Genomic DNA, 144,179 nt, shown 5'->3' with positions numbered 1-144,179 from the left:
GCACTCAAGAGCCAGAGTCCTGTGGCCCTCAGAGGACAGGCACTTCCTAGCCATTCCCTTGATGCTGCAGCTCCCAAGATAGTCCCCATGGACATCTGCCAGCTCTTAACCAGACCTCCTTTTGTGGTCTGCACAGACTGAAGTCTCCCGGCTTCTTGGTGCAGAACCAAGAAACAAGAAATTTCCCTGCCATGGGAGCTCTGAGCCAGGTCCCAAGAGAAGGCAGGAGAAAGACACTGCATCCTGTTTAGTGCTCTCCTCACTGCTGCTTTATCTCCCAAAACCCTGACAAGTGTTGTGTGGTATTTGCTCCCACTTTTTACCAAGGTAGAAACTCAGAGGCCTTAAGTGACATGTCTAGATCTGTCAGAAGATGAGACTTCTCTGTTAGCATGCTGCTCGACATGGGAAGGGATGATAGGGACGTGAAGGGACCGAGAGGAAAGGGCCTCTGGATTCTGATCCCAGGGCAGAAAACTTGGAGCAGCAAGATCTGCGACTCTGAATGTCAGGCTCGGGTCCCAGATGCCTCCTTGCATGTGCCTCTGAGTCTTTGTTTCCTTCGGCCAAGATTTCAGGGAGACAGTTGTCAGGCGAGGGCTTGGACACCTGGTCTCCTCTGCCTGGAATCAGGGAAGGTCATCTCATAATTAACTTTGGGACACAACTCATTGGAATGAGAAGGATATTCTTCAATTGTTTTGTGGTGCAGAACAAATGCCTCATTAATCAGAAATGCATCAACCTGAGCCAGAACACTATTAATGTGAGGGAGAATAATGAGTTGGCATCGCCTGGGACGCAACTGTAGCCACACAGCTCATTCTTCAAAGGAGCCCATGATACTTGGACTTGCAAGATTGTCACAGGAGGAGTGAGGGGCAAGAGACGTGGGGAGAGAGATGCAGAGAGAAGAGGAGGGACTCTAGTAGATCTCCTTCAGAGACAGTGGGGAAGAAGGGAAAGCACAGCATTTTGAGGATCATAATCCTGGACTGATAGGTAGAGTTAGAGGCCAGACTGTTTTGGGGTAAGGGACAACCTTCCAGAAGCAAAAACAAAAAAAACTACCCCATAGGGCTGTACTGCCATGGGCTCTTGGTTCCAGTGTGGTCTTCCTGGGACCATCCTGACAAAAACATAGACATGAGACCTGTAGCTCATGTTCTGGTTTCAAATACATAAGCTATTATTTCGTTTGTTCCTTTGCTCATTCATTCATTCACTGATCTTCTCACCCGTTCAGTCAATAAGTAGTTATTGTGGAGGGTCTTGACTTTGAACCAGAAAGACATCCAATGAATGTGGCCACCCTGGTTATACCATACTCATTGAAACTTCTGAGCGGATCATCGTAGATGTCTTATGTGGTGAATCACAGGAGAATATCATCCCAACATCCAAATTAAATGAACCCAGTTTTAGCTACTTTTGATTTATAAAGCTGAAAATAAATTATTACATAATTGGTGCACTTTATTTGCAAACAAAAACAAATCAAAACATAAGATTCAGCAGGGATTATGAGAATAAGAGGTCTTTGGTGATTTTTTTTTTAAAAAAATCAGAATCATCTGAATTAGCAATGTGTGTCTGTGTGTGTGTATGTGTGTGTTAGTCGCATAGTCATGTTTGACTTTTTGTGACCCCATGGACTGGGGCCTGCCAGGCTTCTCTGTCCATGGAATTCTCCAGGCAAGAATATTGGAGTGGGTTCCCATTTCCTTCTCCAGGGGATCTTCCTGACCCAGTGATTGAACCCGGGTCTCCCACATTGCTGGTAGATTCTTTACAGTTTGAGCCACCAGGGAAGCCCAAATTAGCCTTGCTGCTACTGCTGCTAAGTCACTTCAGTCATGTCCAACTCTGTGCGACCCCATAGACGGCAGCCCACCAGGGTCCCCCATCCCTGGGATTCTCCAGGCAAGAACACTGGAGTGGGTTGCCATTTCCTTCTCCACAAATTAGCCTTACTCCCTCGTTTTAAATATGAAGACACCAGTGCCTTCTGAGAAGGTTGTTTTGCCCTAAATCAATATGAAATCTGAGACAAAGAAGGAATGGAAACCCAGAGAGTCTTGACTCCTGGTTCCAGGCACCTTCTACCATATCACGTCAGGAAACCTTCTGGTGCCAGGAGTGATCTTCCCAGAAGCCCTTAGGAGAGACTAACTTTCCACAGCAGAGTACCCCCAGATACTTTCTGGGATGCCTGTATGCTTTCTAGTTGTGCAGGAAGCTGTTCTGAACATCTATAATGCACCCCTGGGTCTCCTCGGCCTTTCTTGCCTCATCCCAGGTCAGAAGCTGGCCCACCTCAGAATGAAGCCACCCTTCCCTCCAAATGAGAACTCAGTCTCCAGCCTGATGAAGATCCCTTTGAAAGAACTTGGGGCTCAGGAAAGAACTTAAAGACTGAGAAAGTGTTGAGAGGCTGATAAGATTTCACAGAAACATAAAGTGAAGTCAGCAGAAGAGAATCTTCAATTGAACAAAGAATCTGAGGAATAATAGATAGGCTCCTTAAAAAATGGCTTTTTTTTTTTGCCCCCCTTGGTCAGTTCCCTTCCTCTTTGGTCCCATCTTTCCCCATATTCTCCTTGAAACATGTCTAATATTTGGAATACACTTTTAAATTTATGGCATCTAAGCTTTTTCACATATAAGTCAGGCTTATAGATGAGGAAACCAAGGCTCCTAGAGATAACTAATTTACCTAAGGTCACATTATTTTCAGGAGGAAACCAGAACACTGCTTTGGGCAGCCTGGTTTCCTTCTTTGGACTCTTGTGGGGTCATGTAGCATGCAGGGTAGAGAAATTTCAATAGCCAGGGTCTCATCTAGTATCGGAGAAGGCAATGGCAACCCACTCCAGTACTCTTGCCTGGAAAATCCCATGGACAGAGGAGCCTGGTAGGCTGCAGTCCATGGGCTCGCTTAGAGTCAGATATGACTGAGCGACCTCATTTTGACTTTTCACTTTCATGCTTTGGAGAAGGAAATGGCAACCCACTCCAGTGGTCTTGTCTGGAGAATCCCAGGGACGGGGGTGCCTGGTGGGCTGCCATCTATGGGATCGCACAGAGTCGGACACGACTGAAGTGACTTAGCAGCATCTAGTATGGTTGGAGAAGAAAATGGCTACCGGCTCCAATATCCTTGCCTGAAAAATCCCATGGACAGAGGAGCTACAGTCCATAGGGTCACAAAGAGTCAGACACGACTAAGCAACCAGCCATGCATGCATCCAATATGGTAATACTTTCTCCAGTAGTACCCAAGATTCTTTGTCCTGCCAGCAGGTTAACTGACAGCAACCACTATGCCAGACTCCACACTGGGGAAGAGGAGAGAGGCTCACTGGTGCCACCTGGTGGTTATTATTCTACATCTCATTGTGCCCTCCAGGGCAGGGGCAAAGGGTTTCCCTGTGCTTGACTGACTCAAGTGTAAGAATAACTACCCATCTGGGCCTCATCTTCTTCCCCTCCTCCTCCTACTGCTCCTTCGTTTTACCTTCTGCTGCTTCTTCATCTTCTTCCTCTTCTGCTTTCATCTTTCTACTGTTTCTTCTTTCTCTGTATCTTCCTTTCTCTTTTTTTCTTCTTTGCCCTCTTTTTTAATTTGCTTTTTCTTTTGCCTGCAATCCCCAGCAGGACAGCACTTTTGACTGTGATTCTCATTGGTCCTTGGCATCTTGTTTGTTATAAGAGGAAATCAACAGCTCTCTCTTTTCTCCTCTGCCTTACATCCCCAGTCTTGGGCAAAGGTCTAATCCTACATAGCACCGTGCTCTGTGAGTCCTGAGGGTCTAAGTCAGGACACGTGTGTTTGATTCAGGGATTGCTTTAGTTAGAGTCTGTGAGACTTCAGGTAAGACATTTCACTACTGAGAGCCTTTGCTGCCTTACCTATTATTGTAGGGATGATCAAGACTACTTTGCTAGACTTGGATGAGGATTAAATGAGATAAGACACTATGATGGCATCTTGTCAGCTACAAGTTCTCAAAAATCACAGTGCCTGGAAACCTGCTAATCCTGGGAGGTTACCGTCCTCCGTGTGCCCATCACCCAGGCTCTGATCTAGGTGCCTCTGGTCCCCTCCCTGCCACCCTGCCCCAACATGGCCTTCTGATTACTGCGTTTGCACCTTAGCCCACATCCAGCTTGTGCATCTGTCATTTGCCAGAGACCAGCTCCTGTGTCAGTCTGGCCAGAGGCCTTCCCAGCTGCAACTCCTTGAACATCAGCGTTCCCTCCAGCACTGTGTTCTTCACTCTCTGCCTGCAGTGAAGGTACAAGCAAGAGGTGAAGGAGAAAGTATTTTCCTTTTAAATTCTCTATGACACTAAACTAGCTCTAAGTACAGAGGTGACTCTCAATCAGTATTTGATTTATTGATTTCCTAAAGCTCTCCAGAGCACTAGCTTATTTCTAGTGACCTGAAGGCTCATGAACCATGTCAACACCCCTCTGTTTTTCTGCAGAAAGCAGTGCATGAAATCATTATAGGATCAGACAGAAATGGCTTTGAGCCCCAACTTCACCACTTGCTGGCTGTGTGGGGTCAGGCATAATACTTAACTTCTTTGACCCTGACTGCTTTTTTTCCTGTATAATGGGAATATTACTAGTATCTACCTCATAGGGTTGTTGTGAGGACTAAATAAGATAATGGTTATTAGATTCTTCCAAAAATTAGCAAGAGATTCATTTTAGCTCCACTTTCTCTACTTTTTCCCAAGTGATGCATCTGTCCTGATTCCGTTCCTTGTCAGATGGATTGGAGAACTGAGGAATCTATAAGTACTGATGGCTCAAGAGGTCAAAGCTGTATTCACAGAGGCAATGACCTTCCATCCAGTCATTTAGAGCAAGCTTACTGCTTTTTAATGCTAGGGACATTTTGACACAGTTCTCATTTTCCCTTATCAAGTCATGGGTACAACAGATACTATTGTTTTCTCACTTGCTTCTATCTCATCCTTGCAACCCACATCAAAACAGCCTAAACAGAATCCCCACTTTCGGCCTAAAAAAGTCTGAAGATGCAATCCCACTGTTAGGGCAAGATAGAGTTCACCATACCACTAAGCAATTCTTCGTCATCAAGCCGGGTGTCCTGTAGTTCAACTCAATTCTGACACTGTCTATGAAGAGATAGCTCAGATTCTGCAGGTTAAGGGCTCAGTCCCACAAGATGGTCCCCACTTCAAATGCCAATTACTAGTCCATGTTGCTCCCTGCACTTCTGCCTGATTATACATCACAGTTCCTACAATCTCCTTTTGGGTTTGATTAATTTGGTAGCTCACAAACTCAGGACGCCCATTTACTCACTAGATTAACACACTATTACAAAGGACATTAAAAGGTACAAATCAACAGCCAGATAAAGTGACTCATAGCACCCTATGCTTCATAGGTTTCAAACAAAGGAGTTTCTGTCCTCATAGAACTTGGGGTTCAGCTGGTAGTGCAAGAGCTTGTTCTACTTCCCAACCTGAAATATCCCCACATGCACTCCTTTTGGAAATTATGGAGGCTCCATTACATGGGCATTGTTGATTAAATCATTGGCCAGAGGTGACAGATTCAACCTCCAGCCCCTCTCGCTTCCCCAGAGATCTGGAGGCAGAACTGAAAGTTCCACCCCTTTATTCATGGTTGGCTCACTTGAGAGCCAACCACCCCCTCCAACCCCATTCTTAGGTGTTTTCTAAAAGTCACCTCATTAACATAAACCCAGTAGGGGTGGAAAGGGGCTTATTATGAATAACAAAACACTCATTTCACCTTCATGGATCAAAAGAGTTTTCAGGAACTGAGGACAGAAGGCCAAATATCATAACAAAAGATTGTTCTTATCACTTGAAATTCCAAGGGTTTTGGGGAGTTGTGAGCCAGGAGCTTCAGACAGAGACCAAATAAATATTTCCTATTTAAGTCATAGTATCACCCCTGCCAGGGAAGTGCTGAGACCCAAAGGAGGCTGCTGGTGAGGGCTCAATTCTGTTAAGATAGTTCAGTTCAGTTCAGTCGCTCAGTCATGTCTGACTCTGCGATCCCATGGACTGCAGCACGCCAGGCCTCCCTGTCCATCACCAACTCCTGGAGTTTACTCAAAATCATGTCTGTTGAATTGGTGATGCCATCCAACTATCTCATCCTCTGTAGTCCCTTCTCTTCCCGCCTTCAATCTTTCCTAGCATCAGGGTCTTTTCAAATGAGTCAGTTCTTCATATCAGGTGGCCAAAGTATTGGAGTTTCAGCTTCAGCACTCAGTCCTTCCAATGAATATTCAGGACTGAGTGCTGAAGTGCTGAGACCCAAAAGAGGCTGCTGGTGTGGGCTAAATTCTGTTGAGATAGGGACCAAGCATTTCTAGTAAGGGCCCCAGGCACAGAAACACAAACAAAAATATCAGTAGCTGTCAAAGCAGAAATAGCTGCCACCTAGGAAGGCAAGTTCTAGAGAAGGGAATGGCAACCCACTCCGATATTCTTGCCTGGAGAATCCCATGGACAGAAGAGCCTGGCGAGCCCCGGTCCATGGGGTTGCAAAGTCAGACACGACAAGACTGAGCAACTGATACTTCACTAACACTTCAGGAACACAGGTTAAGAAATGCCACCCTCCCTCAAAGCAAGTAGAATGGCAGATACCTCAGTGGGAAGGAAGGTATGGTCCTCAGAAGCCCACATCAACTTCTTTGGGCCCTAAATTACAATTTCAGCTAGGTTTTTAAAATTCATTTGCTCCATGAGAAGGAAAAAAACAAAAAATTCTTTTCTTAATTGAAGTATAGTTGATTTACAATGTTGTATTAGTTTTAGGTGTACAGCAAAGTGATACAGTTTATATATATATATATATGATTATTTTCCATTACAGTTATTACAAGATATTGAATATAATTCCCTGTGCTATACAGTAAATCCTTATTTATTTTATGTATTATAGTTTGCACCTGTTAATCCCCATACTGCTAATATATCCCTCCTGCCCTCCCTTTCCCTTTTTCCCCCTTTCCCCTTTGGTAACCATAAGTTTGTTTTCTGTGTCTGTCTGTATATTTCTGTTTCATGTATAGATTCATTTGTATTACATTTTAGATTCCACATATGAGTGATGTCTTGTAATCTTTGTCTTTCTCTGTCTGCCTTACTTCAGTTAGTATTATATTTCTCTAGGTCCGTCCATGTTGCTGCAAATGTCAATATATCATTCTTTCTAATGGCTGAGTAGTAATCCATTGTGAATATAAATACAAATATACATACAAATACAAATAAATATAAATATATATATAGGATTCCCTGGTGACTCAGTCAGTAAAGAATCCGCCTGCAGTGCGGGAGACACAGGTTCAATCCTTGGGTTGGGAAGTTTCTTGGAGCAAGAAATGGCATCCTTTTCCAGTATTTTTGCCTGGGAAATTCCATGGACAGAGGAGCCTGATGAGCTATAGTTCATGGGGTCACAAGAGTCGGACACAACTTAGCAACTAAACCACTACCACCATAGATATATTGAGAATAACATGTGTGTGTATGTGTGTGCGTGCTCACTTATGTCTGACTTTTTGCTACTCTGTGGACTATAGCCCACCAGGTTCCTCCGTCCATGGAATTTCCCAGGCAAGAATACTGGAATGGATTGCCATTTCTTCCTCCAGTGGATCTTCCCAACCCAGGGATCAAATCCATGTCTCTTGCATCTCCTGCATTGACAGCTGGATTCTTGATGTGTGTATATGTGTGTGTGTGTGTGTGTGTGTGTGTGTGTGTGCATATATACATATATATACATATATATATATATATAACTCTATGTGTGTGTATATATATATATATATTACTTCTTTATTATGATTTTTATGTTTTATCATCCTCCACTAGAGCCTAAGCATATTTGAGTCAGGTCAGAGATATGTGCCTGGCATTTAGCATAACACTTGGCATATAGCAATACTTGTGGGGAAGAATGAATGGATAGATGGATAAATGAATGAATGGGGTTATTCTTATCATTTCATTGATGCAGAAACTGAAGCTCAGAGAGGTGAAACCCTACAGCCATGGTCAGTCAGCGAGGGCATGTCCAAGCCAGGATCTAAGCCCAATCTTCTCAGCTTGAGTGCAGCCACGGCCTAGGCCACTCCATGCCTCCCTCATCCAGGCAATGAAACAGAGGCAACAGGGCACAGGATGTATCAGGCTGAAGTTAAGTGGGAAGGAGAAGCTGAGATGTTCCCACAGGACAAGTTTGATGAAATAAAAATTGGTGCATAGAATCCATTTATACAAACTCTGTTGGAAGGCAAACCTGGGGCAGCTAATGCCATAGCTTGTTTTCATACTGAAAGCTAGAAATGAGGTGTGAGGTTAATGGTTATGCAATCTACTTCATCCTCTACGAGAATTAAATTTTATCATCAGCCTCATTTTATAGGTAGGTGATTATATACTCAGAGCGTCTGAAACACTTTCCCATAGTTGCATAGTCTGGGGCCTGAGACCTTCACCCCACACCTTCTTCTCCACTCTGTCTTTCCCCTGGTGCCTAGAACACAACACCTGGAGCACAGAGAGTGGTGTTCAGGACACCCCCCACGTGGCAAGGGTGGGCCACCAGGCTACCTCACGAGCTCACTCCTACATGACCATGTGGGCTGCCGGTTAAGCTCTGGGCTCCTAGCACGCAGCCTCTGCTGGCCTGGATTCCTGCTGGACTGATCAGCTGATAAACCTCACTTACAAGGCCAGAGAGATCTAGGTTCATGTCCTAACCCTGCCAGCGCAGTCACTGTATGACATGACTGAGTCACATGACCTCCAGAAGCCTCAGAGGATTTATCTGCAAAACAGAGACACTGATTTGAGCCTCAGGGGCTTTATGAATTAAATGAGAAAATGGACATAAAATCTTTGTCCCAACACAAAAAATAGCATGTGATGGCCGTATTGTCATCATCTTTTACCTCTAAAATATAAGAAGTCCTATAATATCCTGAGCTTTGATGTTATTCCCTTTAGCCTAGGCATGCATGTGCATATATAGAAAGATGATGTACACATATTTGTGTGTCAACACATGCATCTGTCTTCACTATACTCAAATATACATGTCTGTGAACCTGCACAATAAGTATGAACATATTCACAGATGCACACGCATATCCACATGCATGCACACTTTATGGCCACCTTGCTCTTTCATGCTTTCTTCATCCACGTGGACACTGGCCTCCTTTAGTTTTCTAAATCCCAAATATGAACAACACTGGCGAGAAGTTTCTTGAAGATCTTCTGTTTCTTTCTTTGTTGGCTTTCACTCTCTTTTTTGTATGTATTTGTTTATTTTCTCCCCATAGCTTACTACCTTCCTCTGCTCCATACTCACTTCCCCTACAGGGAGATGGTTGACAGAAGATAGGCATTCCTTTAATCACTAGGAGTCAAGGGTTCTGAGTTGATTCAAATTGGGGGTTTTTATTCCTGTTTTTCAAACTTTGCCTTTAGGATACCTTCTGGGATTGCCCAGTTTCTCTCCAGTAAACTCTAGGTTTTAGTTCTATGCTGGGAGGAGTTCATTCAGCTCAATCACTACCATCATTTCCCTTCATCCACGTTAACACCTTTGGGTTTCTTCAGAATGTTTGTAACTAAAGGTGGGCCATTAATCCTCTCTTCTCAACTCTGAAATCTGCAAAATGAATTCCCATCAGACCTTCATCCGTGCATGGATAGAAACGTATGCACTTGCACTCAGAGACTTACACATACATTCTCTGTATCTTCTTTATTTTATTGTGGTTTCTTTCTACAGCCCTTTTGCCCCATTACTTCATGTTCATGTACTAAAAGATAGAACTTAGGTAAAAGAGAAAGTTGAACGTTAATACTTCATAATATGTTTTATATTTTCTCATTAAGTCTTTATTTGCACCCAAATGAACCTGAAATCCTCACTGTTTTTCCTATTCCTTCCGTATACTTAGTAGAGATTGACATGTGAGTGAAATGGACCTAGGAGGTTGGTGAGGGAAATAGAAGACTGGTCGCCTCTGCAAAGAGGTTCTTAGGATCTTCTCCAATAAGAATCAGGCTTGACTGTGAAGATTCCATGGATGTCCTCCAAACCCCTAGAGTTGGCTCATGTAAGACACACTTCTTCCCATGTAAGATAGGATGTAATTCTTACAACCAGTCTATTGGGCATCCAGAGTGGAATTCCAGGTCTAAACTGTAGGGTAGGGGTTAGCTCTAGGAATCAGAACAAGAAAGATGCCTTAACCTATTCAGTAATTCAGCAAATATTTCTGAGCACGTGTTTTGCAGCAGACATCGCACTAGGTATTAAAGTTGGTTGGCAAGACAGATTTAAATCCAGATAACTCTCACAGTCAAATGAGGTTGCTGCTGCTGCTGCTAACTCACTTCAGTCATATCTGACTCTGTGTGACCCCATAGACAGTAGCCCACCAGGCTCCTCCATCCCTCGGATTCTCCAGGCAAGAACACTGGAGTAGGTTGCCATTTCCTTCTCCAATGCATGAAAGTGAAAAGTGAAAGTGAAGTCGCTCAGTCATGTCCCACTCTTCATGACCCCATGGACTGCAGCCCACCAGGCTCCTCCATCCATGGGATTTTCCAGGCAAGAGTACTGGAGCGGGGTGCCATTGCAAATGAGGTTACATGGCATTAAATGCAACAGGACACTAACAAAGTTTCAAGTACAATTGTGATAAACACTAGGAGGGAAAATAGTAAGATCTGTGGCAGTGAGACTAGGGATCTTGACCTAGTAAGAGTAGTGATGGTGTTCGAGAGGTGTTACTTAGGAAAATGTCCCTGAGCAAGTGATGTTTTACACAGCAACTTGAAGGATACACAGAAGTTGGCCAGAGGAAGAAGTGAGGAGAACATTCTAGAAAGGGGAATTGCACATGCAGAGACCCTAATTCATTAGGTATCTGGCTCATCACAAAACACAGAAGCTAGAGTGGTTGGAGCATGGTAGCAGGGCAGAGTGTTGTGAGATGGAACTGGGGAGGAGAGCTGAGCACTCGGACACTTCCATAGTTGACCCTGATCCCTCCTGGTGCCATGCCCGCAACTATTAGACAAACAAGACCAAGATATGTGAGGAATAAAGGATGGCTTCTTGAATGCAAAAGTCTAAAGTCTACCAGGATTAAAAAAAAGATACATATTTCATGTTTGCCTTTAGACTTTGACAAACTTATTTCTCCTTAAGGAAAGACTCTTCGAATGACAACTTGACATATTTCCCTGTGGCAAAAGAGCCATATGAACATATGTGACACCCCACCCCCGAGTTGTTGAAATGACCTTCTTAAATGGCTTGTTGTGATCTCAGAAATTCTGTCACAGGGCAGAGACACCTAGAAGCCAAACATTTTATTTCCCAAGTTAGTGTGTACCTTTAATCTTTGTTATATCAGTACAACTGTAAAACATCTTAAGTTGTTTTATGTCTGGTCAACTTGGTCTAATCTGCAAAGAAATCTTTAATCTGATTTACTCCCCAACAATCAGCAAACTAAAAACATTTGTTAATGAAGCTTTTTAGCTACTTGTCCGTGTGAAAGATAATTCTTTAAATTTATTTTGTTTGTATGATAAAAATGATAGAATAGCAGCCTGAAGAAGTTGAAATGCATTTTCAGGAGTTGGCTGCTTTACAAAAATCCGTGGGTTCTCTGAATGTGACAGTTAGGCCAATTGACGTTCTTCATGCAAATGCTGAAGAGATTGATGGCACTGTGAGAGAAGACAGCACATTAAACCCACACAGGCCCTGGGCATTTCCTCAGGCTCCAACTTCTCAGGCAACTCTTTCCCTTCCTGTCAGCAAAAATGAGGTTGTTGACACAAACCAGTAATTATAGAAGACACCTTAAGTAGAATAAAACCTGATCTATATTCACTCCTTAGCCATAGTTCTAAACCTCAACACCCATTTGAGTGTTACCATTTTTGACTTCAAGAACTGAAAGCCTTTATACAAAAGAGACATATGCTTCTTGGATTGGTTAGGAAAGAGCCGTTGAAATTTGTGGAGGGTCCAATTATTGATCTATTTTTTTAAGCAAAAGCAGTTTGATTCTTTAGAGCGCTGATGAGAATAGAACTGACCCATCGGAAATGAATTCTGTAACCTCTGCCCCTTTCTCTTCTGGTTTCCCCAGTCTCCTGGGTCATTTATCAGAGTCCATACTACTTTTTGTATATGATTTTTGGTTCACCTGTGTATTGGTCAGGAAAAAGATGAAACACTTGGAGTGGGTAATTTGAGGAGAATTTAGCAAGAAGCAAGCATTTACAAAGATGAGAACAGGGATTAAGGAGAAGAGGAGAGCTGGTACAGGACCCCATGGGGTACTCTTACCATGCCAGGGCTGAAAGGGAAAGGGGAAGGCGTGGTTACCGACAGGAGTTTGACCTCTGACAGAGGGACTCAGCTGACTCTTGGCGTCTCTTCTTGGAGGGAGTTGGGAATAAATACCTGATCTCGTTTCTCTTCCACCATCTGATTTCCAGTGCTTCTTGTTGACCAAACCAAACCAGAAGCCAGTAGACAAGGGAACACACTGAAGTCCAGCAGCCTTCTGGAACAGAGTGGGGTCAGGAGTGGAAAGGAAATCTCAGGGGTGTGGGGGTGAATATCAGTGAATGCAACATTCAGAACAAAATGCTTGCCTCCTGCACTTAAGACTGTGAAAGCCTTTTCAACAGAGAATGTGTCTTTCATTTTTGTAGTCCAAGCTCCAAACTCAAGCCCTGGCAAATAGAAAGGACTTAATAAATTCTGAGTAAATGAGTGGATATAGGGATGGGGAATGGATGGGTGATTAAATGACTGGATGAATAAGCAAGTGACTAAATGAATGATGGTAGGATAAAGTTTTCCCTACTGGAGTCCTTTAGATGATCTGCTCTGGTAACTACCTAGGGACAACTTGTAATTAACATATCAAATTCTTCTAAAGGTCTTGAAAGAGTTTGTTTCTTCTGCTGCTTAAGCAGCCTGCACAGAAGCTTGCGTACTGGATGAAATTGCTTCCTTCATAGCAGAGACAAAGCACCGCCTACCTCCTGTTCCAAAGACCTCAAATTCTGAATTAGGAGAGACATGAATTAATGAGTTCTGCATGTAACAAGAAAAACCTCTTTTAATAACTGGGAGTTAAACAGAGTTTGGATCCCTGCTGATCTTATTGGCAAAATTAAATAAAAGTGACATTCTGCTGGCCCAAGCAAATTAGCAGCCAGCCTGTGTAAAGGCTCAGTTAACCCCAGACATTGTGTGATGTATTACCCATTGTTTGACGTACTTTCATAAGAGCAAGACGAAGTGTCCCATCCTTTAGACTCTGGTAATGTGCTTCATTGTTAAATTCAATAGGAAAAGCGATTCATACTGTGGTATGATTGAAAAGAAAATTGAATCCTTTTGATGTTATAAATGTGTCTATTACTGCGTGTGCACACAAATTTTCCATGGAAATTATGGTGAAAGTAGTGATTCTCCTAGAAAAATGCATTAGTGTTGACACGTTCAATTTTATCTGCATCAGAATATAAATACCCTTTAACCATGGTCAAATTGTGCGGAATGTATATACCACATCTGCATAAGTCACTTGTCTATCCATCTATTGGGAAAAAAGCATTGAGCTCTGAGATCTATCCTGTTTCTCCATTTGCAGTTTTGAAAATACATAATACTAAAAGCGTTGGTGCAGGATTTGTGTGAGGGTCTTTCTAATTTGAGAAACAGCTTCATAAAGCAAAGGTCTGTAATTCCATGTCTTAGTTACACAAAGCTAGTTTGTAGGCTTTGGGAAACTTGGCAAGTTGCAGTTTGAGTGTCATGTTAGCATTGGCCACCAGGCCATTATTGGCTATGCCCTGACCGAGTGGTCATGGAACCTTCTTACAAAGCGGTAGGTGATGTCAGGGACATACACTCAGCTTGGCTCTGTGATTTCAAATCCCGCTGCTTACAAGCTAAATGAGGACAGTAAAATGCCTGTCATCTCTTGCCTCCCTCCACCTAAGATCTGCCCCTTTTCTGCTCTGCTGCTCCATCCTCCTGACTTTGTCCTTCTTTATTCAGATCTGAAACTCAAGGAAACACTTCTCCTCTCCAGGTTTCAGTCCCCTCTTCTACACATCAAGGTGGATGTCTCTTTGTCCTTCAAAGTTAAATGCTTGGTACTATTTGAACACAATATGCTCTTTTTTGCTTTCCTTCCTATATGTCAGGACTTTGGGGGTCACAAACAGTAAAAAAAAAATTTCAACACAAAATGGCCTAAGAAATACAAGAATTCATTGCTCCTCTACCGTACCACTTCACACTCTGAAAAAACTCTCAGAGGAAAATCTGCCAATGGGCATTGACAGCAGAACTGATATCCCCCTTAGGACTGAGTCCATTTGCAAATTCTCTTGGTGGTCTCTTCTCCTGGTGGCAACAATACTGACCAGGGTTCTTGGCTTTCCCCAATCAATAGAAACTGACTAGACGCCAGACAAATTCAGGTTTTACTGGGGCTCCTGTGTCAACTGCTGGAGAGACGAAAACAAGTTAACATGTTCCCTTGCTCACTCGCCAATGGGGAGTGAGCTCATTCCTTAAGTGAATGAGGGTAGGGGAGTGTCCAGAGGGTGGGCTGGAGGGGTGGCTTAGGTGGTCTGCCTGCCCCTTTGTGGTATTGAGCTCAGGGGGACATGCACAGTACCCTGTTTTTGCTCCCAACACCCAGTTCCTTTGCTCCCAGTTCTTCAGAAATGGCTGCTGAGTTTTCTGTCTTTTTGTATCTTGTGGTCCAAAATTTGTTCCAACTGCACATGCACACAGCTATCGTTAGTCCCATATAGTTTCTTTGTATTTTGTGTTCGAGGAGAAGTGTGTCCAGATTTAAGCACTGCAGCACTGCAGTGAACCGTCCCAGGTCCCAGGCCTGTCTCAGCAAGATGGCCATATTACTTGTTCACATCCTTCCCACTCCAAAATCAACCACACAAAAAGTCATGAATGTATTTTTCAGCCATGTTCCTGGGCCGGACTCTCCTTGTTCCAAATTAAAGTCAGTACCTATCCATGAACCAGTCACTGCAGTCGGAAGCAGGCAGTGCTCTGATTAGCCAGGCTGCAGTCACATCTACCCTTGGAGTTGAAGGGTAGGCTAAGAGTAGGGAAGAGTAATCACTCCAAGAAAATTTATGTCCCTGTTCAAAGAAGGATAAACATGTAATGGAAGGGGATGGACAGACACATCTATTGTAATGTGTTCATGCAAGCAGTTTCTGCTGCCTGAAATAGTTCCTTTTTCCTGTCAGTGTGATGAATCCTTGCTTATCCTTTAAGACGTGGTTCAAAAGCCCTTCTTCAGTGATCCCTCTCAAATCCCTGTGTGTCTTTACTTTCTTAGCACTGAAACACATCTCTGTTACAGAATCTGCAATGCTCACCTCATCCGTCCACAAATATTTATTGAGCACCTACTAGGTACACAGAGCACTGCAGGCTTGCTTTTTCTAAGGACTTGAAATACTAGGCTCTCTGTGCCAACTGAATGATATAATAGAAAGAAATGTGGGGCCAATTTAAGGAGGAGAGTGGTGAAAGTGTTGGCAGGGGAACAGAGAAACTCACAGAAAGTTAACAGAATAACTTGTTCTTCTAGGAGGGCGCTGGCAAACCAAGGTCACTCAACACGTGTTGTTGCTGCATATCTACTAAGGACCAGATATTGTCTTAGTGCCTTAGGGGTAAATCAATTAAAAAAAAAAAAAGTGCAGTAATATCTATCTTTGTGGAGGGAATCTGGAGGAGGGAGTTCCAGGCTAAAGAAACAGCCAGTGCAAAGCCCTGAACTAGGAGTATGTTTGACTTATCACAGGATCAGCAAAATGGCTAGTGTGGCAGAAAGAGAGTATGGAGGAAGTGATATTAGAAAGATACCAGGGCCAGATCATGGAGAGGCTAATAGGACTTTAGCTTTTACTCTTCAACCCCTCTATCCAACTCCTGAAGCAATCCAGAACTGTACAAAAATACATTATCAGTCTGTGGAGATAATGGGGCTAGGATTAGACTTGAAACAGGGACCCTGGGTTCTCACCAATTTATCACCTTCCTCATTAATGTATCCCAAGTTATGAAAATAGACTTCTGTCTCAGTTTCCTATTAACAATTCCAGTTGACAAGCTAGCTCTGCTGAGACTCTGACACCTTCAGTAGCCTGCAGCTCCTTGTACGGAGCTGTATACAGGTTTCAGGGGGCAGGAGGTTGGAGGATAGTGAGCGAAGGGTAGAGGAAAGGGTAGAGTTTAATATTCAAGGACAGGGTCTGAGTCAAAGTGTTGTATTTGAACTATGGCTCTGCCACTTATTATGTATATAGCACTGGGTTGTTACTTGCTCTGAGCCTCATTGTCCTCATCTGTTAAATGGGAGCAAGAAAACCTATTCCACACCGTACTATACAAGAATGGATATAAACTGCACAGCGTAGAATAATCCCTCACTAATTACTCTCCTGGATATTTCTTGCAAATCCTCTCCGCCTAGAGTTGACAGAGTTCTTTATTCTCCCTAGCACTGGCTGAGACCTGCTTTCTAAGAGCCATGAAGCTGCTGCATACTTGGACTTTCAGTGTCATCAGTCACCTGGGTTTTGACCCTTTATCACCTTTGTTCCATTCCTTCTCAAGGATGAATCGGATCCTGTTGGTTCTTAAATCCTGTCTGAGTTGATGACACAACTCCTGTTGACGTGTTGACACATCAACGCGTGATGGCACCGTACCTATCTGGACATGGACTATTTGGCTGCTGATCATTCCTCCAGTTGTGGAGAACAACCTGAGAACTGCCTTATTTATGTCCGCAGAAGTTCTATCCTGCCTTGTCCCCATTCCCATCCTACAAGACTGGCTGGTCCCAGTCTTGCAGCAGCCAGTCCTTAGTAGAATCGTGCCACATGCCCACCACATTCTTCCTCCTCCAGAAAGCAGTTTCTCCAGGTGCTACATAAGCAGCAGAACTCATCCATGGACTCTTTCATACAGATGTTGTCTCTAATTCACCTCCAGGGCAAAACCGACCCGTACAGTGGCCCTTTTCTAGGGAAAAACCCTCTGGTGTCATTTCTCTGCCTCTCACTCCTTTCTCTCTCTCACGTGGAACTCTCTGCCACTCTCGGCCTTGTATCATGTGAGTGTTGCCTTGTAAATCATTCAGAATCCAAGTCTGGGTGGGATATTTACCCAGAGCGGGTTATGACTGGATGCACTCCTATGTCACCACGTGCCATGCTCATTTCTTATAAAGTAGTTTATTATTCTGTGGGGCATTAATAGATTACCAGATTGATATGATTAAGGCTAGTGAGTCATTAATTAGCATCTAATTAAAAGAGATGAGTTACATACCCATGTACAGTAGCTAATGTTATGTTTTCCTTGAAAAAGAAATGATTCAATGTATAGCAATTGTGTTTTCAAAGAAACCACACCAAACCATATGTGTGGTTTTCTTGGGCTGCAGGGGCAATGTGTGCCTTAGGGCATCAGAAAATTGAATAATGCTCCTTCCCAAAGAAGTGGGTGCCAACACGGGCTAGGATCTTTCTGGTTACAGGAAGCTGGCTTGAGCTTTGCATGGTTTCCAGAAATAGCAACAGAGAAGTCATAGAGATAGCTTCCTAGAGCCAGAGCCTAGGTTCCAGGGCTATGTCTCCTGTTCAACATTCTATCAACTCACACTGCCAAGTGTGCTTACATCCTTTATCTGATTTAATTTTCAAAGAACCCATATCCCCATTTTATAAAACAGAAAACTAAACCTCAGGCAGGACTCAGTTGTGGCTGATGTGATAAAACCAGCGAATTTCTGCAGAAGCACCAGGATACAAGCCAAGGCCTTCTGAAACCTGACTTTGATCCTCCATCTAGCCTTCCCTCTCTATTCCTTACTTCACACCTTTTCCTCCCGCTGAACCACTCTCCACCCTGTTTCTTCTAATGGCCTCATTCTGCTCACAGCCGACTGAGAAGGCTCTCAGTTTATCCTCCCTGTGTCCACATCCCACTTGAACTTCTGGATGCAGATCAATCCTAATTTCATCAACACTGACTGACCTGGACGACAGTCATTCTTCCTCTCCAAGAATTCTCGGTAGATTTGTATAATAGAACTCAAACTGGAAGACGATGAGCGTTCATCTGACTGTAGCTCTCTACAGTGCAGACATTTCCATTATGACACCCTACAAATGTAGTCACTGAGCCTCACTGAGCAACTGAGTTTGTTGTGTGTCATTTCCATTTTTATAACTTGCTACCTCTAATTATCAAAATAATACATAAAAATGATCTGGAAAGAAGAAAATCATGGTTACTCCTATAGAAGGGATTAAGGTGGGAATAGGAAGGGAGCAGCTGAGAATATCAAAAGGAACTTTTATTATTGGTACTTGTATCTTTTACATCACTATTTTATTCATGTATTTCTTATGTAATAAAAAACAATAAGCAAAATCAACATGTTCCTATTGGAGGAATCTTGTATATTTACAGGAAGGATAAACAAATAGAACAAACTGTAACTCTCTTGTCTATAAGTTAACTGCTGTTATCTATATATCTACATTTGGTATCTTTATTCTACTTTATTTTTCATTACATTTATATTTAAATATTATGATACTGTATAAGAATTGGAAACCCTTATTTTTAATAGGTTAACATATGCATCTCCCAAATTATTAAAAAAAAATTGATTCCTATAAAATGTAATTACAGCATGATATTCTATTGAGGGTTGAAACATCACTCATATAACCTTTCCCTGAGGTTGGACATATATGTTTCTCATATTTTCACAGTATAAATATTGCTGAGGAAAACATCTGGTTTTAATTGGAGAGTTTAAATTATTTATGTTTCTTGTCATAACTGGAATGCTCGTTTGTTCTCGTTCTGTTCTGTTTATTATATTTGATCCTTCCTTGCTGTTTTCTTTGAGTCATCTTCTCTTTCATTATTTTTCCCCCATGGTAGTTTTAAAGGGATATATGTTGTTTTTAACTCTACTAATGTTTCCTTTTAAACTTAGTACTTAATAGAGAACTATTGAAAGTTCTCTTCTAAAGTTTCTAATCTTGCTTCTCCAGCACAATATGGCTAGCTAATCTTACTGTTAAACTCATCTCCTGAGTTCTTAAATTCAATGATTATATTGTTCTTGAGTCTATAATTTCAGTTTGATATTTTTTCATAGATTCCATTTCTCTGGAATCTTAACCAAATTGCTGCAAATTTTAGAAGATTTAGAATTTTTATATCTTCGTGAGGGAATTTGTCATTTGCCATTATGCGTTATATATATTTAAAGTATATTTGCACTAAAAATTTCCTTGTCTGGAATTACTGTGGTTATATCAGATTTTTGTTCTCTTCTTTTTTGAAATACAAATGATATAGGCTAAAATGCACTTCAGTGTGTTTTAACAAGTTCATATAAATATGATGCTTATCTCCTTAAATATATACAAAATATTTTCATCACTTCAGAGAGTCCTAAGTCATTTTTTTAATCCTTTACAATAGTAAAAAGAGATGAGTCATGTACCCATGTACTTATTGCTTATTTACATATTACAGTATATACTCTTTTATACAATGCACAGTCTTTTGTATCCAGCTGAGAGTAAAATCTGTGAAATTCATCCATGTTGGTGCATGAATAAGAAATATTTCTTTTTGTTTTGGCACAGTATTCCATTATATAAATAAACCACAATTTATATATGTACTCACCAGTTGGTAGACATTTATACTGTTTCCAGTTGAGGCTACTATGACTAAAGGTTTTATGAATATTCTTGTACAAGCATTTGTACAGACCCGAGTTTTCATTTCTTTTGAGTAAATGCCTAGGAAAGGGATTGCTAGTTCATAGAGTATACATATGCTTAACTTTATAAGAAACTGCCAAACTACTTTTTAAAAAGGTTGTACCATCCAAATTGCTACCAGAAATATATAAGGGTTCTGACTGTTCTGCATTTTCAAGTTGAGGAAGTTCCTTCAATTTCCAGCTTGCTGAGAGATTTTATCATTAATGTATATTGAGTATTTCAAATGTTTTTCTCTTGTTGTTCAGTCACTAAGTCATGTCCAACTCTTTGCGACCCCATGAACTGCAGCATGCCAGACTTCTCTGTCCGTCACTATCTCCTTGAGTTTGCTCAAACCCATTCCATTGAGTCAGTGATGCCATTCAGCCATCTCATCCTCTGTCTCCCCCTCTTCCTCTTGGCCTCAGTTTTTCCCAGCATCAGGGTCTTTTCCAATGAGTCAGTTCTTCGCATCAGGTGGCCAAATTATTGGAGCTTCAGCTTCAGCATCAGTCCTTCCAATGAATATTCAAGGTATTGATTTCCTTTAGGGTTGACTGATTTGATCTCTTTGCAGTTCAAGGGACTCTCAAGAGTCTTCTCCAGCACCACAGTTCAAAATTGTCAATTCTTTGGCACTCAACCTTCCTTCTGGTCCAACTCTCACATCCATACATGACCACTGGAAAAACCATAGCTTTGACTAATGGACCTTTGTTGGCAAAGTGATATCTCTCTGCTTTTTAAAACACTGTCTAGGTTTGACCTAGCTATTCTTCCAAGGAGCAAGTGTCTTTTAATTTCATGGCTTCAGTCACAGTCTGCATTGATTTTGCAGCCCAAGAAAATGAAATCTGACAGTTTCCACATTTCCCCATCTATTTGCCATGAAGTGATGGGACCAGATGCTATAATCTTCATTTTTTGAATGTTGAGTTTTAAGCCAGCTTTTCACTCTCCCATTACACCTTCATCAAGAGACTCTTTAGTTCTCTTCACTTTCTGCCATTAAAGTGGTATCATCTGCATATGCAAGGTTGTTGATATTTTTCCTGGCAATCTGAATTCCAGCTTGTCCTTCATCCAGCCCGGCATTTCACATGATGTACTTTGCATATAAGTTAAATAAACAAGATGACAATATATAGCCTTGATGTACTCCTTCCCCTATTTTGAACCAGTCCATTGTTCCATGTTCAGTTCTAATTGTTGCTTTTGTTAGAAACCTGTATGTCTAGACCTGCACACAGATTTCTCAGGAGGCAGGTAAGGAGGTCTGGTATTCTCATCTCTTTAAGAATATTCCACAGTTTGTTGTGATCCACACAGTCAAAGGCTTTAGCATAGTCAATAAAGCAGAAGTAGATGTTTTTTGGAATTCTCTTGCTTTTTTGATGATACAGTGTATGTTGGTTCCTCTGTTGGATCTCTGGTTCCTCTGCCTTTTCTAAATCCACCTTGTACATCTGGAAGTTCTTGGTTCACATAATGCTGAAGCCTAGCTTGAAGGAATTTGAGCATAATCTTGCTGACATGTAAAATGAGTACAATTTTACGGTAATTTGAGCATTCGTTGCTATTGCTTTTCTTTGGGATTGGAATGAAAACCGACCTTTTCCAGTCCTGTGGCCCCTGCTGAGTTTTCCAAATGTGCTGGCATAATGAGTGCATCACTTTAACAGCATCATCTTTTAAGATTTGAAATAGCGCAGGTGGAATTCCATCACCTCCACTGTCTTTGTTCATAGTAATTCTTCCTATGGCCTACTTGACTTCGTATTCCAGGATGTCTGGTTCTAGGTGAGTGATCACATCCTTGTGGTTAACTGGGTCATTGAGAGATTTTTATACAGTTCTTCTGTGTATTCCTGCAATCTTTTCTTAATCTCTTCAGCTTCTGTTAGATAGTGAAATTATCACTTTTTTCTTGTTTGTTCATGAATCTCCTTTAGTCTGCCAATTAATATTTTAAAGTTATATAACCTTGTATTCCTAGAACAAATTTCTCCTAGTTTTATATATTATTAGATCAATTTGCTAATATTTTATTAATGATATTTTTGTATTTTTTGTGTTCATGAGGATTATTGTTCTGTAATTTTCTTTTCTTATGCCTGATTTTGGCATTAAGGTTTTCCTGGCCTCCTAAAATTACTTCAGAGGTGTTTTTGCCATTTTCTGAAGAGTTTTGGTCAAATTAGCATTATTTCTTTCTTTAAAATATGGTAAAATGAACTAATAAAGGTACTAAATCTGGAGTTTTCTTTAAAATAATGTTGTCAGTTACATGTTCAGGTTATTTAAATAAGTATGGGACTATACAGCTATTTATCTTTTCTTGAGATAGTTTTGACAGTTTGCATCATTCAAGACATTTGTCTAATTTATCCAAGATGTAAAATTTATTGGAATAAAAATTTTTATAATATGCCCATATCCTTTGGATATCTGCAGAATCTGTAGTGAAGTCCCCTGTGTCATTGTTTATACTGGCAAATCGTGGTTTCTTTTTTCTTGATGGTTTAGCTAGAAGTTTGACAGTGTTTTTTTTCTTTTTTTGTTTGTTTTGTTTTAACCTTTCCTCCAAATACCAGATTTGGGTTACATTGGTTTTCTCTGTTGTTTATCTGTTTTATATTTCATTGATTTGTTCTCTTCATTATTTTCTTCCCTCTTAATTAGGTCAAATTTACTCTTCCTTTTCTAGCTTTCTAAAGTGGGAGCAGATTAGATTACTAATCTGTTTTTCTTTTAAGTTAGCTTAATTAAGATAGAATTTAAAACAAAATCCATCAAGTTTAGGGGGAGGGGCATATAGTTCAACAAGTTATGAAATGTGTATACACCAAGGTCTCTAACACCAAAATCAATGCATTAAATATTTTCATCTGTTGAAAGTGTCCTCAAACTCCTTTTTCAGGAAATCCCCCAACTTTGTGGCAACCACCATTGTGATTCTTTTCCATGATGAATAAATATTTTCTTCACTCAAAACAATCCTTTTGGGATTTATCCATGTTATTGTACAGATCAATAATTTCTAATATTCTACTTCATCAATATACCAAAATTTGGGTTTTTTTTTTTTTTTTTTTTTGCTCACCTATTAACAGATATTTGCTGCTGCTAAGTCGCTTCAGTCCTGTCCGACTCTGTGCGACCCCATAGACCGGCAGCCCACCAGGCTCCCCCTTCCCTGGGATTTTCCAGGCAAGAATACTGGAGTGGGTTCCCATTTCCTTCTCCAATGCATGAAAGTGAAAAGTGAAAGTGAAGTTGCTCAGTCGTGTCCGACTCTTAGTGACCCCATGGACTGCAGCCTACCAGGCTCCTCTGTCCATGGGATTTTCCAGGCAAGAGTATTGGAGTGGGGTGCCATTGCCTTCTCTGATTAACAGATATTTAGGATGTTATAAAGTTGATATTTTTCTTTCCTACCTTTTGACCCCCTTATTTTTCCCACCCGCCCCCAAAACCTTGCATCTGGCAACTACCAATCTGATTTCTGTATTTATAAGTTTGAAGTCAGTTACTACTTTTATTTTTGTCAGAAAACATCCTTGAGCCTATACAATGAAAATATATGTAATTATTTACCTCCTTCAGTGAAGATGGATAATACATCTCTTCCCATTCTTATTTTACATACTACCACCAGTTTTAATTGGTGTAAGATAGTTTTATCAAGTTAATTATTGCTCCTTTTATAAAATAAGAATCCTCTTTTTCAAGAATTATTTATGACACTTTCATTCTGTTTTGTAACCATGTTTACCACAGTTACTTAGAATAAATTACATGCTTGAATGCTTTTAGTTGCTCATTACCAGTTCTTCCACACCATGATGTTATTATTTATGATTTTTAAATTTTGATTCTTTTTTTTTTTCATCTGCCTGAAATAGATCTTGAAGTAACTTTTCAGGAAGAATGCATGAGTCAAATACTTTGTTAGTCCTTCATAACTGAGGTTATTGGTCTGTTGACTTCATATATAAACCACAGTTTTCAAGTATTCAATCATTTACCTAAAAAAAAGCAAATGCTAACCTGAGCAAAGTACGGTGCTGGATGCAGAATACAGCCATATGTAACCTGTGCACCATTGATGTTTTCATGAATTTTACACTGTGGTGCAGGAAACAGACATTAACAGCTGATTCCAGAATTAATTACTGGTGATCACAGTAACAAAGGAGACTAACAGAGTTCTATTTAGGAGAGAAGCAAGGGGATGGAAAAGGCTTCTCTGAAAGGGTAATAATTAAATGAGGACACCTAAAATGAATGACTGATGTGGAGTGTTTTATTTAGGAAGGAATGATAAATTCTAGGGCTTCCCTGGTGGCTCAGATGGTAAAGAATCCGCCTGCAATGCAGGAGACCCGAGTTTTATCTTTGGGTTGGGAAGATCCCCTGGAGAAGGGAATGACTACCCACTCTAGTATTCTGGCCTGGAGAATTCCAAGGAGAGAGAAGCCTGAATGGGCAACGTATGTAAGAACTTGAGGATGGATGGAATATGAAACAAAGGCAATGTAGATGCTATGCAGGGTAGGGAGCAGAAGTATGATATATGGCTGGTAAAATGGCCAAAGGCTGATGACACAGAACCTCAAAGGTCTCATTCAGGGTTGGAATTTTTGTGTAAGACGAAATCACTGAAGTGGTTGGAGCAGAGATGTGGCATGATCACATGACTTAAAAAAAAAAAAAATCACACTGATTGTGCTGTGTTGAATGATTCAGAAAGGGGTAAGGAGATGAAGATGGACCAACCAGGAGGCTGTTTGCTGTTGCAAAGGTTCCAGTGAGAGATGATAGTGGCTTGGATCAGAGTGGTGGCAGTTCAAACTGTAAGAGGTAGATGCATTTAAGACAGTGTAGGAGATTGCTTTTGTTCTTCTCACACACCCAACATCAAATCCATTAACAATCTGTTTGCTATACCTTTGAAATATATCCAATCCAACCACTTCTTACCACCCCCTCCACTTTCACCCCAGTCCAAGTCCCCGCCATCTCTTATCTGCAAGGTATTATTATTGCATCATTATATAATCGCTGTAGCTTCCTAGCTATTCTTTCTGTATTTACTTTTGCTCTGCTTCACACAATGGCCTTGTTAAAATGTAAATCAAAGTCATTCATTTCAAAACTCTCTAACAATTTCCTATTTCACTCAGATGTTCTAACAATGGCCCACAAGGCCAAATGTAATCTGGTCTTGTTATTTTTGGTGTCTCTTGCCACTGTCTGATTTGCTTATTCTAGTTCAACTACACTCGCCTCCTTGTCATTCTCTCACTGTACCCAGGACCTTTGCATTTGCTGTTCTCATTGTGAGGAACACTCTTCCCCTAAATTTTTGCATGACCTGCTCATTTATTTCATGACTGGAATACATTATTCCAGTCTACTCAAATGTGTCAGCTTAAGAGACATCCTCCCTGACCATCCCGTGAGAACTGCTGCACTACCAGCCTCTGTCCTCTGATCCTGCTTCATCTTTCTTCCGAGCCCTGACACTTGGATAGCTTTGTACATTGTCTGCTTTTCTCACCTGGAATGTGGACTCCTCAAGAGCAGACATAGTATTTTATTTATTGTTACATGGTCAGAAATACTCACCATATGAATGATTTGAAGAATGTGGCAGTGAGGAAGGAGACAGTGCTGAGCACAGCTCCCAGGTTTCTGGCTTATAACGTAGGGTAGCTGGGAGTACCGTTAACTGGTATGAGGAAGTTGGAGGAGGAAGGGTTGGGGAGAGATCAGGAGTTTGCAACTGGGCAGGCTGAATGTAAGATAACCTTAAAAACATCAAAAGGGGATGTCTAGTAGCCAAATGGATACATGGGTTTGTAAAATTATCCATGTACAGAAGCTCTAAGCCCTAGGTGACCAGCTCTTCCCAGTTTGCTTAGGGCTTTTCCTAATTTAAGCATTGAGTCCCAAGGCCTTGGAAACTCCTCGGCCATGAACAAGTTGCTGGGTGATCACCCTACAGTCAGCATGTATGTCATGGGTGGAAGTCATGGCATGACTGTGGGATCACAGGGAGAGTGTGCAGAGATGCCAGTCCATGCTTGAGCTCTGTGGCACTCCAGTGATTAAGGCGTGGTGAGCCTGTGCCATCTCCCATTGGGCTCTGGGCTTCCTGTGGGCTGGGAGGCATGATGCATGATAACTGCCCAATCATATTTGTTATGAGTGAAAAAATTAGAGGTTGAATAAATGAGGCACAAAGGAGAATGAGAGAAATAGGAAGGCGTAAAGGAGAGTTTTAAAGTAAAGCTTTAAATATTGTATCACTTCTATCCTCTGCTCAAAACGTTTCAAAGATTTTCTCAGGTAAACATTCACAAATCTGATTTGCAAGGTCTTGTCTGCTTCCTCCATCCCCATCACCTGCTTCTCTTTATCTTGCTGCCTGTGCATCTCTGCCTGTTGTGCTCTTCCCAATACCTGCAATGCTGGAAGAAGAAAGTGGAATCAAAAGGGATTTTAAAGAATCTTTTAAAAACTCCCTCTTTCTCTTATGTGTGTGTGTGTGATAAGTTTCTGTAATTTTAGTCATCTTGGTGGGTGTGTGTGTATAGTGATATATCATTATGGTCTCAATCTGTACCTCTGAAACAAGAAATGATGTTGAGCGCTTCTTTTGGACATTTGGCCACCCTGTTCTGTGAAGTGCCTCTTAAAGCCTTTTTGTCTATTAGATTATCTTTCATTTTCTTATTGTTTTGTACAAATTTACATTTCTAGATAGTAATCTTTTGCCAGATATGTATTATAAATATCTTCTACTCTGTGGCTTTCATTTCCCCCATTCTAATGGTATCTTTTTCTCCAATATCTTGAACCAATCTTCTTTGATAAATTCTTAATTTAAAAGTATTCCAGTGTACCAAACTTCTTCTTCGTGGTTTATGCTTTGTATGTCCTACTGGAAGAATTTTCTTTGCCTCCCTGAGGTCATGAAGACATTCTCCTGTATTTTCTTCTTGAAGCTTTATTGTTTTACTTTTCACATGTCGTTCTATGCTTTCTGGAACTCCATCCTTCCCGTATTCACTATAGTGCCACATTCTTTCAAATCAAGGGGCCATGTGTGCAGGTCTGTCTCTAGATTTTCTGTTCTGTTCCATTCGTTTCTTTGTCTATCTTTGGACTAATGCCACACTAGCTTTACTAGTGCAGCTTTATAGCAAGTCTTGTTATGGCGCAGTGTGTGCTCACCCTATGTTGATCCCATTGTCTCTAGTGTGAAACTCAAACTCCTTAACAAGGTCTACAAGGCCCACATTCCCGGCCTATGTTCCCAGTCTCATCTCTCCACTCTCTTAACTCATTATGTCCCATTAGGCTTTTCTGTTCCTTTGAAAACAGACATTCCAGGCTTGTTCCTGTCTCAGTATCTTTGCACTTGCTGTTCTTTTTCTCTGGATCTCTCTTCCCCAGATCAACACAGGATTAGAGCTTTCTTGTTATTCAGATGCCAGATCAAATGTCCCTTTCTCAGAGACTCTCCTGATGACCTTTCCTAAATAAATTTTCCCTCTCCCTCCTGCCCTTGCCCACACTCTATCCCCTTGCCTCATGCAATTATAAGATTTACCAGTATCTGAAGTGACATGTTTGTTTATTTGGCATAGTATAGTTCTTTCACCCACTAAAATGTAACTTCCAATGGCCGCAGGACCTCGTTAGCCTTTTATATCCTTGCTGGATGCTTAGCTACTAGAGCAGTGCTTGGCACATAGAAAATTCTCAATAAACTTTGGTGGGCAGAATTTGTATTTCTTTAATTCATCAGTCTCAGTATCCTCTGGAGACTTTCTTCCTCTTCTCAGTGAAGCTTTTAAATATTTGAAAAAAAAGTTTCTCCCTGAAATTTCTCTTCTTAAATGTCTTCAGTTGCTTCTACTTATACACAGAAGCATGTCTGGTTTAGCTGTTTGGTTTAATCATATAGTGAATTCATCAGCACTTTAGATCACACTTTGTATGTTCTCTCTATGAACCTGTTCTACCAGCTATACACACAAATACATCTTGGCTTGCCCAATGCTGCTCATGGCTGGGAGACTCGGGAAGTGTTTGCTGAGTGTAAGACTGAACGCAATGTCCTACAAGCAGAGAATCCCTGGTGCTTGGGCCTTGGAGGGGAAAAAGATCAGCATGGCTTCCCTGGCCAGATTTATTACTCTCCCTTTCACTGCATCCTGTCGCCCACACTCCCAGGGCCTTTGTAAATCACTGGATGTTATTCCTTCACTTACACATTTTTTATGACTGTCCTTTTAGGACCACATAAATCAGATGTCAAATCAGGTTATTAGTGAGGGCTATTTTTTTCTCCCCTGTCAACAACCTGGTATTTTAATTCACTTTGGACTTTTCTATTTCTGTTTGCAACCCTTCTCTGGGATGGTGAATGCTTGCAGAGAGATTTGTTCTGAAGGAAAATTGAGGAGAGTTAGGTCAGATACCAGACAACAAGGATATAGTCTTAAAATTGTGAGACTGGTGGGGGAAAAGAACCTTCTACCTTTCTCACTGAAAAATGACCTTAATCCCTGGGTTAATCAGAAGGCTTTCCTTGTTAGCTAAGGAAAAATGAAGAATTTCTCCCAGGCACAAAGAGTTGGAGAAACATCAGGTTTAGGGTAGAGATTAAAGGTCATTCCATCATTCAGAATGTATTTGAGTGAACCAATAAGGAAAGATAAAGAGGGAGGAAGTTACTTGTTTAAGTTAATGGCAGAGATGTGCTCTGAACTCAGACCTCTTATCATTTTAGATGTGAAAAAAATTTTTAATGTCAAAATACTATAAAATACAAAAATTTAAAAATCCCTCATATTCCCTCTATCAAAAGTTGAATGTGTTAACATTTTCATGTACTTTTTACATCTACACCCGTTTAATTTCCATCTTCAATCTGATCTTCACTCCCTCTCCTATATGGGCTCATTATTATGCTTTTTTATGTTTTATTCCCAACCTTTTAAAATTTAACATACTTATGCATTTTTGTGGTATCCATAGAACTCTATAATATTATTTTGTGTGTATTTTTAAAGGTTGTAAATATAATCACAATGTTTATAGCAGTTTGCAACTGGATTTTCTCAATCCACAGTGTTTTTTAAGATCTTTCCATATTGATTCATATTGACCTACATGTTTACTTTAATTGCTGCATGAAAGTTATGTACTCCCAATTTTTCTTCATTCCTTTTTTTTTTTTACTTGATGCACACATAGATGGTTTCTGATTTTTCCAATTCCCAAATAATGATATTATGAACATTCATGTAATGGTCTCAGTGATTATATGTCTGATTATTTTTCTAGATAAATAACTAATGATTGAGTTACTGGGTCAAAAAGTATGCACATTTTTAGTTTCAATAGAAATAGTCAAAACTTCTCCAGAGTAGCTATACTAACTTACATTCCATATTAGCAGTGACTAGCAAATATTCTTTTCAACAAGCCCTTGTTTAAACACTTGGTATTATCAGAATAGTTTAAGTTTTCCATTTGACAGACTTTTAAAATTCTCATTTTTGTTTTAAATTCACGGAACTTGATATCTTTTCTTATGCTTATTGATGATAATTATATTATCCTTATATCCTTTGCCTCATTTTTTATCCTTTTATTAACTTGCTTTGTAAGAATTCTATGTATATCCTGGATCTTGAATGTTGGTTGGTTATTAGTCAATGAAAATAACTCCCCCCATTTTATGGCTACCTTTTTCCTTTGTTTATAGGTTACCTTATTAAATGGACATTTAAAATTTTTAATGTAGTCAAATTTGTATTTTTTTCTTTATAACTTGGCACATTTGCTGTCTTTCTAAAGAAATTTTTCTCACTTCTGTATCAAATAAGCAACTGAATGAGGCAACTAGGATGCAGAATTTAAGGAGACATTTGCTTAGAATCCTGCAAGTGAGTGCTTTCTTAAGTTGTGTGCCTTAGGCTCATCATAACCTAAACATATGCATGTATCACCAATTAGTTAATTTTTATTGCTCACTAGAATTCCATACTAGAATTTACCAAAAAATTATTTATTCATCTGTTGATGAACATTCGTATTGTTCCCAATTTTAGTTACTATAAATAAAGTTTCTGTGACTATTTTTACATGTCTTTTGTGTGTGTGTGTGAGTATATATTTGTACTTCTCTTTCTCTTGAGTAATGTCTAGTCATTAGGTAATGTCTAGTCATTTGATTAAACTACTAGTAATGTCTAGCCATTTGGCTAGACAACAAAGGTCCATCTAGTCAAAGCTATGGTTTTTCCAGTAGTCATGTATGGATGTGAGAGTTGGACTGTAAAGAAAGCTGAGTGCTGAAGAATTGAGGCTTTTGAACTGTGGTGTTGGAGAAGACTCTTGAGAGTTCCTTGGACTGCAAGGAGATCAAACCAGACAATCCTAAAGAAATTCAGCCCTGAATATTCATTGGAAGAACTGAAGCTGAAACTCCAATGCTTTGGCCACCTGATGCAAAGAACTGACCCATTGGAAAAGACCCTAATACTGGGAAAGATTGAAGGCAGGAAGAGAAGGGGACGACAGAGGATGAGATGGTTGGATAGCATCACCAACTCGATGGACATGAATTTGAGCAAGCTCTGGGATTTGGTGATAGACAGGGAAGCCTGGCACGCTGCAGTCCATGGGGTTGCAAAGAGTCGGACACGACTGAGCTACTGAACTGAACTGAACTGAACTGAGTAATGTCTAGGAGAGGAATTGTTGGGTCATAGAGAAGGCAATGGCACCCCACTCCAGTACTCTTGCCTGGAAAACCCCATGGATGGAGGAGCCTGGTAGGCTGCAGTCCATGGGGTTGCTAAGAGTCGGACACGACTGAGTGACTTCACTTTCACTTTTCACTTTCATGCACTGGAGGAGGAAATGGCAACCTACTCCAGTGTTCTTGCTTGGAGAATCCCAGGAACGGCGGGGCTTAGTGGGCTGCTGTCTATGGGGTTGCACAGAGTCGGACATGACTGAAGCAACTTAGCAGCAGCAGAATAGGTGTTTGCTTAACTAAAAGAAACTGCCAAATTATTTTCTAAAATGATTGGAAATTTTACTCTGCCACCAGCAGTTGGAGAACTCCAGTTTTTCCACATCGTTATTAACTAGCCATTACAGTGTGTATGAAGTTGCATTTCCCTGGCAGTTGAAGTCCAGAATCTTTTCATATGCTTATTAGTCATCATAACCTCTGTGAAGTATCTGTATTTTTATTGGATTGATTGTCCTTTAATTATTGATTTTTAAAAGTTTTTTTTTAAATAGTATATTCTAGAGACAAATTCTATAAAATATTATTATGACTTTTTAAAAATCCTGGTCAGTAGCTTGAGTTATTTTTAATGATGTCTTTTGAAAAGTAGAAGTTTGTAATCTTAATAAAGTCCAATTTATTTTTTCTTTATAATCTATTATTTTTGTGTCCTATCTGCCTACATCCATGATTGCTAAGATTTCTCCTAAATTTTCTTTAGAAGTTTTATAATTTTAGTTTTTATGCTTTTAAGATCTGTATAGATCAGTCTTATGGACTCTGTAGGAGAGGGAGAGGGTGGGGAGATTTGGGAGAATAGTATTGAAACATGTATAATATCATGTATGAAACAAGTCGCCAGTCCAGGTTCGATGCACGGTACTGGATGCTTGGGGCTGGTGCACTGGGACGACCCAGAGGGAGGGTGGGGGAGGGAGGAGGGAGGAGGGTTCAGGATGGGGAACGCGGGTATACCTGTGGCGGATTCATTTCGATATTTGGCAAAACTAATACAATATTGTAAAGTTTAAAAATAAAATAAAATAAAATAAAAAAGATCTGTAATTCACTTTGAATTAATATTGAGTCTGATGTGAGGTACAGGTCCAAGTCTACTGGTTTCCTGTCTGTGGATATCCAGTTGTTCTAGCACAATTTGAGGGAAAGAATTTTATTTTCCCATTGAATCTCCTTTCTTAAAAATCAATTGATTATACATATGTGTGCGTTTATTTCTGAACTCTCTACTTTGTCCCATTGATCTAACTCTCTAAACTTCCAACACTATCATACTGTTTTGCTTTTTAACAGTGATTAAATCAGGTAAAGTAATGCTTCCAATTTTGATTTTCTTCTTAGTGACTATTCTAGGTCTCTTACGTTTCCAAATACATCTTAGAATGTTTGTCAGTTTTTACATACATAATAAAATGCCACTGGAATTTTGAATGAGATGTCATTCTAGCTATACGTGAATTTGAAAAGAACTGACATCTTAACAATATTGAGTGTATCAGTCCATGAACATGGTATATCTCTCCATGTATTTAGGTATTTAAAATTTTTTTTCAGTAATCTTTGTAGTAGTAGTGACAAAGTCCTACACAACTTTTATTAATATGTTCTGAAGTATTCTATGATTTTTTGCTATTGTAAATATAATTTTAAATCTATATTTTCATTTTTATTGCTAGCATGTAGAAATGCAATTTATTTGTGTATATTGTTATTTTATCTGTAACTTAGCTATTGATTTACTTATTTATTTCAGCACTTCTTGTAGAGGTTTTAGATTTTCCATATATGCCAGTGATTTTCAAAACTTTTTTAAATCTCAAGAATAATTTAGACTCTTAAAATTTGGGGGAACCCTAAAGAGTTTTTTGTTGAGTTATAAAAATTGATACCTAGTCATTTAGAAATATAATCAAAAGTTATTTAAATATGTGTACATTCATTTAAAATAGCAATAAATCCATTGTACATTAACATAAATAACACATTTTTATTCTTAAAAACTCTATTTTCCAAAACAAAATAGTGGAATTGTTTCATATCTTTGTAAATTTCTTCAATGTCTAGCTTAATAGAATTTGCATTTTGACAAACTCCAGATATTGCTGATGCTACTGGTCCAGGGGCCACACTTTAAGAAACTGCTATAGTAAAAATAAATAAATAAATAAATTCCTTCAGGTAAACATGAAATATTTTAAAAGGTTGAGCATCTGCTCGTCCACAAAACAGATCTCAAAGCAAATTCTAAGAAGTCAGCATCATATCCGTCATGTACTCTGACCTCTCAATGAGGTTATAGGTCAGTTTACAAAAGAAAACCCAAAAGCACCCACAACAGACTTAAATAAACACATTAAAAAACAACAACTCAACTTATGTGTTGTAAAATAAATCATAATATTGAGAATTAGAAAATATTTAGCACTAAATGTTGCTAAATAATCTACATGTCAAAACTTGTGGGGTGCAGCTAAATTATAGGATAAATAAAACTGAAAATAATAAATTGAAAACTTTTCTGACAAGAAAAAGTGAAGAAGAGAAGGCATAAATGCAAAATGCCACAAATGAAAAAGCAGACCTAACAATAAATACAGTAGAGATGTAAGAAATTAGAAGAAAACACCATGACTAAATGCATGGAAAAACATTTGGATACAGGGTCAGTGCTTCCCAATCCTGCAACATTAGACTTACTTGGCCTTTAAAACAACAGTGATTTTAGACTCCTCACCAATGAGATAAATCAGAATCTCTAAGGGCCAGGCAGAAGGAAATTCTAATAGGCAATCAGAGTCCAGAGCTACTGCCCTAAGTAATTACAGACTCAGAAGAAAAGTCCCCTTATGCTGAGTGAAGTAAGTCACAGAGCCCCATCTTCCTCCCCACCAACAAGACTCATGTAGCAGACCCCATAGAACACTAAAATCTGTCACATGCCCTCCTCCATCTCCACTATGGGGAAATCTAATGTCACCATGATGCTTTAACAGCAGAGGCACTACTCTTCCTCTATGACTAAGATACTCCCACAGAAATGAGCATCATTTTCCAGTCAGTGGTCCTGGGTCTCTTATCCTCTGAGTCAACAGTACAATTTTTATTCTCTCCTGTGTGATTTATTTTTGGAATCAGAATTGAAAACACAAGTAGTACTTTCTTCAAAATAAACTTAATGATAGTTGCCACATATGGAGCATTGTATATATGTAATGTAGAAGAAGATTAAGACAGACAAGTGCCAAAGACCTCACAGTCTGATGGAATATAAAGGATTCAAATGCACACAAACATACATGAATTCACATGCATGCATGCACACATCAGCACACACACATTTTTATCAGGTTGTATAATACTGTCTTTGACTAAATGTTGAGTGGTGATATCAGTCAGGGAGTAGGTGTAGGGAAAAAACATTTTAATGATTTTATGAAAAGAGAAATTTAATACAAGGAATTAGGTGTTTGCAAAGTCACTAGAAGGTCTCAAGAAGGAGGTTCTAGGCTAGGTTAGACCTCCAGAGATGATTCTGGGGTGGCAATCCTAGAATGTCATCCATTGAGAGAGATTCCATTTCTGCTGCATAATTTGACAAAAAGGAATATCATGAAACTGCTGAGCCAACTGCCAGCCCTAGGAGCACACTTACACAGCAGAGATCTGTGAGTCATGATCCTTGGCCAGAAGTGTTGTCTCCAAAGCCAGGCTGTCTGTGCCTTCTAGATTTCCTTCAAAAAAAAAAAAAGATGCTTCCTTGCCATACCTTCCTCCTAGTTACTGCTACTGCTGCTAAGTCGCTTCAGTCTTGTCTGACTCTGTGCAACCCCATAGATGGCAGCCCACGAGGCTCTCCCGTCCCTGGGATTCTCCAGGCAAGAGTACTGGAGTGGGTTGCCATTTCCTTCTCCAATGCATGAAAGTGAAAAGTGAAAGTGAAGTTGCTCAGTCGTGTCCGACTCTTAGTGACCCCATGGACTGCAGCCCACCAGGCTCCTCTGTCCATGGGATTTTCTAGGCAAGAGTACTGGAGTGGGGTGCCATTGCCTCCTAGTTAACTCAGTTCCAAATTCTAGTCTCTCAAGAATGCATTTGGGCTTGCCTGGTGTCTCAATTGGTAAAGAATCTGCTTGCATTGCAGGAGACTCGGTTTTGACCCCTGGGTTAGGAAAATACCTTGGAGAAGGGAATGGCTACCCTCTCTAGTATTCTTGACTGGAAAATTCCTTGGACAGAGGAGCCTGGTAGGCTATAGTCCATGGGGTTTACAAAGAGTCAGAAATGACTGAGTGACTAACAAGAGCGCACCTCACTGTCAGAATCGGAGGCCCATGTGAAAGTGTAACTGTGAAGCAGTCTGGGATGCAGCTGCTAGCTTTCCAGGACTCCACAGTGCAGGAGGAGAGGGAGCTGGGCAGTCTCCCTTAAGGGAGGTATGGCGGCAGAAAAAGAAGAAAACCTGTGAACTAAACCCTTGAAAGCTTGATGCCTTCCTCTCTTGCTCTCCTTTGCAGAGAGCACACAACAAACTGGCCATCAGGAGCCATCAACTTCTGCGGCATAAAACATTTCACATGAGTCCCTTCTTTCATTTTCTTCTGCCAGTCTCTGATCAAATTTCCTTCATATTTTGACCTGGACAACTGCAAGAGTTTTGAAACAAATCTTTCCATTTGTAAGTTTATTACTATAAACCATTTTGTACAGTATTTCTATATGGATCTTTATAAATATATTAATAGTTCCTTGATCAATATATTCATCTAACTGTATTATAATTGCTTGAGGCTATAAGCATTGTCTTCATTGTCTTTTATTCTTGTACTTTCTTCTCTTGACATATAGTAAATACTCAAAATTATTGTTCAATGAATGAACAATAACAGTATTTCCCAAGTGTGGCATGTGTGGATGAAAAGTGATTTAGGGTGGTACAAAGGTGAATCATTTTTATTTTAATAGATATATCACTATATTAAATATAATAGAAAATATAACTAATACATCAAGTCTATGATATTATAGATATCATTTAGGATTAGGCTAAAGTAAAGAGAGAGCACTTGTTGAGAACACAAAAGGACATCAGGGTTAAACATGGTGAGAAAATGTTATAAAAATTCATGATGATAGAGTATGAATAACCAATATTGGAAACAGCTACTAGTATTACTCTTTGTTTGAAAGATGGCCAAGATTCCCATCACCTTGAGAATAACACCCAAACTCCCCTGAGTGCAAATCTTCTCCCACCTGCTTCCTAACTACCTACTTAGTGTCACCTTTTGTCACCTCCATTTTATTCCAACTGTATATCCTATAAAGCCACATGAAAACCCTCATTGTTCCCCCAATATTTTCATACACCCCCCTATCTCTACACATGGAGCTTTCTACCTGAAATGACTGCTCTCTATTGCTTCTCTGTTGAGTAGAGAAGTCCTATTTATCCTTTAAACCCCTATTTCATTCATTCAACAATAATTTGTTGAATAAGTCCTATTTATCCTTTAAAACCCAGTTCAGATGTCAGCATTACAACTATAATGAGCTAAAACAGAGAAGCCATAGACAGACACAAGGTCATTTCCAGAGAGGACTTCCATGTGAGGTCAAGTTTAGGCCAGTTCATCATGAGCTGATCAGGGGTCTCCCCACTTAGAGATGTCAAAACTCAATATTTGTACCTCTCTTAGAGCTCATTGCATTCAGAAAAAATGCCCCACATGAGCTCAATAGACTGTCATGATTCATCACTAGACATCATATGCATATACTTACGTGTTATCACTAAGTCTCTTTATTTCTCAGTGCACAGACCCACACATGACCCAGTCATTTCTGCAAAGGCTGAAGTATCAGTGCTTAGAACTGGTATTTCATTGCTAAAATAATACTAGTTTTATTCTGCTTATTTTTTTAGAGTGTGTAAGAGGCTTAATTGTAGAAAAACTGAAAATATAAAACTTATAATAAACAGAAATAAATGTATCACTCATAATCCCCCTACCTAGAGGCAAAAAAAAAAAAAACAAAAAAACTAACGTTTTGTCACATTTTCCCTCAGTCTTTTTTCCACTCCTCTCTACCTTCAAGTTTTATATACTATACTTGTGTTCTGGTTTGCTCACTTACCATTACTCTTCTGTGTTATTAAAAATTCTTTTCAAACATTAATTGCATTAATTAACCATACTTTAACCACCAGCTATTTTACTATTTCCAGGATTTTTATTACACATAATGTGACAATAAACATTTTTGTGCGTAAATCCAGGGCTGCATTTTAGATTCTTTCCCTAGCATGGGTACATAATTGTGAAATCATTGGTTCATAAGTTATGAATATTTTAAGACCAAATTAGAAATACTTGTGTCTTTAGATTTCTATTTCAGAGCTTTTTCCACTTTAACAAATTATTACTCTCCTTTGTCCAAATCCATGTAAAACAAACAAAGAAAAAAATCTCAGGAAGTTTGTCTCCCCAGACTTACATAGTATTTTTAATATCACACAGTTGAAGCGACTGGCACTCTAGAAGTCTCCTTAGAATCCCCCATAATGTCCCGAGTCCCTCTTGTCATTATATGGGAAATCCAGGTGTCCGTGCTATTGGTTTCTGCCTGGATTATACCTGCCTCACCCTTTTGAGTTAGTATCTTGGTGAGACACTGCCATCTTTATTTCCCTGGGTAAAATTCTGTAGGAAATCGTGCAGTCTAGCAAGAATATTTTAACTGCTCTGCAGATACTCTGGAGCCTTCACGCCCTGATTTCTGCTGGAAAGAGCTCATTGCTACTGGATAAAATTACCATAAGAACGTGTCCTTTCATTTCTGGGATGTAGGTGGCATAGTCACACAGCTGATCCTGCACTGACTTCGTGCAAATCACAACAGATTCCTCCTCTGTCAGGACACATGCTTGATGAGTGTGTTGCATTTTTTGTGGGAAAAACAATATGTACCTTCCTCCTGGTGGCTGTAGCCCTGCATCAAACCACACGTGGAGCTCAACCCTGGCCTGCCTCCCAACTGGGCACCTCAGGGTCAGGGAAATCTGCACAGGCAGGTGGAATTCTTGGTATCATTCTTCCAGCCGGGAATTTTTTCCTGGGTTATCAATGTGGCCCTTCCTTTAACAAGCTTCTCTCAACAGTCCTTCTCATATGTCTCCGGATAGCAAGGGACTAACTACCTGATTCAGGAGAAGGAAATAACATGTCTCCCCAGTAAAATGGCCAAGGTGAAAGAGATAAGGTCTTTCCTCCTAGTCCTATGCCAGAGAGGATTCTGTTGAGACTATAAGAGCAAGTGTAGCACTGCTTCTCCCTTATTCCCCTAGACGTTTCATTGTAGGGTCTGGCAGCCAGTCGCCAGCATCTACACCTCTTTATCTGAGTCTTTTCTTTGGTGATTGGAGCCCCACCATACCCTTCTGCACATCAGGCCAGATCACTGGAGAATTAATGCTCCTCCTCCAGCAGTCCTTATCCAATGAGTGCCAAGATGAAAACTGGTGCCTGCATAGCCCAGTTGGCTGGTCTCTCTGGCACCATGACTCTAGAACAAGCCCTCTACACAGGCTCATAGGGCTCCCCAGCAGGAAGTTCAGTTCCCCACAATGGGACCTCTCTTGGTGCCGTATTTTTTCTTGGCCTCTTCCATTTCTTATTTTACCATCTCCTTTATTTGTCTCCTGGAATTACCTCCTATATTACTTTATTCAGACCACCACAACAAAATACCAAAGACTGAGTGACAAACAATAGAAATTTATTTTCTCACTGTTCTAGGGGCTGGAAGTCCAAGATCATGGTGCCAACAGGATTAATTTCTCCTGAGGCCTCTCTCCATGGCTTGCAGATGGTCACCTTCTTGCTGTGTCCTCACATGGTCTTTTCTCTGTCCATGTGCATCCCTGATACTCCTATATATGTCCTAATCTCCTCCTTTTATAAGGACACCAGTTACATTGGATTAGGGCATACCCTAATAACCTAGATTTAACTTAATTACCTATTACTGTCGCATTATGGGATTAGGGCCTCAGGGCATGAATTTTTTGGAGTTCAGTTTACAACAGCTATCCTACTAAGCTACTTTATTTTGAATCCTTGTTCCAAAATATGACAGCAGATGAAATAGCCACTCTGAATCAATGACTCTGGAAGAGCCTTTGGATTTGAGAACAGTGGGGAGGGAGCCAAACACCTTGCAAGCATAAGCAAGGCCCAGGAAAGAAGCCCGTGTTGAAAATGTCTCATAACTCCTGTTATCCTAGAGAAGCTGGGGTCAGTGGAGACTTTACAAGGATTACACATGGGATATTGTTAATTATTGCACATTTTGGTTATAAGTCTTCCTAATATAATTCTACTGAGTAGCTCTTGCAAGATACGTCCTGGGGAAAGATCACCACCTGGTTTAGTGTAATAAATATTTTTTAGCATGTATAAACACACACACACACATATACATGTACACACACACACACACACACACACATATATATAAACAAAACAGGATAATTACATACTTCTTCAGCCAAGTTCTTTGGAGACCCACAATGAATGACACAGAAAGAACAGATAATCAGTATGCCTGTTCTTGGCTAATATATTTAAAATGGGGTTAGACTCAATAAATAAATATAGTTGGGGCTTTCTTGGAAGGTACAAGACTTGCTGTTCTGAAAATTTTTTAGTAAGAATCCAATGGACCCTGACAAATCTGTACAGATGGCAGAAATACACAAAAGAAATAAAAAAGGGGCCCAGAATTCTGAAGTCAGAGGGGCAGAGTTGGGGAGCAGGCAGGTGGGCTGACTTGGTGGCCATGGCTGTGGCTGCTCAGATGCCCTGCCAGCCTCTCCCAATCCTGACCCTGTCGTCCATGTATAATGGTGCTCTGAGATCTGGAGGTCCGGCTGAGGTGCCATCCTTGCAATCAATGAGCTCATTACCCTGAGAAATGGTTTCTTATCCCTTTAGCTCCTTTGCAGATTTCATTTGCATTTCCTCAGACCTGTTTTTATTTCCATCAGCCTGGGCTGCCTCATAGTTAAGTCACCTCCTTGATATTGCTTCTGGTTGGGCCTGTTTGGGCTTGCTTTGGCAGCACAATCCCGAGTGTCATTCAGGCAATTAAATAAGGTATTTTATTTTATTCAAGGGGGCTGTATCATGCCTATTTCAGGAGCTATTTGATGGGAACTGGGGCAAAAAAAAAAAAAATGTCCCTTGAAAATGGCATCCCATCTGTAGCCCCATGCGAAAGGATCACAGAATTAGCTTTTCTTTAACACTATTATATTCTTTCAATAGGGTGTAAAGTTTTGGGAGATGAACTTTCATGCTCCATGTCACGGGAGCAGATTGGTTTTGCATGTGTGACAGAGCAGGCCGTGAGACTCCAGCCATGGGGGGATGGTGCAGAAACAGAATTCTTAAGTGAGTCAAATGTCTTTCCAAGGTGCGCATCTGTTTAAAAACTTTTCCTGGATTCCCTGTGTCTGTTTTCCCTGTGTCTGTTCAAAGTGAACAGAAATTTGTTCACTTTCTGTTAGCTCTAATTTGCAGAGTAGCTTTGGGCAACTGTTCCCTGTTCTTGTCTAGAAGTCCACTTCTTTGTTAAAATGTGAATGGAACCATGAGTCTATGCATGTTGACTGCCAACTCCAAATGTGGGCCATTCCACATCTTTTTGTCTTTACTTGCCTTTAGTTTTGTTGAAAAGGAATCTCTTTGGTTTAGATTAATCTATCAGTAGCCTGAGGTCCCAGACCTCCCTGTGTTTGAACTGAGTGATCTGTGAGTTCACAACTCCACCAACTATGAGATCACATCTAGAACATAGGAGTCATTTATTTTGTGTCCTTGGCTCCTCTCCACCCTTCATCGCTCATAGAATGGTGACTTAATTTTTAGACCAAAACTTAAGGTATTTTAATATGAAAGTTGCCTGGAATGTGGTAAAAAACAGAATATAATATCTAGAATAATATTCATTAAACCTTCTAAAAATGGAGCACCTTACAATGTCTTCGTAACTATAAAAATCTTCTGTACAGCAAATATAAGTAAATAAAAACAAACAAAAAACTCTAAGCATATATAGGGCCAGCAACAGTAAAGTCAACAAAGAGCTATGAGAATAACAAAGAGGAACTATTTTAATTGACCTTAGAAATTTTGGTACGATTTGAAATCACTTTGTTGTTATACACAAAAAGCATGGCTTGCTTCCTTTCCTTTGTGAAGAATTACAAAGCATATCTGGATATATTAGCACTTGGTTTCCACAAAATCTTTATGTTCTAATAGATGTATATTCGTATGAAGCACATCTCTCAACTCATGGTGAGACGCGATCGAACAGTGTAACCACTATTGTATAAGCATTACAGAGAAGAACATTTTTGGAGAATTTCCTGGCACCAAGAAGAGCAGGACTAATGAGAGGCATAATGCCCTTTCAGAGGGATTTGAAAGGACACATTGAACAGGAAAAAGCCAGAAAACAGTAAACTCAGATGGCAACACAGAAGGAAAAGAAAAATGAATTCCCCTTTCCCTTGTGTTTTTCTCTCATTTTCCATAGTGCAGAGGAAGTGTAATTGAAACTCTTGGATGTTCAGTGTGTGTTTAGCATATCTCCACTGCCTTCTGTCTCTGGAGATTTGGTACTCTCTGGGGACTGGTTCCTGTGTTCTAGATTTCTCAGAGTCCTTCCCTGGGGCCCCAGATATGCCACCAAAATGGACCTGACTGATCACAGTTTGGAATTGGCAGTCCATCAATAAGAAATTGCTGAAATCTCACTTAAGGCAAAGCACAGCTAAAGATGGAAAGAGGTTTAAAGAAGAGGTCACTACATTCAAAAAGATTTCCAACTGATTTGGGAAGAAAAGGCTTAATCTTGTGGAAAATTAAATGTGAAAAAAATCATAATGAGTTTAAAATATTAGTACAAAAAGTGCCAGAGAGGGCTGGATAGAACACTGACCGTTCCCTATCAGCCAGAGTAACTGAATCAACAAGATGAGCTATATGCTTCAAAACACCTGCCTTCACACCCTATCACCTATTCAGCTGGTGAAGAATCTACCTGAAATACAAATGACCCGAGTTTGATCCCTGGGTCAGAAAGATCCCCTGGAGAAGGAAGTGGCAACCCACTCCAGTACTCTTGCCTGGAGAATTCCATGGAAAAAAGGAGGCTACAGTCCATGGGATCACAAAGTCAGACATGACTTAGGGACTGACTTTCACTTTCTTTCATCACCTACTGGGGGCTAGTTGCCTATTCTTGTGCTGATTTATTAATATTTATGAGCCTTTGTTTCTTTAGGTACAAAATGAGATTATATTACCCATAAGATTATTACCTTGTGGGTGTTATAGGATTAATAAGGATTACTAAAATAATGTATATGAAGTCCCCCTGGGTAAAGCATGAAACATAATACATATTTGAGAAATGTGGAATCCAGAAAAATGATACAAATGAACTCATTTGCAAAGCAGAAGTAGAGTCGCAGTTGTAAAGAACAAATTTATGGTTACCCAGGTGAGAAGGTGGGCTTCCCTCGTGGCTCAGTTGATAAAGCATCTACCTACAACACAGGTGATCTGGGTTCAGTCCCCTGAAGATCCCCTGAAGGAGGGCATGGCAGCCCACTGCAGTGTTCTTGCCTGAAAAACCCCATGGCCAGAGGAGCTTGGTGGGCTACAGTCCGTGGGGTTACAAGAGTCAGACACAACTTAGTGACTAAAGCACCACCGAGAAGGAAGGTGGGGAGAGAATATTGGGAGTTTAGGATTGACATATATACACTATTGATACTATGCATAAAGTAAATAACTAATGAGAGCCTAGGTATAGCACAGAGAACTCTACTCAGTGGTCTGTGGTGACCTAAGTGGGAAGGAAATTTAAAAAGAGTGGAGGTATATATATATAACTGATTCACTTTTCTGTACAGTGGAAACTAACACAACATTGTAAAGAAATCAGATTCCAATAAAAATTAGTTTTAAAGAAGAAAAAAAAATGTATTCACCTTCTTCCATTTATCCATATGTTGTCTTCAAAGCCTTAGGACAGCAGAAACTATGCATAAAGATTAAAGTCCTGAGAAATAACACACCAGAGTCCAGCTATGAGCAATTTTGTAACTTCTAGTCATCACATGGAAAATTCTTAATTAAAAAACCAACCTTCCGTTCAGCTCAAACCTAACTTTCACCCAGCCCCACCTCACACTCACTATTTTACACACTTCAGCTGAGTTCAGGCCAAGAAGTACATTTGAGCTGACAGCTGAGATAGGGATGTAAGCAGCATCCCAGGCATCTAATCCTAATGGATTATAGGGTGGGGGAGGTTCTGGGGAAAGCGCTGCCCCAGGAAGAGGATGGGAATCAGCTCTGCGTTCCCATCCAAGCAGTGGGTTCACTGCAGCTCCTTTCTGGCCCTGTCTCAGCAACCAGCACAAGGCAGAGCCTCCAGGGCTATTCCAGCTTGACCTCTGCGTATTTGTACAGATCCATAGCCTTCCTCCACAGTCACCCTCTTGCCCACATTTCAGCCAGCAGTCTTCAATTTTGACTCTGCTGTTTGATCACATTCCTCTCTGAAGTTCTTTTGAGCTCCTATCAAACCACAGTTAATAGACCATGGGCCCATCCATAGACGGCCCATGGTGACAGGAGTGTGATTACCTGCCTTCCTGGGTGATGTCTCTATTTCCTTTGGTCCATATTTGAAAATGGGTGGTATCATAGTTTGGATAACGTGTTAGTTACTCAATCATGTCTTACTCTTTGCACCAGGCTCCTCTGTCCACGAAATTCTCCAGTCAAGAATACTGGAGTGGGAAGCCATTTCCTTTCTCCAAGGGATCTTTCCGACCCAGGGATCATATCTGGGTCCCCTGCATTGCAGGCAGAGTCATTACCATCTGAGCCACCAGGGCTTGGGAAATGATGACAATCACCAGACTGAAAGGGTAGAGAAAACCAGCCTGTAGCTGATGAATCAGATAAGCCACTTCTCCATGTAAAACCCTCCAGTGATTTCCCATGTACTTGACAGAAAACTTGAGCTACTTATCATGGCCGGCAAGGCCTTAGGTGAAATTTCCTGCTGGCTTCTCCAAACCTACCTGCCATTTGCTCTCTTTACTCGCTTGCCAGCAGTCACACTGCCCTTCTTTCTGTTTCCTAAGCACTCTCTTCTCTTACAACTTACAGCCTTCACTATTGTTTGCTCTACCTGAAATTCACTTCCCTGAGACCTTCTCATAACTGACTCCCTGTCATTCAAGTCTCTGCTCAAATATTGTGCCTCTACAAAGAACATTCCTGACCATTCTATTAAAGCTTATCTACCTGCCCACTTTTTTATTACCCTGTTTTATTCTCATCATTGACCATATCCCTCTGAAATGATCTTATTTACAGTTGTATTCTTACTTAACATCTGTCTTCTCTATTAAAATGTTATTGCAGTGAAGGCTGGGACTTGTGTTTCAGTGCCCAGAACAGTGACTGGTATATAGAATAGTCTCCAAAATACTATCTGGATGAATAATACACGCCTTTCTAAAAGCACATTTGGGTGCCTTGTAAACTGGTACTGAAAGGACAGGTCAGATAACAATAAGGGCATCAAAGATTTCAAGTGCAACAATGGAGGGCTAGACAGGCAAAGTTATCCAAGGAATTTTTTCCTTTGGCAACAAGGTCCCAGCCAACAGCAATAGGCTTGGGATCTTGAATGGACCAGGAAAGAGCAAGGGGGCCCCCATTCTGGGTTAGGGATTTCAGTGGTCTCAGCCTATAGGAAGACTGGTATTAGGAAAGGGAATCAATCAGGACTAAGGAGAAAGAGAAAAGGTCTCATCTGGGGATGGACAAGCCAGCCTAGGAGAGGAAAAGGAAGGTATGTCCTAGGCAAGACAGCTAACCAGCAATCAGCCCTGAATATACAGATTTCCAAATCTGATGGCATGTAGCAACAGTTTGGTGAGGGTGAGCAGTACCAAACCTCATCAGTATTAATTCAGAAAACAGTGACCTAATGCCCTACTCTGCCAAAAGGGGTCCAGGTGTTGAGGGCAGAAAGTGAAGGATCCTAGGGATGACAGAGACACATAGAGGTGGGAGCTGACAGCGTCTAGCAGCCAGTCACTGCAAGAGTTAATCAGCTCACAGTTCCCAGAGGCAGCCGAAGATGAATAGCTGTGTGCTGTGATTATTCTTCCTTTTAAACTGTCCTATGTCTCCATGTTACAGGCAACACTTTCTGGAGTAAGTAAATCATGCCCAGCATTCATCTCACACATACAGGCAAATATGAAATCAACATTTCTCCATGGTAAAAAGATCCTGCTGTGTCTGCTGCTGCTGGTGGGTATCCTGAAAGTCAGTCACTTCCTTTCTCTAAGGGAAAAATAGGCTCAGAAGAAGGATCTGCTTCCTTGTCAGGGGCTCACTTTAGGCATGGTTAGGAGTAATTGCCTAAAACAAAAACAGACTGTTATGAAATGGGATCAACTGTGCCAGTTCCGGGTAGTTTGAAACCCCTCAGGAGAAAGACTGTCCGTAGCAGTATTCTGCAGTGGATCTTTATTCAGACTTGAAAAGAGCAGGATTAGGGACTTCTCTGGCTGTCCAGTGGTTCAGACTTCCCTTTCCAGTATAGTAGGTAAGTGTTCTATCCTTGGTCAGGAAGCCATGAACTCTTCTTTTTTTTTTTTTTTTTAAAGCAGGGTTAGTTGAGAGGTATTAAGCATGTATTTAAAACAGTGTAATTCCCTAAATAGAGAGCTTCTCATGTGGCGCCAATGGTAAAGAACCTGCCTGCCAATACAGGAGACTTAAGAGATATGGGTTTGATCCCTGGGTCAGGAGATCCCCTGGCAGAGGAAATGGCACCCCCCTCCAGTATTCTTGCCTGGAGAATCCCAAGGACAGAGGAGCCTGGCAGGCTATGGTCCATAGGGTCACAAAAAGTTAGACATGACTGAAGTGACTTAGCATGCATGCACGCAAGCATATATTAAAGACAGTATAATTCCCTAAATAGAAAACTTATGCATACATGATATTTACTTGCCGTTAATTTACCTGAATAAACAGGTATTTCAGACTCTTATGTCATCTGTCTGTATGTGAATGTTAAAATCATATACAGCCTCTAGGCTGGAATGGAGGCATGGCAAGAATACAATGTCATAGAAATTGCACTGGATCTTGCCCCAACCTGTGGCTCCAGCAACCCTGCATCTCAGATGGTTATTCCAAGAGTTCCTGGTGGTGTATAATGCAAGCGTCAGTACTCAGTCACTTTATTCACATCCAACTCTTTGTGACCCCGTGAACTGTAGCCTGCCAGGCTACTCGATCCATGGGCTTCTCCAGGCAAGAATACTGGAGTGGGTTGCCATTTCCTCCTCCAGGAGATCTTCCTAACCCAGGAATCAAATCTGCATCTTCTGCGTTGCAGGTGGACTCTTTACCACTGAGCCATGAGGGAAGCCCATCTTAAGCAAGACTCACAATTAAATCCACTTTCACTGGGTATGGCCCTGGCTCTTTATCCGTCTCCCAGCATCTACAGGGTTCTTCTGTATTCTGAAGACTGCACTATCAATATGGCATGGATGGGAAGATGCCTAAGATGCTCAGCATTTTGTCTTGATGTCAAGAATGCTGCTTCCCCTCTTTTCTCTTGTAATTTCATGAAGGGTAGTCATCATAAAAATGATAATGATTATTGTAGTCATGATGGTGAATTGTTGAATATGGTTGCTATGTATCAGGCACCATTCTAAGTGATTTACATGTAATTCATTTGATCTCCAGAACAACCCTACAAGGCAAAGCTATTTTACTGATGAGTAGACTGAGGAACATAGGAGATAACTTGCCTAAGGCTACTTGTAGCATGGTCTTCAAGAGTTTTAGTGAAAGAGCTGGGTTTTCTTACACATACACAGGCATAAAGGACGAGAAAGATATCCTCAGAAATAATTAGCATTTATCATCATATATGCAAATACATATATAAGGGAATGATATACTGTACAAAATGCTTTTAATGCAGTTTTCTCACTTCCAGTTTTGGAAGCATGATAGTATATAGTGAATATAGATCTCTCATCATCCTTTAAAACTACTACATGGTATTCTGCAATGTGATTATATCATAATATACTTAACGACTACTATACTTTGAATGATAATATGGTTTTCTAATTTTTCCTATTGTACTAATGCTGAAATGAATCTCTTTGGACCTGTATCTTCAGACAGTTGTCCTATTATTTTTCCCTAAGGTTACATTCTAGAAATTGCCTTGCTGTATAAATGGAAATTCATATTTTCAATTTTGATAATATGTTGTCCAACCATTCTCTAGAAAGTTCTTGTTTTATCAATCTGAATTTATACCAAAGCATATGAAAATGCCTGTTTACATATGCCCTAGCCAACATTGAATAATACCAATATTTTTCATCATTTTGAATTTATTAATTATAGGCAAGAAACGGCATCTCTCATGTTTCAATTTGTGTTTCCTTAATAGCCAGTCAGGGTCAGCATTTTTCAGTGCTAAAAATGTGGGTATCTATTCTATGAATTGCCTGACCTTGGGCCTCTTACTTTTGGAATATCCTCTTTTTCTTGAAGATTTGCATGAGCCCTGGAAAGATTAAGGAAGCTAAACATTTCTTTGTAATATCTCTTGCAAATAATTTTCAGAGTTTGTCTTTTAATGTTGTTTATGGTATTTAGGTGAACAATTAGATCAGGGTTTATGTTAGAGATTCAAAAGTTGTGGCATTTTATGTAGTCAAAAACACTATTAATCTTTTCCTTTCAGCCATTGAGTCTGCACTTAAAACATTTTAAGTGTTTTACCACCATAAGATTACATAAATACTTATTTATATATCCTAGTGTTCTAATGCTTTCTCTTTTCCAATAAAAACTTTGAAACATTGAAATTTATTTTTGTATGAATTAAGGTATAAATTCAAACCTTTTTAAAAAATGGTATATACTTGCCCCTGATCATATTTTATTGAATAATCCATTTAATAAATAGTTGATTCTTTCCCTAATATTTTCAACCTGACATCATTAATATAGGCCAAATTATTATACATACTTAACTTCTGAATTTTCTTTTTAGTTTTATGGATCTGTCTGACTACTTTGGTACCATATCACAGTGATGATTTAATTTCTAATAGGGCAAGTCAATCTCATTACTCATTTTTCTTGGTCTTTTCATGACCATTCTAACACAATTATTCTTCTAAATGAACTTTAGAATCATTTGGTCAAGTTCCAAACAAAAATCTCATCAAATTTTAATTGGGATTGCATTAAATTTATAAATTAATTTGGGGAGAAGTGACATCTTTAAAATATTGAAGCTTCTCATCTAAAAACATGGAATGTCTCCTGATGTATTAACATCTTTTATGTCTGTAAGTTAACTTGTAATATTTCTATGGTGTATCTGTCATATTTCTTATTAAGATTAGCCCTAGTTATTTAACATTTTTTGTTGCTATTGTTAATCTGATTTTTAAATATATTTCTAAATAGCTAATTCTACAGTGTAAAGAAGCTGTTGATTTTTATGTTAATTTGGTAACTGGAAACTATGAAATGCTTTTATTCTGTTTATCAAATGATTCCCATTTTTTCTAGGTAGACAATTGTGAATAAATATAATTAATGTTGCCTCTTCTTTCATAATATTTATGGTACTTACGTTGGTTAAATAATTATTTTGACATGTATGTCTTAACATGGAAACTCTTTTGGAATTTTTGGAAAAAAATCAAGCTCCTAATAAATTATAGAATCATCACTTTCTTTTTAAACTAAGTATTGCCTTTAACAGACTCAGCTGACCATTAAATTTTCCCTAACTTTCATTCTAACTACTGGGGATTTACTTCCTACTGTATTTCTTCTTAAATTATTTTTAAATTTTAACAATGAGAAAGAGGGAGAACAAGAGATTGATATCGAAGTGGCCTAAATTGTAAACTCTGAAGCCAGACTGTCTAGGTTCAAATCTCAGCTCTGTTATTTATTAGGCATTGTTACTGAGGCTAATTATTTCATCTAGATGTGCTTTCCAAATCTGTAACATGCGGAAAACAAAAGCAGCTACTTAACATGTTTGTTGTAAGAGATTTGACATCCCCTGCCACACACACAAATAGTAGGCTCTAAATAAACATTTACTATGTTTGTATTTTATTTTGTTTAGTTCCCAAATCTTGCACTCATATACTACTTGCTCTCCATTGACAGCAATCTCTGCATGTCTTCATATCAGAAAATAGGACTAAAGACAAATTCAACTCCAGAATCACTGATGATTAATATTTATGTCACCGAAGTTTCATGGGAAAACAAAGTGTGTAAAACATTCCTAAATATATTTAAATTTCCTACACTTTTTCCAAGGTTTTCCCTTGTGCAATAGCCACATTTCTCACTGTCTCTCTCTCCCTCGGTCTCCAAACTTCTCCTCCTTATTTTCAAAGCTTTTTTTTTTTTTTTTAAGTTTTATAATAGTAAATACATTGAGACAATTTTGAGAAATTTATGTTCCATCCAATCTGAAAGTTGAAATCCTACTGTAACCCATATCATTTCCTCATCCTCATCCCCACCCTCTATATCCCTTGATATTTAATATCCAGCCAAGCCAATTAGATGAACTCCTCACATACCTTGAAACAGAAGAGGTCATTTTCTACATTATTAACCAACTCAATATATTTGTCTGCTGAATATTATACTAGACACAGAAAATATGATATTAGCAAATATTGTGAAATATAGACCATTTATTTGAATTGTCAGAGAATGAGAAGACTGTTCCAAACTATTAACGTTTCTTTCTGAGGCGAACAAGGTGTGAAATTTACCTTTCCAGTAGTGCCCAGTCGCTAACCCATTCCTAAAGTGAAAATGGTTGTATTTTTGTTTCATATTAAAAAATTATTTGTATAAAGAGGGTGTCAATAGGACTTTGTACTTTCCTATATTTTCTGATTGAATAATTCAGTTGCAGAATGATACTTAGTCATAGTATGATTCAGAGTTCATAGTACATAGTATCAGTCAGAGGTCGTAGTACATACAGATGTTACATCTTTGATAGGAATAACCCCGTGTCCTTCAACTGAGTCATGATGCCTATATGCCACCTCTTGATTTCAGATAGTATTTTTCTTTGCATGTAAATGAAATTAACTTTTCCTACTATGGCAAAACACTTAAAAGCAGAAATGGCTGTTGAATATGCCTTTTCAAGTGACTACTGATATGATTATATGGCTTCGTATCACTGACATTAACACGAGTCAGTATTGACTGACATGGGGCATCCCAGGTAACACTAGTGGTACAGAATCCACCTGCCAGTGCAAGAGACGCAGGTTTGGTCTCTGGGTTGGGAAGATCTCCTGGAGTAGGAAATGGCAACCTATTCCAGTATTCTTGCCTGGAAAATTCTGTGGACAGAGGAGCCTGCCAGGCTATGGTCCATAGGGTCGCAAAGAGTTGGACACAACTGAGCGAAGGAGCACATTGACTTTGTTATTCTAAAATCCTTTAATCCTCAGCTAGAATTTACCTATCATTCATTAACTTATCAAATATATATTGAATAGCCATGCTGCTGCTAAGTGACTTCAGTCGTGTCCGACTCTGTGCGACTCCAGAGATGGCACCCCACCAGGCTCCCCCGTCCCTGGGATTCTCCAGGCAAGAACACTGGAGTGGGTTGCCATTTCCTTCTCCAATGCATGAAAGTGAAAAGTGAAAGGGAAGTTGCTCAGTCGTGTCTGACTCTTAGAGACCCCATGGACTGCAGCCTACCAGGCTCCTCCGTCCATGGGATTTTCCAGGCAAGAGTACTAGAGTGGGGTGCCATTGGCTTATTATTTTTAAATACTAGTGCATTCATTTTGTGTATGTTTTATAGGATTTTAAAATCTGTATTCATGAATATAGTTGTTCTGTAAGATTGTGTGGTTATGTATTTGTGGTGTATGTACTATTTTCTCAAATTTTTGTCACTAAATTTTGTCACTAGCTTCATAAAAGGAATCGAGAAATGTTCTATATCTTTCAGTATTCTTGAGAAAAGTATTATATTTCCAATAGTCTATTTTCAGTGTGAATATATAATTTTAGAAATCAAAAATACTGAGGTTTTTAAAGTTTAATAGACTCCACACTGGAAATTAATGGCTCCAAGAGTCTCAATTTGTACTGCAGTTATTTATCTACTCTATCTCGATAAACTTTATTTTTAAGAACAGTTTTAGGCTTACAGAAAAATTGTTAAGAAAGTATAGAGAGTTACCATTTACCCAACACTCATCCCTTTTATTAACACCTTACATATATATGATACATTTATTACTACTAATGAACCAGTATTAATACATAATTATTAACTAAAGTCTGTACTTCATTCAGATTTCTTTCGTTGTTTCCTAATATCCTTTTTCTGTCCCAGAATTCCATGCAGAATACCACATTACATTTAGTGATTTTGTTGTTTTAGGCTCCTCCTGACTGTGACAGAATCTTAGACTTTTCTTGGTTTTACTGACCTTGACAGTTTTGAGGAGTACATTGTAGTCATGTATTTTGTAGAATATCCCTCTACTGGGATTAATCAGATGTTTTCTCTTATGAGTAGATAGGGTTTATGGGTTTGGGGGAGGAAGATCCCAGAGATAAAGTACAATTTTCATCACATCATATCAAGGATACATACACTATCAACATGACTTCGCACCATTGTTAACTGTAATCAACTGGCTAAGGCAGTATTTGTCAGACTCCTCTACTGGAAAGGTACTCTGTTTCCCATCCCATGCTGTCCTCATTGGAGGAAGTCCCTGAGGAATGAGGAGTTATGGTCCATCTCCTCGAGATAAATTATTTGAAATTCTTCTGCAAGAGAGATCTGTCTATTCTCCATTTATTTATGTGTTTATGCAATCATTTCTTATATCAGTAAGAATACATGCATGTTCGTTTTATACTTTAGACTATAACTGAATTTATTTTGTTGCTCTAATTATTCCCCACTTCTTGGATCATAGCCTTGTGGTGAAGGCGCTTGAGTAACTCAATGTAGCTATGAATCATGCCTTGCAGGGCCACCCAAGACAGACGGGTCATAGTGGAGATTTCTGACAAAATATGGTCCACTAGAGGAGGGAATGGTAAACCACTCCAGTATTCTTGCCTCGAGAACCCCATGAACAATATGAAATGCCATGGAATGTTCAAACTACTGTACAGTTGTGCTCATGGCACATGCTAGCAAGGTAATACTCAGAATCCTTCAAGCTAGACTTCAGTAGTACATGAACTGAGAACTTCCAGATGTGCAAGCTGGGTTTAGAAAGGCCAGAGGAAACAGAGATCAAAGTACCAACATTCCCTGGATCATAGAGAAAGCAAGGGAATTTCAGAAAAGCATCTACTTCTGCTTCATTGAGTACACTAAAGCTTTTGACTATGTGGATCACAACAAACTGTTGGAAATTCTTAAAGAGACGGGAATACCAGACAACCTTACCTACCTCCTGCGAAACCTGTAAGCAGGTCAAAAAGCAACAGTAAGAACTGGAAATGGAACAACTGACTTGTTCCAAATTGGGAAAGGAGTACATCAAGGCTGTATATTGTCACCCTGCTTATTTAACTTATATGCAGAGTACATCATGCAAAATGCTGGGCTGAATGAATCACAAGCTGGAATCAAGGTTGCCAAGAGAAATATCAATAACCTCAGATATTCAGAAGATACCACCTTAAAGGAAGAAAGTGAAGAGGAACTGAACAACTTCTTGATAAGGGTGAGAGAGGATAATGAAAAAGCTGGCTTAAAACTCAACATTCAAAAAGCAAAGATCATGGCATCCAGTTCCATCACTTCATGGCAAGTAGAAGGGAAAAAAAGTGGAAACAGTGACACATTTTATTTTCTTGGGCTCCAAAATCACTGCAGATGGTGACTGCAGCCATGAAATTAAAAGACACTTGCTCCTTGGAAAGAAAACTATGACAAACCTAGACAGCGTATTAAAAAGCAGAGACATCACTTTGCTGACAAAGGTCTGTATAGTCAAAGCTATGATTTTTCCAGTAGTCATGTAGGGATGTGAGACTTGAATCATAAAGAAGGCCGAACGATGAATAATTGATGCTTTTCAATTACACTGGAGAAGACTCCTGAGAGTCCTTTGGACTGTAGGAGATCAAACCAGTCAATCCTAAAGGACTTCAACCCCGAATATTCACTGAAAGAACTGATGCTGAAGTAGAAGCTCCAATACTTTGGCCACCTGATGTGAAGAGGTAACTCATTGGAAAAGACCCTGAGGCAGGGAAAGATTGAAGGCAAGAGGAGAAGGGAGTGACAAAGAATGAGATGGTTGGATGGCATCACCGACTCAGTGGACATGAGTTTGAGCAAGTTCTGGGAAGTATTGAAGGACAGAAAAGCCTGGTGTGCTGCAGTCCATGGAGTCACAAAGAGTTGGATACAATTTAGTGACTATAAACAACAATAACAACACACTTATTCCAGCTTTGGCCACTGGGAGCTCTTTCAGTTGTCCTCTGTGTCCCTTTGATGCTTCCACATCATTGTGTGGTTTTGGTTTTGGTTTTGCTTTATTAATAGCATTTACATATTTTCTGGTACAGCAAGATGCTCCTGGTTCATGATGTAAGAAAGTATTTCTTCTACTTTCTCAGGGAGATTATGGAAAATTGGTATCTTTTTGCCCTTAAATGGTTGTTAGAAATTCATCAGTGAAACAATATAAGTTTGATGTGTTTACTTTTAGAAGTTTACTATTTATTCATTCAATTTCTTTATTAGATGTGGGCTTATTAAGATGATTGATTTCTCCTTGTATGAGTTTTGGTAGTTCGTGGTTTCCAAGGAATTAGTCTATTTCATATAAGTTGTCAAATTTGTGCATAGGGTTGTTCATATTAATAGTATTCTTTATTACCCTTTAAATGTCCATGGTGTCAATAGTGATAATTTATCTTTCATTCTGATGTTAGTAATTGTGTCTTCTCTTTTTTATTGGTCATTATATCTAGAAACCTTTCAATTTTATTGATCTTTTGGTTTGTTGATTTCTCTATTATTAGGTTGTTTTAAATTTCATTGCTCTCTAGTCTAGTTCATATTGTTTCCTTTCTTTTACTTGTTTGAGCTTTTTCTTTTTCTCTTGTTTCCTATAGCAGAAGCTTAGAATTTTAATTTTAGGCCTTCCTTATTTTCTAATACAGATTTAAGTCTATAAATTGCATCTCAAGCACTACTCCTACTATATTACACAAATTTTGTTAAGTTTGTTTTTTCCTTCTCATTTACTATGGACTCTTGAACTAAACATGTTTGAATTGTCTGTGTCCACTTACATACGGATATTTTTCAATAATAAATACTACAGTACTACAATACTACTTTTACTACAAGTCTATGATTGGTTAAATCCATAGATGCAGAGGAACTGTAGGGATGGAGGGCCATATGTACAGATGTATAACTGCTGTTCAAGGGTCAATTATAGTTGAAGATATTTTAAATCTTCTCTTGAGACTTCTTCTTTGATCCATATGTTATTCAGAAGTATCTTGTTTAATATATAAATATTTGGGAATTTGCAAGCTACCTCTCTACTATTGTTGCTGTTTAGTGACTAAGTTGTGTCCAACTCTTTGGCCACCCCATGAACTGTAGCCTGCCAGGCGACCGACCGTCTGGGAGATAGTGAAGGCCAGGCTACAGTCCATACATATTAAAGACTGTGGTATCTTGTGGAAGAACTGGTCACTGTATTATTATGTAACGCTCCTCCTTTTCTCTGATAATTTTTCTTGTTCTGAAATTGGCTTTGCCTCTAATTTATAGAACTACTCTAGATTTGTTTTGGTCAGTTTTTAACACAGTATGTATATATATATATATCTCTTTTATTACTTTACTTTAAACCCTCTGGAGAAGGAAATGGCAACCCACTCCAGTATTCTTGTCTGGAGAATTCCATGGACAAAAGAGCCTGGTGGGCTATAGTCCATGGGGTTACAAAGAGTTGGACAAGACTGGACACAACTGTGTGAAAGTGAGTTTCACACAGGTTGGGTCCTGTTTTTTTATGTACTCTAGCACTCTCTGTCTTTGAATTCATGTGTTTAGACTATTAATATTTGAAGTTATTATTGATACAGTTGGATTAATGTCCACTGTTTGTAATTGTGTCTATTCATTGTACTTTGTTTCCTTTCCCTTGTCTTTTATGCCTCCACTTATTTTAATTGAGCACTTTGTACAATTTAGTTGTGTCTTCTCTCTTAGTATATCAATTATATTTCTTTAGTTTTTTTTTTTAATGATTTCCCATAACACTTCATATGTAGTGTAAGTACTCAATGGAGTATTCCCAATTCCTCCCTCCTGTCTCCTAGGTCATTGTTGTCTTACATTTCTAGATTGTACTTATTCTGTTATCATCCAAAATATTACATTATTACTGTAAACAAATTATTACCTTTTAGATTAATTAGAATAAGAAAAATAAAATATTTAATTTAATCTTCATTTATTCTTTCTCTGGCATTATGCCTTTCTTTATGTAGATCCAAATTTATGATCTATATTATTTTTCTTCTCTTTGAAGAACTTTTAACATTTCTTTCAGGGCAGATCTTCTGATACTGAATTCCCTCAGTTTTGGTTGGTCTAAGAAAGTCTTCATTTTTCTGTTTTGAGAAATACATTTTTCTGGCTATAAAATTCAAGATTGATGATCTTCCTTTCAACACTCTAAAATATTCCACCCACTTCTTCCTTTCATGGTTTCTGGTGAGATTTGTTAATGTCTAGTTTTATTGCATTGTATTTTTAGAAAACAGAATGTATAGTTTCAAACGTGAACAATTTGTTGAGGCTTTACTAGTAGATTAGGAGAAAACTATTTTTGTGAAAATGTGATGAATTTTGGAAAATAATGAGTCTTCTGTTTGTAGTATATATATTTTTCAATTTAGTTTAAGCAACTTTTTCAACTTAATTTTTACTTTGTTCACTTGCCAAGTACTTACACTATAAAAAAAAATGAGATTTTTTGAGTCACACTATAATTTTATTAACTTCTCTTCATAATTCTAACAGCTTTTAAAATATTTCAATACTAAGGTATTTAGTAGCTTAAAATGGTAATAATACTTAATTCTAGGTTGTATAGTCTAATCAATATTAAGTAACATTCTACTTTCTTTTATCTTTATGTTACATGAATTTTAATTTAAGTTCTAATAGGACTATTTGTGTGTGTGTTTCCTTCAGTTCAGTTCAGTCGCTCAGTCATGTCCAACTCTTTGCGACCCCGTGAATCGCAGCACACCAGGCCTCCCTGTCCATCACCAACTCCAGGAGTTCACTCAGACTCACATCCATAGAGTCAGTGATGCCATCCAGCCATCTCATCCTCTGTCGTCCCCTTCTCCTCCTGCCCCCAATCCCTCCCAGCATCAGAGTCTTTTCCAAAAAGTCAACTCTTCACATGAGGTGGCCAAAGTACTGGAGTTTCAGCTTCAGCATCATTCTCTCCAAAGAAATCCCAGGGCTGATCTCCTTCAGAATGGACTGATTGGATCTCCTTGCAGTCCAAGGGACTCTCAAGAGTCTTCTCCAACACCACAGTTCAAAAGCATCAATTCTTTGGCACACAGCTTTCTTCACAGTCCAACTCTCACATCCATTAGTATATCTCTATTCCTGAGAACCTTTCTAGATCAATCTAGTTTTAGAACATTACCTATAAATAGTATTTAGATAACTTCATTTCTATTTCTATATATCAATAGAAAAAATTTTCCATTGATTAGATAACTATCCATTCTATTATTCTAATAATGATTATCTGTATTTTTCTTAAAGTATATTGAATTTTTATTTCTCCATGATAACGAGGCACATGAACATTACATAGCAATTCCTCTATCCCATCCTCACCTGTAAATTCTAGTAGCCATGAAGACAGGCACTGTTCTCTGGTGTCTTCCACAAGGCTTGTCATATAAATAAAGACTTGTAACCCAAAATAAGACAAAATAATATAGCCCCAACCTTCTCCCATTTCTGCTAAACAGAGGCACAACTTTAAACTTTTTAAACTGGTTTTAAGAAATGTACTCTATAACTTTAAATAGTATGAGTATATGCTATTTGAATTCTTAACAGAATTTAGCCAGTCCTTATTTTAGTCTCTTCTTAACACCATCTACCCAAATCCCATAAGTAGCTACTGATTCTTGTGATTTTATAGTGTCCTATGGTATATTCTCTTGCTGGCAGTTAGGATCCAGCTTTCCTGTCTGCGGTGTCAGTAACACTCATCCATCTACTTCCTTAGCTTCCCAAATTTCATTGCTATTATTTTTATCATTATCTTTCTATGTCATTTTAAACTTTGTTTTTAAACATTATTTGACTCTCATTTTAGTGAGATTTCAAGAGGAAATAAAACTAAAGGCAAGTGTTCAATCGGCCATTTTTTAAAAAATCAGAAATCTTGAGCTTTTTAATTTTTGTTTTCTACTGCTGGAAATTCAAACATGTTGCCAAAATATACTTTAGAGCATATCTCCTTTTATCATTTCTACCAGGGTGTTCAATCACGGATTCGGTTCTACAGGTCTAAATTTGACCTTATGTGACTGCTGCTGCTGCTGCTGCTAAGTCGCCTCAGTCGTGTCTGACTCTGTGTGACCCCATAGACGGCAGCCCACTAGGCTTCCCCATCCCTGGGATTCTCCAGGCAAGAACACTGGAGTGGGTTGCCATTTTCCTTCTCCAATGCATGAAAGTGAAAAGTGAAAGTGAAGTCGCTCAGTCGAGTCCGACTCTTCGCGACCCCATGGACTGCAGCCAACAAGCCTCCTCCATCCATGGGATTTTCCAGGCAAGAGTACTGGAGTGGGGTGCCATCGCCTTCTCCACCTTAGTGTGAGGAAGTCATCGATTGTTTCTTTGATCATCCATCTGCTTTGTTTCACTTTCTGGAATCCTTTTATAAATGATGTCTTAGTCTAGTTGGACTGCTATAACAAAATACTATTGACTAAGTAGCTTATAAACAACAGAAACCTATTTCTCACAGTTCTGGAGGCCCAAACTCCAAAATTAGAACTTTTCCCTGCTTTGTTCAGTTTTCTTCCACTAGTTATTTAAAAATACAGTAATAAAACCTGACCTGGGAAGTAGAACAAAAGAGACAACAGCATCTCCCAGCAAAAAGTTGAGGTTAAAACCATATTTGGAAATATCTTTCTGCTTATTTTCATTGAATGTTTCTTTCCAGCAGCATAGTTTGGGATAATATACTCAATTATAATCTAATGATATGAGATATCCTGATGTGTGACTGGGAGAAGGAATTTGAGCTCTAGGGACCAAGAAATGTGTCCCTAGGTGAGATGGGGCTCACAGGAAAGGTCTCCTGAATCTACAGAGATTTCCTTTGGGCTTCACCTTGTCTTTTCTTCAACACTTCCAAAATAATCCTCAGTGTTAGCAGTTTTAGCTCTTAGGCCTAGAAAGGACTTTGGTTCAATTTTCATTATAAGTCATTCCCATCCCTGGGGAATGTTTTCTGACAATCCTCATTAAACTTGCTATTTACAGATCAGATGGTAGAGAAATGATTACACACATTTAAAAAACCCCAAATGAAGATTGTCAGATTATTTCTGGAGCTGGGGGAGGAGAAAAGTTGAGAAGAAAAAGAAGGATGGAAAGAAGGAAAGGAAGGAGGGAAAGATGGTGGCATCACCGACTTGATGGACATGAGTTTGAGTAAGCTCCAGGAGTTGGTGATGGACAGGGAAGACTGGCATGCTGCAGTCCATGGTGTCACAAAGAGCTGGACACGACTGAGTGACTGAACTGAAGAATGGTGAGATATTTCCTAACCTAATTCATCACTTTCTACAAATCAGTTAAGAAAGCCCCAGAAAGTTGAAGATCAAGTCTGTGGTTTGAGTTCTAAGCTCAGGGACCAACAAGTCTGGTTGCCTCCTTATCTGCCCCCTTATTTCCTTCCACTTTTTTTTTTTTTTTTTTTTGAGGGCTTGCAGAGATAGGGTATTGAATGGACTTACCCTTGGGAAGTCTCACTGGCTCTTGTTCAAATAAAGTTTAAGGATATGGAGTGGTTCAAGGTTCTTGTTTCCAGCAATGAAGGAAGTGTTTGAATCTTGATTTTACCACTTCAGTCATGTCACTTGGTGGCTGCCACCCTGAATAATTCCTATCATTTTCAATACTAATCCACAGGAGTCACTTCCTGTTCTTTCAGGAAGAGGCAAGAAGGAGAATCAAAGGGAAGCTTATCTGTGTCTTTTGCAGTCTAGCTTAGCTCAGGCACAAGGAACCCACCCCACAGCTGAGCTAGGCATGCCCATGGCTGTAGGAATTAGCCACTCTGCATTCTGCTTTCTTACTCCTGCTCTGCCCTTGCTTTGGTCACTGATTCTCCCGGTTCAAAATCCAGCCCCTGCACTTCTGGACCTAAACCCAGCACTGCAAAGTTTGCACCTGTGGGGCTCTCCCTTTGGCTATCAGAGTCTTCCCTCTGAGGGAGTCCTTGCACACAGTCCTTACCACTAGAGACAGAGGCAGAGCTGGCAGAGAGCGGAGAAGGCAAGCGCTCCCTTGAGCAGTTTCTTCAAAGTCAGAATCTTTTCAGACCTTGTGACATATATGAAAGATGGTAAAAGTCTACATCCCTTTCCTCCCCTGCCCGTCAGGTCAGGATGGGAAGATGTGCCTGGGCTTCCACAGTGCCTCTGTGAAAGAAAAACTGAGACAAAAAAGAAAAACTGAGACGTTTCCTCCAAGACGTTCCTGCTCTCAGAAGGGGAAGGAGAGGGTAAGAGGACACTCCTGCTGCTGTGGGTACAAAACAGAGTCTTGATGCCATCCCCTCCCCCCAGGGAGAGTACAGCTCTAAGAGGCACCCTCACACCTGCCTGCATTTTAATTAGTATCATCCCACCATCTATCAACAGCAAGTCAACATGCTTCACACCAGGGGAGAAAAACAATCCTCGCCTTGTCAGCCCTGCTTCTCCAGGAGCAGCTGAGGGTCTCAACCCCCCTGACTCTCTGCCACTTTCTTTTCCCTGGGGGCTGTTGACAGTGTGCGGTGCAGCTTGCCATGGAGAAGGCTTTGGCATCAGAAGGTGGCAGCATGGGAACATGGCAGAATGGGCTGGGCTAGCTATTAGTCAGGCACAGGCACTCAGCACCAACCCTGTGCTCATCCACCCTGTGTACAATCCTTAGAGCAATGCTATGTGAAAGGCATGTCTGTGCTGTGCTGTGTTTAATCACTCAGTCATGTCCAACTCTGCGACCCCACAGACTGTAGCCCGCCAGACTCCTCTGTCCATGGGGATTCTCCAGGCAAGAATACTGGACTGGGTTGCCATGCCCTCCTCCAGGGAGGATTCTCCTCCTTGGTTGATGCCATGCCCTCCTTCTAGGTTGATTGCCAACCCAGGAATCAAACTGGGGTCTCCTGCATTACAGGAAGATTCTTTACCAGCTGGGCTACCAGGGAAGCCTGATGAGCATGTCTATCCCCTTCTTAATAATAGAGGCACTGTGGTTTGGAGGTATTCAGGTACTGCTCCTCACTGGTCACACTGCTAATCCGAATGCACACCTGACCCATGGATCCCTCAGGGTCTTTCTGTCTCATTTCCCCTTGACCCCCAGACAGCAGTCTGGACAGGGATTGGCCTTGAGTGTTCTCTGGTCTGCAAAGCTGGTGGTGACAGGGCCTTGCCTCACTGCCCTGGCTCCCTCACCCTCATCCATCACAGCCTACTGGATTTTAGAAGATTATCCCAGATGATCAATGCCTTTTTCTGAGATGTGAGACAACTTTCCTGACTTTAGCAGTGAGGTGAGAGGAGCTCTGTCCATTAGACAGAGACAGGAGGTAAAAATATGCAAGACTGCAAGGTTATAATGTGGAAGCCCCATAACATGTATGTGCACATGTGCACACTCGTGGGAGTATGAGTCAGAGCAGTATATGATTGTGACAAGTGTGTTTTTGGTGTGTCTACAGGTGTAAGGAGAACAGCAGGCACTGTGTGTCTACCATTCTAGACTGTAGACAACATTATGGAGTAGTGTGGCCCAGAACCACCTGGGCTGCCCTGAGTTTACTAAACCTCTCTGAGCCTCACTTCCCTCACTTATAAAGAGGTAGTGAGATGATTCAGTGGTGCCATGGATGGAAATCTCAGTATGGTGCTTGAAAGTGAAAGTGTTAGTTGCTGAGTTGTGTCCAACTCTTGTGACCCCATGGACTGTAACCCCAGGCTCTTCTGTCCATGGAATTCTCTAGGTAAGAAACTGGAGTGGGTAGCCATTTCCTTCTTCAGGGGATCTTCCGGACCCAAGCATTGAACCTGGGTCTCCCACACTATAGGGAGATTCTTTACCATCTGAGCCACCAGGGTACTTGGCACTCAATAAATTGTAGGTAGTAACTAGTGCTAAATCCCACTTGTTAGCCTAGCGTCCGTCTCTTCCAAGAAGATAAAAAAAAGGTACGTGCATACTCAGTTGTGTCCAACTCCTTGCGACCCCTTAGACTGTAGCCTGCCAGGCTCTTCTGTCCATGGAGATTCTCCAGGCAAGAATATTGGAGTGGGTTGCCATTTCCTCCTCCAGGGGATCTTCCCCACCCAGGGATTGAACCTGTGTCTCCTGCTTTGGCAGGTGGATTCTTTGCCACTGAGCCACCTGGGAATCCCAGAAAAGATAGAAAGACTTTGTCAAATGTTTTGCTGTAATCAGGACTTTATGTGCTCTCCTATATTTCCACAGTCTACCGGCCTAGGAAGCAGAGAGAAGAGAGTCTGGTCCTTTGTAGCTAATCGTCAGGGAGCCCATTCTCAGTCTCGGAGATCACTACCTCCCTAAGTTGCCCACGGAGACTATGCCTTTAACAATACTGCCCCATGTGAAATGCTTCCACTGCCTCTAAGAAAGACCCTCACTGTGCCTTCCTCTTCATGAGAATAAGAGAGACGTCCTTTCCTGGGTCAACCTTCCTCTCCTGCTCTTCCTAGTGAAACCCTAGATTCTGGAAAATCTCCATCTGCCTTTAAAGCTGGCATCTATCATCCTTATTAAGGAAAATCCCATTCAGCTGGGTCCTCAGCTACTTAGTAACAATTGTCCAATTTTCAGCCTCACTTCCTTTTATCACAGAATTGCCTGAGCAGGTGTCCTCCGCGCCTCCTCTGCTCCTCGCAGGATAATGCCTTCCTTTGTGCTCAGCCTGGCAGGAGTGGCTGTCATGGGGATGATGCTGCTGAGGACTCTAGGGACTGAGTCTTTGCCAGCCCATGATTTCTCTCCTGGGTGGTGTCGATGAAGAAGCTGGGTCTTTCCCAAGGATATAAGCCAAAGAAGCAGGTCTAAGTGTTGTTGTTTAGTCGCTAATTCATGTCTAACTCTTTTGTGACCCCATGGACTTTAGCCCACCAGGCTCCTCTGTCCATGGGATTTCCCAGGCAAGAATACTGGAGTGGGTTGCCATTTCCTTCTCCAGGGGATATTCCTAGCCCAGTGATCAAACCATATCTCATGCATTGGCGGGTGGACTTTTTACCACTAAGTCACCAGGGATGTCCTATAAGGTCTATGTGTGGTCCCCCTAAAAGGCAGAAGTTGGAAAGAGCAATGGGGAACTCAAGAGTCAGAGAGAGGGATCTCACTTTCTCCTGCAGAACATCTCAATATTTCCTGACCTGAGTAAAGTTGGCCTTCTGGAATCCCAGAACCTTCAAAGATTAGATCTTAACTCCTATTGCCCCATTACCTTTGTAGAGAGAATTTTGGTTTCCCAAATTTACAATGCCCTCTCTCCTCTTTCTTTTTTCTTTGCTGGATCCTCTTTGATCTAGCTCCCTTGGAATAAAAGAGAACTTCTTAGTTCAGGTGAATAAAAAAATGCTTCCTAGAGTAGGAAGGTTATCACAATGGCCCTTTGACAGTGCCAGAGCCCAGGATGTGAAAAGACAGGAAATGTCCAGATGCTCCAAAATACGGAGGACAACAGAGGCAGGAGTGAAAGTGGTAAAGATGATGGGAACAAGAGGAAAACACTTTCTCATTCCGCTTTTTCCTCAACCCAGAGATCTTTCTGGTGCAAGTCACGGTGCTGGGGATGAAGGAAGGAGTGGGGCTGGAGCACTGTCAGGGAAGTACAGACAATGGTGGTCAAAAAAGTGGTGCTGGGGATTGGGCTGATGAAAGCGGTGGTGATATTAATGTTGCTGAGGGTGGTAGGGATGGTTAGAGCCATCCCTGGAATATTCTCCCAATTCCATGTCAAATCAAGCCCTACATCTCGTAACACATAGTGGGAAGGAATCTGGATTTAGGAGTCAGAATTCCTACTACTCTTATAAACATATAAATCTTACTTTTTAGGTTCTCAATTTGCTTACCTATAAAATATAGAGATTGAAAGAGGTAATTCAAATAGCCCTGCTTCTTCAATAATAGGATTTCAGAATTTCAGAATTTCTGTTTTCTCAAAAACATACTAGGCCACAAATCTGCTGATCTGTGTTCTGAGAACATTTGATGCTTCAACTGTTCCTTTGGTCATTCATAGGCAGCTGTGCTGATAGCAGTGTCTTGGTCCTAGGCCTTGGATTCCCATATGGCAAAGGCCATTTGTTTCATGCATGGAACAAATCTCACATACCATAGATGTTCAGTACATGTCTGATGTTCCTTGAGGATAAAGAATCAACCAACAGTTACTGAACACTTCCTGCATTACAGGTCTTCACCTAGGTCCTAGGGATAAAGAGAATTAAAGGCACGTTTTCTGACTGTGAGGCCCCCTGAGTAGAGGCAGAAGACATGTAAAGCATAAAGTGAGGTTTTAGTAAAGTCAGTTTTATAACACACAGATGAACAAAGTGAAATGGGTGCCCGTGAAGGGTTTTAGGCAGGAGAACCATACGTTCCCAGCCTTTTCAGAAATGTCCTCTGAAGGCAGGATAGAGAGTAGACTGAGATCCAGTAAGAGAGAGGGAAGCTGGAATATGTAATAGGAAGAGCTTATGAGTCCAGGCTCTTTCTTGAGATCTGGCTGAGGGGACAGAGAGCAAAGATTAAGGGGGACTCAGGAGAAGGAATCTATAAAATTTGACAACTTATTGGATCTAGAGAGTGAGGGGTAGGGGGAATTTGGAATGGGTCTAAAATTTTGCTAGGGTGAGAAGTCCTAATAGAAGGTATGGGAAGGAGGGTTGATGATCATGGGATTAGATGAGACCATTTCTCTGCAACTTTGATCTCAGTGTGGTGCAAATGTATATATAGTAGCTATTTGGTGTGTCAACTTCTATTTCATCCTATCTTTTCCTTTCCCACATCTCAGCAGCGCTAAAGGTTCTACCAACGTGCAAAAGCCCAGAACAGGCTGGAAGGAGAGAACAGAAGGGGGCCTCATGGATCCAAGAAGTCATTGGTTTTATTTCTCAGTGACCAAATGCCTCTGTCCCAATGAGCCCCGTAACTAATCTGCTTTCAAAGGCCCAGTAGAGGTCTGAGTTTGATGCAGTTGAGTAGTGGGCTTCACTTTTTTGGTTTTTTCTTTTATTTTTTTTGGACTAAAAGCAGTTTCCATTTTATGCCTTTTGTCTCTTCATCCAAGCAAATGCCGATGGGATCTGGCAACCTGAGTTCAATAGCCAGTCCTTTTGGTCTTTCAAAGGCTATGAATGTAATAAGAGCACTCAACCCTTCTGAAGATATGCAAATCTGTGCATTTAAAAGATTTACATTCATCCTTCACAGGCCCTGAAATATAAATATGAAATACCCAGAACCTTGTCACTTCAGTAATAATTAAGCTGATGGCCTATTATGTTCGATTGCAAATCAATATAGTATCTTTTGGTGCCACTTGAGTTCTTGAGGGTTGGCATGGGGCCAGCTCCAGTTATACAATTGAATTGCTGCAGCTGCCTGGGAAACTTCGCTGCCGTTCCCATTCAGGAAGAATAGGCGGGTAACAATGGTGACCAGCCTCCCTGCAGTAATTGTGTACGAGGACACATTTCCAATGGGGTTTTTGTTCAGCAGGTGCTGTTATTTTAGTTTAATTTGAATTCTGAAATATGGAGGAGAGAAGGAGACTAATCTTAACAGCAACTAACCTACAGCTGTTCGAAAGAGGCCAGCAAACAGCATATGTTGCTTAGATGGAAATCATAATTGCTCATTCTCCCTGGGCTGTTGGCCCACCAACGTGGAGCCTCTGAAATTAGCCGGCATTTTTCCGGCATTTTCCTCAGTGGCGAGGCCTCTTGCAGAGCTTGGGAAGAGCTATTCTAGAGTGGCTCGCACCCAGGAGGCTTTTGCAGCTTCTGCATCTCCTCCTTCCTTTCTCCTTCTTGGTCAGCTGAGGTGAGTTCTAAGAGCTACACAAAACGCATCCTGGGTTGGCTTCCTCATTTGAGGCTGCCATGGGAGGCTTGAGGACATGGCCCCTGAAGAAGGCAGGTGGTTACCCTTGAGCCAGATTCCCGGGAGGGCAGTGACTCACATCGCTCTGCCTCCGAGGGAGTCGGACGTGATGGAGACACTCATTGGAATAAGAAACAACATCCGCATGGTGTGCTCCCACCGCAGCACACTTTCACACGCTTTGTATTTTTAATTATATCCTCACCACACTCCCTGGAAGGAGATGACACTATTGCCCTTTTATAAAGAGGGAAGCTGAAGGGCAGGGACAGATCCAAAGTAAAAATGGCTGGGACTGGGACATAAATCTTGAACCTTAAAATTCCATGTCCTTTTCCTTCCCCAGCTGCCTCTCTTTTACCTCTAGTGACTTCCTTTGGCTCCCTGGTGGGTAAGAAGTTCTGAGAGATGTGCTTCCTCTTGATTTCCTCTAAATCTAGAGACATGAACACAAGTCAAGACCAGATTCCACGTGGGTCCGTATTGGGAACTGAAGTTTGGGTGCTGAGCATAAGAAAGGTCAGAGGTATGGCATAATAAATGCCAAGGCCTCTTCTCTTTTCCCCTGTCCCTCCTTCCTTCTCTTCCTTCTTCCTTCTCTCTTTCTTTTCTTCTGCTCTTCCTGCCCTCCTCCCTTCTCACTTCTCTTCCCTCCTAATCTCCTTCTTTCTCCTCTACCCCTTTCCTTCCCCCCTTCCTTCCACATTTACTGAGCTCCTACTCTAAGGCAGGTAATGAACTAGGCACCATAGCGGATGCAACAATAAACAAAACATATTCCTAGCTGTCAACAATTTAGTCCAGAAGTGATTGAAACCCTACAAAATAGTAAGAGTTTGATTGCTGCCCTAAGAGTGGGATGCATAAAGTGCTGGGGTCCTGGAAAGAGAGGAATTTTTCACAGGGGATGTGACCTTTGAGATACTAGATCACGGAGGATACACAGAAAGCTTGCAGGTGGACAGAAGGGATTGGGGATTCCAGACAAGATGTGGGTCACTGATTTCATCCTATCATGGGCATATTGTTAGTAGGGTATGAGGGGGTTAAGAGCTTAGAGAGTGAACTGACCTAGCGGGGTTGCCTTACAGCATCAGTTTCAGGGCTAGCAGTGTTGGGATGAAGAGTGAGTGGGAACCATGACCTGAAGAGGGCAGGGAGGGGCCAGCAAGGATCTGCCAGGTGTCTATTGTCAATATCTCTCCTGGTCTGAGAGGTTGGGACTCTGCTAGCTTATCCTGTGTGTGGCTGGAGCAATGCTTTCCACTCAGATACTGCTGCATCAGAAGTGTGGGTGGTTCCCCAAGCTCAGGGACCTGGGATTCGCTGTGGGTCTCTGCTCTCTGTCAGCAGTCCTTTCACCTTCCTTTTTTGGAGGTCTGTCACTTCCTCAGCCTAACCTTTTATGCTCACTTCCTCTTTGCTCTGGAATGTTCCTGGCCGGGAGGTGCACTGTGATCCCTGAATCCATACCAGCTTCAGGCTCAGCTCCCAACATTTGCATATCTCATGGACTTGCCCCCTGCATTCTATACTTGAGACAAATCTCATGGTCAGGAGCATGGCTTTGGACTCATCTAGCTCTGGGTGCTAGAGAGGAATCTAGAGAGGAAGTAGAAGATGGTGTTGAAGGGCAGGGGCTTTCACATATTGCCCGGACCCGCAGTTTGATTTTGTCACTTGTAGCTATGTAACTATCACTTAATTATTTCATCTGAAAATAGGAGAACATAATCTCTAATGGATCAGGTTATTGTGATGTTTAAATTTATAAATTTAATATATTAACACAGGGCTTGGAACTAACAGCCAATGAGTTTTAGTGGTTAGTGATTCTTCCCTGGTGGCTCAGAGGGTAAAGTGTCTGTCTGCAATGTGGGAGACCTGGGTTAGATCCCTGGGTTAGGAAGATCCCCTGGAGAAGGAAATGGCAACCCACTCCAGTATTCTTGCTGGAGAATCCCATGGACAGAGAAGCCTGGTAGTCTACAGTCCATGGGGTCGCAAAGAGTTGGACATGACTGAGCGACTTCACTCACTCACTCAGTGACATAGAAGTGGTAGTAGCTGTAGGAAAGTAGCAGTGGTAGTGGTGGTAATAGTGGTGGTAATGGTAGTTCTGTAGTAATAGTAGTGGTAATGGTTAATAGTGCAGTAAGAGTAGTAGTAATGCTAGTAATGTTGTTGTTGTTATTCAGTTGCTAAGCCGTATCTGACTCTTTGTGACCCTATGTACTGCAACACACCAGGTTTCCCTATCCTTCACTATCTCCTGGAGTTTGCTCAAACTCATGCCCATTGAGTCAGTGATTCCATCCAAATATCTCATCCTCTGTCACCCCCTTCTCCTCTTCCTCAGTCTTTCCCAGCATCAGGGTCTTTTCCAGTGAGTTGACTCTTCACATCAGGTATCCAAAGTATTGGAGCTTCAGCTTCAGCCTCAGCTTTTCATTCCTTCCAATGAATATTCAGAGTTGATTTCCTTTAGGATTGACTGTTTGATCTCCTTGCCATGCAAGGGACTGTCAGGAGTCTTCTCCAGAACAATTCAAAAGCATCAGTTCTTCTGTGCTCAGCCTTCTTTATGGCCCGACTGTCACATCCCTACATGACTGCTGGGAAAACCATAGGTTTGACTATATGGATGTTTGTTGGCAAAGTAATGTCTCTGCTTTTTAATATGCTGTCTAGGTTTGTCATAGCTTTCCTTCCAAGGAGCAAGCATCTTTTAATTTCATGGCTGTAGTTACCATCTGCAGTGATTTTGAGGCCCAAGAAATTAAAATCTGTCTGCTTCCAGTTTTCCCTCTTCCATTTGCCATGAAGTGATGTGACCAGTTACCATGATCTTAGTTTTTTTAATGTTGAGTTTTAAGCCAGCATATTCACTCTGCTCTTTCACCCTCATCAAGAGGCTGTTTAGTTCCTCTTCACTTTCTGCCACTAGGGTAGTATCATCTGCATATCTGAGTTTGTTGATATTTCTCCCAGCAATCTTGAGTCCAGCTTGTGATTTGTCCAGCCCAGCATTTTGTATAATGTACTCTGTATATAAGTTAAATAAACAGGGTAACAAACAAGTCTTGACATACTTGAGTACTTGATGCACTCATTTCCTAATTTTGAACTAGGAATATGGTAGTAATAGTAGTGCTAATGGTAGTGGTATTAATAGTGGTGCTCATGGTAGGGGTAATAATAGTATTGGCAATGGCAGTGTTTAATAAAAGTAGTGGGAATGACTGTTTTGTGGATACCATAGGAAAGTTTCTACTACACCTCATCTTAACCGAACACTGGGCAAATAATACCTCTCACAGCTGTAATAATGTTAATGAACAATCAAATTCCACAGACATTTACTGAGCACTCTGAATATGTGAAATTGTCTGTAACCCAGAGTCTGTCGCATGGAATTTCACTAAGTGTTGATAAGTTTAAATGTAAATCCCCTTATGGGTTGAGGAACTGGCATTTTTCCTTTGTGATTCTTTTTTACAGACAAAGCACAGGCATCAGAGGGGAACGAAGCCAAACTATTGTGTGTAAACAGGTGTAAACCAAGGGCAGGGACTATTTTGTCTCTTTCACCACTGGGTCCTCATGGCCCAGCACCATGCCTGGTATGACAAATATTGGCAATATTTAAGTAACACATATGCATAATGAGTATTTGTTGAATGTGGGATGAATGAATGTGCTGCACTGCCCAAGACAAAGACCAGGGAGACTCTAGAAGAGTGTCAACTTGAAGCAGTGATGACCATTTGGCTCTTAGCCCTTGGTTAGGATGGGAAGGGAAGAAACTCAGCTGGGGAGGTGGGGGAGTTGAGGGCCACCTAAGATGAAAGAGCTCTGGCCTCCCTTGGTAAATGTGGAGAGACTGCTATAGAACAGCTCCTCTGCCTCTATTACTTTAGGCAAGCCAGACAGACCAAGGATGTGTGTGGGTGGGAATTTATTTTGGCAGCTCAAGTAAGGAAGCCAAGCCAAGAGCCTGAGGCTCTTCAGTGAAACACCACATGTTAATCGCAATCTATCCTGGGTAATCCCAGCAAGCATTTTGATCTCAGGGAAGAGTAACCCAAGATCAAACAGCTTCTGTAAGAGGCTTGTTCTTGGGTGGTTCAGTGATAAAGGAGGATGTGAGTAAGGTCTGGGGAAGAAACAATTTGTTCATGTGGGCTTTGTCAGACTGGGAAGCCCATTCCACCTCCCAGATTATGACAGCAGGGGAGGATGGGTCCCCTCACCTGCCAATGGCTGAAGTGACTTCTTTGCCACTGTAAAAAGTACACGGACATTTGGAACACATTGTAAGAAGAAAACAAAGAAAAACATTATAAAGTAGAAGGAGCCTCTAAGAAAATAGCTCTAGTAGGCTCTGGTAGGTGGGGGTCACGAAGATACAGCCTCTGAGAGCAGGCTGTCTCCACTAGGAACAAGCAACCAACTCTAGTCTCTGAGTCACGTCTCACAGGTGTCAGCTTGGCAGAGGTGGACCCTGACTGCTCTGGGAAGAGACTCACGAGCGCTGGTGTATCTATCCCTCTGGATGTGCATCCCACCCTCCACCCCAGGAGGTGGATACAGCCTCACCATTTCCCAGTTAACCAATCACCAAAAAATCTGTAGTTCTGGTCAAGGTGGAGTTACTGGCCGATGGCCATATATTTCTGTAAAAAAAAAAAAAAAAGTATATATATATATGAATGTACATATAAAAATATATGTGTATCAGAGCATTGTCAACATTTTAATCACTTAAAATATCAGATTCTCTCTCTCTCTCTATTCCCTCCACCACACACACACCCAAATACACACATACCATTCCACATGCTTACATCCACCAGATGCTCTGGTTTTAGACAGAAGAACCATATATTCCCAGCCTGGGGATTTGGGTAGGAAGAGACTGAAGGAGTGAATGGGCTTCAGGTTCATGACCAGGGCTTCAGTAAGTGCAGCTCTTCTTCTATCTCTTTTGTATGTTGGGCTTTTGGAGAATTATTCATGTGGAAAAAATGTTTCTTTGCAAAATAACCCCCCAAAACAAACAAAAACCACCCAAAGAAAACAACATTAGAAATGATCACTTAATGTTTAGCACTCAGTAGATATCAGGCACTTAATAAATAGCCCCTTCTCCTCAACATCTTTTCCCAAAAAATGGCAATTGCTATTTCCAGTGGCTTTTGCTTCATGTACTTTTAAAAGCAGGAAAAAAAAAAAACACCACTAAGTGCTTGCCACTTGCATCTAATTATGAGAATGGTTGGTCCAGTGATTCTGTGTGTCGAGATCACAACTCCGGTGCTTATCTCTTAATCCATCAGTTTCAAATGACTGTCCAGGGACTCATTTTTCTTTGGTGTGACTTCTGTCTGCAGCCAAAATTTCCTGGACCTGCCTGAACTCCCATCTCCACACAGCTCCCCTTTCACTTAGCTGACCTGATAAATAGCCAACAAGGTCTGGTTTCAGCAATGGACACATTTCGCTAGAAAACAATTAAAGTGACCAAAACCTGTTGAGATCTGATAAATATTCACTCACCCACCTGAACAGATGCCAGTTACAGCAGAAGAAAAATACAGCTCCTGGAGTCAGGGGACTTGCCCTGGTCTAGGTCTTCTAGCACAAGTGTCAAAAGAAATGGGATAAAACAAATATAATCTTACAATAAGAAAGACATCAGGGAATGAAGAAAGGCAGAGTACAGGTTTCTATCCATGTGAAAGTGATATTCAGGGATCCCATGCATCAGTGTGTCTCCCTTTTAGCGGAAATGGTGACTTGGATGTGTCCGCTCCTTGTTAAGAGTAGCATAGCACATCTTTGGGTTTCTCCCTAGTGTCTGGAACAGGAACCTAAGATTCAAAAGACACAGGGCCACTCCTCAGACTCCTCTGATCCCTTAGGAGGGGTAACAGTTTCAGCACAGTCTGGGAAAATCCACCCGGGGTGGTGGCTAAAACCAGAGATTCTGGAATTTCATAAGGGCAACCACCTCTGCCAGTAGGGGATTAAAGAACTGTATGGCAGAAGTGGCATTTCAAGTGGGTCCTTGGACGTGGAGGTAAGGGAAGGGCTCTTAAGGATGAGAAGATTATGTGAATGAAAATTGGGAGAGAGGAGAATGTAGCAGTGCTCAGGATTCTGGAAAATCCCATGGTTTAGAGAAAGAATATCAGGCTCTGATCCAAAGCTCTATCTGTTCATGAGGAAACTGAGGTTCAGAGAAGGAAAGTTATGGGTGCAAACTCACATAGCCCATTACAGGCTGCTAATGAAGCTCCATAGTGATAGCTAAGAGCACATGAAGTCTCAGTGGGCAATACAAGAGTGGTTAATCACTCGTTGACTGAAAGAAATTTTTGAGTTAGGAGGAAATGCAGTGCTGTAGGTGATAGGAGAAGCCTTCCTGGAGAAAGTGCAAGGAAAGTTTCTCAAAGACAAGAGCAGCAGAGAAGAAAGAGAACAAGAACTTCTGACTGTGGGGCTCAGACATTGGGTTAGGCACCATGCACTCTGACTTGATAAAAAGATTAATTGCAGTTACTATTTTTGTTGACTGATTCTATGCCAGGTGTTTTATTTATATCACCTCCAATCAATGAAATGATTCTTCTGGATAGGAATAATTGTCCCAGTTTTACAGATGAGAAAACAAAGTGTGATAAGTAACTTCCTGAATCCACCCAGTTGGCTGGAATCAGAGCTAGGATATAAAAAAGGCCTGCTTTCTATAACAGATTGAGTTTTATGATGTCTTTGTGTATTTATTTACTTAACAATTACAACATAAATAGCATTCCATTTTACATATGTGAAAACAAGTTCAGAGTAGTTATGACATATGCCCAAGATCCCACAGCAAGAGTGTGATGTCTTTTTTTTTTAATTTAAATTTATTTATTTTAATTGGAGGCTGATTGCTTTACAACATTGTATTGGTTTTGCCATACATCAACATGAATCCACCCGTAGTGGATTGTTGACGTATGTTGTTGTATGGCAAAACCAATACAATATTGTAAAGCAATCAGCCTCCAATTAAAATAAGTAAATTTAAATTAAAACAAAAAAAGAACTGATGTCTTTTTTTTTTTAAACCAGAGAGTACACTCTTTCACCAGTCTGGTTTTGGATGTGCCTAGTAGGAAGGGACTGGAGAAGGCAATGGCAACCCACTCCAGTACTTTTGCCTGGAAAATCCCATGGACGGAGGAGTCTGGTATGCTGCAGTCCATGGGGTTGCTAAGAGTTGGACACGACTGAGTGACTTCATTTTGATTTTTCACTTTCATGCATTGGAGAAGGAAATGGCAACCCACTCCAGTGTTCTTGCCTGGAGAGTCCAGGAACGAGGGACTCTGGTGGGCTGCCGTCTATGGGGTTGCACAAATTCGAACATGACTGACGTGACTTAGCAGCAGCAGCAGTAGGAAGGGACAAGGCAAAAATGTAGAGACATAGAGGCTGGAACAAAAGCATACCCCTGCAGGATGTTAAGGCAACGTAACCCCTGTCCATCAAAGTCTAGATGGATGTTGTTGTTTTTCAGTCCCTAAGTCATGTCCAACCCCATGGACTGTAGCACACCAGGCTCCTTTGTCCTCCACTGTCTCCTGGAGTTTGCTCAGACTCAGGTCCACTGAGCCGGTGATGCTGTCTAACCATCTCATCCTCCGTCCCCCACTTCTACTCTTCCCATCAATCTTTCCCAGCACCAGGGTCTTTTCCAGTGAGTTGGTTCTTTGTATCTAGTGGCCAAAGTATTGGAGTTTCAGCTTCAACATCAGTCCTTCCGATGAGTATTCAGGGTTGATTTCCTTTAGGATTGACTGGTTTGATCTCCTTGCTGTCCAAGGGACTCTCAAGAGTCTTCTCCAGCACCACAACTTGAAAGTATCAACTTTCCAATTCTCAGTCTTCTTTATGACCCAACTCTCACGTCCATACATGACCACTGGAAAAACCATAGCTATATGGACTATATGGACCTTTGTCAGCAAAGCGATGCCTCTGATTTTTAATACACTGTCCTGTGTGGATGTGAAGGGTGCAAAGCCTTGATCTTGGCTCTACTTCCTGTTCTCAACCAATATCTTCTCAGGCCTCAGCTAGGCATCTTTGCTTTTCCTACATTGTGCTTTGGGTGATAAAAGAAAAATTCTCTTCCTTTACTCTATTGATTTTAGACAGAGTTTTGTAACAACTCTCTAGCTCCCTAATCTCTGGGCAAGCCATTTCCTTTCTCTGAGCCTCAGTTTCCTCCTCTGTAAAATGGGAGCTTCAATCTCTGCTTCAAGAAATGTGTGGGTAATAAACTAAACAATATTAACTGAGGGTTAAGGATTACGTCTGGTACATATTTGGCACCTGTACACAGTTGTCATAGCAGTAATATTATCGTGGATGGTGCAGTTGTTAATATTATTTTTCATTTACCTCAGCCACTCAGTCCCCAGCCCCCAGAATCCACTGAACCAGAACCAGCTGGCCAACAACCCTACTATTCTTTCCCTGCTGACAATACTCCTTTTTGCTATGTGGGAAAAAGGACTGAGCTAGAAAGATGGGTGGGGGTGATAACAGGAGTGGGATATACCAGTTGTTTCTTGGCAGTAATTCATGGAAGTGATGATGGAACCTGGGGTAAGGGACAGCAGATAAAGGAAGGTTTGCCCCATGGCCAACTGAGAGTCCCTGGGGAAACCAATTTCTAAGAAGAAAATCAAGTCTCTTTCCTCTCCACTCTCTTCATTCCTGCCCCACCCTCCTCTGCCAACTCTGGGCTCCAGCTGGTCTGGGAGGCAGCTCACCTCTGCCTGGTCATTAACAGTTCATTTGCTTAAATACCCATCATCATTACTGCCAATGGCTCCTCAGGGCACCATCGCATCCCAGGAACTGCTGCAGACACTCTCCTCTGACTGATGGCCCCACACTCGGCCCTGCCACCTGCTAATGACTCCTGGGCTGACAGCCCAGCTCGGAGGCAGCAGGATGTGGAACTATGAAGGGGGTCTGCCTTTCTCCTTGTGAGTCCCTCTGACCCTCACAGTCCTGGAAAGGACTTGGCCTGAAAATGATGATGCCCCCTATGCTCCCTGGAACCAGCAGAGAACCCGAGAGAAACAAAGTCCTCTGTGAGGAAACAGAAGGTATCCTCACTGCCGTCCTTCTCCAGTCTCACCTCCAGAGAGCTTGTCTCTGCTCATGCCCCAGGATGTCTCTACCTTCCTTTTGCTTGCAGGGTGCTCCTCTTAAATGAGCTGGTGGATGCAAACCTGAGAGCAGGAAACTCCTCTGACATGAGCACCATATCCTGCCAGTCCATGAAGAAACTCTCCTCTCTCTTCATCTCCACTCGCGAGTAGGTGGGCTTGCACCCTCTTTGCAGATAAAGAATCTGAGGCTCACAAAGTTCGAGTGAGCTTCCCATGATCACACAGTTAGCAGGTGGCAGAGTCGGTGTTCAAACTCAGTTTGGTCTGAATCCAAAGGCTGTGCTTTTGTTTCTGCCCTCACTCTTCAGAGTGAGGGGAACTTGGGGATTTAGCAAAATTCAGAAGCTGACAGCAACAGACTAGTTGAGCAGCTGCCCTATCTATGGAAGCATTTTCTCTTGAGACTTTTTGCTCAACTCTGGAAACAGTCTGTGGTTTTGTTTATTTGAGGGAAATTCCCTACTTTTCCCTTTCCCCAGCACGCTGAGCCCTGCCCTCTTCTGCTTTCTGCACAGCCTCATAAACAGGATGCTGAAGTAGGCCTTGTTATTTACCCATTTTCAGGCGAGGGATTTGAGGGTAGAGAGGTTAAATAATTGACTCACAGTCAAAGCTACTAAGCTAGACCCCTCAGAGGGCAAGACTTGAGGGCTGTCTCTTTCCGAACATCTTTCCTATGCTCTGCCATAGTGAAACTTCTGAAACCAGCTGTAGTTTAAGCTGTGGTATTGGAAGTTTGGAATCAGAACTCTGTGGGATGAAGCAGATTTAGAAGGGCCTAAAACCTAGATGTGCTTTGTTGTAGGGCCACAGCACGGAGCTTGATCTGGTAAAGTGGGGAGCAAGCATCTCACTGGGCAGATGGAACATCAGGAAGAGGCAGAAGTGATGCTGAAGTCAACTGCCAGTGGCAGGAGGGGACAGGGCAGGAAGCAGGATCTAAGACAGGTTTTGAGAGCTGTCTGAAGGTCAGTCACAGGGCTGGAGGTCAGGCTCAGTGGAGGCCTGGCAATCTGGCAGCCTGGGCTAGATTCTGGGTGAAGAAGAAATGCATTCAGAAGGAAACCTTGGGTCCCATAAGTGAATTTCTGGTCTGACCCCCAAGCCAGGCAGAGTCAGCCACCCTCTCCTCTGGCTCCCCAACTTATCACCGATATTCCTATTATCACACTTCTTCATCAGTGTTGAAAAGCCATCCATGGCATTCTTTGGCTTAAAACATTTTAGTGGTTACCTAAAGATAAATGCCAAACTCCTTACAATGATTTACAAGGTCCTCTATAATCCAGTCATGGATTGCACTCCAGCCTCATTGGTCACCCCCCGCTAGTAAGTTTTATTCCATTGACATAGTACAACTTTCAATCCATATCTCAATAGATTTCCTTTCATCATCTCATACCTAATACATATGGTTCCCTAGCTTGGAAAATATCCCCATCGCTCTACCCACAGCCCCACCACCTCATGTATTCACACTTACTTCCTATTGCCTGGTGGACTCCTATTTATGCTTCAGCTTAGACATTGCTGCTATGAGGAGCAATTCTTAGACAGCTCCCCCTGCCCCCAGTCCTAATGTCCAGGTCAAATTTAAATGCCCTTGTATTTCCTCTTAGTCTCTGGTATTTCCCCTGGCATAGCTCTTGCCCACTATGATTGTTTATTTGTTTTTAATGGGCCTTACACTCTCAGTTCCATGAGGGCAGGCCCTTTTTCTTTTTCACTGTTTTAACACTATCTGAAAGAAAAGAAGCGAAAGACAGAGGAGAAAAGGAAAGATATACCCATTTGAATGCAGAGTTCCAAAGAATAGCAAGGAGAGATAAGAAAGCCTTCCTCAGTGATCAATGCCAAGAAATAGAGGAAAACAATAAAATGCAAAATACTAGAAATCTCTTCAAGAAAATTAGAAATACCAAGGGAACATTTCATGCAAAGATGGGAACAATAAAGAGAGAAATGGTATGGACCTAACAGAAGCAGAAGATATTAAGAAGAGGTGGCAAGAATACACAGAACTGTACAAAAAAGATCTTCATGACCCAGATAATCACGATGGTGTGATCACTCACCTAGAGCCAGACATCCTGGAATGCAAACTCAAGTGGGCCTTAGGAAGCACTACTACAAACAAAGCTAGTGGAGGTGATGGAATTCCAGTTGAGCTATTTTAAATCCTAAAAGATGATGCTGTGAAAGTGCTGCAATTAGTATGCCGGCAAATTTGGAAAACTCAGCAGCGGCCACAGGACTGAAAAAGGTCAGTTTTCATTCCAATCCCAAAGAAAGACAATGCCAAAGAATGCTCAAACTATTGCACAATTGCAGTCATCTCCTATGCTAGCAAAGTAATGCTCAAAATTCTCCAAGGCAGGCTTCATCTGTGAACTTCCAGATGTTCAAGCTGGTTCTAGAAAAGGCAGAGGAACCAGAGATTGAATTGCCAACATCTGTTGGATCATTGAAAAAGCAAGAAAGTTCCAGAAAAACATCTATTTCTGCTTTATTGACTATGCCAAAGCCTTTGACTGTGTGGATCACAACAAACTGTGGAAAATTCAAGAGATGGGAATATCAGACCACCTGACCTGCTTCCTGAGAAATCTGTATGCAGGTCAAAAAGCAACAGTTAGAACTGGACATAGAACAACAGACTGATTCCAAATTGGGAAAGGAGTACGTCAAGGCTGCATTTTGTCACCCTGTTCATTTAACTTATATACAGGGTACATCATGAGACATGCTGGACTGGATGAAGCACAAGATGGAATCAAGATTGCCAGGAGAAATATCAATAACCTCAGATATACAGACGACACCACCCTTATGGCAGAAAGTGAAGAAGAACTAAAGAGCCTCTTGATGAAAGTGAAAGTGGAGAGTGAAAAAGTTGGCTTAAAACTGAACATTCAGAAAACTAAGATCATTGCATCTGGTCCCATCACTTCATGGGAAATAGATGGGGAAACAGTGGAAACAGTGACAGACTATATTTTGGAGGGCTCCAAAATCACTGCAGATGGTGACTGCAGTCATGAAATTAAAAGATGCTTGCTCCTTGGAAGAAAAGTTATTACCAACCCAGACAGTGTATTAAAAAGCAGAGACATTACTTTGCCAACAAAGGTCCATCTAGTCAAAGCTTTTCATATAGAAGAGAAAAGCAGGAATAACGTTTGTTCCTATGTAGATTTGATGTTGATACATAGTAGAAAACCTTAAGAGATGATTGATATTTGGTCTTGGTTGCAGAGTGCTCATTTAAAATGCTGAATTATGTGCAAACTACATTTTACATGGAAATGTATCTCAAATAGTTCCCATTTGTGTTCTCTTCCATTAGAGGTCATTTCTATGTAAAACCATCAAAATTGCCTTTATAGGTCATGTTCATTTGACGGCCCCTAAACCCTTCAGTTCAGACGGTAAAGCGTTTGCCTGCAATGCAGGAGACCTGGGTTTGATCCTTGGGTCGGGAAGATCCCCTGGAGAAGGAAATGGCAACCCACTCCAGTATTCTTGCCTGGAGAATCCCATGGACGGAGGAGCCTGGGGGTCTACTCCACGGGGTTGCAAAGAGTCGGACATGACTGAGCAACTTCACTCGCTCACTCACTCAAAGCTATGGTTTTTCCAGTAGTCATGTATGGATGTGAGAGTTGGACCGCAAAGAAAGCTGAGTGCCGAAGAATTGATGCTTTTGAACTGTGGTGCTGGAGAAGACTCTTAAGAGTCCCTTGGACTGCAGGGAGCTCAAATTAGTCAATCCTAAAATAAATTATCCCTGAATATTCTTTGGAAAGACTGAAGCTGAAACTCCAATACTTTGGCCACCTGATGCGAAGAACTGACTCATTTGAAAAGACCCTGATGCTGGGAAAGCTTGAAGGCAGGAGGAGAAGGGGACGACAGAGGATCAGATGGTTGGATGGCATCACCGACTCAATGGACATGAGTCTGAGTAAACTCTGGGAGTTGGTGATGGACAGGAGGCCTGGCGTGCTGCAGTCCACGGGGTCTCAAAGAGTCAGACATGACTGAGTGACTGAACTGAACTGAACTGATGTGTAGTAAGTGGTCAAGCAATTTTACTAAATGATTGAATGGCCTCCATGTTTTTGCATAAGAGATTGTTTCTTTCCCAGACTGTCAACTTCAGGCTTCAGGAGCCTCCCACAGTGTGGGTCCAGAGCAGCCAGAAATACACTTTGACTTGACTGAAGGCAACAGGAGATGTGGGCACTGGATCCAAGGCCTGTCCAAGTCAGGCTCAGGTCATGGCAACTGGAACCGGTTTGTGCTGGGTCCTGATGTTAGTGTCAGGCTGCAGACAGAATGGCCATGCTGAGCCACCTCATGTCCCCAACAACAGCTACTTAGAGTACCTCTAGCTGAGGATGGGACTGCTCTCTGAGCCTCTTTTGGAGCCAACCTGAAATTGGTATCATGTGATCCCTTTTGTGGAAAAATTGGGACCATGGGAGTTGGGCTTATGGAAGTTTCCTGGTGGGAGAGACTGACTGAGGGGGAAACGGGGTGTTGTTCTGATGGGCGGGGCCGTGCTCAGAAAATCTTTAATCCAATTTTCTGTTGATGGATGGGGCTGTGTTCCCTCCCTGTTGTTTGACCTGAGGCCAAACTATGGTGGAGGTAATGAAGATAATGGTGACCTCCTTGAAGAGGTCCCATGCACGCACTGCTGCATTCAGTGCCCCTGACCCTGCAGCAGGCCACCGCTGACCCATGCCTCTGCCAGAGACTCCTGATCTCTTCCAGAGATGCCAGAGACTCCTCCACTAGGACTTAGTCATGTATGGATGTGAGAGCTGGACTATAAAGAAAGCTGAGCACTGAAGAATTGATGCTTTTGAACTGTGGTGTTGGAGAAGACTCTTGAGTGTCCCTTGGACTGCAAAGAGATCCAACCAGTCCATCCTAAAGGAGATCAGTCCTGAATATTCATTAAAAGGACTGATGCTGAAACTCCAATACTTTGACCACCTGATTCAAAGAACTGACTCACTAGAAAAGACCTTGATTCGGGGAAAGATTGAAGGCAGGAAGAGAAGGGGATGACAGAGGATGAGATGGTTGGATGGCATCACTGACTCAATGCACACAAGTTTGAGTAAGCTCTGGGAGTTGATGATGGACAGGGAGGCCTGGCGTGCTGCAATCCATGGGGTCACAAAGAGTAGGACATGACTGAGGGGCTGAACTGAACTGAACTGATGGGAGCTGGGACTGAGACAGAGTGGGCAATGGGACCCAAGATGGAGAAGTCCATGAGCAAGAGAAGGCAACTAGAAGGAGAGGAAGCTGACTTGTATAGTCACCAGCTGACAGTGGGTGACCAAGAGCCAAAATGGCCTTTCCTCTTGCCTTCCCAAGGGAGAGTCTAGGCTGGAGGGACCCCCAGAGGAGAGGTCCCAGGAAAGGCTCAGTCCAGGGAAAAGTACACATATCACCGTGAGGGCCCAAAAGGAGGAGGGACTCATCTTGAAGCAAGTCAAAGAGCTGATGCAGCTGAAAGGAGACTGACAGACATGTTCTGGCTCAGTCTCTGGCCAGAGTAAGCTGACAAGCCTCTTTCCATCTCTGAACTTCAGTTTCCATCTCAACATAATGAGAAAGTTGGTCCTAAGTTTTGCAATTACATAACCTGCTCAGACTGGCATCTGACAGTCACCTGCGTTTATGCCAACTTCATCCAGTTATATCCACCCAACTTTACCAAACACTAATGTGTGTAGAGATTAAGAGCATAGGCCCTGAGTCAGATCACTGGGGGCTGAACTCCAATCTTGCTACTTGCTACATGTGGGACCTTATTCTTGACTTGTCTGTGATAAGCTTTCTCCTTCTGTAAAATAGGGATAGCAGTTATACCAACTTCATCAGAATACTGGGCTTCACAGGTGGCTCAGCTGGTAAAGAACCCACCTGCCTATGCAAGAGATACAAGAGACACAGTTTTGATCTCTAGGTTGGGAATATCCCCTGGAGTAGGAAATGGCAACCCACTCCAATATTTTTGCCTGGAAAATTCCATGGGCAGAGGAGCCTGACCATCTATATATATTATATATAGTCCATGGAGTTGTGAAAGAGTTGGACATGACTGAGCACACACACACACACAAACACACATCAGAATGTTAATGGTTCCATGAGACAATGCAGACAAAGCAGAGCCTGGTACATAATATGTGCTCAGTGAACATTAGATAATATTACTCAGAGTTAAGGTTTTATGAAAACACCCATGTGATTTCCATTCATTTTCCTTGGCCTCACCCTTGCCCTACCTCCACATCTATCTACACCTAACCCATCCCTCAAGTTTGGTGCATTAGGGATTTTCAGAGAATTAAAATCACCAGTAGTTGAGGAAGCTAATACTTAGAGAGTTTAAGAATTTACCTAAAGAAGTAAACTTCACAAGTAGGGGATCCAGGATTCAAATATAAATCTGTTGTCTCTAAACACCTGCTTTTGCCAGTAGATTAAGCTATTTCCTTAACTGACAATATGTAAATAATTCACCCCTGTGTGTTTGCCCTTTTTGGTTTGTAAGCCGCTAAAAGGAAGGGATTTATGTTTCCCTCGGTCTTTTTCTGAGCTTAGGATCATGGCTGCTGCTGCTGCTGCTGCTAAGTCACCTCATTCGTGTCCGACTCTGTGCGACCCCATAGATGGCAGCCCACCAGGCTCCCCCGTCCCTGGGATTCTCCAGGCAAGAACACTGGAATGGGCTGCCATTTCCTCCTCCAATGCATGAAAGTGAAAAGTGAAAGTGAAGTCGCTCAGTCGTGTCTGACTCTTAGCGACCCCATGGACTGCAGCCTACCAGGCTCCTCTGTCCATGGGATTTTCCAGGCAAGAGTACTGGAGTGGGGTGCCATCGCCTTCTCCGAGGATCATGGCTAACACTTGCTAAAAAGGAGATATACCTGGTAGTTGGAGGTTGGACACAACTGTGTGTGTGAAAAAGGGTTGAAGTTTTTCATGAAGACTCCAGGTACCTTCTTGGGAAGAAAGGGTAAGGAACTAAACCTCTGCATGGGACAGATTATGAGAATTCAGTGGATACATGACCTTGAGAATGGGCGATAGACCCAGAACTGGCCTGGCTAGTCCCTTGGCAAGTTAGTACCCTAGGGAAGTGGCTGAGTGACTGAATTTAAAGAGGGGATCCTAGGCCAGGGGAACAGGCTGAGCAGACCCTCACCCCCTTGAAGAACCACTGCTTCTGGGGCAGGGTCTGCTCTAACATCCACAGCAGACTGTAGCAGGGCACTCAGCCACATGACTTCCAGCTCCACCAGCAGGGAGAGCTTATCTCAGCAGAGGACAGAGGAGTCAGTGGTGGAGAGAGGGCAGCTGTTTAAATTGCCCACACGTCTGCCTGGACAGAGGGCCTCCAGGTTTACACCTCCTTTAATGTTTAAAGGCTAACACAGATCACAAAACAAATCTCACTCTCCATCCTGTCGCGTGCAATGTAATGGCAGAGCTGTCAGAAAGACACTTGGCAGTACACATCCTTCTACTTGGCATGATATAATTTGCACCACCTCTACAAACTTTTCCTAACTATTTCCTAAAAATAGTGCTTCAATTAGAAACTGACACAACTTCTGTTGGAGAAGGTGTGAACAGCCGTGACACCCTCCATAAGGGAAGGAACAGGTGAGACCCCAGTAGATCATCAAATGCCAAATGATACACTATAATGTATGGTAATTGGTTATTATTAAAATAGTCTATTGCTTATCACACAGTAGCTAAATTGCCTTTCAGTTGCTCTATAATTAACCAGTGATGGGTGATCTGTTTTCTTCTTTGGGAGCTGGGTACCAAAGGTATCAGAGCAGAATCTGTCACAACAGAAAAAGAGAGCATGGAGAGGGGAGGGTTTCTGCCAAGGTGGGGCTGAGCCAGGTTCTTTTAAAAGTCCCTGGCAGGGCCAAATGCCCTGAGGGGTCCCCACAGGGCCAGGGAACAGAGGAGAAGTTCACCCTTGTCAGGCCTTCCCCTGACTTGTGTGGCTTCTTAACTTGTCTGCCAGCAGAGACAAGACACATTTGTGTGGAGTGAGGCAGGGCTGGGGATGCAAATGCCTGCTGCTATTCCGCCACTGAAGCTGGTAGAGGATTCTGAGGCTAGTGATGTGGTGGGGGGCTAAGGCTGAGTCTCTGAGGGTACGAAGTGAGACTCAGCAGCTCTCAGGGAAACCTGGATTGGACCCCCAGGGAACTAGAGACAGCAGGTGTATTTGAGATGAAGACTTGGCCCAAGATAGCATGAGAGAGGAGAAGGCAAGGCCAAAGAATCCAAGAGATGGAAAGTACAGAGCAGCTGGAGTCTCATATCTCATTACTCAGATGAAAAAGAGGGAGCAAGAGAGGGAGGGGCTTGTTCAGATACACATGCTGCAGTGATGTGGTGCCCAGAGCTTCGGTGAGAGATCCCAAAGAAAGGCAATGCCAAAGAATGCTCAAACTACTGCACAATTACACTCATCTCACATGCTAGTAAAGTAATGCTAAAAATTCTCCAAGCCAGGCTTCAGCAGTATGTGCACTGTGAAATTGCAGATGTTCAAGCTGGTTTTATTTTTTTTTTATGGCTTATTATTGTTTTTTTTTAATTTATTTATTTTAATTAGAGGCTAATTATTTTACAATATTGTATTGGTTTTGCCATACATCAACATGAATCCGCCACAGGTGTACACGTGTTTCCAATCCTGAACCCCTCTCCCACCTCCCTCCCCATACCATCCCTCTGGGTCATCCCAGTGCACCAGCCCCAAGCATCCTGTATCCTGCATCGAACCTGGACTGGCAATTCGTTTCTTATATGATATTATACATGTTTCAATGCCATTCTCCCAAATCATCCCCCCACCCCCGCCTCTCCCACAGAGACCAAAAGACAGAGGAGAACATAGGCAAAACACTCTCCAACGTAAATCACAGCAGGATCCTCTATGACCCACCTCCCAGAATATTGGAAATAAAAGCAAAAATAAACAAATGGGATCTAATTAAAATTAAAAGCTTCTGCACAACAAAAGAAACTATAAGCAAGGTGAAAAGACAGCCTTCAGAATGGGAGAAAATAATAGCAAATGAGGCAACTGACAAACAACTAATCTCAAAAATATACAAGCAACTCCTGCAGCTCAATTCCAGAAAAATAAACGACCCAATCAAAAAATGGGCCAAAGAACTAAATAGACATTTCTCCAAAGAAGACATACAGATGGCTAACAAACACATGAAAAGATGCTCAACATCACTCATTATCAGAGAAATGCAAATCAAAACCACTATGAGGTACCATTTTACACCAGTCAGAATGGCTGCGATCCAAAAGTCTACAAGCAATAAATGCTGGAGAGGATGTGGAGAAAAGGGAACTGTCTTACACTGTTGGTGGGAATGCAAACTAGTACAGCCACTATGGAGAACAGTGTGGAGATTCCTTTAAAAACTGGAAATAGAACTGCCTTATGACCCAGCAATCCCACTGCTGGGCACACACACTGAGGAAACCAGAATTGAAAGAGACACGTGTACCCCAGTGTTCATCACAGCGCTGTTTATAATAGCTGGGACATGGAAGCAACCTAGATGTCCATCAGCAGATGAATGGATAAGAAAGCTGTGGTACATATAGACAATGGAGTATTAAAAGAGCCATTAAAAAGAATACATTTGAATCAGTTCTAATGAGGTGGATGAAACTGGAGCCGATTATACAGAGTGAAGTAAGACAGAAAGAAAAACACCAATACAGTATACTAACGCATATATATGGAATTTAGAAAGATGGTAATGACAACCCTGTATGCGAGACAGCAAAAGAGACACAGATGTATAGAACAGTCTTTTGGTCAAGCTGATTTTAGAAAAAGCAGAGGAACCAGAGATCGAATTGCCAACATTTGCTGGATCATTGAAAAACCAAGAGAGTTCCAGAAAAACATCCATTTCTGCTTTATTGACTATGCCAAAGCCTTTGACTGTGTGGATCACAATAAACTGTGGAAAATTCTTAAAGAGATGGGCATACCAGAACACCTGACCTGCTTCTTGAGAAACCTGTATGCAGGTCAGGAAGCAACAGTTAAAACTGGACATGGAACAACAGACTGGTTCCAAATAGGAAAAGGAGTACATCAAGGCTATATATTGTCATCCTACTTATTTAGCTTATATGCAGAGTAAACCATGAGAAATGCTAGGCTGGAGGAAGCACAAGCAGGAATCAGGATTGCCGGGAGAAATATCAATAACCTCAGATATGCAGATGACACCACCCTTATGGCAGAAAATGAAGAAGAACTAAAGAGCCTCTTGATGAAAGTGAAAGAGGAGAGTGAAAAAGTTGGCTTAAAGCTCAACATTCAGAAAACTAAGATCATGGCATCCAGCCCCATCACTTCATGGGAAATAGATGGGGAAACAGTGGAAACAGTGTCAGACTTTATTTTTCTGGGCTCCAAAATCACTGCAGATGATGATTGCAGCCATGAAATTAAAAGACGTTTACTCTTTGGAAGGAAAGTTATGACCAACCTAAACAGCATATTAAAAAGCAGAGACATTACTTTACCAACAAAGGTCCATCTAGTCAAGGCTATGGTTTTTCCAGTGGTCATGTATGGATGTGAGAGTTGGACTGTGAAGAAAGCTGAGTGCCAAATAATTGATTCTTTTGAACTGTGGTGTTGGAGAAGACTCTTGAGAGTCCCTTGGATGGCAAGGAGGTCCAACCAGTCCATCCTAAAAGAGTTCAGTCCTGGGTGTTCATTGGAAGGACTGATGTTGAAGCTGAAACTCCAATACTTTGGCCGCCTGATGCAAAGAGCTGACTCATTTGAAAAGACCCTGATGCTGGGAAAGATTGAGGGCAGAAGGAGAAGGGGATGACAGAGGATGATATGGTTGGATGGCATCACCAACACAATGGACATGGGTTTGGGTGAACTCTGGGAGTTGGTGATGGACAGGGAAGCCTGGCATGCTGCAGTTCATGGGGTCACAAAGAGTCGGACACAACTGAGCAACTGAACTGAACTGAACCCATCTGGCGGGCCCAGAGCTGAGACCACTGCCAACAGGTTTGTGCTGAGGCCAGGATCACAGAAAGAGCCCCTGATTCCCTCCTCCATCCCTCCCTGTGCTCCAGCAAGGGGCAAGGTGAGAGGAAGGAAGAGTTTTTTGGAAAGAAGGACAAAGTAATTCAAAATCTGGAGGTGAGGCACAAAGGGAATTTCTGTGGCTTCCAGGCTGGTCCCTCTCCTCCTGACTGAGTAGCCAGAGGGATGGTTGGAGTGCCTCAGACCTTGCCCAGTGAGATGCACACAAGTCAGGAGAAAATAACTCAGGCCGTCTCTGCCATCTCTTGCTTACTGGTTGTTTTTATGTACAGTGGTGGTCATTCTTTTCAATCCTATAAACTCGGAGTCTCACACACTCCAGGGGCCTAATGAATGTTTGTTGAATGAATTTATAATGAATGGGAGGATATGTGAATGTTTAGCATTACAAATGAACCATTTCTATTTCCATTGTTCTGGAGCTGAAAGATCTGACTTGTGTCACTTCTTCTGGAATGTTTTGCTAGACTTTATCAGAAAGAGTAGGACTGTTTTCCACAGCCCTGTGTGCACGTGTGTATTGCTATATTGTATCCTAGCTCTTGAGACTCATCTTTCCCCTTCTACATAGTTACTGTCTTCACCACTACATCCCCAGTAGTTAGCATATGCCTGGCAGAGTGTAGATGTTCAGAAATTGTTCACTGAGATTGGGTGTTCAAACCACACACACACACACACACACACACACACACACACACACACGCCATTCTAAACCATAAAACCAAACATAGAGAATTTTAGGAGAGGGAAAGCTTCCATTCCCTACTTCAACTAGGAGCTTGGTTTTTTTGGAGAAATTAATTCTCCCTGGTTATTTGCAACCTTGATGGGTTGGTAAATTCAGATGCCTGTTCTCCCACCATGGGAGTCAAAGGAGTCCCCGAGGGCTTCTCAGTTAGACCCAGGGGTAAATAAAGTGGCCAGTCGATGCCCTCTCAGAGTCATCTGGTTTCTGAGTAAATAACTCAAAGATGAAAGAGGTGGTCACAGGTTCCTGAAGATCCCTGACCCAACTGCTCCCACTATGAGAATGTACTTGTAGTTCCTCATTCTGCATTATTTGCTTCGAACTTAATTTCTAAATTCAGGTTTCCAGGTTTCCCACTGATTCATTAAGTTCCTGTTATCCTTTCAATAAATCCTCTTATACTTACATCAGCAGGAGTTGGTTTTGTTCCTTGCAACCAAGGTCTTCTGGCTGATATAGCCATAAATTCATTTCTGAGCATGAATGAATGCCCAACAGCGGGTCTAGCCTATCTATGAAATAAATTATGCCCACTGGGTATTTGTTTACAGCTGCCACTCAGAAATGTTCACTAAAGATACTTTTTCTTAACAAATATTATTGAAGCCCAAGGGTTTGAAAACAAGTCCAGATTTCTCTCTTGGAATCTCCTAGGCTGGGAGGAATAAGATACAAGTTCTGGAACCTGCCAAAGACATTTCAGTGGACATTTAGACGGGGATGCTTGGGCCTGCCAACCTAGAAGGCTTTTTCTGCCTTTGCCAAGGGAAGGGCGCCAGGCTACTCAAACAGACACACCTGTGGTCAACACCTCCCTGCAGTGTGGGTCTTGGTGACCAGGAAGGCGGTGAGTGAGGAGGCACCACATCTACACAAATCAGGAAAAGAAAAGGAGGTGTGCGTAGGAATTTCCCTTCAGCCAGAGCCACTTGATTTCCCCGCCAAGCACTGACAATAAAGGAGTTTGGAAAACAAAACTTCCCAGAGAGCATTTCCCCTGGCCTCCACCCCAGGTGTGGAGTGGTGACTGTTACTAGTGCTAATAGAATGTCCAGAGCAAGAGTAGTTTTGTTTGTTTTTAAAGACACTAAGTATGTTGGATAGGAGCATCCCATTCTCTCTGTGAAAATAATGAGAACCAAAGCAGATGGGTGTAGACAGAGCAGTGCTTCAGGGGCTAGCATGGTCTTTGCAGGGCACGTCTCAACCCTACAAGGCTGATGCTGGACTTTGGGGTTCAGATGCTGAGTGACCACCAGGGCCCTGGTGAGGCTTGACCTTCAGTATCCCCAAAGTGTATTACTGGAAGCCAGTTGTTCAGGAAAAAGCAAGGTAACCAAGAGCAGTGAAAGGAACATGAGCTCTCCAGTATACCCCAAAGCTATGGGTAATGGGAATAGTTATGCCTCAATGCGCTGTAGAATCTCTATGTCAGCTCATTGGCTCTAGTGGTAAAGAACCCACCTGCCAATGCAGAAGATGTAAGAGACATTGGTTTGATCCCTGGGTCAGGAAGATCCCCTGGAGAAGGAAATGGCAACCCACTCCAGAATTTTTGCAGAGATAATCCCATGGACAGAGGAGCCTGGAGGGCTACAGTCCATAATGTTGCAGAGTCAGACATGACTGAAGTGACTTAGCACTCACAGCTCAGTAAATCTAACAGTCTCTGAGTTAAGGGTTCCTATAACCATTTGACAGAGGTGAAAGTCAAGGTACAGAGAGATTAAATGACTTGCTCAAAGTCACAATGATTAGCAGAGGAGCTCAAACTTGAGGATTATTCTCTTGTTCCAAACCGTCTGTTCTTTCTCAGCTGCTGTGCTGATTCCCTCTGGCTTTGTGACTTGGGGGAAATCATTTTTGTTTTTGGACTTCTACAGCTGCCTCAGTACAATGGAGAGACTTGTTCAATTTTCTTGAAATCCTTTTATTTCTTTAGCACTGAGGATTCAGAACCTCTGTAGCCATATAAGACAAGACAACCACCTCCTGCTTGGTTCAAGCATCATAGACAAAGCTGAGCCCTCACTTCCAGATGGACAAAAGCAGATTTCCCCAGGAAGTAGAAAGACACACAGCAAATGGTCTGATGAGCTCACAAGCTCTGATGCCACAGAGAATTTAGGGGAAGGAGAAGTTTAGCTGTAGGAAAGTTGCAGGGTGGTGGAGATAGAATGTAGGATTTTAATTGACTCTTAAGATGATGAGTAGAAATTAGAAAATAAAAAGCAACTTTAGCATTTTCGTCAATGATAAGTAATAATAATTGTGAAAGAACAAGCAACTGATCACTGAAGACCTTTGCATATGCTAATGGCATTGAGTTATCACAACAATCCCATGGAAGGTGTGATACTATTATTTCCATTTTACAGATGGAAAAATCAACCCTTTGAAATCTAAAGAAATTTGCTCATGGCCAACATAGATGTTAAGTGGCAAGTTTGGTGATTGAATCTCCATGATTTTCCGAGCTCATGATCAGTGATGAAAGGTATAAGGAACAAGTGATGAGCAGAAAGGTCAAACCACAAGTCGTGAAGGAGGGGACTAGAACTGAGGAAGCCACAGCAGCAAAGGAGACCTTGGAGGTGTGAAATCTCAGAGGAGCTCGAAGGTGGAACACAGGGGAGTTGGTGAAGACAGTTCCACCATTTCTTCACATTTCCAGGCTCACAACTCCAGCTTGAGTCAAGATAATCAGAACAGAGCTTGTTTTTCTTTTTCTTTTTTTTTTTTGTATAGCTCTTACCATGTGCCAAGCAGGCATATATCTAGCACACCTGAGGTTTTTCTATTCACTAACTCTATTAATTTTCACAACAGCCCTATGAGACAGATAAAGTTATTAGCCCCAATTAGATGAGAAAAACAGTCATTAGCCCCATTTTGGATGAAACACAGAAGGTTGAGAAACTTGCTTGGGGTCTTTAAGCTGAACGGCTAGAAGTCTAGCTGCAGAATTTGTGGCTTAATGACACTGCAGGCTGCTTGGGCAGGCCAGGGAGGTGAAAAGTCCGTGAACCTCAGCCCAAGTCCTGGTGTTATCACTTTCTAGATGGGTTGTCCCTCAGAGCTTCAGCTTTTGCAAACCAGGGGTGACACCACCTCCTCCAAGTGTGAAGGGTAAATGAGATGACCAAAAGAAAGTTCAACCCAAGTAGGCTTGAGGTCAAAGGCAACCTCCCTTCCAGCCCTTTAGTCCACTCTTTTTTCCTGGAAGGTCACCTCCCTTAGGAATCTTTGGATTTCCAGTTTTCTTCACATTTCTTTCTGGGATTTTTCAAGACAAAATAGTGTGAGGCATTTCAATGCAAGTTTCACTGCCCCGGAGGGGCCTGATTGACACTTTCTTTCCCCACTCAGCTCAGAGACGCTGAGAGCTTTGAGGAAACATCTGGGATTTTCACATGCTGCCCATGTCTTTTAAAGAACAGTTCTAAAATGTACTGGAGACTCCAAGGCTTAAAATAGGGCCTATAAATTCTCCAATGCCTATAATTGAATAGCAGTTGAGAGGAAAATAACTTCAATAACATTGCATTTTAAAATTATAGTATTAATTGTGCCTAGGAGTCTCCATTTCCATTCAAGAAAGTGGCCTCCTTATAAGTAAAACAGGAAGGATGCAAAAGGGAAAATGCAAAGAAGTCATTTTTTCTCCAAACCAACGGAAGTTCGAGGCATAGTCTGTCCCTGGCAGAAAATGGACCAAGTTTCAGAGGAAGGATTTCAACCTCTTTGCCTTGGGGGCTCCCTGGGAGAGATCCATTTGCAGTCATCCTTGTGTTGTAGAGAACAGAGGCCCAGAGAAAGGCAAGATCCATCCAATACAAACCTCCAATGATGCAGTGATATCCTTAAGCCAAATGATTTTTAAGTTCTTCTTCCAACTTGGATGTCCCTCATTATACAGATAAGAACGTTGAGCTAAGGAGAGGAGGCATCAACCTCCTTGGTTGATGGAGAGGATCCTACCAACCATATACACTTGAGCTTATCTGGGGGACAAAATGAGCCCTAGACTTGAAGCTCTGTTTTTTGGTTGTAGCATAAGCATCCAGGTCACTCCAGGATAATGACCACCAGCTGCCTGAAAGCCATTTTCACTTACCACCTACTGCTAGCACTTTGGACTCCCCATATCTCTGGTTTGCCTACAACACATTCACAGATATCTGGCTAACTATCAAGTCCACAGTTAGACATGTGGGTACCAGATGTGCGCAACACTGCAACAGCTGTGCTTTTGCCAGATGTGGGAGGTACCATATGTCAATTTCTACCCATATGACATCTGGGGAACAGACCCCACAAGAGAAAAAACTCCTAACAAGGCACTAAGGCAAAGTGTCCATCTGAGTGACAGTCACAAAGCCCTCCACACTCACAATGAACCTAAATAAAAGTGAAGGACTGGATTCCGGCCAAGACCTTCAAGAAATATGTATTGAGTGCTTATTCTGTGAGAAGTAAGTACCATGCAAAGTGCTAAGACAAGTGAAAACCAGAGAGGAAGGGCCCCACTTTGGGGGAAGGGGGCACCTGTGATTCTCAATCAGCCAGAACGATCCTTGAGGAAAATCAATTGGACCATGTGTTTGCCAACTAAGAGTAAAAGCCACAGTCTTTACCAAGGCTTACAGAAACTTATTTTCCTATACCTTCCTAGCTTCAACTCTATCACTCTCCCTCTTGCCCAATCCACACCAGCCTCAGAGGCCTCTTTGCTTTCCTAAAACACACTAAGCATATTTCTACCTCAGGGCCTTTGTACTTGCTCTTTTCTCCAATGTCAGGCATAGAGCAGTAAGTCTTAGTTGCCTTCCCTTCCTTTTCTTGCCTTCCCTTCCCACTCCCATCCACACCTAATACCTAAATGTTTAGGAGCTAGTCATTACAAGTGCTCAGAGAGGAAACAAGGGTGGGTGGTGGCTTAGCTTCTTCTCTGCTCTACTTAACCTCAGTGTTCTGACTTTTGCCCACACTCAGTCCCAGCTTCAGATCCAACCTTCAAGTTAGAAAGCAAACTGACCATGGGCTGGCCTGAAATTCCCACCAGCATAAACAGCTATCCTTCTTCCTTGTCCCTGAAGGAGCGGGTTGGGCCACAGCCACAGTCCAGATACATCCCGAGCAACAGGCCTGCTCTGTGACACTGTCAAGAAGCGAGGAGCCTAGGGAAGGTCACAGACATAAACAAGATAAAGCCTGGGACCTTCCAGGGCACTCAGGCCTGTGGACCAGAAAACTGTCAATGGCCCAGCCTCGTCCTGATAACAGAGGGCAAAACATTCTAGGAGATGCATCTGTCCCTGAGCCCAAAGGGAAGGCAAAGATTGAGCATCCTTGAGCAGCTGGGGGTGAGGGGAGGGGGAGGGAGGAGAGAATGCCTCTGGAACACTCTCCAGGGCACACAGCCAGCCCTACGGCCCTGGCTGTCCCTGCAGCCCAGGCATGAGGCAAGGAATTCAGTCAAATCTGAGAAACATGCACCAGCATCCCCAGTGTCTGGCACTTCTGGGGGCAGGGATGCTGGAGGAGATGCGAGAGCTGAGATCCCAGATCTCCAAGGGCTCACGAAGGCTAAGCAAGATGGGGGTGTCAATAACGCACATGGAAAACAGGCAGGAAACAGAGGTTAGACTTAAGGTTCTGCCTGGGGTCATGGGAATCCAGGAATATTTGAAGGAGAACAGGGGCCCTAAGCAGGGCTGTGAGGGTCTGGTATGATTGTAACAGGTGGAGAAGGCAGGGATGGACACTGTCAGGCGGAGACTGGTGTGCTCAGAAGCACAGAGGAAGGCAGTGGCAGGTGTGTGCAAACTGATGTTAAGGCCTCTGAGGAGCTGCATTGGGGGCTGAATCTGGAAAGGCAGATCCAGGCTGCCCTCGCCAGCAGGGCAGTAGTAGAGCCAGCTGTGCTTGTCGTGGTGGAAGGAGGTGTGGAGGTGGGGCAGACAGTGATGGGTTGTGATATACAGTGTAAGACAATGGTGAGGGCTGGATTCCTGCAGCAGCCATGTGGTTGCTGGGAAAAGTTGCTCTTTCTTCCCCCTCTCTGAGACAGTCATTCCCAGCTATGGGGCCACCTGAGTGTGTACCGAATACTTTGAAAATGGCTCTGAGGCAAAAAGAGTTCCTAGGTATAAGTCTGTATCCCACTTCTGGTCAGGCAGAGGTTATCAGGAAACACAGGGGCCCAGCTAGGTGAGGGCCTGGCATCCAAAATGCCCTGGGACGGCCTGGGTGATCCTTCTATAACATGGCTTCAAATACATCCTCATCCTCCTTAAAGCCCTCCACTGGCCAATGTCACTTTCAGAATAAAGTCTAAGCTCTCTGACTTGGCATTTAAAGCTTCATGAAGCCTGTACTTACCTCCCTCATCCCATCTCTTGGCCCTGGTCTCCCCTATGGCATTTGTCTGCACATTCACCTCACCTGGGGATCTTTCAGGATTTCCAAAGCCCAGACCACACTCTCAACCAACTGAATCCCAATCCCATGAGAGACCCAGGTGTCCTCTGGTGTCCTCAGGCAAGCCCAGGAACCTAGTTACAAGGCTTCCACCTAAGGTCTAGTCCCATCAAGTATATTAGCAAGCTATTTCTGTCACAGACCACTTCCAAATCTCTGCAGCTTACAACAAACATTAATGATCATTTTCACAGAAGTGCAGATGATGGACTGTGATTTGACTGATAAATGCTGGTGGCAGCTCTGCTTCAAGCTTCAGGTCTGCTGGTGTGGACTCCCAGCTGCACAGTACATCTGGGGCTTGCACGAGTTTCTCATCCTTCTGGGAGCAGCAGCTTCCCTGGGGAAAATTTTCAAGATGATGACAGAAGCGCAAGCACCCCTTGTTGTGGTTGTTCAATCTCTCAGTTGTGTCCAACTCTTTGCCACCCCACCCCACGGTCTGCAGAATCCCAGGCTTCCCTGTCCTTCACTGTCTCCCGGAGCTTGCTTAAACTCATGTTTATTGAATCAGTGATGCCATCGAACCATCTGTCGTCCCTTTCTCCTCCTGTCTTCTATCTTTCCCAGCATCAGGGTATTTTCCAGTGAGTTGGCTCTTCACATCAGGTGGCCAAAGTATTGGAGCTTCAGCTTCAGCATTGGTCCTTCCAATGAATATTCAGGGTTGATTTCTTTTCGGATTGACTGGTTTGAACTCCTTGCAGTCCAAGTGACTCTCAGGAGTCTTCTCCAGCACCACAATTCAAAAGCATCAATTCTTTGGCACTCAGCCTTCTTTGTGGTCCAACTCTCACATTTTTAGATGACTACTGGAAAAACCATAGCTTTGACTATATTGACCTTTTTAGGTAAAGTAATGTCTCTGCTTTTTGTTGTTGTTGTTATTTATTTTTAATTGAAGGATAATTACAGTATTGTGGTGGTTTCTAATAAACATCAACAGGAATCAGCCATAGGTTTACCCATGTCCCCTCCCACTTGAATATCCCTCCCACCTCCCTCCCCATCCCACCCCTCTAGGTTACTAATGAGCCCCGGTTTGAGTTCCCTGAGTCATATAACAAATTCCCATTGGCTATCTATTTGACACAATGTAATGTATGTTTCCGTGTCACTCTCTCCATGCCTCCCACTCTCTCCTTCCTCACCCACCTGTGTCCACAAGTCTGTTTCCATGTCTGTGTCTCCGCTGCTGCTCTGTAAGTAGGTTCATCAGTACCATCTTTCTAGAGTCCATATGTATGTGTTAGTATAAGATAGGGCATGGAAGCCACCTATCCATTGACAGATGAATGCATAAAGAAGCTGTGATATGTACATGCAATGGACTTTTACTCAGATATTAAAAGGAATACATTTGAGTCAGGCCTAATGAGGTGAGTGAACCTATTATACAAAGTGAAGTAAGTCAGAAAGAGAAAAACAATTATCATATGTCTCTGGTTTTTAATACACTAATTTGTCATAGCTTTTCTTCCAAGGAGCAAGTGTCTTAATTTCAGGGCTATAGTCACCATCTGCAGTGCTTTTGGAGCCCAAGAAAATAGTCTTCCACTGTTTCCATTGTTTCCCCCATCTATTTGCCGTGAAATGATGGGACCAGACGCCATGATCTTAGTTTTTTGAATGTTGAGTTTTAAGCCAGCTTTTTCACTCTCCTCTTTCACCTTCACCAAGAAGCTCTTTAGTTCCTCTTTGCTCTCTGCCCTTGAGATCCTGGCTTTTAGCTGGCATCCTGTGCTACCACTCACATCCCACTGGTCAAAGGGGTCATATGGTCAAGGGTATCATCAGGGGGACTGGGAAATAAACTGCCACTCTCCTGCTCAGCAAGTCACATGGGAGAGGGAATGAGGAACTAAGAATGCATCAACCTACTTTAGAGGTTATCTTGTGACTTTGAACCTGTCCCCTCATTTGTAGAATGGGAGTGTTGCCCTAGATGTTCCATAAATGCCCACAAAAACTGCCCATCCCAGCTCTTCTCATCCATACATTTGCAAACATATGCACAACCATCTGCTTGTGTCCATACACTACGTTTTAACCATGACTATTATTTTTAAATGCTTTGTAATTTCCAAAATGCTTCTGTACACTCACATAGGCCGTGTACTTCTCTGCACATGCACATACTTGTATACAGTCCTACAAAGGCATAGATTAACCTCTATTCAAACACACATTTCCACGTGGACATATCACACACGTTCAAAAGCACACAGATCACACCACATGCTTGTATGCACTCACGCTCAGGCACGTATCCCCTCAGACATGCTTATTTCCAAACACACCTTCCCCCACACTTGTTCACCTTCGCTCACAACTCACATACATTCTGTTCCTCTGTGAGCACAGCTGCTTAATCAGCATCAAGGCCTGCTGATGAGGCTGCCGCTGGCCCCCTGAGAGCTGCTTTAACTCTTTGCTGCTCCCATCAAGGCTGCTGTGCCAAGTGTCTTCCATCTGGGGATGCCAGGGAACAAAGGGGCAGCAGAGGAGACAGGCAAGGCTGCTTTCTCTGCAGGTCTGGCACTTGTTAGGAGAGAATGGGCCAGGGAGGAAAAGACAGAGAAGAGGCAAAAGAGCCTTCTGGACCTTCTGACTTTGCTTCACACTTTCTTCTCCAACCCCATCCCCCACTCCTCATGTCCAGTGTATCTTGTAAGTAGGATAACTGAAATTCGTCATCCAAACCAGGAGAGTGCTGAGAGAGACAGAGTTGTTATTAACAACTACAGCACTGTGGATGTGAGAGTTGGACCATAAAGAAGGCTGAGCGCCAAAGAACTGATGCTTTCTAATTGTGGTGCTGGAGAGTCCGTTGGACTGCAAGGAGAACAAACCAGTCAATCCTAAGGGAAATCAACCCTGAATACTCATTGGAAGGACTGGTGCTGAAGCTCTAATACTTTGACCACCTGATGCAAAGAGCTGACTCATTAGAAAAGTCCCTGTTGCTAGGAAAACACTGAAGGCAAAAGGAGAAGGGGGTAGCAGAGGATGAGATGGTTGGATAGCATCACCAATTCAATGGACATGAACTTGGGCAAACTCCAGGAGATACTGAGGGACGGGGAGGCCTGACGGGCTGCAGTCTGTGGGGTCACAAAGAGTTGGACATGACTTAGTGACTGAACAACAACAGCACCCTGAACAATAGACTTACCTGAGAAGGTCACAAACACAGATGTGTGGTCCCCCTGCTGAGAAGATACCAGATCTTGCAACGCTGTTTCAGCCCAACTTGAAAGGAACTTTAATGTCAAATCTGCTCAGAGAGGTATTCAAATTTGTCCCAAATGAGGAGAAAGGGGCCAAGGCTTTGTGCCTCCCTGGTGGAGATGTGACCTGGCATGTAGTGGTACCCTGTAGCTGAGAACAGTCCCCCGAGAGGAGCTCAGCCGTGAGCCCAGCAGACACATCCAAGAGAAAGGACTTGGCCCTGAGAGGGGATGTGGGCAGCACACCCAGTGTCCACTCCACTCTGCGCCTGGTGTCCTAGCACAGCAGCTGGGATCTGGCACCCATTTCACCAGCTCCACAGAGGTTGCTGGAATGAACCCGCTGGGAAGGGGGTCTGCCCGGTTCAGGCAGGGAGGGTGGGAAGGCTGTTTGTCTGGAGCCTCAGTTCTCTGGCAGCCCAGCACTGCTGTCTCTGCTGTTGCTATCTCTGCTGTTGCATCAACAGAACAGTCACTTGTCACTGACTTTGTTGTCCCCCTCGGTTCCTCTACACTGTGTGATAAGGAAAAAGGAGAGCTTAGGAAGCTGCTGCTCTGTGGGGAGCAGATCAGATTCCTGTGATGAAACTGCCTGGGCTTGACTTCTGATTTGCGGCATCCTCGTGTGGAGCTTAGTCAAGGGAGCCAGCCAGCGAGAGGAGAGCTGAAAGGGGGTGCATGGAGCATGGGCTGAGAGGTACTCTGGGCAAATCCATTGTAAAGCTAAAGATCAGGATCAAAATGAGACATTTCAGACTTCCCAATAAAGGAGAGACACCTTTCACAGGCTTTGGATCCAACAAACCTGACTTCCCATCCCAGCTGTGCTGCCTGCCTGCTGGGGGACCTTTTACACACTCCCAAGTCACAGGCTGTGAGGATTCCATGAGGCAACATGGAAACCAACCTGGGGTAGGGAGTGGCAACTTGCCAGTCCTCTGCCAAGTCTCACTTACCCTGACCGGGGCCTGCAAGGCGGTCCCACAGCCCATTTTACAGATGAGCACACTTGCCCTGGGGACAAGGTATACCAAATACTTGAGTACTAAGTCGTTGCTCTTTCCAGGGTTCTCTACTGATGATTCCTGATGCAGGGCTGCTCCTTGCATCAGTAGGGCTAGAATTTAAACAATTTGGCCTCGAGCAAGTCTTGGTATTTTATTATATTTTTATCCTATTGGGGGCGGTCATCAAAAGGAGCAAAATCCTCCCTCTTTAAAAGCCCAAGAACTTCAGTGCCAAAAAAGGATGGCTTCAGAGTTTTTTTCCCATTCATTCACACACGCATGCAGGTACACACACACACACACACACATAAACACATGTACACACACGCGCAAACAGCCTCAAACTTTTTTCCTGAGGGCCCTCTCGAATTGTTCGTCACAAAAGAGGGTTCATGGATATTTGGGTGGAGGAAGGGCCCTCTAATTTTCTGAGTCAGCGGAATGCTGGCTGGGATGATGATAAAGGTTACCAAGGGTTACCGACTATAAATGCAACTTCTCAAATATGGATAGCTAACTCCCATGTGCCAGGCTTCCACTAGGGAGTTCTTAGGCTATTAGGGAAAAACAAATGTAAAAACAGGAAATTACAACATGTTAGTAAAATTATAGCATGGAGTCATAGAAGCAAGTACAAAGTCCCCAGATAACTTGGAAGTGATGCTAGCTGTGTGCTGGAGGCTTAAGGAAATTTTACTGAAATAAGGTACAACTAATCTGGGTTTTGGAGGATGAATAAGAGTTTGTAGAAACTATTTAATTTTAATGATTTATTTTTCTGTTTAAAGAGTAGGGAGGAGGAAGCCAAGGAAGGTGGCTTATACATACTATATACATATTATTTGTATATATGCATTTGACACTTTGTACAGATTTACATATTTTAATTTTCTTAACAGTCTTGTGAGATGGGGTTTTCACAGGGAGAAAACTGAGGATCAAAAAGGGTGGGTTGAGTCAATTACTCAGGGTCACACAGCCAGCAAGTGCTGGGGCCAGAAATTCATTGCAGTGTCTTTGGCTCCACTCCCTGGCTCTTTCCCTGCTGCTGGCTTCGGTAGCTGACAGGAGGTGGACACTAATGGAGTTTATTTGTGGAAAACTATGCACTTTTTGAGAGAGAATGATATTAGATCATTAGAAACTGATTTAGCAAATGATCTTATTCAGAATCCACCCTACAAAATTTCCTCATTTGGAAGCTTCAAGTCTCCAAAGCCTTGTCCTACCTACCCAGTCTTCAGCCCAGCCCTGCAACTTGAGCAGGGAGGTCCCTGGTCTGGTTCATCTGGTTCATCAGGGCAGAGCCAGTCTCTCAACTCCCACTCCACTGCTCTCTGTGTAACATCAGGTTTACCCGTAACTCATCCATTTAGTATACCTGGGACCGTGAGGGAGAGTCCTGAGGCCCTGGCAGATGCTGGGTACTTTCTACACCCTTGTGAAAGATAAAATGCCCCTTAGCACAGGTTTGGCATCAACCATATTCCCAGGTGGCACTAGTGGTAAAGAACCTGCCTGCCAATGCAGGAGATGTGCTTTCTATCTCTAGGTTGGGAAGATCCCCTGGAGGAGGGCATGGCGACCCACTCCAGTATTCTTGCCTGGAGAATCCCATGGACAGAGGAGCCTGGCTGGCTACAGTCTATAGGGTGGCAAAGAGTCAGACACAACTGAAGCAACTTAGCACAGCACATATTCCTTTGTATAAAAGTGTGTGGTTTGCAATTCCTGTGCTGATCATTTGCTGATTAAATGCTGTGGGGTCATGTCACTTAACCCTTCAGAGTTATGTAATCTGAGAAATGGGATATGGGGATAAAGTCCTACTTCAAAGGACTTGTGTGCAAAATAATTGAGGCAGTGCTTTCATGTACAAAAAAGATACTTTGTACCAACTAGGTGCTCAGTAAATGTGAGTTCCCTTTTCCTTCCTCAGCCTTTGAAGAGGCGTGGCCTGTGTCCAGGGTACACAGGGTTAACCTACTCCACGGGGACCTAGACATCCCAACAAAATTAGGGCTTTTGTGTCCTTGTGTCCTAATTATTTATGTATTAGCATCATGGGACAGATCCTTGGTTTTCAGTCTGGATTCAAAGAAGCCCTGAGGTCCTGGAAGGTGGTTCAATGGAGGAGGACTCAGTGGTTAGGACCTCTGGCTACACCACTACCCTCCAAGTCAACAAAAATAGCATCTCTTTGATGTGTTTTATATGTTGGGCTTCCAGGTAAAATTTCATTTTAAGAGTTATATCTAGTGTTGAAAACAGAAAATTGAAAACCTCTGCTGGAGAGTAAGAGAGAGTTTTAACATCTCAAAGTGAGTTGCTTTCTGGCTCATGTTCCTTCCCTGTTGGCCTTCCTAACAGGGAAAGCCCTGCTCCCGCGTCCTCCCCTCCTCCTCCCCCACATGGAGACCAGTCTCAAAAAGAAAGATGAGCTGAGGTCTGTGCTGAGAACTGGGCCCCGATGCTCTGAGCACTTCACAAACACACAGAGGAGCTACTGCCTGGGTTGCAGTTCTGGAATGAGGTTTTCTGTCCTAACTTGAGCTATGGGGTCTTGCTGGCTGATGTGGGCTAGAGACGGGGAAAAGGGAGGACATGGGGCTTACAACGACAAGGTGAGGGCAGAGAAAAGTGTTGAAAATGAGTAAGTGCCTGTGGGGAGACGAACAGTCTTTTTCCAGGTGAGGGCAGAGAAAAGTGTTGAAAATGAGTAAGTGCCTTTGGGGAGAAGATCATATTCTTCCAGGTTGCTCCTCTTCCCACCTGCCACCCAGTGAGATGAAAGACACACTGATTTGGGAGCCAGAAAGAGTTGAGTCTGAATCCCAAGTTTGCTGCTGATTAGCTGCATGACCTTGAGCAAATCATGAACTCCTTCCAGTCTTTCCTTCCTCATCTACAAAATGGGAATACTAGAGCTCTCAGAGAATTAAGGGAGTGTATGTATCTTATGTGTGCTTGCTAAGTCACTTCCATCATGTCTGACTCTTTGCTAGCTTTGGCTATTATAAAATATCATGTCTGACTCTTTGTTACCCTATGGACCATAGCCCACCAGGGTCCTCTGTCCATGGGATTCTCCAGGCAAGAATACTGGAGTAGGTTGTCATGCCCTCCTCCAGGGGATCTTCCTGACCCAGGGACCAAACCCGCATCTCTTACATGTCCTGCATTGGCAAGCAGGTTCTTTACTACTAGCATCACCTGGGAAGCCCCATCTTATGTGTACACACATATATATATTTAAAAGAATACATAAGATATTGTATGGAAGGCAGTAAGTACAAACTAGCTGCTACTTAATAGATATCAGTCTCCTTTCCCTATCCAGCTACTGTATCTACATTTTCCAGACCATACATTGGGATACTGGGTTGTGGAAAGGATTGAATGAAATGATGTCCACCAAATTCTTTGTGCAACTCCTGGCACACAGAAGGTGCTTGTGTTTGTTTTTTAAATTGACTTCACTGGGTCTTGGTTGCAGTGTGCAGGATCCCCACTGTGTAATGCAGGACCCTTTAGTTGAGCAAGGACTCTCCAGTTATGGCCTATGGGCTCCAGAGCATGCAGGCTCTGTAATTGTGGCAAAGGGCTTAGTTGCTCCTTGGCATGTAGGATCTTAGCTTCCCGACCAGGGATTGAACCCAAGTCCCCTACATTGCAAGGCAGATTCTTAACCACTGGACCACCAGGGAAGTCCTGATGCAGGTTCCTCAGTTGTGGCATGAGAACTTTCAGTTATGGCATGAGGGATCTAGTTCCCTGACCAGGGATCAAACCTGGACTGCCAGCATAAGCGCCAAGTATTAGCCACTGGACCAACCAGGGAAGTCCCTAGTAGGGGTTTAACAAGTGTTATCTTCTCTACATGCTCCCCTCCTTCTATACAACCTGTTTGCAGAAGGAATCTTAGGAACAAGTCCTTCTTGCTGTTCTTCCATTGCTGACTTTGCATCCCCATGGGGCTCAAAGGCCCTGTGCTCTCAGCATCACAACCCTATGCCACATAATCTGAATCTAACCCTGAGAATCAGCCTTGGACCTTGGTTCCAAGGCTCTGTGACAATTATTTGTCATAACACCAGCCTTCATCTGGGATACGGGCCCTCTCGTGATCTAGTCAGGCCTATTTCAGGCCAAGGAGTTCCACTCCTCTCCCCAAATCCTGACCCCCCCACCCACTTGCCACCTGCTGGCTTGGGTATTGCCCTTGGACAGGCCCCTCAGATAAGACTATCAACTAGGCTTCCATGTCTCTGTGTCCCACCCACCTGCTAGGTCAGCCAGAAGAGGGTAACCTATTGTGCCAGGATTTCCCCAATGTCAGGAGCTCCTGATGTCAGCTCCTACCCAGTCAGATGCCCCAACACATCCCCAGCCCTCACGTCATTCCCAGGCCAATGCTCAACCTCTTTCTGCATTCCAGACAACCCTAGTTAGATCTGGAGATGAATGGGAGAGGGCAGGCCAGGCCAGGGATCACATCCAGTGAAGGTCCAGATGTGAGAGTACGTACTGGGTATTCAAGCTTGATCAGGCCATGGAAAATAAAAGACCACATGTGGTCCAAATCAGTCTGTGCGTCTTTGGACTGCTCATCTTATTTCTCTGTGCCAAAGGGTTTTTCATCTGCAAGCTAGAGTTCAGAAAACACAATAACCACTTCAGGGTATTGTTGTGAGGAACAAATTAGATTATATATATTAACCCCAGTGCCCAGTGAAGAGCAAGACTTCAATAAAAGTGCGCCTTTCTCTACGTCGCTCTGACAATGTCCTTGTGCTGTGGTTGCTGCTCCTTCCAGTAAGATGTGTGGCATCCCCAGGTAGGTCTCCTGTGCTTCTCCTTTTCCTCCAACTCTTCATTAATATTCTGAAGACTAAGTCAGTAGCAGTAGCAACACACCAGGCTTAAAACTAATCAAGTTCCTGTCAGTCCAAATGAACTTTTCTCACCGATTCTCAGATCTTCTGCATCTTGTCACTGGTGCATTTTCCCCACATAATGAAGTTTGGGCAGCCCTGGCTGGTCACTGCCGGCTCCTGCCTGGTCCCGAGTGTGACCTCCAGGCAGTCACAGCTGCTCCCAGCACTGCGGTGCCCCCTCCATCGCCTGTCTGCCTTCCCATCAGGGGGCGATGAGACCCCAGCAGATTAACATGATGTCCTTGTAATTCTACATCCAAGACACATGCCATTTTCCTTCGACACATTTGGAAAGGGGGCAAGTTCCACTTTGTAAGAACCGTCACTTATTTTGAACTGGAAGAAAATAATTTATTTGGTCAAAAGTTGTGTCTTTTCATCAAGGGCACATATTTCCCTTTTGTAATGGGAAGCGGGGCCTTTTGGATCTCCACATAGTCAATTCTCCAAGTTTACTCCAGTGTAAGGCTTTTCTTTTTCAGTTTATTTCATGAACTAATCCAACAACTAAGAAAATACGTTCAAAAATAATCACACAAATGATGGTGCAAGGCAAAAAAGGCAGGTGTGTTAGCACGATTCTTCCATCTCCAGTATTTCTGAAAGAACCCTAAGAATGCCCTTCATCTGACTGGAAACCTATTCAAGTTTTTCTACCACAGAAATGAATGATTTGAAAGACTCTTTCCAAGACCTGGTCCCTGGCTTTCTACTTAGAAGCCCTGCTGGAGCTGCCAGTGCCACCTACCACCCAACTGAGAGGGTTCCCCAGTCTTGTTTCCTGAGTGCTGAACTGCCTGGCCTGGGGCCCCTAACTTAAACTGGAAGATTCAAGGCCTTGAATGAAGCTGCAAAATCTCAAGCCCTGGAAGATCATGCCTTCAGGGACCACCATAGCAGGCCCCTATCCCTTCTTCCATCTCTCATGGACCATTTCCAACAGATGTTAACTTCTTGGATCTGGAAGGAATGACCTTTAGGCCACATCTTCAAGCCTGTGGATGGTGAGTTTGTGCACCATGGGAGGCCGCCTCAGACATTCAGACATTCTCAGTATGACTCCAAGAGAAGGGACAGAGGAGGGACCTCACTGAGGATCACATAATAACTATCGTAACTGAACTTGAATCCAAGTTTGTATGACTTCAAATTATGCCTCTCTGCTCTGTTGCTATCTGGAAAGCAGGCTCCGTGCTGCAGGGATCCGGGCGAGTATCTACTTTCCCCAAAGACTGAACTTGGCAGGTGACAGCCGAATCCCCTGCCATCAGCTCACTTTCCTGTGGCTTCTCCAAAAGGCAGGCATCCCACTGGGTGGCTTTAACTTCTTAACGTCTTCCTGACATTCACTCACTCACTTGCAAAGAAAAACTGGTCTCCAAACCCCACATCGGACAGACCTCATAGGAACTTTATTTCCAAGTCTCAGAGAAAATGAAAAAGCATTAAGGCCAGGGTAGCTTCCATCCCAGAGAGGGAGCATCACCACTCCCACCTCCCTCATGGGCTGAGAATTGCATTTGTGTTTAATAACAACTTTGATCCCTCTGCCAGAGCAGCGGTCATTGAGAAATCCTGACATAAAGAAGGTATCTGGGAGATAAAGTTCTGCAAGCGATGATTACTAGCACTTAAGTTCTCTTTTTGTTGAAAGGAAGAATCCCAGAATGAACAGTGCATTGAATGATATGACAAGCAAGTACTTGATCCCTGTCCAGCTGGAGGGGGATTGTACCCATCAGCAGCTTTTTAGCTAAGGACGTCTTTATATTTCCCTTCTTTGTCTGGGCCTCTCTAGTTCCTCCTTTTACTTCATGTCAGCACTATATAGTAGGTATGCCAAGTGGTTTTGAAATTTAAATTACAGTCTCTTTTTCAGATGTTATTGGAAAGAACATGTAATTTATAACCACGTGTTAGGAGTACAGGATGTTCATGGTCCACTGCCAATTTTTCTTTTGTAAAGTTAATAAAACTTTCATAAAACACTTATACACTTGTATATTTCATGGTAAAGATTTTTTTTTATCTCATAGGCTAATGTAAAGATTTATTAAAACCATTTTTTTGTTAAGAGGAGTGTCAATAGTTTGCAGCTGAGTGTAATTTTGAATCCGTGGAAGATGACGGTCTGATGGAAAATGACAGTAACAGCTTTGTTGATTTAGCACTAAAAATAAAGGAGCCTTTCAAACGAGAGAATGCTCTAATATCCAGAGTGGGCTAGGACGCACTCAGGCCAATGGAGGCGAGCTGGAGGAGCCGGCCACCAGTACTCCAACCCCTGGCAAGAACAGGGGAGGACTGGATAGAGCCCAGGTGGGAGGGTGAGCAGTGCCCCCCACCCCCCCAGGGATTAGCTGGCACGCAGGCTCTGGTTGGGGAGGGAGGGAGGAGCCAGGAGGAGCCTTTAGGGCTTGCAATGACTGCTTGTGGCCGAAAACTCAGATCTGCCTGTCCCCACAGGTACTCCTAGACCTTCTAGGTCTCTCTGGGACCCCGTTTTTCCTGAAGGTTAAGGGCTACAGAACATGAACTAGTTTAATCCATCCCTTCCTCCTCTCCACTCTACTTAACCCCCTTCAGCAATCCAATCAACCCCAAACAGGTCCTTATCAGAAAATTGTCTGAAGGAACTTCATTTAACTTTTTTCTGCCTAAACACCCCAAGGACTTCCCAGGCGGCGCTAGTTGTAAAGAACCTGCTTGCTAATGCAGGAAAGGTAAGAGACACCGATTCAGTCCCTGGATTGGGAAGATCCCCTGGAGAAGGGCATGGCAACCCACTCCAATATTCTTGCCTAGAGAATCCCATGGACCAAGGAGCCTGAAGGGCTCTGGTGCATAGGGTCACAAAGAGTCAGACATGACTGAAGCGAATAGCATGATAAACTCCAGGATCTTGCAAGACCCTTCTCTGATATTTTTTGTTTTTTTTTTTTTTTGCAACTGATAAATGGGTATATTCTCTTGCAGAATTGGATAGAATAAATAAAATTTAGTAATTTGGAGTAAATAGATCTCTCTGAGCTTGTTTTCTTCTCCATAAAATGCAGATGATAACTCCCATCTCCAGGTCTGTTTTTGAGACCATTCTGAGATTTGCAGTTTGTGAAGCATATGGAAGGACTTTGCAAAGTGCAGACAGTGGACGTGGGAACTCTTCATCTTCCGGGTGGACCTGTGCTCCTTTAGAAGGAACGTCAAGAGGATGGCAAACCACTGGTACAAAGACCCTCATTCTCTCAAATATCGACATGGGCTCAATTTACAAGCGGATTAAAACGTTAAGAGAAAATAAAGAGGAATATAATTATTAACTGTGTGCCAAAGCCTTTTCCATAGCCTCTTCCTATCATCCTCATTTTATAGATGATGCAAGTAGAGCTACAAAAGGTTAACCTATCAGCTTGAGACCACAAAACTAGCGAGACAAGAAGGTTTTACACTTAGGTCATTATAACTCCTAAGTTTTTTTCCTCCCCATTCCATAATATTAGAAGGAGCTGACACTCTTGACTGGTTCCTACCTGCTAAGCACCCTGTTAGGCACTCTGCAAGCCTCCCCTCCCTTAATCTTCATGCTACTCCTGCAGAAACCACTCGCATCTTCATGCAAGGCGAGAGTACTGACAGAGCTACACAGGACACAGGGAGCAGCCTTTGCTCATGGCTGGCCCGCCCTTTAGCACTGATTCCCCTAAAGAAGGGATGGCTGTGCTTCTGAGGAAAGGCTGCCGAGGGCGTGGGTGCCTTTGCTGAGGTCTCTAAGCTCTACCTGCTACTTCTCCCCCAGGGGAGGGTTGGCCCTGAGGTCTGGCGTAGGAACTGGGGCTTCAGCGCTCTCATTCCTCCCCATGGGGCTCTTTCCTGTTTCCCTGGCTTTGCTGTCCCCTCCAGCCCCACTCAATTCAGGCCCCTTTCTTGTTTTATCCTACTCCCCCATCTTCTTTTTCATGCTCCCTCTCAACTGAGCCAGCACTTTCTGAAGCAGCATTTCTTCCAGTGACCCTCTTTGGAAGCACTAAGGCAAGCACCAGCCACATTCCTGGCTTAGGGTCACTGTTTCCTTTCTTAAAAAATGTGTCTGTAAAGCATAGTATTTTTCTGATTTGCATTATTGTGCATGCTCAGAGGAATACAGTCTAAGTACAATGGGAGTTACAAAGAAACCTTAGATATCATATAATAGTTTTTTTCCTAGTAGGATCCTCTCCAGCCACCTCTGTCACCCTATTTATTATCCAGTTTCTATTGATCATGGAGGTTTCTGCTTTATGTCATTTCTTCAGGCATTTCCTGACCTCTCTGACTAGAGCGGGCCATCTCTGTGCATACTTTCATGTCATCTTGTTTTCCCATCTCTTCTCACAAGTATTACTAAGTATTTGTCAAATTATGTATTTGCCGTCCATCTTGTCTACTAGACCATGAGCTCTAGGAGGAGGGGAGCCACGTCTGTCTTGTCATTGCTGTATCTTCAGCGCTCAACAGATGACCAGGTTAACCCTGTGACCTCACACCACTGCCAAATCTTCCTCCTCTTCCGGATAAAAGCCGTGATAGCCTCCTGCCTTTACACCAGGTCCAGTTTGTGACAGTGCCCCGTGTCACATATGCAGTGGCACAGAATCCAGTTAGTGGGCATTCTGGTGACAGCCTTCACCTGTGTGCTTCTGAGGGGAAGATGCAAGCTCCCAGATGGCAGGAGGGGAGGGGAGGTAGCCCACAGCCCAGGCTCCTTCCACATCTCAACAGCTCTGAGATATGGAGATATAGAGAGCTCTAGCTCTTGGGATAAAAATGTAGATGAGAAACTGGGGCTCCAGGACAAGAAATTTCAGAGAAAGAAATAGAAGACCCCTGCACAATCTCTGTCATTGTCTTTCTGGAAAAACAAACAAATGAGCGATTGGAGCCATGGAAGCCAGCAGGTGCACAGCCTGGAGAGGGGAAATGAGAGTTTGGTGGGGTAGGGCCCCTCTTCATCAGACCAAGGGGAGGCTGTGGTTCAACTGAGCAAGCCATTTCCAGGTGCGCAGGTTCGCTCCTGACTGTTACTGCTGATCTTGCAGATATTGTTGCCTCCAGAATGAGGCAGTGTGGTCTAGTATGAGGTGCTGCCTTGAGAGACTGAGAGGGCAAGCCTGGGTGGTAAGCACCGGTGGCTGGAACCCTGGCTATGCGCATAGCTTCCTGAGCATGCTTACAACACAACCAGGCTGAATGGGATCAGCCAGCTCCTCCTGCAATTGCCTAGAACAAGGAGAGTTGGCAAGGCTGAGGGTTCACCATTCACCATCTGTCTAGCTGGAGATAATTTAGCATAGTGGTCGAAAGTTCAGGCTCTGCAGTTAGATAGACCCTCAGCTTATTAGCTTCTTGCTCTTGGGGAAATTACTTGACATCTCTTTATCTTAGTTAAAAATCATAAGAGGGTTAGTTTCATGAGCATGTAACCTCTGCATCCACAAAGTGTCCCTTGCTTAGAAGGACCCTGCCTTCACTTTAATGCTCTGCTCTCGCCATCCTAAAATTTTTCATTATTTTTTTTAACAAGGCACCTGCATCTTTATTCTGAACTAGGCTGGGCCTTGCAAATTATGTAGCTGGTCCTTATTATAATTTAAATATTCATCACAAGAGTGAGGGTGAGGAACAAAGAGATAAGACAGCATACGTTAAGGACCTAATATTAAGAGCCATTTTTATTGCTGCCTCCTGGGTTACCAACCAAGTAGTTCACGCCTCTCCAGCTTTCTGGTAGGTGGTTGGTGAGAAAAGACATCACTAGGCTTCAGAGATGAATAGAAGTCAGGCTGAATAAAAAACCAGAGACCTTGGTTGGCCTCATGGCATAGTTCTCCAGGAACCCCACGGGATATGAATAGGACCTGTAGGTGGCAGGCTGTGGGGAGGACACCAGGGTTCTTCACGTGACAGGCTGCCAAAGAAACAAGTTCAAACTTTCCTCGTGCCTCATTCTTAGTAACAATGCCACTGATACACCCACCAAGTTGAGTGTTTCTGATGCTGTTTTGCAAGACCAGACTCTAATCTTTCCTCTCCTGTGTCTGGGAGTCAGCAACTGGTTGCACTTCCTAGCTAGGTGTGACCAAGTTAGCAGAAACAGGTGGCAGAAAATTGGCCCCACTCATTCACCTGCTTGGTAAATTACAGTAGCTGCATCTCCCCCCAGGCCTCTCTGACCACCTCTGGTTCTTCTAACAAGGGCAGCCATCAGTCAGTTCAGTTGCTCAGTCATGTCCAACTCTTTGCAACCCCATGGTCTGCAGCATGCCAGGCTTCCCTGTCCAACACCAACTCCCAGAACTCATTCAAACTCACGTTCATTGAGTCAGTGATGCCACCCAACTCTCTCATCCTCTGTCATCCCCTTCTCCTCCTACCTTCAATCTTTCTCAGCATTAGGGTCTTTTCCAATGAGTCAGTTCTTCACATTAGGCGGCCAAAGTGTTGGAGCTTCAGCTTCACCATCAGTCCTTCCAATGAATATTCAGGACTAATTTCCTTTAGGATTGACTGGTTTGATCTCTTTGCAGTCCAAGGGATTCTCAAGACTCTTCTCCAACACCACAGTTCAAAATCATCAATTCTTCGGCACTCAGCTTTCTTTACAGTCCAACTCTCACATCCATACATGACTATGGAGAAACCATAGCTTTGACTGTAGGGTCCTTTGTCAGCAAAGTAATGTCTCTGCTTTTTAATATGCTGTCTAGGTTGGTCATAACTTTTCTTCCAAGGAGCAAGCGTCTTTTAATTTCATGGCTGCAGTCACCATCTGAAGTGATTTTGGAGCCCAAGAAAATAAAGTCTGTCACTGTTTCCATTATTTCCCCATCTATTTGCCATGAAGTGATGGGACCAGATGCCATGATCTTCGTTTTTTGAATGTTGAGTTTTAAGCCAGCTTTTTCACTCTCTTTTACCTTCATCAAGAGGCTCTTTAGTTCCTCTTCACTTTCTACCATTAGGGTGGTGTCATCTGCATATCTGAGGTTACTGATATTTCTCCCGGCAATCTTGATGCCAGCTTGTACTTTATCTGGCCTGGCATTTCACATGATTTACCCTGCATGTAAGTAAAATAAACAGGGTGACAATATACAGCCTTGATGTACTCCTTTCCCAATTTGAAACCAGTCCATTGTTCTATGTCTGGTTCTAACTGTTGCATCTTGACCTGCATACAGATTGCTCAGGAGGCAGATAAAGTAGTCTGGTATTCCCATCTCTTACAGACTTTTCCACAGTTTGTTGTGATCCACACAGTCAAAGGCTTTAGTGTAGTCAATGAAGCAGAAGTAGATGCTTCTTTGGAATTCTCTTGCTTTTTCGATGATCCAGCGGATGTTGGCAATTTGATCTCTGGTTCCTCTGCCTTTTCTAAATCCAGCTTGAATGTCTGGACATTCTCAGTTCATGTACTGTTGAAGCCTGGCTTGGAGAATTTGAGCATTATTTTGCTAGGGTGAGAGATGAGTGCCATGGCCAGGGCAATTCTTTCCTTTACTCTTCTGATCTCTTTATACCGCATTTCCTAACCTCTGTCTTAATCCAAGTACTGGAGCGCCTTCGTTCACTTGGTTCTGACATCCATCACCACTGCTCTGTCTTCTTTGCTGTGTCCTCTATAGCAGCAGTCCCTAACCTTCTTGGCACTAGGGACTGGTATCGTGGAAGACAATTTCTCCATGGACTGGGGCAAGAGGGCTGGTTTCAGGATGATTCAGATGTGTTACATTTATTGTGTACTTTATTTCTATTATTATTATATCAACTCCACCACAGATCGTCAGGCATTAGATACTGGGGGTTGGAGATCCCTGCTTTAGAGAATAGAAATCCTTTATTGAAAGGAGACATTTTCTATTATATTGGACCCAAATTTATTCCTTTATTCATAACAGCTGGAAGCATGGCACAACCCCCGCCATGCTTTTTACTCAATCATAGGTGTTCTTTAACAGAGGGAGGGGCCAGGAGGATCAGGTCTCTTCCACTGTCCGGTATCTGGGTATCTGAAAAGCCAGGGAGGCGTAGCAGGTATCTGTAAAGCTAGGCTTTCCAAAAGGGCCTCTGAAATTCAGCCCAGTGCTTTTTCTTCATGCTGCATGATGTTGTCTCTATTGAAAGATTCTCCTTCCCCAAACACACAGAGTACAACAATCCCATTGAAAGCATTGCCAATGATAAACTATGTACGGACAAATAACAAACAGTGACAAAACCACACACAGAGAGACAAGGCAGTCTGTGTCGGGGAAGAAAGAGAAAAATAAATGAAATTAACAGTGGGAGACAAAAACAGAGGAAAACCCAGCAATTAGATTAATCATAGACTTCCAGGAAATTGGCCCAAATTTCTTTAAAATCTTGTTGATTGTTATTCAGATTGAAGGGTTCCCTCAGCAAGATCAGCCAGAGCCCACCAAGCTTGCATACCAATCTGCATACCGAGTGCTCGGATCCTAGGGCTGTGTTCTGGCAACAGAGAATCCCCTGGGCAGGTGTGAGGTCCAGTTGGGGTCAAGAGTCAATATTTTTAGTCTGGGCTCTCTGGGAAACTCTATTTGGGACTTTAAACAAATCATACCACTTTCTAGATCTCAGTTTCCACATCTGTCAAATAGACAAATTCTATCTTTCCTTCAGGAGGGCCCTGGTGACTCAGACGGTAAAGAATACACCTGCAGAGCAGGAGATCTGGGTTCAATCCCTGGGTCGGGAAGATCCCCTGGAGAAGGGAATGGCAACCCACTCCAGTATTCTTGCCTGGAGAATGCCATGTACGGAGGAATCGGGTGGGCTACAGTCCATGGGGTCGCAAAGAGTTGGACATGACTAAGTGACTAACACACATCCTTCGTTCTTAAGTCAGTGGGTTTTGAGAGGCTGAAGAAAGAAAATAGATGTGGGATTCTTATGTAGACCAAAAGCGCTATGCAAGCATAACATAGAGCATTTTCAGAGGCAGAAAGAAAGCAGGATATTGCCCAAGATTCAAATGCCCACCCCTCCAAACACTGGGGTAGAGAAAATGCAGTGTGGGGCTGGAGCAAGTGAGCTGCTACAAACATGTTCCAAAGCCTTCAGATTCAGTACATCTTGACCCAAATATCCCTCCCTCTTTTATGATCTGCATTTAAAAGAAAATTGAATGACCTATCTCTGGATTTATTAATGTTTAAATCATTAGGATCTTGGCTCCAGAATGCTCCTGGGTTGCCAGAGGAACATCAGAGCTTTCAAATGCCTGGAAGTCGCCCTTCACCCAGGGTGAAATAGTCCAAGCATAAAATGGTTTAGGTTTGGTTTGAAGGATTGAATGCTTGAATTCCTCTTAGAACCGACTTCTTCAAATATGACCATTTTTTGTTCAATGTGAAAAAAAGATATTTTCTATTAGGTACTAGTCTCTGTGCTAAGTGCTCTGCATACATAATTTAACATAATCCTTACAACAACCCCATGTGGTAAATTTTATTAATTTTCCTATTTTCAGTTCAGGTCAGTCACTCAGTCGTGTCTGATTCTTTGCAACCCCATGGACTGCAGCATGCCAGGCTTCCCTATCCATCACCAACTCCCAAAGCTTGCTCAAACTCATGTCCATCGAGTCAGTGATGCCATCCAACCAACTCATCCTCTGTCATTCCCTTCTCCTTCCTCCTTCAATCTTTCCCAACATCAGGGTCTTTTCTAATGAGTCAGTTCTTCACATCAGGTGGCCAAAGTATTGGAGTTTCAGCATCAGTCCTTCCAATGTATATTCAGGACTGATCTCCTTCAGAATGGACTGGTAGGATCTCCTTGTTGTCCAAGGGACTCTCAAGAGTCTTCTCCAACACAGTTCAAAGGCATCAATTCTTTGGCACTCAGCTTTCTTTATGGTCCAATTCTCACATCTATACATGACACTGGAAAAACCATAGCTTTGACTAGACAGGCCTTTGTCAGCAAAGTAATGTCTCTGCTTTTTAATATGATGTCTAGGTTTGTCATAGCTTTTCTTCCAAGGAGCAAGCGTCTTTTAGTTTCATGGCGGCAGTCACCATCCGCAGTGATTCTGGAGCCCAGAAAATAAAGCCTGTCACCATTTCCATTGTTTCCCCATCTATTTGCCATGAAGAGATGGGACCAGATGCCATGATGTTCGTTTTCTGAATGTTGAGTTTTAAGCCAACTTTTTCACTCTCTGCTTTCACTTTCATCAAGAGGCTTTTTAGTTCTTCATTTTCTGCCATTAGGGTGGTGTCATCTGCATATCTGAGGTTATTGATATTTCTCCCTGCAATCTTGATTCCAGCTTGTGCTTCATCCAGCATGGCATTTCGCATGATGTACTCTGCATATAAGTTAAATAAGGGTGACAATATACAGCCTTGACGTACTTTTTTCCCTATTTGGAAACAGTCTGTTGTTTCATGTCCACTTCTAACTGTTGCTTAAGAATGTTAAAAAAAAAAAAAAAAAATAGGACACCCTTCAAGTATTATGGAAAAGATTTGGACCAATTTTTGTCAATCTGATAACTGAAGAGGACCAAAACAGCCATTCAGTATTGCATGTCCCAAAATATGTCTCCATTAGGTTTAGTTAAGTGTTAGCACTGGGCATCAAATTAACCTCAGAAAAAAAATAAGTAGAATTATTTGTGGCAGGACTTTTCAGGGCCTTTGAAATGAATGCTCAGTACAACTCTCGAAGAAGGGATAGTTCATGGCATATTTTCCACTTATTTGGAGACAGAAGATCTTTTCCCAAAGAATCGTAATAGTCTTCGGAAAATCATTTATCATGTATAATCATATCATTTTGTAAAGCAGCAAACCATGGTTCAACCAGGAGAGGTAACTTGCCCATGTCATAGTGTCTTCATGGTAGAGTCAAGATAACAACCCAGATGTTCTGAGTCCAGGCCTGGGGTGTGTTCCAGATTCCACTACAACAAAGGCAGGTGGACCCAGAGGGCCAGTTGTGAGTCTTCCATAAGTTCAAGCCACAAGGGCTACACATAGCATCATTGACCACAGATCACACATCTGAGATCCAAATGGTCACAAGTATTATATGTTAGAAGAGAGGACATTATTTCAATAAACTCCTTTGTGCTTGAAGGGGTTGTACTAGTTAGGGTTCTCTAGAGAAATAGGAAAAAAAAGTCAGAGAGATTGGGAGATTTATTTTTAAAAATTGGCTCATGCAATTATAGAAGCTGACAAGTCCAAAATCTGTAGGGCAGGCCAGCAGACTGGAGACCTGGGGAGGAGCTGATGTTGCAGCTTGAGTCTGAAAGCAGTCCAGGGCAGAATTTCCTTTTCCCTAGGGATCTCAGTCTGTTTTTCCCTTAAGACCTTCAACTGATTATATGAGACCCACCCTAAGCATGGACGGTAATCTGCTTTACTCAATGTCTGCTGATTTAAATGTTCATCTCATCTTAAAAATTACCTTCACGGAGACATCTACATTGGTGTTTGAACAAATATCTGGGTACTGTGGTCCAGCCAAGTTGATGTGTAAAATCAGCCATCACAGGGGCCATGTACCTTCCTGCTCTTAAAATGTGGGTGATATCTTTCTACATTATCCTCATCGACAGAATGTGAAAAGCACATCTGGAGATCACTCAGTGCTCTGGGCTTCCGGCTGTGACTGGTGTAGACCCAGAGATACTGTGGAAATGCCTTGTGTGTTTCCTCATCAGTGGATGAGGCCAGTGGCAGAGGCAAAGGAGGAAGCCTGAGCTGGATATGTTCAAGGATTTCACTGTGATACCCTGCCTCAATCAGAATAATTCCATTTTTGCCTATTACATATTAGACTTTCATTTAAACTGATGTTAAAATCTGTTACAAATTATCTCAATCTACATCAGTTTACTACCTCCTTCAGACACTTTCTAGCACACAGGAGCTTGTTAGAAATACAGAAGCTCGGGCCCTATCCTAGGGTAAACGAACCAAAATTTGCATTTTAAAATGATCCCTGAGTGACTTGTAAGCACTCTAAAGACTGAGGAATACAGCTTTAGACCTTGAACCATGGGGACACAGCTCAACACAGCACCAGACACATGGTAAGCAGTCAAGAATTAGTTCTTCCCTGAATGATGGCCTGACTTACGAAACTGAAGCCCAGAGATGAGAAAGTATCATGGTCAGTAGAGTATTGGTACCAGAAATGAGATTTTCGGCTTATGTGTCTGTTGTGCAGTAATATGATTCCTCCATGGAGAGCCCAAGTTATTGTTGAAAATTTCAGTCTCCAGTCTGAACATTTAAGAAATCAAGATGTTCCAGTAGAAGCATCCAAGTTCTTTGTGTTCATGGGAAAACTCCTCATAAGGAGTTCTGTTCAGCAAACAAAATCAATTGGCAAGAATAGGCAGGGTCCCCCGAGAGGCTCCTTGGCATGGAGGAAAACCAAACTATTATCTTTACCTGCAGGTACATTCAAACTGGGAAAAAAATCCCCTTCTCTGAAACCTTGGGTCCATCTGAACTGCCCTTCCTACAAGGATGGGAGAGATTCTGAGCAGATGATCCATTGAGGAATTAATTTGCAGCTATGCTAAACTGTAGCACTGAGGCTGTCATGGGGGAAAAGGAGAAGCTAGTAGAGAAATCTTTGATCCTTAGTTCAGCCAGCTTCTTCCAGAAACTTGAATGGGAGATCAAACATGAACAGCAGTGCAGACTCTGGGCTCTGTCCAGGGCTATAGGAATCCAATACTCCAATAATCATCCAAGTTTGACAGAAGTCAACCCAGGAAGCTGGCCAAGCAAAAGGCTTGACTAAGAAGAGGACAGAAGCCATGACAAAGGAGGGAGAATGAGAGAGGGTTGCAAACAGCCTTGGGCTGCCTGCCTTGTGGTACTCCTCCTGTGCATTTCCTCCCTTACACAGCCAGTCTTTCTCACAAAACTTAAAAGAAACAAAGATGAAGTTGAATAATCGTGTGCATTTCCAGATTTGGGTAGTGGTTCAAAGGTCTGGTCTTGGATTTTCAGTGCTAAGGATTTACACAATTTTAGAGCAAGGGGTGGACTTACTATGCCATGGGCTGCACCAATACTTCTGTCTAGATCACATGTGATATTCACCATCAAGACTGTCATATTGGTTTAGCACCTTACGGTTTACAAAGCAGTTTCACACTCATCTCATTTGCCCTGTGGTAGGTAGGTTATGTGTGTGCCCGAGGGGATCTGGATTGCTTGTTGGATGCTTCTTCATCCCATTTCACTCCAAGAATCCTGGTTATAAGTGATATGCAGGACAACTTGATCAAAGTCCAGCAAATCATCCAAGTGTGGGCACTTACGGCTACTATCAATGCAAAGCCTCATTATAGTCACTGGAGTACAGCCAACCACACTAATATTTGGCTGAAGTATATGAGAGTTGGACTATAAAGAAGGCTGAGTGTCAAAAAATTGATGCTTTCAAATTCTGTTGCTGGAGAAGGCTCTTGAGAGTCCCTTGGACAGCAAGGAAATAAAACAAGTCAATCCTCAAGGAAATCAACCCTGAATATTCATTGGAAGGATTGATGCTGAAGCTGAAGCTCCAATACTCTGGCCACTGGATGTGAAGTGCTGACTCATTGGAAAAGACTGTGATGCTGGGAAAGACTGAGGGCAGGAGGAGAAGTGGGCAGCAGAGAATGAGATGGTTGGATGGCATCATTGACTCAATGGTCATGAGTTTGAATGTACTCCCGGAGAGAGTGAAGGACAGAGAACCTGGTGTGCTGCAATCTATGAGGTCACAAACAGTTGGACATGACTTAGCCACTGAACAACAACAACAACATGGCAGATAGGCAGAAAAGCACCTCTCATAATGGTCTCACTGTCCAGACTGACACCACCTTACACCTTGACACACCCAGACCCATTGCACGGAGCAGATACTAAGTAAAAGCTGTACCTTGGAACATTATCTGTGCTCATAGACTTGGTCCTGAATCATGCCCTTCAACCCACCTAGCTCTCAAATATCCAGGCCACCCTCTGCAATACTGATTCTTCCTTTCTTTCTTCTCCCTAGAGTTTTCCTCTGCCCCTCTTTAAGATGTGCATTACAACTCTGACCTCTTATTAATGTCAACCACACCCTAGCTACCCTGCTTGAAGCTTAGTTCAAGTATCATTCTCTTCCAATTCAATCTAGCCTACAGGACATTATGTACCAAAAAAAAAATGTACACATCAATCTTTGGGGTAAAGGAATCCCACAAAATTGTGAGAAATCTCCATAAGCCCACAACTTGGCATGGTCTACTGCAGATCCACCCAGAAAAGAGCACCAAACTCTAAAAAGAGAAACTGACAAGACTCAAGGAGCTCTGGAGTTGGTAAATGTGGTGGGTTAGCCAGTCTACTCATCATTAGGCAAGTTGATACAACTAATACTTATGAGTAATAAATAAAACACAGTCCCTTTCCTCAAGAGGCTTCAATTCAGTTCAGTTGCTCAGTTGTGTCCAACTCTTTGTGACTCCATGGACTGCAGCACGCCAGGCTTTCCCGTCCATCACTAACTCCTGGAGTTTACTCAGACTCATGTCCATTGAGTCGGTGATGCCATCCAACCATCTCATCCTCTGCTGTCCCTTTCTACTCCTGCTTTCATTCTTTCCCAGCATCAGGGTCTTTTCAAATGAGTCAGTTCTTCACATCATGTGGCCAAAGTGTTAGAGTTTCAGGTTCAGCATCAGTTCTTCCAATGAATACTCAAGACCGATTTCCTCTAGGACAGACTGGTTTGATCTCCTCACAGTCCAAGGGACTCTCAAGAGTCTTCTCCAACACCACAGTTCAAAAGCATCAATTCTTCAAACTTGAGGCTCAAGAGGCTTAGAGCCCATCTAGGAAGATAGACATTCAATGAGCAATTAGTCCTAAGGGATGGTAGTTACAGTAGAGACTTCCCAAATCCTTTGGAGGATGTTGCAGGTAGTACTGAACAACTTCAGTAGGCACTATTCACATTAGAGGTGGCTACTGTAATCTACTGGGAGGGGAAGTTCTTAGCACTGACTCTACAGAACCTGACCGTGTAACACTAGTGTTCACGACACATTATTGTATCTGGCAAAGCTCGAGACTTTTATCCTTATATGTTGAGGTTACTGAGCCCAATGAGGACCTTCGAGTTTCCCAAAAGCAGTATAGCTATAAAGGGCTCATAGAAAAACAGGACAGTTATAGTCTCTGAAGCATATGGTCTTTGTAGGGCAGGCATTATTGGAGAGCCCATTTGGCTTTAAAGTAGAGACAAGTTTGCAGGCTCTGTACTCAGGATCAGAATTCCAGATCTGCTGACTGCAAGCTTCACAGTCTTGAGTAACTCGACTTGTTAATCTTCAATCCTTCTTCTGTTCAAAGGGTACAGTGATACCCTTCTCATAAAGTTTCTTGTGAGGATTAAATGTAAAATGCCTGACATGCCATCTGGCAGACAGTCGAAACTTTTAAAATGTTTCTTCCTTTCTGTTTTCTTTCCCTTTTCCTAAGCTTGGTAGAGATGATAGAATTCAAGAGTTGGAAGGACATGAGACCATCTAATCCAAGTTTTCTCATTTTATAGATTTGGAATCTGCAACACACTTTGGAATTAATCTACTTATTAATCATCAAAACATTCCAAAAGTCGTATTGAGCAACTATTATCTCCCTAAAATGACACCACTCTGACTATGTGGATAAGGCTTAATTGTCCCAATAGTTTTATCATCTATAAAATAAGGATGGTAAAATTCCAATCATTAGGACTAATGAAAGGTTTAAATTAGAAAATATGGGTAAAGTAACAATTGTTGTTGTATAGTTGCTAAGTCATGTCTGACTCTTTGCAACCCCAGGGACTATAGCCAACCAGGCTCCTCTGTCCATGGGATTTCCCAGGCAAAAATACTCGAGTTGTTGCCATGTCCTTCTCCAGGGCATCTTCTCAACCTCCAGATCAAACCTGCATCTCCTGGTTTGATGGAGGAGGGATTCTCCTCCATGGGAAGGAGGATTCTTTACCACTGAGCCACCAGGGAAGCCCAAAGTAGCAATAGTGCTGTTAAATTTAAGCTTGTGTAAGGGTACAGCTGCCACAAGCAAGAATGAGGTAGAGAAAATAAGAACTTGTATGTCTTCTAGCTAGTATTTTAAAAATCCAGGTCTTTTTTAGAAGTGGATGATCTAAAGTGTTGAGAATTCTCACCATCACCCTTTTGGAATAGCGAAAGAGCTCAGGGATAGGAAACCTCTCTTCTTATACCCGATGGACATCTCAGAACTGAGGAGAGGCTACAGGCTCTCTGTCTCTCCCTGCTCAGCCCAACAGAGAGAGGCTGACTTTGGGGGTGAATTCATGCATTCAAAAGGAGACAGAGCTGATGGCAGGGACTGAGTGCTCACTTTATGAAACTCCGGGGGAAAGCTTACCTTCCTGGGGCTTTATCTGAGTCCCAAGGCAAGAGCCCCCTGAGATTTTGCCTGTCAACAGTTTACATTTCACTCAAACTTTCTCCAGGGAGGACTACTGTTGGGATGTTCTTTGTGCAGTAGCCTGAAATTATTATAATAATGGCAGAGGTGTCCGTTTTCATGATAGTCTGGCATCTAGTATTTACTGGGTAACTACTGCATGCCTGGCATTATGCTAGGCATATTGTATACCCACTTTCATTCATTTATATTCACATCAATCAGCAAGAGAATCATTGTTTCCCCCATTTTCCAAATGAAACTCAAAAAGCTCTACCTGCACATGGCCACACAGTCTGTAAGGAGATCTGCAATTCTGAGTCTAATTGGATCCCCAGTCCTGTCTGCCTTCTCAGGTCAGCTCCTGTAACTGGCTTTCTCTGGCTTTATAGCCCATTGTGCTGACTGTCTGATATCAGTGGATAGAAAACACAGAAGCTTTAAACTTCAACATGCAAATATTATATTTATTTTTTTAAGCTTTTTATTTTGTGTTGGAATATAGTCGATTAACAATGTTGTGATAGTTTCAGGAGGACATCACAGGGACTCAGCCATACATACATGTTTCCATTCTCCCCCAAACTCCCCTCCCATCCAGGCTGGTACATACACTGAGCAGAATTCCATGCACTGGACAGTAAGTCCATTATTCATTTTAAATACAGCATGTATGTGTACATGACCATCTCAAACCCCCTGTCTCTTCCCTCCATTCTCCCCCACCATCCCAGCAACCATGTTTGATCTCTAAATCTGTGGGTCTGTTTCTGTTTTGTAAATAAAACAGAAATCGTGTCTTTTTAGATTCTGCATATAAGCGATGTCATATATTTCTCTTTCTCTGTATGATTTATTTCACTCAGTATGACAATCTCTAGGTTCATACATATTGCTGAAAATGGCATTATTTAATTCAATTGATTATTCAGTTCTTTTTGCACATCAAGTTTTACCCACTCATGAAGAAATAATCCAGAACAAGAACTAGAGGCCCAGAATGAGATCTGAATTAAAATTCTGCGTTTGTCACTCACAAGCCACGTGATTGGTCAATCTGTCAAGACCTTAGCTTCCTTATCTATGGAATAGTATGCAAAATCTCAGAAGATTCTTAACAGATTTAAATGAGAGAATGTCCCTGGAATATTGTGGGGCTAGAAATATGATTTCCTTCCCTCTCGCAAAAGCAGGCACTGTGGAATGAGTCTGGTTTATGTTATGGCTTTTTCACTATCTAAATATAGAAACTTAACTACCTTGTAAAATGAGATAACAATAGGATTTACCTTATAGAATTGATTAAGCATGGGATAAAAAAGGGTAGACTATTAATATATGTAAAGTACTTAGAATAGCACCTGGCGCCTAGTAAATTCTATACAAGAGTTAGCTATTTTTATGGTTTCTTTCTTTCTTTCTTCTCTCCCTCCCTATTTTCCTCTCCTTCAGTCTACAAAAGGACAGCAGTTCTCTTCCTGACAACACAATCCATTTGGAGTGATCAATTTTTAGACCACTCATTTCCCCTCTGCATCAGAAGAGTTAAGATCCTTTCAAAACCAAATACAGAGCCACATGCCGCTCCCTCTCCTTTATAGAGGCTAAGGCCTTGATCATTTCTTAATGTAACTACTTCAGGAAATTTGTCGCACTAATAATGTTAATATGCCTTATTTCCACACTGCTCACGCCCTGAGCTCTCAATCACTTCAAAACACAGTGATTGAAATTTTTCAAAAGTCTTTGATTTGGAAGTTGTTATGTAGAACACTAGTCAAGTATAAATATGGCAGAGTGATTTAAGGCAGTTGTTGCAATCCAAATGTTTAAGCTTGTTTCAAATAATTATCAATCTCTCTGCGCTGGGTTTACAACACCCTCCTTCATTTGGAGGAGTGGCCCTCACCGAGGCCGGGAGCACGTTGTTGAGGCTGCTGAGAGCCTCTCTGTTCCCCGCACTGTGTCTCGTTGTCATGATCATGCTACTAGATCCTGAATGTGCTGCTCCTGGTAACAGACTCAGGTCATGGAGAGAACTGGTCATTCCAGATTCAAAAGCTCATTCTACGTCTGCATCAATCCAGGCAAACTCTTTCTAGGCCAGGGCTCTGGGGTTGTACAACCAAGGGGATAGTGCCCTCTGATGGCCTCATGCTGGTCAGTTCAGATGCCCACACAGAGTCTGGCCAAGCATTTGCCTCGAAATTACAGAAGGACCACATGATACTATTCTGGCCTGCAACCCCTTTGTACACTACTTCTTACCTTATCCCAGCCATGCCCCCTCCCACATTCTGCTTGGATGGTGATCAATTCTTACAGAGTTACCTCCTCTCTGCACATCACACACCTCTGTCTCCCTGCCCTGGGACTTCCCTGGCATGAAGGTAAGAGGCAGCCATGCAGCTTGCTAGCCATATACACACACCACTGGAAGCACAGACAAGCAAATGTCCTGAGGACCACCCTCCACGAAGGCAGGAGAAACGCTGATGGACAAACACACTCTTCCTTTGTGCTGTTGAGTTTTCAGTTCTGAGACACATTTTCCGAGGCTCTTCCAAAGGCCCTGGTGAGATGAGAGTCAGACGCTTACCACAGTGGCCAGTTCCAGAGCATACCCTCCTGTGGCCTTTCCTTCCAATGCTGTTTCCCTCCTTCAGGCCTCTCTAGTGCTCTCTGCCGAAATAAACCACCTGCACACAACTGCTTCTGCCTCAGACTCTGTTTCCAGGGGAACTCAGGAATCACCTGTGCCCAGAAGTATTAAGCCCAGAAAAATCCCAGGCCCCCCAAAAATGCACTTGGAAGGACCAGAGCACATGGATTCCTGAGAACAAAAGGAATGGAGCCAGAGACACAGCAGAAGGACAAGGTGACCCAGCTGCCTGAGCACAGAGTGACCAGAAGGCAGTACTACCTCAGCATCAAGGGTCTGCTTGACACAAATGTTTTTCAGCACCGGAAACCCAGCAGATAGTATCTCCACAGTGAAGTTAGTTCAGAGGACACTGTTACCAGTGCACAGGGGGCCAGGGGCCTGAGCAGGGTAAGACCAATGAACATCATCACTTTGAACAGCAGCTGCAGGTAGAGCAGTCGCCCTCATCTACATGGACCTAGAGTTTCCCCAGCTCAGAGGAACCAGGCCCAAGGTATCCAGCCTGGAGACGGGCCATGTCATCCCTACCTCTCCCCGCACCTCCACACACACGTGACCACCCCACCATTGCTCCCACTCTTACTCATGGAGAACATATGAGGGACAGTGTGGGGCTGGGCTCAGAGGCCCTGAGTTAGGACTCCACTCTACCCCTGCACTGCCTGTGTGAGTTGGGTGATTCACAGAACTGGGTGAGAAATACCAGCCTCTTTAATAAATGGAGGATAACAAAACGGGAGAGAGTGGCTATCAGAGTCCTCTGTGAACTTGTAAAGTGTTGTATACTTAATATTACCATTCCCTGCAAAACAAGTGTTTCACTGAGCCCAACAGGAATGCAAATGTATCATTATCTTTATTATTATTAACTAAAACTTACATAGCTTAATTGACAAAGCGGGGCTTCCCAGGTGGTACTAGTAGTAAAGTCTCTGCCTGCCAAGGCAGGAGACACAAGAGGTGTGGGTTCAATTCCTGGGTTGGGAAAATCCCCTGAGGTAGGAAATGGCCACTCACTCTAGTATTCTTGCCTGGACAATCCCATGGACAGAGGAGTCTGGTGGACTACTGTCCACGGTGTCACAGAAGAATTGGACGTGACTGAGCATTTGGGCATGTGCACACGCACACACATGCACACACACACATTTTTCAACCTATTGGGTCACTTGATCCTCTTAAGAACTCACCAGGCAAGCTGTATCATTACCCTCACTCTTGAGAGGAGGAAGTTGCAACTCTGAAGGGGACTTTCTCAACACACTCAGGCAGGGAGCTGCGGACCTGGGGCCCAAAGCTGGACTTCTGGGTCCATATCCTTACTGTGTTTCTGCCAACATGCCAGAAAGGAGAGCTGGGCACCATGGCTCCATGTTTTTCAGCTTTAATTGGAATAAAGCCTGGAGATAGGAATTCTGCTTGAGAACGCTGAGATGATAGTGTTCTGTCTCTGTGTTCTACGGGGCCAATCCTGGGTAGCATTCATATTATGCTGCCTCATGGAGAAGCTTCTCAGACCTATACTTAAGTAATAAGACATGACAGGTCGTGTACTTCTGTGGCATTATTACATGCCCAGGGTGGTGGTAGGAGGCTGAGGAAATTTCTTTGAGCATCGCTTTGGCTATTATAAAATATCATGTATAAATCAAGGTGGGGTAGAGGCTAGTCAAAGAGGCAGATGGCTGCTTAGAAGGTGGTGCTGGCATGGCTATGACATCACCATCAGACAATCCCACAGCTCCTCTGCCTTACTGAATCCCCAAGTGACTTGATCCTTTGAGACTTCAGACTCATTCAGGTACAAAGTCATCCTCAGGGTCCTGCAACTGTTGAGGTTGGTGACACTGGAAGGTCAGTCCTCCCACTGTGTCCTCCGTGAGTCAGTGCAATGTGATCCAAAGTGAATCTGGACTTAAGGATCTGGAAGAGACCGCCTCCCGGCACACTCCCATACTTGCCATTGGGTAATGGCTGGATTTGCACGTCTCAAGGTCTTGTGGGTTGTGGTTGTGGTTTTACACTCTATTTGGGGGAGAGGCCTTTAGTCTCTGCCAGGTTAAATGACTAGCAGGCATTCAAGATGGCTGTCAAGCTAATCAGAAACAGACCTCTGAGCTGATCTGCAACTGAATCCCTGAGCTCTGAAGTTCCAGCCAAGGTTAGGCAAATCCAGGCCGCACGCCTGGCCTCTTAGAGTGTTCTCCTGCACAGCATCCAGGCCGTGATTAGATGCAGTAACATTTTCCAGAGACTTTGCCCTCAGGGAACTGATAATCTGGAAAAAGGTATAAAACAAACACACTCAGATAAATCCAATACAGGGCAATAAAAAGAAATCTTAAGACCAAGTCATATTTACTTATATCCTCAGTGTGTGGTACAAGTTGAGGATAACTGTTGCTCAGTCAATGCCTGCTCAAGGGACAAATATGCCTTCAGAACACAAAGCGCTGAAGGAATGTACTTACTCTAAGCCTCAGTTTCTCCTGCTGTAAAGAACAGAAAGTGAGACTTGCTCTTCGTCCCTTTCCAGCATGGTTAGAGTGAGAATTAAAATATGAATATGATATTGTAAGCTGCAAAGCATCATTCAGTTGTAAGTGATTTGCACTGAAGGATGTGATCACACATCTGGCTAACAGTAACTAGGACAACTTAACCAGAAGACTCCTGAAGGTTTGGGTAGCTTCATAAACATTTGCAGCCTCTTTCCACTGCTCTGCATCTCCACTCTCAATAGCTCAGACTAGACCCAATTTATGAAGAGGTTTCATATATTTGTCCATTGGTGATGTCAGCACTGTAGACTCATTGAGTAGGATACGAGATTTCATCTGGACTCAATGGAGGAGTGCCATGATTGATTAATGATGTCTATCATGGACCACAGTTAGAGACTGGCAGCATGTGCAGCGTTAATTTTGCCCTTCTTTTCCTGGACTCTCATTTTCTCTTTCACTGCTATAGCTTCCTAATTGGCCAATGTCTTCTGTTGTCATTCAACCCAAATCCACTCTCAATTCTGCCACCGAGGTAGTCTCCTTCTTCCAAAACATAAATCTAACTGTGATATTCCCCTACAAAAGTCATTCAAGGATTTTCTCCTAGTACCACAGAATATAGCCAAACTCTTCAGCAAAGCCTACAAAGCCCTCAGTGACTTGGTCCCTACTTTGTTAAGTCATTCTGGCCCAACACTCCCTAACTTATCTTAGCCACACTAAGACAGCATAGCCAGCTTCCTTCTCAAACACCGCTGCCCAACTTACTGCCCAAAATCTTCTTCTCATCCTTAGTCCCTAATGCATTATTATCACTTAGGTGAAGTCTTCCCTCATTTCCTTCAGTAGAATCAATCTCTCCTCCTTCATCTCTATAGCATCCTATATAGATATTTGCTATAGCATTTTTCCTATGAAAAGTATTTCTCTGCTTGCTTACCTCCCTCACTAGACTGTGAATTTTATAATACAGGAGACTGTGTCTTATATACACACATTTGTATTTATCCTGGGCACTATGTCTGGGATAAAATACATGCTCAGACAGTATCTGAAGAATAAATAAATGAATTGTAGAATGTGCTAATTGGTCTAGCATACATATAGATCTTTCTAGGGAGCTCCTTCTTCATAGATCACCATCCTTGGATCTGATCGGATCTAGGGAGAATGCAAACCTAAGAGAGCCATTCTATAAGCTTGGTAGATGTCATCAGGAGAACGCTGATAAATATTATATTGGTACAAAAGTAATTGCTGTTTCAGACTGTGGATTTTTAAATCATTATAACTAGGCTCAAGCATATCTTTATTAACCAAAATAGAATCCATTACAATCAGTACAATTTTGCCAACAAGAAATACGTTTGTTAATTCCTGCAGCATAAAAGTCAGGATTTGAGGAACCCTTGGAAAGCATTTTCTGCCTCCTCCTAGTTGTGAAAGTGTTTTCCTGAAAAAAAAAAAAAAAAAATTGTCAAAAGAGATGCTTGGAGAAGTAGTAGTCGGTTGTCTGGCAAGAGAGGGAGAGGTCAGGTGAAGGTGGCAGATGAGGCAAAACTCTGTAGCCCAAATTTTGAAGCACTGGTTGTGCAATGTGTGGTTGGGTGTCGTCACGGTGAAAAATTGGGCCCTTTCTATTGACCAGTTCCTGCTGTAGGTGTGGCAATTTTTGGTGCATCTCATCAATTTGTTGAACATACTTCTCAGATGTATGGTTTCACTGGGATTCAGATGGATCAGATCCACAGCAGACCACCAAATAGTGATGATGACCTTTTTTGGTGCAAGTTTGTTTTGGGGAAGTGAGTTAGAGCTTATTCTTGGTCCAACCACTGGCTGATCATTGTCCGTTGTCATATAAAATTCACTTTTCATCATGTCGCAATCTGATCAAGAAATGGTTTGCTGTTGTTGCATAGAATAAGAGAAGACAACACTTCAAAATGAAGATTTTTTAAAAATTTTAGGTCAGCTCATGAGGCATTCACTTATCAAGGTTTTTCACCTTTCCAATTTGCTTCAAATGGTAAATAACCATAGAATGGTTGACATTGAGTTCTTTGGTAACTTCTTGTGTAGTAGTAAGAGGATCAGCTTCGATAACTGCTCTTAATTTTTCATTGTCAACTTCCAATGGCTGGCCACTATGCTCCTCATCTTTAAGGCTCTCACCTCCTTTGCAAAACTTCTTGAACTGCTACTGCACTATATGTTCATTATCAGTTCTTAGCCAAACGCGTTGTTGATGTTGTGAGTTGTCTCCGATGCTTTATGACCTACTTTGAACTTGAATAAAAAAAAAAAAAAAAAACACTCAAACTTGCTTTTTGTCTAACATCATTTCTATAGTCTAAAATAAATATAAAATAAACAGAAGGCCATAAGTCATTAGCAAAAAGAAACATAGAGTAAGAAATGTACACTAAAATGATGTATGACATAATCAAATTTAAGAATATATTCCAATATCAATAGCGAAGTTCAACAATGCAAAAGTGCAATTACTTTTGCACCAATTTAATAGGATTTTTAAAGGTACTCCCTAAAAGTTTTTGACCACTTTGTACCTACTTGACCATCTTTAGACTGACATCTAAATTTTACGTTACATATTTAAATATATTTATTTCTTCATAGAAGATAAAATATTAAATGGTTTATTAAATACAGCAAAATTAAGATAAACTAATTTAAATAAATACTTTATTAAATCTAGCATATAACTTCCAGAGAGCAGGGGAATTTTTTGCCTATTTTTTTCACTGATGTGTACCCAATATGTAAAAATTACTTAATCAGTGTTTATTGAATAAATGTTGCTGTTGTTCAGTCACTCATTTGTGTCCAATTCTTTGTGACCCCATGAACTACAGCATACCAGGATTCCTTGTCCTTCACTATCTCACAAAGTGTGCTCAAACTCATGTCCATTGAGTCAGTGATGCCATCCAATCATCTTATTCTCTGCCATCCCCTTCTCTTCCTACCTTCAATCTTTCTCAGCATCAGTGTCTTTTCCAATGAGTCAGCTGTTTGCATCAGGTGGCCAAAGTATTGGAACTTCAGCTTCAGCATCAGTCCTTCCAATGAATATTCAGGGTTGATTTCCTTTAGGATTGACTGGTTTGATCTCATTGCAGTCCAAGTGACTCTCAAGAGTCTTCTCCAGCATCACAGTTGAAAGCATCAGTTCTTCAGAGCTCAGCCTTCTTTATAGTCCAACTCTCACATCCTTACATGACTACTGGAAAAACCATAGCTTTGACTATAAGGACCTTTATCGGCAAAACAATATCTCTGCCTTTTAATACACTGTCTAGGTTGGTTATAGCTTTTCTTCCAAGGAGCAAATGTCCTTTTAGTCCATGGCTACAGTCACCATCCGATGTGATTTTGAAGCCCAAGAAAATAAAATCTGTCACTGTTTCCATTGTTTCCCCACCTATTTGCCATGAAGTGATGGGACCGGATGCCATGATCTTTGTTTTTTGAATGTTGAGTTTTAAGCCAGTTTTTCACTCTCCTCTTTCACCTTCATCAAGAGGCTCTTTAGTTCCTCTTCACTTTCTGCCATAAGATTGGTATCATTTGCATATCTGAGGTTATTGATATTTCACCCAGCAATCTTGATTCCAGCTTATGCTTCATCCAGCCTGGCATTTCACATGATGTATTCTGCATATAAGTTAAATAAGCAGCATGACAATATACAGCCTTGATGTACTCCTTTCCCAATTTTGAACCAGTCCTTTGTTCCACATCTGGTTCTAACTTTGCTTCTTGATCTGCGTACAGGTTTTGCAGGAGGCAAGTAAGATGGTCTGGTATTCCCCTCTCTTTAAGAATTTTCCACAGTTTGTTGTGATCCACACAGTCAAAGGCTTTAGTGTAGTCAATGAAGCAGAAATAGATATTTTCCTGGGATTCTCTTGCTTTTTATATGATCCAATGGATGTTGGCGATTTGATCTCTGGTTCTTCTGCCTTTTCTAAATCTAGCTTGTACATCTGAAAGCTTTTAGTTCATGTTTTGTTGAGGCCTAGCTTGGAGGATTTTGATCATGACCTTGCTAGCATGTGAAATGAGTTCAGTTATGTGGTAGTTTGAACATTCTTTGGCATTGCCCTTCTTTGGTATTGTAATGAAAACTGATCTATTCCAGTCCTGTGGCCACTGATGAGTTTTCCAAATTTGCTGGCATATGGAGTGCAGCACTTTAATAGCATCATCTTTTAGGATTTGAAATAGCTCAGCTGGAATTCCATCACATCCACTTGCTTTGTTTGTAGTAAGGCTTCCTAAGGCCCACTAGACTTTACACTCCAGGATGTCTGACTCTAGTTGAGTGATGACACCATCATGTTTAACCAGGTCTTTAAGATCTTTTTTGTGTAGTTCTTCTATGTATGATTGCCACATATTTTTAATATCTTCTGCTTCTGTTAGGTCCATACCATATCTGTCCTTTATTGTGCTCATCATTGCATGAAATATTCCCTTGGTATCTCTAATTTTCTTGAAGGGCTCTCTAGTCTTTCCCATTCTATTGTTTACCTCTATTTCTTTACAATGTTCACTTAGGAAGGCGTTCTTATCTCTCCTTGCTCTTCTTTGGAACTCTGTATTCCAATGGATATATCTTTCCTTTTCTCCTTTGCCTTTTGCTTCTCTTCTTTTCTCAGCTATTTGTAAGCCTTCCTCAACAACCATTTTGCATGTCTTTTTCTTGGAAATGGTTTTGATCACTGCCTCCAGCACAATGTTAAGAAACTCCATCCATAGTTCTTCGGGCACTCTATCAGATCTAATCCCTTGAATCTATTTCTCACTTCCACTGTATAATCATAAAGAATTTTATTTAGGTCATACCTGAATGGCTTAGTTGTTTCAATATCACAGTAGTCCAAGTCTATGCCCCAACCACTAATGGCAAAGAAGGTGAAGTTGAATGGTTCTATGAAGACCTCCAAGACCTTCTGGAAATGACATTAAAAAAAAAAAAGATGTCCTTTCACCATAGGGGACTGGAATGCAGAAGTAGGAAGTCAAGAGATACCTGGAGTAACAGGCAAGTTTGGCTTTGGAGTACAAAATGAAGCAAGCAAAGGTTAACAGAGTTTTGTCAGGAGAATGCATTGGTCATAGCAAACACCCTCTTCCAAGAACACAAGAGATAACTCTATACATGGACATCAGCAGATGGTCAGTACTGAAATCAGATTGATTATATTCTTGGCAGCCAAAGATGGAGAAGCTCTATACAGTCAGCAAAAACAAGACTGGGAGCTGACCATGACTCAGATCATGAACTCCTTATTGCAAACTTCAGACTTAAAGTGAAAAAAGTTGAATAGAAGGCACACCAAATCTGAAAGCAGACATGTATAAATTTATCCATGGGCATTATCTCATCTAAAAAAAAAATGTGGTATTCTCACAATATTCCAATTACATTTTTAAAAATAATTAAACAACAGTATTCTAAATTCAATGCATCTCAGACTTAATGCTGAGATTTTAATGCTAAATTTTACACTTATGAGAATTGTGATCAAGACAGGATAAGATTAAAAGCCCCATTAAAGAAAAGATTCCTGATCCTTTGGTACTTTTTTTAAAAAAATTAAAACTTTTAATAAGAAATCCTTAGGCATCCAGAGCTGCCTCTCTGATCAAGGCCTGCTTATGCACCCACATCCCCTGTCCCATCTACTTGTCAAAATGTTGTGGAGATCTGGAGTAGGACTGCAAATGCCAGCGACATCTCTGGAATACCACAGGGTGCCTATTTTCCTGCTCTCTGGATGCCACCTTCTGCTCAACTGGGATTTTTCCTAGTGCCCACTCTACTCTCGATGGTCAGCCAGTTCCAGGTCTTGCAAAAGCCAAAACTTTTCTGCCAACATGAGCAGACATCTGAGTGGTAGCTGGTGTCAAATACCCTCTGAGCATAAGCAGTTTCTTCTCACTACCCTCTGACATTTCTGATGCGCTCAGTCTCTTTAGTATGGTTTACTTTTTTCCTCTCTACTTTGGCTTTCTGAACTCATGGAGCTATAGCTGGAATCTTTCTCTTTGACCAGTGGACCCATAGCTGGAATCTTTCTCTTTTTTAAAATTAATTTATTTTAGTTGGAGGATAGTTACTTTACAATATTGTGATGGTTGCTGCTGTACATCACTATGAATCGGCCAAAGATACACGTGTCCTCTCCAGCCTGAATCCTCTCCTCCCTCCCTCCCTAGCTGGAATCTCTCTGAGTGGTTCTATTTCTGTCCCCAAACTAGACAACATACTTCCAGCTTCTGCCCTATTCACATTCCAGTGCAGATCCTTGAGCTCCAGAGTTTCCTTCACGCTCCCCTTTCCTAATCTTAACTCAGACCCCAGCCTTGGTCCTTTTTCTGCCTACCCTTCCCCGGAGCCAGGGTCCCAGGCAGATAACAGAAGTAACCTGTACCAGGCGTCCTGCCAGTTCGCTCTAGTGTTGTTACAGGGGAGATACGGTCAGCCAATTCTGTCTTTTTTCCCTTGCTTACAGCCCATCTTGCTAGGCAACAAGTCAGACTAAGACCCAAAGACCCTGTTACAGTCTTGCCCCGAAATGGAGGGAAATGGGACTGAGAATGAGCCCTGACCAAATAAAAAACATATTTTTGATCATGCCTTTTTTTTTTTTTTTTTTTTTTTTGAGACACACCATAACTCATCTGCCTGGAAGAAAGTGGTGATACTCTAGTGTCTGTTTGATAAGCTCATCAGACAAGCCCACAGATCATGGGAACCAAGAGAAAACGGCAATGAGAGGTTACATGAGTGTCGGGCACATTCCCGGACAGAACAAGTGTTATTGTGGGATGACACAGTCCAGAGCTCAAAGCAGATGCTAGCTTGTCCTGTTCTCAGAGCAAAGGCCAGCTGAAAATGGAGCTCCGAGACAGGGTCAAAAGCAGCAATGCTCTTTCTGGCTGGTAGCCCTCATCCAAGCGTTTTCTCCATAGAATATCAATGGGAAAAAGACAGAACCCAGAAAAATCTGTGTGACTGTCTCTAGAATTAATTGTGATTGATATTGGTCCAAGGGAATGAACAAATTCAGAACAGGGAGAGAGATGTCTGATCCTAAGACTGAGCAGGATATTTTCCAAAGTTGCTTTCTGTTCCATTAAAGTCTCATCAGCACAAACTTTGAGGGAGATTTAAGACACTCACCCTGGTAGCATTTGCAAAAGCAGATATCTGGGCCAGCAAGAGTATGTCCACTTAGATGTTGTCCACTGGATGGGAATAGTAGCAGGAATAGGGTGAACAGAATCCTCGGAGCTAATAAGCTCTGTTGTTTTGTTGTTTAGTTGCTCAGTCATGTCTGACTCTTTTGCAACCCCATGGACTGTAGCCTTCCAGACTCCTCTGTCCATGCGATTTTCCAGGCAAGAATACTGGTGCGGATTGCTATTTCCTTCTCCAGCGAATCTTTCCAACCCAGTAATCGAACCCATTTCTCCAGCATTGCAGGCAGATTCTTTACCATTGAGCCACCAAGGAAGCCCAATGAGAACCTTGGAAATCATTAAATCTTGATTTTGGAGAGAAGGAAAGTGGGGCTCGGGGAAGAACAAGGGCATACCTTGTTCAAGTCAAAGGGGCGGCAGGAAGGTGAGCCAGCACACGCACTTAGGTCTGTGGATGCCCAACCCCAGCCTCTTCCCTTTGCACTGAGCCTTGAAGGACAGTCTAGGAACTGGCAAGGATGCTACTTCCCTTTTTGCGGCTCTGGGCCAGATCCTAAATGCAGTTCTCAGGGAAGTCTCCAGCAGGTTGTCAAGTGCTCCTGCCAGTGCTGAGCTGGCCAAGGAGGGTGGGGAGAAGGCTTAGAAATCCTGAGCACTGAAAGGTGGCCTGTAATTGTAAAATTCCATTTCCTTTCAATTAGCAGCTGATTGCATTTGATGAGCTGCAACATTGTTTCCTCCGTGTAGATTAGGAGTCAGAGCAGTCAATGAGCTGTGAAATTCTCTCCCTGCTGAAACAATAGACAGTGATTAAAGCGCAGCTAATCCGATCATTATAGCCGGAGCCCACTGATCATTAGCTGCTAACCAGATCCCAGAGAGCAGCTCCTGCCTGGCCAAGGCGGGCGGGATGTAGCAGGTAAATGCTACTATACGCCCGCCTCCTGCCTCTCCCATGCCCAGAAGTCCTCGGTGGACCCAAGGGCTGGGGTGAAAACCAGCATGCCCCTGTGGAGGTGGGGAATGAGCCTGCCAGGGATAGCTTGATGTCAGAGAGAGAGCTAGGATTTTGGAGGCAGATGTAACAGATCTGGGATTAAATCCTACCATCCACTTCCCCTTAGTTTGTCCTTTAACCTCTGCGTCTCAGTGAAATGATTTATCCCAAGTCCTTAATAATAACCTTCCTTGTGTGGTTGTTCTGAGGATTAATGTCACAGCCCAGGTAAGATCCCTGGCATAATGCTAAAAGTCAGTAATAACACTAACTAACATCTCAAGTGTTTGCTACGTGCCCAGCACTGTTCTGAGGGCTTTATGTGGCTTAACTTGTCTAATCCCCATAACAGCCCTGATAAAGTGATGCTATTATTATCCCGTTTTTCCCACAAGGAACACAGAAGTTCACTAACGTGCTTGAAATCACTTATGGCTATAAGTGACAGAGCTAGGCTTTGAACCAGGCGGGCCAGCTCAGAGGCCGTGCTGTGAATCACACTCCACTCTGTTGCTTCTCAGAAAATGTTAAAACTCATTGTCTCCCTTTGCTGGGCCTGTAGTCTTCAAACTTGACTGTGTAGATTAAACAAAAGAGTCATAAACATGCAGGTCATTAGGCCCAAGCCCCAGAGATTCCAATTCAGTAGGTTGGAGATAAGACTCAGAACCTGGATGTTAATTAGCACCATATGTGATGCTGATCCAGGACCTACCTGGAGAAACATTCTAAGTTCTGGGGAGCAGAGGTGTGGCTGCCCAGGGCCTGCATCTCACCCAGGCTAGCGCCCCATGATTGATGAGGAAAGCCACGGTTGTACTTAAAGAGAACGCAAGGAGAGGAAAGTGCAGGCTTGGTGCCACACATGTTAGAATTTGCGTTTGTTCCTTCCCTCACAGGTGTGGCCATATAAATCATCCATAGCAGGACACCTCTGAGAGCAAAAGGGGGAATAAATATAATTTTTCCAAGATAACAAGCACAATGGCTTGTTATCACCGATTCAAAGGACATGAACTTGGGCAAACTTGGGGAGATGGTGAGGGACAGGAGACCTGGAGTGCTGCAGTCCATGGGGTCGAAAAGAGTCGGACATGACTTAGCGACTGAACAACAAGAAGCCCAAACCGGGGCTGTCTCAAGGGCTGGCCTGCTTTTCTTTCTTGCTTCTCATCTCTAACTCTGAGGTCTGCTATGACAAGCACCTACAGCGCGTGATCAACCTGAGCTCAGACAAGCAGGAAAAGTAGAGTTAATCTCCCCAAAGCAGTATCAGCCAATAACGGATGAGGAATCTGTTAGTAACCGCTTGCACATCCTGCCCTTTCAGTGGAAGAATCACTCTGAAAATGTTCTACTCTGTAGCCCAGAATTCCCTAGCAGGGCTGATCTCCAGTGGTCTGCCATAATAAATAAAGTTTAACAACTCGTATTGTCTTCTTTCTATTCTATCTTTCCCATCTTTGCTGATCATTTTCTGGAATCCCCTCTCAATTGAATTAACTTATTTCCGTGTCCTTCCCGAGGGTCTTTTTCTGTGTTTAGAACAATCATCCTCCCACTCCCTGTGCAACTCTGGGCAAGCGATTGCATTTTAGTTTCCTTAAGAATAAGATGAAAGTAGAAGTAGTGAACACACATATAGCATAGGACACAGCAAACACTCGATAAATATACAATTCTATTATAATTATTATAAATAGTGAGGATTTTGGCCTTTGCTCTGATTCACATCTTTTCTCTCCCAGGCTGCTGTTGCCTCTGTCTTTCTGGATTGTTGCAATATGCTCCCATGTGGACATCAGCTTCTCTCATATTCAATGTGGCCCCTGGACTATGTCCCCTCGTTTTATCACTACCTGCTATATTTCAAGCAGAGTGCTAGACTGCAGGAAATTGTAATATATTGCTTTTAAATCTGTTTTGAGAAATGTCTCAGAATGGCCACTTCTAAGGGAAAACACAGCATTTATTTACCACATGCAGAAACCTAGCACTTAGACTAAAGTTCAACACATTTCTAGTCTCAACCTGATCACCATTCCTTTTCTCAGATACTTTGTTGCTACTGAATGAAGTCCAAATGTAGCTTTCAAGGTCACATCTTAACCTCTTAGCTGCCCAATAGGTCTGCTGATACTGCTTCTGCTCAGAAGCCTCTCCCCACAGAGAAAATACCACTTTATCTCCCCTCTGCTAAACGCCCTACTACCTCCTACTCTTCCTTCAAATGAAATAAATGTGAGGTACAATCACCTACTCCTTTTAATTTTTTGCCAAGCACAGTTGAACAGCTGATTTCAGACATTTCTACCTATGGTTTCCTCCTTAAAGCTAATTAGTTTCTTTTCAAGTAATTGCAAATAGTACATTTTCCAGGCCCTTGGAGTCAAGGCTGACAACTAGCTGCTTGGAGTGGGCTCTTATCAATAGCTCACGGAAATTAGACGTGCAAACATCACACTGGGGTCCCAGAGTGGCTCTAAATTGTTTGGAATAAATAGCTCGTGGAGGTCCCAGGGCTCTTTCATGAATACCATGAGAGCGTTGGGATGTTGTGGGCAACGCGGTAGACAGAAGCTTCCCTCGGCATCAACAGGGATCAGCTCCCCACACATGAGATTTACTGTGTCCCAGGCACCATGTCTGCTGGTGAGTGTGGTCCAGAAGGCAGGGGCTGGGTTGGGGGCAGAGGAAGAGAAGAGATTGGGAAGTTTTAAAGAGGTAGAAGAAGAGTTTCCTGGAGGGGGATGGACAGGCTTCTTGGAGTAATAATAATCTCCTTCATCCATGAGACCAGTTCGCCATTGTCCAGGAACCAAAACTAAGTTTGTGCTTGTAAAGTTCTAGTTCAGTCTTTGGGACCTGACAAATGCTCATTCTCAGATCTGCTGTTTTCCATCACATCTGCAGTTATATTTTGAGGAGGTTTATTTTATTCTTCTTTCCATTCAAGGTTAATATTGTTCTTTTGGACCTTGGGTGAGGAGGGTGGAGTTACTCAGACTCTCAATTCATAGCGCACGGGCTCTCATCATCAGTCCACACAAGTCCCTTTCTCCTTGGATTAGTTTTCTTAATGATGTTGTAACATATAGCCATGAACTTGGCAGCTTAAAACAACACAAATGTGTTATTTTACAGTTCTGAAGATCGGAAGTCAGATTTGGAGCTCCATGAGATAAGATGAAAGTCTTGGCAGGGTGCATTCCCTTATGGGGGGGTTCCCAGGTGGTGCTAGTGGTAAAGAACCTGCCTGCCAGTGCAGGAGATATAAGAGAAACAGGTTCGGTCCCTGGGTTGGGAAGATCCCCTGGAGGAGGGCATGGCAACCCCCTCCAGTATTCTTGCCTGGAGAATCCCATGGACAGAGGAGCCTAGTGGGCTACAGTCCATAGGGTTACAAAGAATCAGACATGACAGAAGCAATTTAGCACAGCACTTTTCCTTCTGGAGGCTCTAGAAGAGAAGCTGTGTCCTTGCTCTTTCCTGCTTCAAGAGGCTCCCCACTTCCCTTAGCTCACGGTCCCCTCTCTCCATCTTTAAAGCTAACACCTTCAGACCTGGGCCTTCTTACTCTGTCAAACAGTCACATCTCCCTCTGGCTCTTCTACCTTTGTTGGCCTATTCAGATAATCCAAGATAATCTCCCTATCTGTTGATTAGCAACATTAATTCCATCTGCAACCTTAATTCCCCCTTGTCATGTAATAAAACAGATTCACAAATTCTGGGGATTAGGATGTGGCTGTCTTTGAAGGTGGAGGTGGGGGCATATTCTGTCTACATAATTCCCAATCCTACTCCTGCTTCTTGTCTTTGTCAGCGTCTATGTTAATGTATTTGCTATATGCCCTGAAATGTGCGTGCTTCCTTTTAAGTGGGCCATTGGTGTGTGTGTTTTGAATTGGCGTGTATGGTACTTTTTGTGTTCTACGTATGGTATTGTTCTTACATTTTTCACTTGACGTTATGTTTTTAAGGTCTCTCACATTGTTCTGGACACCCAACAACTGCTTTCTAGTCCACAGTTTGCGTCTATTTCATGTTATTATCCACTCCTCTACTGATGGACTCCTAGCCTGCCTTTACTCCACTCTCAACAACATGACAGACGTCCTTGTTCAGCTTTTTGTGGACCTATACAAGAATTTCTCTGGAAAACATGCTAGGACTAGGATCTCTGGGTCCCAGGATATGCATCCCTCTTTACCAGCTAAAATTCAATTGCTGTCTTAGGGCTACTTTAGCTATACCAGCTAGTTCAGCTGTTAACCCTCTCTTTACCATGATGGTGATGCAGTGTCTTCCCATGTCAAACCTCTTGCCCAGGAGCAGAGCTGAGAGTCCATCTCTTCAATGTGTATTTTAGTTTCCTACACAGGTTTGGGGTCACTAAACTGACTTTCCTCCAGCAACATTTGTGTCCTCAACTACTCCTCCTGTGGGAAGCACTGTGCTAGCCTCTGGGCCCCATTAGTGAGGGCTGCTCTCTGGTTCTGCAAGTTCAGAGTTGTATTTCCATTCCTTCTCCTTCATCTTCTTGCCTCTAGATTCTAGTTTCATTAATTCAAAAAATATTTGTTAGGCACCTACTGGCCCCACTCCCCACTCTAGATACTGAGGATGTGAAAGGAAATATTAAGAGTCTTACATTCTGGTATTTCATCAACTCAGTCTCAAAACCTTAGCCTACATTCACTCACTTCTCCCCCAAACCCGAGCAGACTAGCCAACATCATTTCTTACCTGGACAGTTGCATTCCTCTGCTATTTGATCTACCTGTTTATATTCTTGATCCCTCTAGTCCTTATTTTAAATAGTAGCCAGAAAAAAATTTGAAAATAGAGATGAACCCATCATTCTTCCATATCTGTCCACATTCCATCACTTATAGAATAAAACCCATATCCCTTGCCTAGTTGACAAAGCTCCATGAGAGCTGGCTTCTGCCTGTCTCGTGACCTCATCCCATGTCCCTCTTTTCTTCATTCACCATTTTTCAGCCACTTTGTTCTTTCTTTTTTTGGAACAAGTCAAGCGTGTTTCTGCCTCTTGGCCTTTGTCCTAGCTGTTCCCTCTGCCTTGAATGCTCTTCCCTCTGAGCTGTGTATGGCTGGTTCCTTCCCATCACGTGTATTTTAGTCCTGTTTTTATCCTATGGATAGTATTTATTTACACCATTTATTTATTTAATTGTGGTTTTCTTGCCTGTCTTACCCTGTAGAGTGTGAATTTCATGAGCATGCCTTTATCTGTCCTGTCTACTGTCTTATTAGCACTTAGTATACTGCCTGGCACCAAGTAGGTACTCAACAACACCAACAAACTGTTTTCAAGAATGACTGAATGAGTCTAAAGTAGTTGTTCTCAAGCTTGAGAATTATTTGCAGGAAGCTATTACAATTAATGATGTCCAGGCCCCACCTAGACATATTGAGTCAGAATTTCTGGGTGTAGGACTCAGGTATTAGCACTTGGAAAAGCATCCCAGACAGATGTGCACATAGAGCTATAAGCCATCCATTTGCAAAATAGGAGCCCATCCCAAGCAAGGCAATTTAGAAACTTTCTCTGGGATACTATGTTCGTATTCAAGAGAGAGAGATAAACTTTCTCTTTATTTCTAGTGTTATAAGTGGTGGTGCCATAAACCATTAACCATCTGGAACCATACTAGCCACCACTTTACCACCATCCCTGGGTACATGGAGGAAACCAAGTTGTCAGAGGAAAGAATAGGACCAACTCACCGACAGGCTGAGCCAATTCCAGGGGGAGGGAGGATTTGGCAGACAGAGGTCAGAAAAAATGCTGATGCTGTTAGGGAAGCCTCTAAGTCTCTGAGTCTAACCCCGCTTAAATTGTCTTTTCTGCTCAAGCTGGTGGGGATTAGGTTTCTGTCACTTGCAGCTAAAAGGATCCCGATCAATGTTCCACCCAAGCAAATGATTGTGGGTAGGAGAAAGATGATTTAAATGGAATCCAGAAGACAGAATATTAAGGCAGTGCCTTTACTGATAAATCCACAATTCCGAAGACAGCCTCTTGTTAAACTGGAAATAATTTTCTGCTTTTCTTATTTCAGCTGACGTGAGTGTGTTTATGAAGGGTCACAGTTAAGCACTTCTGCAGCCAAGTGAGAAGTAATAGATCCCTTAATGCTCTTAATAAAGGGAACCAACGGGTAGTGGCGCTGCACTGTCCGCTGCGCGGGCCCAGCGCTCCACCCTGAGGGGCCCCTCGCCCAGCCTGGGGCCTGGAGAGAACTCACACAAAGGGGTGGCTTATTTCCCTGTCCACCACACATGGTTCCCTGTGAGCCTTCAGAAGGATGCTCAGAGGGTAAAAGCTGGGTAATGAGGCTGCAGGTTTCCATCTCAAGCACACAGGGGACGAGATCTGTAGGAAGTTGCCCAACATGCCAATCTCCAAGGGGCACTAGAAGATTTAGAGAAATGGAAGAAGGTGGGGATGATGTTTAAGGGAACTCTTCTGGAAGAGAATACTGTATATGCTTGGAAGGGCTGCACAGAGCAGATATGAGCCTGGGGACACAGTTTCAGAAGTAATTTCCAAATGACAAGCTCAATTTCATGAAATTCCAGGTGCCAATATGCCTTATTCCTGCAGTCTTCCTACATTCCCCCAGAGATAAGCCATACAAAGAAGAGAAATGGATGTAATGTCCCAGGAAGATTTTTCATGGATCTAACTTTGACATGGAGTCACTGAATAGAAACAGGACACATAGAAACCAAGAGAGAAGTGTGGAAGCCAAGCATCTAACCTGGAGATGAGAGCCACGATATCCTATCACCATTTTGTTAGATTTCTGCCACAAACAGGCATTATGCTGTATAAATAGAGTAAACGCTAGCAATAATCCAAACTGGGGCTTTCCAGGTAGCTCAGCTGGTAAAGAATCGCAGGCGGTTGTAGTTGATGTCTTAGACTTTGAAGGCTGCCATCTCTCTTTGGTGATGGGCCAGTGGTTGTGGAGAGCTCTTAAATTGGCTAGCAATCTGCAGGGCATGGCAACAAAACAGAGCCATCTGTCTTAGGATAGTGTTGGTAACAAATGAATACTTGATCAGCCTCTCAGTAACGGGGTGAAATCTCAAAAATCTGTGCTAAACAGCATTCCAAGGATGCTGGGTTTGGTTAACTGAGGGGCTTTTGCTCTGCTATGGGAAACATATAAGTCTGGGGCCGAGCAGACTAGTTCAGTATGGCAGAAGATAAGTGAGCCCTGCCCCGGTGGTCTCCACTCCTACGCCCTTCACCCCAGCTGCATATAGCTGTCAAACTATTGTCCACTACTTCAAGCCAATGGGTTTGAAGAAGAGCCAATTCTTACCTGCCTGAGGAGCTGCATATGACAGCTGTCCGGCTCATGGACATTCATCAGCCCCTCACTCTCGAGGTCTGATGTGGGAGGGGGGAGGGGGCAGATAGTCACCCTTCCCAGGACAAAGGCAATGAGGAAAACTGCACCACAAAAACTGTACCGCAGTCCATCAGTGTCTGACTCTCTGCGACCCCATGGACTACAGCACTCCAGGCTTCCCTGTCCATCATCAACTCTGGGAGCTTGCTCAAACTCATGTCCATCGAGTGGGTGACGCTATCTAACCACCTTATCCTCCACCACAGCCCATAGGTGTCTCTTCATTGCTTTTATATTTCCAGTCTGAAACAAACTACCTAAGTTAATTAGCATTGCCTCCTGTGGACTTTCTGTGAAAATGGTTTTAATTTAGGGGGCTTAAGCCTGAGTAGAATTCTCCATCATCAACCAAAGTTCTGAAACCAAGCTGATACAAATTCTTCTCTTGGACTAGCTCTCTGAGGCCCAGGCCCACATCATATACATTGTGCCTGACTCTTAAACTTAGAAAAAATTCTTTTTCTTTCACTGTTTTAGTGAATATTTTCTACTGGTAGCTCTCATTATTACAACTACATATTTTATAGTCCAGTTACAGTTAATTTCTCATTTTAAGTAAGACATAAAAACCTTACTAAGAAAAAATTCTAAAAAAAAACCCAAAACAAAAACAACCATCCTTTGAGAGGCATAAGCCTTGCAGTTTGGAAAGTGGAGGTCTGGTGATTCAGTCATCTTCCATTAATTAGCACTCCTCATGCTACAGCATAATAACCCACCTACCTCCTGACCACATCTTGGGATGACTCTCTTGTTTAATATTAGATCTCTAATGTCTGCATGCACCACCCCGCCCCATACACACACAGGTAAACACAAATAAAGATCTGAACAGATAAATACAACTGTAAAACAATGAAAAAAATGAGATTTTAAAAATTAGAGATGTGATATTCATTCCCTTCCCTTCCCTGCATGATCTAAATATACTTCTCCACCCTTATCAACATTATGCTTGGCTATGCTACTTGCTTTCCAATAGGATGTTAGTGGATATGACATGAGTAAAGGCATGAGATACTTTGTACATCTGCCATTGCCATGAAAAGAACCTGCCCCAGTTAGCCCACTGATCCAAGAATGAGAATCATATGGAGCAGAACTGAACCCAAGCTATCATTTAAAGCCAAACCCAGTATAAGTCAGCTAAAATTCAATCCACTTGATATATAAATGACTGCATTTTAAGCCACTGCATTTTGGGGTGGTTTGTTATACAACTTTATTGTGACTATAGTGAAATAAGACAAGATGATAAAGATTTCCTGAAGTAAACCCAAAATTCAAGGGTAAAACATTGACAGATTTGATCATGTGTATTCTTAAAGCTGTGTAGGGATTTCTAAGAAAACAATACCATATATAATCTTACAAAATTAATCTGAGGCAGTAATGAAAAGATTTTCTTTTTCAAAAAGCAGGGGTTAGGTAGAAGACTGTACAAAGGACAGTGGGTGTAAAATTCATGGGTGATGATGATCTTCATCCTTACCATTTATGGAACCTTATACAGCTGATAAGAAAGAATGAAAGCAATCATTTGTGAACTAATATAAGGGTGTTCATGATTAATAAAAATCTCAGAACACATGATAAGTTAGATGATATCTTGGGAGGGGGTTTAGGAGGCCCACTACACTTGTTTTTAGGGATTGAAATGGGAGAGGGAAAGTGCAGATGGGGACTTCTACTTTGACTGTCTGTATCCTTGACCCTTTTCCATGACCATGTGTTAGGTGTGCATTTGGCCTCAGATACCCTTTGCCCATTTGCTCAATATTATAATAGCACCATTATCATATGGTGGTCCAGCCAGATGTGTGAGACCTCCACCAGTGACAGGAAGCCTACAACCCTTTAACATTGCCCTTTGGGTTAAATGCAGTTTTTAGAATCTTCTGCCAAGTATCTCAGTATATTTAGATAAAGTCAGCTGTCCTTTCTCCCAAGTTCACTTTAACTTTCCTCATAGTCACTACATCTAATTTGTCCTTTATTTACCGCATCATGAATTTAGTTCATAGTAGGTGAACTGGACATGGAACAACAGACTGGTTCCAGATAGGAAAAGGAGTACATCAAGGCTGTATATGGTCACCCTGCTTATTTAACTTATATGCAGAGTACATCATGAGAAACACTGGGCTGGAAGAAGCACAAGCTGGAATCAAGATTGCCGGGAGAAATATCAATAACCTCAGATATGCAGATGACACCACCCTTATGGCAGAAAGTGAAGAAGAACTAAAAAGCCTCTTGATGAAAGTGAAAGAGGAGAGTGAAAAAGTTGGCTTAAAGCTCAACATTCAGAAAACTAATATCATGGCATCTGGTCCCATCACTTCATGGGAAATAGATGGGGAAACAGTGGAAACAGTGTTAGACTTTATTTTGGGGGGCTTAAAAATCACTGCAGATGGTGATTGCAGCCATGAAATTGAAAGATGCTTACTCCTTGGAAGAAAAGTTATGACCAACCTAGATAATATATTAAAAAGCAGAGATGTTACTTTGTCAATAAAGGTCAGTCTAGTGAAGGCTATGGTTTTTCCAGTGATCATGTATGGATGTAAGAGTTGGACTGTGAAAAAAGCTGAGCGCCGAAGAATTGATGCTTTTGAACTGTGGTGCTGGAGAAGACTCTTGAGAGTCCCTTGGACTGCAGGGAGATCCAACCAGTCCATTCTGGGGGAGATCAGTCCTGGGTGTACATTGGAAGGACTGATGCTGAAGCTGAAACTCCAATACTTTGGCCACCTCATGCAAAGAGCTGACTCATTAGAAAAGACTGATGCTGGGAGGGATTGGGGGCAGGAGGAGAAGGGGACAACAGAGGATAAGATGGCTAGATGGCATCACCCACTCAATGGACATGAGTTTGCGTAAACTCTAGGGGTTGGTGATGGACAGGGAGGCCTAGCGTACTGCGATTCATGGGGTCGCAAAGATTCGGACACGACTGAGTGACTGAACTGAACTGAACTGAGGTGAATATATACAGAAATATGCCTTGGAATATACAGAAATGAAAGTGAAATTTTACCCTCCAATTTTGGACACCCAGAGCTGCAAGAGAGATCCCAGATCATCCTGGGATGATCTCAACACACCTCACACCTCACACCCCTCAACCACCAACACATTCTTTACGGAAAGAAAAATGGAGTTGTAGAGCATCTTTGAGAGGTCCCAGAGCTGGGAGGTCAGAGCAAGCATTCCGAAGTAGTGAGCCAGCTCAGTCTTCTGTTTTTTCTTGTAGCATCTCACCCTACATCCAGTTCTAAAGAATGGTTGGTTCCTGGGGCTGAGAAGACAGCAAAGCAGCAGGATACGGTGGCAAGAGCATGAGCTTTGGGATCAGATACACGTGGGTTCAAAATCCAGTTCTGGAATTTGTATGAACTCCACCGTTCATGCCTTGGGCATGTTACTTAACATCTCTGATTCTCTGTGCCCTCACTTATAAAATGAGGTGGTAATAGCTACCAAACAGAGTTATTGTGAGAGAAAAATGAGAAAAGGTTTAGAAAGCACTCAGCGCAGTGCCTGGCAGAGAGTAGGAGCTAATTAAATGTGAAATCTATTCCCTTCTCCGTGGAATACCTCGGGAGCCGAAACACTCCTTTATGCATCAAGGAATTAACACCACTGTTATGAGATTAATTCACAGCAATGCACATGAAAACAGTGATTCAGATCACGGCAAAAAACTATAATTAAAGTATCTGGTATTGTTTGATTATAGGGTTGGCTTCACTCACTTTAGCACTTTGTGGGCAGAGAGCAGGCAGCCTGGGAGAGGAACAGCTTGGTCTGGGGGAGGTTCCTGACCACTTCCCAGAGCCCTGCTGGGTGGTGATGAGTCCTTTAGTTTTGTTTTGCACTGAACTTTATAGGGTAGGGAGCGGGAACCTCACACTTACTGAACATCTACTATGTGCCAGGCCCTTTGAATATTCATTCTCACTCTATTCTCCCCCACATCCCAAAATGTCGACAATAATTTTATTTGATAACCGAGAATGCTGAGGCTCACAGGTAAAATCGTTAAGTTGCTCATTCTGAGTAAAAGATGGAGCTAGGGTTTAGTTCAAGTCTGTGGACTCAAAAGACATATTCAATTCACCACCCTACCTGCCTCCTAATTTAGGCACCAAATTTATGCCAAGTAAATAACAGGCACCTTTTAAAATACTTTAAGTATTATAGCCAAGACTACTAGGTAACTAACTCCTTTCTCCCCCTCTTCACTAACAAATTTCATCTTTATTCTGAGCCGCAATATGCCCAACTGTAGATCATTTCTGAGTTTCCTTTGCAGCTAAGGGGGCCCCAAAGAGCTAAAAATTGCAACTACTACCAGAAAACACCCTAAACAAATCCTGACCCATGTGAGAAACATGACGTCATGTTTTCCATCCCCTCCTCTTCTCTTCTGCTTCCTGTCTAGAACGTGAACGAAGAGTCAGTGCCTGGCAGCCCTTTTGAACCATAAGGTTCATGAAGTGTTCCTGAGAATGAAAGACAGC

General features: G+C 42.4%; 1 long non-coding RNA gene across 1 annotated transcript; it reads left to right on the top strand.

Moving 5' to 3' along the window:
• Window positions 1-59,590: 59,590 nt before the first annotated feature.
• Window positions 59,591-105,603, top strand: LOC139187134 (uncharacterized). Its single transcript, XR_011570772.1, has 2 exons — window positions 59,591-59,815; window positions 105,340-105,603. It is a non-coding gene; the product is annotated as an uncharacterized lncRNA (long non-coding RNA).
• The last annotated feature ends 38,576 nt before the right edge of the window (window positions 105,604-144,179 follow it).

The sequence above is a fragment of the Bos indicus genome, chromosome 15, assembly GCF_029378745.1.
Source record: "Bos indicus isolate NIAB-ARS_2022 breed Sahiwal x Tharparkar chromosome 15, NIAB-ARS_B.indTharparkar_mat_pri_1.0, whole genome shotgun sequence".
NCBI classification, from domain to species: domain Eukaryota; kingdom Metazoa; phylum Chordata; class Mammalia; order Artiodactyla; family Bovidae; genus Bos; species Bos indicus.
Note: the sequence above shows the minus strand (reverse complement) of the source record. Positions and strands in the feature narration are given on the sequence as shown.